Source organism: Ictidomys tridecemlineatus, chromosome 3, assembly GCF_052094955.1.
Source record: "Ictidomys tridecemlineatus isolate mIctTri1 chromosome 3, mIctTri1.hap1, whole genome shotgun sequence".
In the NCBI taxonomy this organism is placed as follows: domain Eukaryota; kingdom Metazoa; phylum Chordata; class Mammalia; order Rodentia; family Sciuridae; genus Ictidomys; species Ictidomys tridecemlineatus.
In genome coordinates, this window is record NC_135479.1 from 54,362,092 (window position 1) to 54,500,066 (window position 137,975).

Sequence of the window (137,975 nt, forward strand, 5' to 3'; positions counted from 1 at the left end):
TTAGAACGACGGTCCTCTTTCTCTATCATCTATCTACTTATCTTTGAGTAATAAGCTTCTAGTCTCCTGAAGAGCTTTCTGGACTACCCAGGTTAGCAGCTCACTTAATCATTGCCACACTTGGTTTTTATATTTTTATGAGACTGTGTGTGCTGTATCATACTTCTTTGAATTGTTGTCCCCCTCACTGAACTGAGCTCCTCACAGATAGGGATGATCGTCATTTCCTCGGTGCCCATTTTATACCAGACGCATAACTTGATACTCTATAAGACTGGTTGAATGAATTAAGGGTACATGTATCACTCTGGCATACCCTCAGAGTACTTTAAGTCATTGGTCTTCTATTAAAGTTGGGTCACTGCCCATAATAATTTTTTCATCTCTGCACAGTAGTATCTCAACAAATGTTGAATAAATGAATTTGTTTTAATAACATTGTAAACCTTATAATTAACAGACAAATGCATGTTTAGATTTGCAAAATTCTCTGCAGATTTTATTTCACTGATATACAGAACAGTGACAAAGAATGTCACATTTTGTGCATTTTCTTTGGTCACCTTTTAGCAGTAGAATGAATTACTCTTCACTTATGACTTTTGTGTGAACTTCCCGGCTTTTCACCCTTAGTTTGTTGACCTGGGACTCTGCAATGTCAGCCCGTTCCTCAGCCTCCTCCAGCTCGTGCTGGATTTTGCGGAATTTGGCAAGGTTGACATTGGATTGTTCCTCCTGTGAATAGAATTGCATTCGAGAGAACAAGAAAGTTTGACATTTGCTGATTGTTACTGCTTTGTTACTAAAAGCAGCTACAGGGTTTGCTTCATTAATGCAAACACAAAAAGTTCTGATATTTATGACACACTTATATGAGGACAGGGCATCATGAAAACTTGCCTATATACATAATTGTGCTTACAACCCCCCTCTTCACTGTCTTTCATTTGACTCTCCCTGGCAAAGTAAAATGCTACAATGACAACAGAGAGATCAAAATAGTGGGAGGATCCAATTGAATCTTGATTCTGTAAAACAAAATTTTGAAAAATAGGTGTAGTGGTGTGGGTACAGAGAAATTAAGGAAGATTTCAGAATTAACAAGATAAGACAAATTGAAAAGAAAAAAAAAATTCCCTAGATGGATTTATCATGACTTTAAATAAGGCTTACAATTCAGATCCTCATTTGCATATGAATGCTGGAATTTAGATAGGAAGGGAAATTTGTTGGTCTCAGAAGAAATGAACCAGAAACTCCAAAGCTGTAGTAATTTGTGTCAAGTTTTTCTCATTTTATCTATTTACTTTTGGTGCTAGGGGTTTAACTCAGGGGTGCTTTTCCATTGTGCTACATCCTCAGATCTTTTTATTTTTATATTTTATTTTATTTTTATTTAGGGTCTTTCTAAATTGCTTAGGATCTCACTAAATTGTTGAAGCTGGTTTTGAACTTGCAGTCCTCCTGCCTAAGCCTCCTGAATTGCTAGGATTACAGACATGCACCACTGCACCCAACTTCATTTTAAATTAATACTTATTTTTCTACCAAATTTTGCATTCCCAATTTTGTGTTCTTTGCCATAAAGAAAGCTCCTCAAGTTCTAGAGACTTTAAGGCATGAGCTACACCCCTAAACCTTTCTCTTTCACTGTGGAGATACTCACAGCCTCTTCAGCTTGTCTCTTGTAAGCTTTAACTTTAGTTTGTAATTTGTCCACCAAGTCCTGCAGCCTGAGAACATTCTTTCGGTCCTCCTCAGTCTGAAAGAGTTAGTAAATAGATAGTGTCATTATTTGAAAACATCTTATCTTTAAAAATTTTTTCTTGAAAGCCATAGCCCTGGAAAATATGAAAAGGCCAGTCACCTGGTAGGTGAGTTCTTTCACTCTCCTCTCATGTTTTCGAAGACCCTTGACAGCCTCAACATTGCGCTTCTGTTCGTTTTCAACTTCATTTTCAAGTTCCCTCACCTGGAAGAGAACAAAGGCACTTAACAGTTTGGCTATAACTAGCTACATGAACAGGTTGGGAATTAAATGAACGTGTGGACACCCACCCTGGCCTCCAGTTTCTGGATCTGCTTCTTGCCACCCTTTAGTGCCAGCTGCTCAGCCTCATCCAGACGGTGTTGCAGGTCCTTCACTGTCTGCTCCATGTTCTTCTTCATCCGCTCCAGGTGGGCGCTGGTGTCCTGCTCCTTCTTCAGCTCCTCAGCCATCATGGCAGCCTGGTTAGCAAATAAACCAAAAAAATCAAGAAAACTATTGCTGTAGGCAGACGTACTGCTAAATTAATGGAGAACTATGCCTGCTACTCACATCAGTGATGGCCTTCTTGGCCTTCTCTTCTGCATTGCGGGCTTCCTGGACAATGTCCTCCATTTCTCCCTGGATTTGGGAAATGTCTGTCTCCAGCTTCTTTTTGGTGTTGATTAGGCTGGTGTTCTGTAGCAAATTAATAAGAGGAAAATCACATTAACTTATATGATACCACTTACATTATTGTTTGAACTAGCATACACAGACATAAGTTGCTAAACATCAGAAATATTCAGAATAAAAAAAATTAGAAGTCTAAGTTTTTGCCTTTCCTTCTATCTACCTGTATCTCTGTTCATAAAATTTATCCTGACTTATTCTAGGTAAATTTTTTTTCTAATACCAAACATATTCAACTGTTATCAGTGGCTGTCTGTAAACATAAAGTTAAACCCTCCAAATTTAATGTGCTATGTAGTATTTACACCACACAGCTGATGAAAAATGAATTATTAATTTTTAGCCATTCATATTGTTAGCTCCATATCACAAGTGCATAAATAGCATTATTATTGGTACAGAAATTGAATCAAGAATCTCTTTTGTTTTTGGAAAATTGATAGTATTTGAAATATCCAACCAATTCAAGGTACTCATAATGAGTAAGAAAAATGTTGCCTATTAACTTGACTTTAAAGTTATTTTTAGAATGCAGTTTTTTTTGGGCTGGGGATGTGGCTCAGGCAGTAGCGCACTCTCCTGGCATGCGTGCGGCCCGGGTTCGATCCTCAGCTACCACATACAAACAAGGATGTTGTGTCCGCCAAAAACTAAAAAATAAATATCAAAACATTCTCTCTCTCTCTCTCTCTCTTAAAAAAATAGAATGCAGTTTTAACTTTTCTGTAATAACTTTCTACATACTGCAACTTCATAAGTAAATAATATGTTTATTGTAAAAAAGAGAACATAAAAATTAGCCAAAAAGAGATGAAAAATAATTATTGTACTCTCACTAAGAAGAGATAACCATTCATAACACTTTTGTTACTCCTCTTGAATATTTTCTGTATATTTTTAACAAAAGAAGATCATGTGTCCATATCACTTTGAAGTTGCTCTTTCACTTATTATATTACAAACCTCTTTCCATTGCAATAAATGTGTTCTATAATTACTACATATTTGCCATTGTGAGGATATACCACCATTTATTTAATAAATCCACTATCAACAACCAATGCTAACTAGCAGGAATGATGACTGCCATGAATTTGAACTCAAGAACTTCTTTTTATATCCCATGAGATTAACCTTATGTGCATATGTAATGCACAAATAATATTTGATAGTTTAGTTTTTACTTTGTGTGCCTATTTGTTTACAGACTAGAGTTGTAAAAGACAAGATGATCACCAACACTGTTCATAGATTGGCACCTGTGTTTAATTATATAAGTTTAAAACTCTGGAATATTTCAAGTCAACATTAATATGCCAATCTATGAAAATTCTTGTAAACCAGCTAGATCTCAGTACTAGAAATTCAGGAATGGATCCATGCCAAGATAATTCCCTATTTCATAAACAAACTTATCCTCTCAAATTGCCTTTAGCTTCGGAAGCATGTCTGCTAAACAATAGTCCTGAACCTCACCTGAGTGTGCAGAAGTTGCACACGCTCACTAGCATCCAGAAGTTCTTGCTCTGCCATTCTCCTGCTCCTCTCAGTCTGCTCCAGGGATGCCCTGAGCTCTTCAATCTCAGCCTGCATCAGGTTAGCTCTGCGCTCAACCATTGCCAGTTGTTCTTTAAGGTCATCTTGCCCTCTGATGGCATCATCCAAATGTAGCTGAGTGTCCTATACAGAAAGAAAAAGACTCTTAGTCATGTTCCAATTAAAGTGGATACAAATTTAGGGTCATGAATATGTGTGGATCTTAATAAAATTAGAGCATTATTAGATAGGAACAATCTACAAGAACCTTTAATGACAAATTCTTGGAAGCCTAAGGTAGCACTCAAAAGACATATTATTTTCAATCCTGAATCATAAAAAGCACCATGGTAAATCTACAAAATTTGGAATCAGAAAAGTAACCTTAAAGATCAGCTAGTCTAATTGTGTTATTTTATATATTAAATAAGCAAAGTCCAGATAAATGCACTAGCATGTGGCTAAACTCTCTCATCACTCTCTCTGTCTGCCTAACCCTCACCACTTTGTCTTCTCTGCAAATAACAAAGCAAACTGTCCTGGGCCCTTCAGACAAAAAGTAGTTTTTTTTCCCAGTGATGTGACTAGGAAGTTTAATTGATTACCATATCCTTTAGGTGATGTATTACCCATAATCCTCATAAGCTATTAAAATTGGAGTTTTGTAATGGCACCAGATTGTATGACCCCAGGTGTGTTTACCCCAATGTACCTTAAGTATGCCTTGTGTGTTCCTAAGATTCCTTATTGCCTCAGTAGCCTGGCGGTTGGCATGGTTCAGCTGGATTTCCATCTCGTTGAGGTCTCCCTCCATCTTCTTCTTGATCCTCAGTGCATCATTTCTGCTCCGGATCTCAGCATCCAACGTGCTCTGCATTGACTCCACGACTCTGAGATGGTTTCTCTTTAGCTGATCAATTTCTTCATCTTTTTCAGCAATTTTTCGGTCAATCTCAGATTTCACCTGATTTAACTCAAGTTGAATGCGAAGAATTTTGCCTTCTTCATGCTCCAGAGAGGCCTTAAGAAAAATAACATTTAGGTTAACTAAAGAGCTTTTTTTCTTACCCCACATTATGATGATCTCTCCAAGGAGACACCTAAAAAAAAACTTTACAAACTTCCATAAATCTTAATTTTGACAATTAGTCTTTTTAATTACCAAGGTATTATTCAGCATTTTTCATTGAATTATATGCATTATCCTCTCAAGACTTGAAACATAATAGATCTCAGTTGTATTATTTTTCAATGTATTTATAATACATAGGTGAGCAAATGAAATATACCTCTGCTTCCTCTAGGGCAGCCTGCAATTCACTCTTTTCTTGATCAATTTGTTTCTTTATTTTCTCCAGTTCATGGATATGTTTTCCACCCTCTGCAATCTGCTCAGTCAGGTCAGAAATCTCCTCTGTAGTTTAATAACAAAAGAGCAAAATTCAGTTGAGGAGAAGGAAAAACTGAGAAGATCTCTCCCATATTTGAAATAGAATGATTACAATGACTCACGTTGCAAGTTCTTATTTTCCCTCTTTAGTGTTTCAAGTTGATCCAGAGATTCCTCGTAGGCGTTCTTCACCTTGAACAGCTCCGTACTGAGAGAACGGGACTCCTTCTGGGAGGCCTCAAGTTCAGCCTGAGTTTCCTCATACTTCTGTTTCCATTCTGCCAGAACCTAGAAGTGCATCAATAGTTAGCTTCTGAAAACAAGAATTATGCTGATGTCCCCTTGGGAATGATGAGCCACCTTGTCAAAGTTCTTTTGCTTCTTATCGAGAGCTGCACAGGCAGCATTGGATCTTTCTACATCAATCATGAGGTCTTCCACTTCATTCTGGAGTCGCTGCTTTGTCTTCTCCAGGGAAGCACATTTGGAATTCACAGCCTCCACATGTTCCTCAGCATCCTGGAGACGCTGAGCCAGCTTCTTCCTGAAAAAAATGGTCCATGTGAGTAACCAAGAGAAGAATCAAAGTGACCACAAGAAACTATAAATATGTTGACTAGGAAAGCATATTTTCTCCAACATTTTTTTATCCTTATGTCCACAAGTTGTTAAGTTTTCTCAAGTAGCTTCTTAGTACCCATTTTATCTCTCCTAAAACTCTTTTCTCTCTTGGGTTCGTCATCTCAGTTGTTACACATATTTATTAAGCCATTTTAAGAGACAGAGAGGATATGAATAAGCACTTAAGCTGAGTAAGCAGTGTGAAAAATGTGAGGATAAGGAAGAAATGGTAACATTCATCAAAGAATGTTAGCATTGACTAGAATTTTTAGACAGTTTCTAGTATGGTCCTCTTTACTGTACAGATAAGGAAACTGATCCAGAGTGACATGTTCAAAGTAGTGTGATTAATCAGTAATTTTCTGGATTTGATGATGCCAGAAAATAAGTATTCTTCCATTAATACTTTTCTCAAATAGCCTTCAAAGTCATATTTACTGCTTCCTTTACCAGCTCCCCCAATTCATGACCTCTTCTAGTCATGCACATTCTTATCTAGAATGCTTTCTCTGAAAGTGTGTGCCAGACCCTCTCATTTGGATTAATTCTAACTACTGTGAGATAAATGAAATGTAGGAAGGCTTCCTTCACTAAGAGTATGATGATTTTTCCCTTCCATGGGTTTTATCCACAAACAGTATATGTAATTCATGAATAAGTTCTTCCACACTGGTGGTTATGATAATCTTGTTCTGAACATTCAACACTCTAGCTAAGGAAAATCTGACCATTATTAATTATAATATTCATAATAATTTGCTAGATAATCTGAATTTTTCTTATTTTAAAGGAAATTAAATTTATACAGAGTAAGCTAATAACAACCCATTTTGGTGGAAAGAAATGTAATATGCTCTGTAACAGAAGCCTGAGGGGAGGTAGGGGCATACACCAAGGTATAAGGAGGAGGATGTGGTAGAATCTACCTCCCAATAATAAAATTCTTCACCTAGCTGCATGCCTGAAATATTCTCTTTGATTTTTTTTTCACTATTTTTACTTTCATTTCTTTTTGCTGCCCTCACCAAAAAACCCTTACTTAGCCTCCTCCAGCTCCTCTGTGCGCTGGATGGCATCTGTCTCATATTTGGTCCTCCACTGGGAAACCTCACTGTTGGCCTTGGACATAGCCCTTTGAAGCTCAGCTTTGGCTTCCTGCTCCTCCTCATATTGTTCCCGAAGCAGGTCGCAGTCATGACGGGCTGACTGAAGGGCATGGGCAAGGGCATTCTTGGCCTAGACCGAGCAAAAAATGTGTAGTATAAGTTTACGTTCTATGTGTGTGTCACGTTGTACAGTTCAAGTGATTGAAAAAAAGCAAATGGAGAATTCTCACCTTCGTTTCCTCTTCTAGCTGCCTCTTTAATTCCTCAATCTGTTGTGTAAATGCTTGTTTGCCTCGGGATAGCTGAGAAACCAAAGCGTCTTTCTCGTCTAGCTGTCGTGAAAACTCACCTGTGGAAGATAACATGAGTGATTTGGCTTTGTTGTCGAGGCGAAGAATAATTTAAAGAATGGAATAACACGTGGACCTTTTTATTTCATATGATGAAAAAAAAAGAAACAAAACCTCAAGACTTAATTTTAGTGATATTGAGAAGGTGATTTCTTGATTCCTCTAAAGTGTATGAGCTTTCTTTGACATTTTAGTATGTGGGATTTTTGAGTAATGCTGAGGCAACAAAAATCTCCTGAACCCAGGGAACTTAATTTTTTTTTCTCCAGTTATAGCTTAGAACCTTCGTGTTTTATCAGTTCTTGGTAAAAAGGTGAAGGAGTAAATGGATGAAATAGCAAATGGATGTCCATCATTCAAAGCATGATTTGTGTTTCAGGGATGGAGGCTTGCTTTCATTTTATATCTCTCCAAGAGCCAAAGATACCCATTTACTGACCTGATTCTGTGTGTAAACGTGCCTTCTGGGCTGACAACTCATTTATTAAGCGTTGCTGCTCCTCTTCCTTCGTTTTCACCTCACTAAGCTGGTCTTCCAGGGTGCGGCACATTTTCTCAAGGTTCCCCTGTGGTGGGAAATAGAAAATAAGACAATACATTTCTGCTTAGAAAGCTGGGATTTGAAGATCCAAACTACTGTGGAAAGGGGCTGAATTGTATTTACTTTTCTATTAGAATCTTGTGAGGCATGGGCTTAGAAGAAACAGTAGGTGAACATAATTTTGGTTAAACAAATGAACATATGATTGTCAAAATTAGATTATTTTCTTTTGGAAAGCATGAACATCATTTATATATCCTACATCATGTAGAATATAACTTTTAGATGTCTTTTTTGTAATCGCATCTTTCTTGATAATAGCTACAAAGTTTAAAGTGATTTATACAAATAAGATATGAAACTAAAGTGATTCAGTTTAATACTATGATAACTATTAAGAAAAAAACTGAAATTCAGGTAACATCTAATATTTATGAAAATTGGCTACATATACACAGATGTAAAGTCAGCCATTTTGAATTATTGCAAATAAAGATTAAAAAGGTAACAAATTAAGAAAGACCTTGGCTTTGGAGACAGTTTCCATGTTTCCAGCAAGGTCATCAATCTCCATCTTCAGCTCACTCTTCTCTTTCTCCAGCTTCTGCTTGACCCGCTGCAGGTTGTCAATCTGCTCCCCAAGTTCAGCCACACTGTCTGCATGCTTCTTCCTCAGGGTGGCAGCTGTGGCTTCATGCTGCAGGGTGGCCTCCTCCAGGTCCCTGCGCATTTTTTGGAACTCAGCCTCCCGCTTCTTGTTCATCTCAATCTGGGCTGAAGTGGCTCCTCCAGCTTCTTCCAGCCGCTCACTGATCTCCTCCAGTTCCCGAGAGAGGTCAGAGCGCTGCTTCTCTGCTTTGGCCCTGGAAGCCCGCTCTGCCTCAATTTCCTCCTCCAGCTCCTCAATGCGGGCCTGGAAATGGTGAAAAATACAAACTCATTTTCTTGTGTCAGTCATTTATTTTTCTTGTTGAATTAAAGTGATGGAGATCAGGTACTTACCTGTAACTCCTTGATCTTCTTCTGCAGCTGCATACCAAGTGCCTGTTCATCTTCAATCTTGCTTTGCAGATTGCTCATTTCAAACTCTTTCCTAGTAGAAGAGCAGCACATTAGCTTGTAGGCAATTCTCTTACCAATCTTTATTTTTCCATGTATAATTAAACTTCTTTATACCTCTAGTGTTGAGGAAGTAGGACAGTTTTACATATCTATAATGTGCCATTTTCATTTAATTAAAAAAAATCAAAGATGCCATTATTCCTTTTTTTCTACATGCCATGCATTAATGTTTTGGAGACCTTTTAAACATATATTTCACATGCATTGATATACATTGAGCAGGTTAATTGCTGAACTAAACTTACTTTTTGAGTTTCTCATCAAGTTGCTGTTTATCATTTTCTATATCCATTGTGGATTCTTGGGCCAGTTTTAGGTCACCCTCCAATTTTCTCTTGGCTCTTTCTAAGTCCATGCGAAGTTTCTTTTCTTGTTCCAGAGATCCTTCAAGCTAAATTCATAATGGTATTATAAAGTTTTTTAGCACTTAACCCATGCCACTGGCCTGATACTCAAGAAAATTTAAAAAGATAAAACAAATATCTTGAGAATTTTATTTACAAACCAGCAGTTAAAGGCTATGGACATCACTGATGGTTGCATGTCATAGTTGTTTATTTTATTCATCTGAAGGGGAAACATTTTATTTTCACACTTACATCATCCACTTGCTGTTCAAGCTTGGTTTTAGCTTTGGTCAGGGTGTTGACTTTGTCCTCCTCTGCCTGCAGGTCATCCAGGGTCTGCTGGTGGGCCTCTTGGAGGGCCTTCTTCTCCTTGGTCAGCTTAGCAATGTTTTCATCTAGGCCTGCCATCTCTTCTGTGAGGTTTTTCACCTATAGATTTGAACAGATAATAGGAATGCTAATGACAATCTGTTGTCTTGAAAAGGATGGTAGTGTCTTAGGACAATGTTAGCCTGACAAGGAAAATAGAAACCAGAAGTTTAACCTAGGCTTATGTGGCTTAATACAATAGGAGATAAAGGCAAAGGCAAATATGATAGAGGTGGTGAAGATTAAAGAGAAGACATAATTATGTTTTTCTTTCATACTCAATAATTTTAAAATTAAACTTTCAATTAAAATACATCAGTAACAAGTTAATGCTTGTAAGTACTCTAAAATAGATAACAATTTGTACCTTGTTCTCTGTGGCATGCTTCTCCTTTTCAACCTTGGCCAGTGTCAGCTCAAGGTCATCAATGTCTTTCTTCAGTTCTGAGCATTCATCTTCCAGTTTCCTCTTCTTGGCGGTCAGCTCAGCATTGATCTCTTCCTCATCCTCAGCTCTCTCAGTTAGCTCTTTGATTTTGGCTTCAAGCTGGATTTTGGTTTTAATCAACTGATCACATCTTTCCTCTGCATCAGCCAAGCCATCTGCTTCCTAAAGGAAAAAATTAAACATTTTCATTTGTCTAAGCTGTATCTACAAACACACAACAATTTATTAAAAGGTAGAAACTTCAGTGACTACCAGTTTTGTCAACAGATATGCCAATAAAATTGCCAACTTTAAAAAAATTAGTAGAGAAAATATTGTTAACATTGTTTTAACCAGTCTACTGGTTAATAGTGACACATTTCTTGCAAATATATGTGTAGAAGGTCAAATCAGGAAAACTATCCCTTTAATTAAAAAAAAATCTACAAAAATTGCTATTTTTGGAAAAGTCACTTATTCATTCCAGGATTATTTTTTCACATTTAAGGGTGAGGGGTTAACCCAGTCTTTTTTTTTTTTTTTCTGCCTAGAAGAAACAATGTAACTTATATTTTATGCACAAAAATATTTGCTAAGTAGAGAATGATATAAACTAAGAGATTAAACTCATAAAGAAAGGAACATGTCTAGGGATATTTTAGGACTGGTAACCAAATTATGTATAAGTGCACATATGAACATATGTAGCACATATGGCTTTGCATCTATTGCTTCTTTCAGTCGGAGTCTTAATATTTTTAAAGGATGAGCAATCATAACAAATGTTTCAATGGAAACCTTTTCATTTTTAAGGAAAAAAATTCTTGTTGGGCATGGTGGCACACGCCTGTCATCCTGGTGGCTTAGGAGGCTGAGGCAGGAGGATATCGAGTTCAAAGCCAGCCTCAGCAAAAGCAAGGCGCTAAGCAACTCAGTGAGACTGTCTCTAAATAAAATACAAAACAGGGCTGGGGATATGGCTCAATGGTCTAGTGCCCCTGAATTCAATTCCTGGTACTCCCTACCCCCAAATAGAAAACAAACTCTTATACTTAGTCAGATATGGCTGAACTGCAATGCATAATACTCACAGATTGAACTTGGAGTTGTAAGTCATTTTTCTCTTGCATCAGAGCTACCATTTTCTCTTCCAGTTCTTTCCGTTTTGCCTCTGACTTTGCCAGCTCTTCCTTAGTCTTCTCAAATTCTTCCTTCATGTTGGCCATCTCCTTCTCTGTCTCTGCACTCTTGAGGAGGGGCTTGATCTTGAAATATAGCTTCATCCATGGCCAGTGCTTGACATTCATGAAAGCACGGACATTGTACTGGATGCAGAAGATGGATTCTCTGGTGAAAAGAAAAAACAGATGAAAATGGAGAAGAATGTGGAAAGTCAGCATCAGCAAAAGAAGTGACTTCACTGAATTCAGTTATAAGGTGTGGAAAAGGAAGAAACTTTTGCTTTGTCCCTCACCTCCTCTCCATCATCTTTCTGAACTCCACCCTCATCAGGAACCCTCTACAGATGGCTTGGGTGCGTGTGATGAGCTCAGCCAGCTTTTCATCTCGCATCTCCTCTAGAGTCCCCAGCAGGCCAGCTTTAAAGAAAACCTTGCCAAGGAAAAGTTAAATATTTGTTTTTCACTTCTGAGAAAGTCCAAAAGTGATGAAATTATGATAGAAATTTGGGTTGGGTGGTACCTTGGTATGACCGAATTTGTACTGGGTGTGATCGATGTCAATAGACCCTAGAAGTTTCTCAGAAGCCTTCTTGCTGTCAATGAACTGACCCTCTGGGATAGCACTTGCATTTAGAACTTTGTATCTGTCAAAATAAAAGCAATATAAAAAGGTGGTTTTTCTTCATTTAAAAAAAAAACACTCAGTAGGTAGCATTGAAAACATGGATAGATTAAGTTTTGGAGAACAAAATGTCATTTAAAAACCAAACATTTCTTTATGTAACACTTGAGAAGATGAGACACAAACCTCTGTTTGAAGTCTGCATAAATGATTCTGCTTGGGAATCCTTTCCTACAGATGCGGATGCCTTCCAGCACACCATTACACCTCAGCTGGTGCAGGACAAGTTCATGCTCCATGGCACCTAAGAAAGGGTATATTTTCAATATAATAGTCTAAATAGAATTCACATTGGAGTCTTGTTTTGATATCAGAAGTGTCTTACCAGGAGTTTTGGTTTCATTAGGGATGATGCACCGTACAAAGTGGGGGTGAGTGCTCCTGAGATTGGTCATCAACTTATTTAAATTCTCCTATAAAACCATATGAAAATTTTTAAAGTAATTATAGATGAATCTATATGAGAGTCCCTGGTCAATGCTCTGTAATTCATTTAACCTCCATTTCACATTCTAATAAGCTGTTTCTAATTAATCATGATCACCAAGAATGATCATCCATATGGAATATACATAGGAAATTCCTGATTATATAAAATCAGTCAGTTTCAGTTTTTCTGAAGCACTGCTGGACAGACAAAATTTATATGGAGACTTTGATCATATGGAGCAGGTGTAATTGAATATAATGGATGCTTTTAGGAGAATGTTTGATTTCATATGAAATTTTTTAATACCAGATCTCTTAGATATGGGGCTTAGGGAAAGTGACTCATTTATTAGAATGTTTGATGTGAAGAGATACACAATATGTCTTCTTTTTGTTAAATTTTTCCTGAGGTATTTCTCAAATTTTTTTCTTTAATACACCACTATTTTTTTCATTTTTATCTTAAGATAACTTTTTAGAAGTTCCTGTTATAATAATTTAATTTTTTAATAAAAGTATTACTCTGGAATTCATAGTTATACTGTACCCTGAAAAGAGCTGACACTGTCTGGAAAGAAGAACCCTTCTTCTTGCCACCTTTCTTTCCACCACCGCCACCCTCTGAAAAATAAAATAAAAAATTATTTTCAATAGTCTTTGAAGTACAATCCACAGACATTACATTGCCAAAATCCCCTATGGAATTTAAATTTGCCCTTATTCCTTTTATTTCCATGTCTCTCCTCCTTCAATTGTAGACTAAGAAGATACAATCATTGACTCACATTATAGGCACTCAGGGAAAAAAAAGATGTGAGTTAAAAAAGTTAGATATGTAAAGGGGATGGGACTCCCTGACTCTAAATCAGCAATGCCTGTTCCAGAAGGATGTAGCCAGGAGACAGAATAGGAAGGCCTTGTTAATGCACACATTCCCCCAGGACAGGCAAGTTGCCTGTTGGTGAGCCTCTGCTTATCTGCAGGGAAGTCTTATTTTCTATTTGCCTGTGCTTGCATGTTGTTACTTGCACATCTGGTCTTGTGGTACTTAAGAGAACAAAACCTCAATTCCCCAAGTGCTAGGACTGACAAAGGATTTCCTTATCTCCAATTTAGCTGGATCCTTGAAGGAACATTACTGTAAAAGTGGTAAAAGTGAGTTGTATAATTCTGAGCAAGTCACTTAACCTCTCTGTGTCTCTGTTTTCCCATTGATAAAATGAGGCTGTAGACTAAATGACCCATAGTGCTAATGTGAGTTCTGCAAGTCTTAACTATGAACTACAGTTATTAAATATTCTTCCTTTCATTAGACCCATATTGGCCAGTATTTTCATGTTAGATTTTCCTATGTGTTCTGAAATGGTGTGTTTCTATTTTGTAACTCTTAGAACATATAATATTAAAAAATTACCTGCTTCAGCACCCTGTCCCCCAGCAAAGAGGAAAGCCAAAGTCTTCAGTCCAGACTTCTGATACAGCCCGACCACAGTCTCATTCAGGGGGTCCTTGTTCTTGTCCAGCCAGCCAATAATGTTATAGTCCACAGTGCCTGCATAGTGCACCAGCGAGAAGTGGGCCTCAACCTTCCCCTTGGCAGGCTTGGGCTTCTGGAAGTTGTTGCATTTTCCAAGGTGCTGTTCATAAAGCTTGTTCTTGAAGGAGGTGTCTGTTGCCTTGGGGAACATACACTCCTCTTCTAGGATGGAGAAGATGCCCATGGGCTAACAATAGAAAAAAAAAAAAAAAAGGATGTTAATGATGAGTCCCCGAGAGAAAATTGTGTTCCAGCAGTTAATGCAGTTGGTGGAAACCTAAAAATATAATGTTTCAAAGACTTGGAATGACATGTTAAATAGGCATGATCCTATTTTAATGATGCTTCTCAATTGCCAAAATGCATAATAATCATTATGTGTCAAAGGATGTAAGGTAAATATATTTACTAGAAAGAATGAGTTAAAAAAAATCTTATATGTGCCATTTGGCAAACTTCATGTTAAGTATATAAAATTAAATTCTACAAGTATCATTTAAAAATAATTCTTATTTCATACTTTCTTTTCTACTGGCAGTGGAACTTCCTTTACCCCAAATCTAGACATGACAAATGTATGAAGAGAAAAGATTATGTCGATGACTAAAACTAAACTAATGACGAGAAAAATACATCTTGTTTTATATCATTAAAATTATGTACTTTAAGCTATGTCCTCCACCACAATGGAGTTAAGTAATGGTAATTTGGTTTTGCTTTCTAAGCAGTTTGACGCTTTTCAGTGTAAATTTGATATGAAAGACTGAAAGTAAATTCAACTTTGATGATATCACAAATTCACAAATTATTTCCCAAAAACCATTTTGATGAAGCAGAAACTCAAATACTAGAGAAGAAAATAAGTGCCTTTCTGTACAGTTCTCATGAATAATGGAGATTTTATGTCACTAAATTAACATTTTTTTTAAACTGTGCAGTTCTAGTCTGCTTTTATATGCTTCTTTTTCACATTTCTGTGAATTTTGAACTGAGTATTTGAAGGTTTCCTGGAGAGCAATTTCAGTTTTTTTCTTCCTTTACACTGCTTAGGGTAGAGTTCACACATGTACTTCATTGGCATCAGTAGGGAGCTAAATGATGAACTCAATTGTTTTGAAAGTGTTTAAAAATTGCTTGATAATTTTTTTTTGCTCAATAAGTTTTAATATATCCAAATCTGATATAACTATTGTTATACCCACTTAATAATTTGTAATTCAGAGCTTATTTCTAGGTGAGGTCGTTTAGAAGTCTGGTGTTTATTCAGGAGTCATTTTGAGTACAGAGTAAATTGATGACTTCAACAGTTGAAGGGCTAATTATCCGACATTTGATATATTTTTTTTGTATTGGGATTGAACCCAAGGGCACTTAACCACTGAGTCACATCCCAAGTCCTTTTCTATATTTTATTTAGAGATAGGGTCTCACTGAGTTGCTCAGGGGCTCACCAAGCTGCTGAGGCTTTGACTTTGAACTTTCGATCTTCCTGCCTCAGCCTCCTGAGCAACTGGAATTATAGACATGCACCACTGCACCTGGCTTAAGAAATCTTGATATATCTTGCCTTATTATACATGAGGGATAATATAAGCATAATACACTGTCGTGGGTATACCAGTGTTAATTACAGTACTCAGAGGACTAACTGTAATTTTATTCCTTTCTCCTATAATTATAAAATCATGTAGGAATAAAAATGAAGGAGAAGAAGTTTATAGAGTCTTAAATGTGAACCTGTGTGTATTATTGTCATTTTTCTATAAACTACTATACTTTATTGATTAATAATGAATCACTTGTCACACATCTCATAACTGTTAAGACTGCACAACTGTGTCATGGGAGCAGCATTGCTTGTTCTTTGAGAATTGGGATTGTAATTAAACATAAGTAGGTGGGAAATTTGTTTTTCTTGTTTTGAAAACTTAAAAGGTCATGCCAACCTTCTCGATAAGCTCAATACAGGCAGCCAGGTCCATCCCAAAATCAATGAACTCCCACTCAATGCCTTCCTTCTTGTACTCCTCCTGCTCCAGCACAAACATGTGGTGGTTGAAAAACTGTTGCAGTTTCTCATTGGTGAAGTTGATGCACAGCTGCTCCAAGGTGTTGAACTATAGGAAGGGATAAATATAGGAAATTAATCATAACTTAAGTATTTGTATCTACAGTGTAGTTACTAATATTTTCTTCTGAATTTAAAGTATTTTGGTCAATTACATTATAAACCTTCATATTATTTTCTTAAAGTATGATATAATTCTTAACAAAGAATTGACTCCTCAGACACTTTCCAAGTGTCTGCATGAAATCATGCATACTAGGCAAAATGCTGTTACATGGAGATGCTACTCCCTTTGAATAATTTTAAAAAGTATTTTTATACTCCTCTGATTTGGTCCAGGATAGATTTTGAATATTTTAACCCTTCATGGACCATATTTCAAGACTTCTAGATGTAAAAGAATAGAATTATTTTTCTAGTCTTACCTATTTACTTAAATTCACATTTCTTCAAAGACTCTTTTCAGCAAGAATTATAGTTTGTACTTTTTTGTAAAGTACATTTATAATTTTGAATTCTTTAATAAGATTGGTCAAATTATTACTGATTTGCATTTGGTGATTTTTGTCAATTCACTACTCACATCAAAAATCTCAAAGCCAGCAATGTCCAAGACCCCAATGAAATACTGTCTGGGCTGCTTGGTGTCCAGTTGCTGGTTGATGCGGGTGACCATCCACAAGAACATCTTCTCATAGATAGCTTTGGCCAGAGCACCCACTGCGTTGTATACCTTCAAGAAGAGTTGTGATGTTAGTTTTTTGAACTGGACACAATAATGAATTCTTGAGTCTCCTGTGGTTCAAGTGAAATCATATTTACCTGCTGCACAGTCTGGCCTTTGGTGACATATTCATTGCCAACCTTGACTCTGGGGTAGCAGAGGGCTTTGAGCAGGTCAGCAGAGTTCAGACTCTGGAGATAGGCTGCTTTGTCAGCAACTGCATGAACAAAGTGAAGATGGTGAAACCAAACATGGCTTACACAATTTAAGAAGTGAAGGATGATGATGGGGAAAAAAAAAAGAATTTTGCTTAGATAGTAATTTGTGCAAATGTCATGAAATCTATTCATTTATTTATATGGTTTCAAAAGCATTGCCACTGTTCATGTTTATTTGTTATTTTTGTAAGAATACATTGGAGCTTGAGGAATCAGATATTCATGTTCATTTGTTATTTTTGTAAGAATACATTGGAGCTTGAGGAATCAGATAATCTATGTAATATTTAAAATATGGCAAAATTATATCATACATAGAAATAATTTTAAAAACCTAACCTAGTAGTGACAAGGAAATTCAAATCTCAATTTTTCCCCCAGTGCATGTGGGCAAACATTATTCACTAAATAAAACATCTTTTAACCAAGTAGTTTACAAAAAGTCAAAGAATCCTCTGATGTACGGATTCGAACACACAATTAGATCAGTTGGGAGGGAAGAGTAGAATTTCATTGGTTTGCACAAAGGGGAGTGAAGGGACAGGAATGAATTGGACATTACTTTCCCATGTTCATACATGAATACACGACCAGTGTAGCTCCACAACAGGTTCAACCACAAGAATGGGAAATTATACTTTGTGTATGTATGATATGTCAAAATACACTCTTTTGTCATGTATATCTAAAAGAAACAAATAAAAAATTAAAAAACTTAAAAAGTCAGTGAAGAATGAATTTTGGACAGAAATTACAAACATCAGACACTGTGTCATTTCCCTTTCCATATAATTTTGCCTCTCATGAGATAGGTCAAAGAAAGTAAAAAACATGGACTCTGTCTCTGCAAAGCTCCTGACATGTGTACTTTCAAATAAAAGCTATCCACAGCAGTGGTACCTTCAGTGCCATCTGGCTCAGCTTGCTCTTCCCTTTGCTTTTGCTTGAATTTCATGTTCCCATAGTGCATCACAGCCCCAGTGAGCTTGTAAATGGCCACCTTTTCATCATTAGTGAAACCCAGGATGTCCACAGCGCTCTGTTGGAAGAGTTGAATTTACTCACCTTCCAATTTTCACTATGCTGATGTACTCAGGCCACTGAGGGTCTGCCTACATACTTTTTTTTCATTATGCCTTGACTTGTATTTCACTAACACTTTGCCTATACTTCAGAAGGCACTCATTTTCTTAACTCTTTGATCCACATAGCAACACCAACAGGCATATATCAGTCTTTCTGTTTGAGTTATGTGAACTGTAAGGATGTTGTATGACTTCTCTACACCCACTCAACTAGACTCAGACCCATAACCACTGATGCCAAGACCAGGGCATTCACCATCTATTTCAGCCTGCCCTTGCTGCACAGGCACATGCTTCTTATGGTTTTGGTTCTTGTTTCTCATCTCCAGGCTCCTAAATCTCTTTTACTTCTTCTTCTCCTATATTTTCCTAAACTAATATGCAATCACTATCTATCTTCCCAACCTATGGGCATGGATGATTCAATTGGAAAGAGGATATGAAAACAACAATTGTGCCAAGTATTTCTCCATATGTCTCTCTGATATAAAGTCATAGCTCAACTGATATGAGATGCTTGGCAGTGAAATGAATCTGGTTGTTCACTATTCATGCAGGGAAGAGACATTTATAAAAAGAAGTTTCTCATTTCAGTGAATTATTTTTTTTCTTATCACATTTGATTACCATGCTAGGCTTTGCAAAGATTTATAAATGTGGGCAGAGATTAGAGAAGGTTGAGGAAAGTATGTTTATGTACCATTCTTATTTTCCAAGACTCTTTCACAGAATTAGTGTCTTCCAGTTCTAGCTCAGTAGTATTGCATGTCCATGGGGCACACCGATAACCCAAGTTCAGAGAGGCTAAGTAACTTTCTCATGTCCTTACACGCACGAATAGGGACCATCCAGAAGTCCTAGAATAAGACTGTTACATTTTTTTAACTTCCTAAACTAGTGGGTATTTTTCAACTCCATATCACTTTTGGACATATGCACATAATAATAAGTTATAGATAAGGAATAAAGTCTGACATTTATAAGATAAAGGCACACAAGTAGATTTTAAACTTTTTGAAAGAAGGTATTTTCATAAGCAACTGTCAACCTTATTTTGGGGGTGTTGGGATGTTAAAGTTTAAAAATGTTGCAATCAAAAGTTATCCAGAAATTCAAAGGAAAGTACAAAATATGTACAAAATTTATATGTAAAGAAAATAAGCCCCAAAGTAATAATCCTTAGAAAAAAGATGTGGAGAAAGAAGGAATTTATAGTTTCAAAAATAAATAGCAAGGCTCAAAGAGTCCCCCAAAGAATATTTTTGAGATAGACAACCCATATTTTTCTAATGCTACATAGGGAAGGCAAGGGACTGTACTGTTAGGCCACAGACATTTATTCAAACCAAAGTTTTGTGTTTACATCTGTGATTAGAAATTCCATGTTTTGTTATTTTAAAACATGAAAATATTGTAGATCTTTCCCAGATTCTTGGGTAAAGGATCTGGTATAAAATAGAAAAACAACAACAACAACAACAATGTTGTGGTAGAAATATTGACCAAAAATGATAAGAAAGAATAAAAAAACCAATTAAGTAAGGGGTATCAAAGAACTAACGTTTATCACAGGCATTTAAAGCTTTTTTAACAAGTGTGGAAGGACATTGAAATATACTGTAATTTTCTTCAAGAGGCAAGAAAGCCTAAAAGATAGTAGTATTGCCTACTCATAGATTTTCTGCTAATGCTTTTCACCCTAATATAGGAAGGAGAATGATATATACTGGAATATTACTTTGCTTTTTCCTAGTTTCTTCCAATTACTTACATCTGTGGCCATCAACTCTTCCTGGTCATCAATACTGGGCACAGTAATTTCACCTTGACTGACATAGGCGAAGTCATATGGGTTGGTGGTGATCAGCAACATTTCTGAACACAGGGAAAAGAACCATATACAGAAAGAGTTACTTTGGTCATCAAAAACATTTCAAAGGGATGTTATAGACAAGCTGTTATTCTTCTTTGGTAGAAATAAATCAAGATGTGCCTTACCAATAAGCTCTGGTTTCTTATTGGACATAATTTGATAGAATATGTGATAGCTTCTTTCAGCCTTCAGCTGGAAAGTGACTCGGGACTTCTCTAGCAGATCTGGAAAGTCAGATTAAGCAAATTTAAAATAAAGAGCCACAGTGAAAAATTAAGCATTGAAAATTTTACACAACATACATAAAAAGAGTTTCCACACCCACCCCTCAAAGATTCTCAATCAATAGTATTTATTGACTTACATGTTTCAATATCTGCAGAAGCCAGTTTGCCTGTGGCACCAAAATGGATCCTGATAAATTTACCCTTAAGAAGGCAAAGGAGCACTGATTAAAAGGCAGAAACTTTTTGTTAGCCATGGACCAAATAAATGAAAGAAATATCGACACTGCAGGTACAGAATGCCAGTGCCGATTCTCACAAGGAAAAGGAAGATCAAAAAACTTACAAAGCGAGAGGAGTTGTCATTCCTCACGGTCTTGGCATTGCCAAAGGCCTCCAGTAGGGGGTTGGCACTGATGATTTGATCTTCAAGGGTCCCCTTAAGAAAGATGAATAAGATGGATAAAGAAATTTAGGAAAGCTGAGATGCAATGTACTAAAATAACTTCCCTTTGACCTCCTTCCCTTTCAACTTGCCCCTTCATAGCATTCTGAAATTTGAGGTAAGGTTTTGTAAAGAGAGTGGAATGGATGACAAATCCAGGAATGAGATGTTCCAATGATGTGGCCTTGATTTCTGTGTCTCTCAAGCCCATCTTTTGCTCCTACTAAATGTTTGTAGGAACTCTTGCCTAATTAAGCTGCTGATTCATTGCTTTGTTCATCTCATTCTCACAAGCCCATTCAAGATTTATTTTCCAAATTCTGGTATCCAATACAGTTTATCACTGTGGTTTTGGAGTACTATGATCACATCTTTAAAAATCTGTTTGTTCTTTCTTTCTTTCTCAGATGATTATCATACCCACCTGCATTTTGCCAGTAGGTGCCTCCTCCTTCTTCTTCTCCCCAGTAACTGCAATTGTTGCAAAGTACTGGATGACACGTTTCGTGTTCACAGTCTTCCCTGCTCCAGATTCTCCACTGTCAAGACCAAATAGAAGGAAATCAGAATGTAAGGTGGTAATAACCACTACAAAGATCAGAACTCAAAAGAAAGAAAGGCATGATATCTACTTACGTAATCAGGATTGACTGATTCTCACGATCTGTGAAAGAGAAATCAAAGATTGTGTAAAATTAATGAACAAACAAGAAAAAATAACACACCACCTAGATGAACACAGTACCTGTAAACTCCAAGTTGCCTTTTAAAATTCTCCATTGGCAAAATAAGAACTATATAAATGTATGCTTTACTTTTACAAGTCTTTTCAAAATAAGTGGCAAAGATATGTTCATTAATCCATTAACACTCCCATTCCATAATGTGATAGTTATGGAATGCATTATTTCATCATTTTATTCATCAGAATAATCAGCCAATGTCAGATGAATAAATATTTCATGTGCCATTCAGTCACCTGGTTCACAGTTTAAAATTCTCTTCACATTAATGTCTAATCCACATTTTCTTATAATGCTTGTGATAACTTGTCACTATGAAACTTCAAAGCTTACTTTTTAGAAGAGAGAGTGTATTACCTATAATTAAAAGGCAGAGCTAATAGCTCCATTTGGTTAATTTTGATCTATAATTAGTTTTAGTTAATTTGGATTTCAGTGTAGAAATATAAGCATTTTTTTCTACATTTTTGAAACCAGTGCATATTATTCTAAATCCATTTTTACCACTGTTGTTATTGATATTATCATGTTTGTATTGAATGTTTTATTCTTATTGTCCAGATATTTTCTTTGTTAACAGTTCACAAATATTTTCCAATACCTATAGAATTGTGATGGATTCACTCACCAGTCAGCATGAACTGATAGGCGTTGTCAGAGATGGAGAAGATGTGGGGCGGGGCCTCCTGGCGCTTTTTGCCTCTGTAGGCAGCCACCACCTCAGGGTTATACACTGGCAGCCACTTGTAGGGGTTGACAGTGACACAGAAGAGGCCTGAGTAGGTCTGTGGGAAAGGATAGGGCTGCTTAGTCAGCAATTACCTCATGATTGTACATTGGAAATACTGCTTAAGGGCTAGGGGAGAGAGACCTAAGAACTGGGTTGGTTCTCAAGAAGCTTAATGGTTTGGGTTCATTTGTTGCTTCTCTCTGTCATTGCTATTGCACAGATTGCTTTAGTTTTCCAACTAATGCAGTTGAGCAGATGGCTTCCCAGCACGTACAATTTCAAATCAATCAGAATTTACACTAACCAAATGAGTGGTCTTAAGAGAATATTGCAATAGAATGGCAAAATCTGAAAATGAAGTCCTCAATTTGAATCAACAAACACATCAAGTATGATGAGTTGGTGAGAATGATGTCACAGGGGACACTCACGTAGATCATCCAGGCTGCATAACGCTCTTTGAGGTTGTACAGCACAGCAGGCTCGTGCAGGTGGGTCATCATGGCCATGTCCTCTATCTTGTCATATTTGGGAGGGTTCATGGGAAAGACTTGGTCATCTTTCACTGTTACAGTCTACCCAGTAAAACAGGAGAAACCAGATGAGAAAATAATGGTCAGCTAACCTAACCCCAAACAAGGTGTAGTTCAAACAGTCTAATCAACTGCAGATGTTTTACTCACAGCTCCACCTTCGGTCTTTGCTGTCACCTTCCCCCCTTCCCTGCTCTGCACTGTTGCTTTTACAAAGGACTCCTTAGCATCCACCACAAAGACTGATGTCTTGGCATCGAAAGGCTTGTTCTGGGCTTCAATGCGCTCCTTTTCAGACTTTCGGAGGTAAGGAGCAGCCTCCCCAAACACGGCCATCTCAGCGTCGGTACTCATGGCTGCAGGTTATCGATGGCAGCTCAGGGCTAGGTGCACCTGGAGGAAAAAACAGAATGAGGTGACTACTGAGGGCCGGAGTGGGAGCTAATTGCACTTTAACATGCTGCATTTCCACACTTGTTTTCCTGGCCTCTGCCTTTGAGATTACTGCTGTCTGCTCTGTCAAGGTGCTGAGATCAACTCATGGAGGTGAAAGCCCTATGTTAGCAGCTTAATTTTTGTGACAATAACATTTTAAGCCTCCCTTCTTTCCTCTGTATGTGAACCTTAGTTGAGAAATATGTAGGGTTGATATTCAACCAGCAGCATTTGTTATGTCCCTGTGTGTTAGGAATCTTTTCTTTTCTACTTGCTCTTTTTCCTTTCCTTTTTTCAACCACTCTTTTTTTTTTCTTTTTAACATTGTGATGATACAGAGAAGTGGTATCATCATCTAAATGAAATTATTTTAAAAGCTCAAAGATTTAGGCATACTTTCCTCCTTCCCCAAATTACTAAACTTGAATGTAAAAGTTTGGATGTTAAAATGTTCATCTTTTCTTTCAGGACGTAAGTCCAGGTTTAAGATACCTACTAAACATAAATATTCTGATGGTTAACTGACAGGTATTAGGTATGTAAAGGGAAAAATAAGTCCAATAAAAGCTAAAAATCCAATAGATGATTTTGTCTTAAATCAAAATTAAGCCTCTTTTATCAGCTTTTATTTTGTGTGAAAGTAACTTTAAAATGTTCTTGGAGAAAAACAGCATCTAAATTTTTACTAAAATTTTACAGTGTTTGTGTATTTTCCATTTTTTTTTCAGTTTTTCACTAGATTTTAGCATATCAGTTTCTTTAAATCTAATTCTTATTACTTTAGGTTACATATTTGTCTCTTTCCCTCTTTTTTTTAATAAAAACAAAATAAATCTTTTAGAAATTGATAGCTAGTATACAGTTTCAAGTCAGAATGAACTTAATTTTTCCCCACTAATAAATTATGAGAATATAAAATAAATCACTTTGTTCTGGCTAGATTCAAAGAAAGGGATCTCTGTTAAGTGGAAGAGGAGATGGTTTATAGAGAGATGTGCATTGGTTGCCAATGTCAACAATGATAACAACAATAACACCCTCAACCTTCTGTAGGCTTTGCAGAAAGAGGCTTAGTCTTCTGTGTCATCAACATTAAACTTCCTCTCGACTTAGAATGTTAGATATGGAATTTGCCACAAACTCTGTCTCAAAAATCAATCATTTCTACAAAGTCTCCAGGTGATTCAGTGAAATTTAAATGTATTTCCAGGGGACAGATACTAGAACATTTGATATTTTTTTCTTCAGAGGAGAAATGTTATTCTATTACATCACGTATCTGTGTTTGTTTTTACATTAAATAATTTTGAATTTATAATATAATACCATCCAGAAATTACTGTGGTATAGTCTATCTATGAAACAGAGGGAAGATGTAATCTTTCTATCTCATATCTTAGATCAGTTGTGGTCACAAGCCCCCAAGGAGCCTCATGTTTGTTGTAGGGAATCCTTGAATCCACACAGTTATAACTGCCTTAAATTTAAGCAAGCAATGATTTCATATCAACATGTTTTAAAATTTTTAAATGAATATGGCTATTATATTAAATAGAAACTCATTTAAAATCATTGTTAAATGCATACTAGGTTTTCATCATTATTTATATTCTTAACATAATACTAAAAGTACATGTCTCAACTTGAATATTTGGGAAGATCATTAGATGTTGTCATTCTGTACAGGGATCCTTAATACCACTGATTGGGATCATATAGAGCAAGAATTGGAAGGACCTTAGCAGAATTCAACCTCTTCATTTTACTGATGAGGAAACTAAAGCTCAGAAAGGTGAAGAGTCATTCAGTGTCACAGAGGTGGTAAGTGGCAATGATGAGACATAAGAGCTGTTCTCGTAAACCTGAGTTCATTGTTAATTCCTCTGCAATACACCATGTTGGAAGATACATAAAAGATAACTGGCTTGAGCCCAGGCAACTAGAAAAGCCTGGATTGGCACCTCGAGATTTTTGACTGCAAGTTGACACATTTTTTATTTTACCATGTGACCTGTATAATTGGTTAAATGGGAGTAGTAATTCACATTAAATAGTACATATGATGGATTCATTCTTTCTAAAGTTCCAACAAAATGTAAAAGAGCAGTTTAATTAAATTTTGTTTGGACTAATGGCCTGAAAAGGCAAAATTTTATGAGAGGTCATTTTCAAAAGCATCTGCTCTTGTGTCCTATATCCAACTCTAATCTAGGAAGTTAAATGGTAGCTCATTAAGATGTAGCAATATAAAGATCCCTTTGTCCTTTAGAGTGTAATAATAAATTCCTCTTACCTCTTATGTTACCAGATGAAGAAGGTGGCAGGCTCAAAGCAGACAACTACTGTTGAAAGAAAAAACAGAGAATGCAGATTTTTTTGTTGTTGTTGTTTTGTTTGTTTGTGTTTAATCACAAAACTCAGTAACTATATTGTGCGCAATGTCATCCTTAGAGATATGTAAAGAAAAATTTGGATTGGGAAATAGTAGTCTTTTCCCTTAAATGAAAAATCAATATCAGGAATGTAAAATTAACCATGTTCTTTCACAAATACATACCTTTAAGAATTTTGAGGAAGGACAGGACAGAGGCATCTCAGCTCCACTTTTATAGAGGCCGTTCTGCAAACACAGCAGCTACCTCAGCTGTCCTAGTTGGGAACCTACTTGGCAAAACCTTTTTTGGCAATCTGTTTGCACAATATTCACTGACTATGGCTGTGAATGGATATAATTAGAAATATTTCTTGACACCTATAAATAATTTGACGGAGGATGATCTAGGGTTCTTTTTAGGCATTTGATAGGGGATGGGGATTCAGGGCTTCTGAGACTGTTTCTCCAGCTTGGCTGTTGCATCATTCATCACAGAATTTAAAGCCAGGTCCCTGTTCACTCTCCTGCCTGTAAAATTGGTCCAACAGTATGGCTCAACATGAGGAGTGTAGGACTAATTGATTTGTTAGTGCTTAGAGCCATTAAGGAGTCTTAAATGAATTTTGGATCTGACACTATGATTGGAAGCAGTGAGTGATGGATATTAAGAGAGAAAATTCCTAGCCAAGGTCTGGATTTTAGAAAGACTGGTGATAGATTCTTTTAAAGTCTGAAAGTCTACACATGAAGTAGAAAGTGAATTCTTAGATTAGGCAGTGGTGATAGACCAGTGAGGGAGGCCTGGGGGATTTAGAATAGATATAAACACTTCTGTACCTTTTCTGGAAGACTTACCATGGATATTTCCAGCTCGTTTGTTTTCAATGAAGGGGTAACTGGATGTGGTGTGAAGTTCCATGCGTGTTTCTACTGCATAATGGAGGGAGACCCAAACATGCATTCCTAGGTCATGGGCAAACCCTCTTGACTAGATGTAGCTCTAATGAGGTGGGTACTGCATATTTTTATTTGGTTGGGGGAAGAACATGCTCTCCACAAAACTTCCTGTGGACTGAGAGAATGGGTGAATCATCACATATGCCCACAATACTCATAAATTGGGTTTGATAGTTTTGACAGTCTTGCTGAATATGACAGGAAATCTACCTACTCTTAAGTGTGTCCCTGAGGTCTGGCATGATATCATCTGCTAGCTTAAATAACTGATTAATGAGATCACTGATTTTATAGTCTTATTGACTTAGGATTTCTCTTTAACACTTTGATAGATTGAATCTTTTATGTTCTTTAAGTTTCTTTTGATACAATATTGTGAAAGAGGTGGTCAGCATATTTTTTTTAAAAAATCTTCATGGAAATGACTCACATAAATCTATTGACTTCCCTAAAGAAAATTGTTTAGATTTTTGCTAAGATTTTCATAATTCATTTATTTTTACTTCTTTTGGAACTTGATATATAGTCATAGACATGACTGTTTACTAAACATACTACATTTGTACTGAAAGATGAAAGAGGAATATTTGAATGAGACCAAGACCCAAAGGGTGAATTACAGAAATATAGCCAACAAGGATTCTCTACCTGAAAGTCAGATCTTTGATGAGATGCACATAGACCAATCGTTCAGATCTTAAAAGTCTGAAACAAGACAATGACGTTCTAGTGGCAACTAGTGTGACCACCAGGAGCTTATCAGAGAAACTTGCAGAGCTTTAGATGAAAGAAGAGAAGTAACACTGAATGAGGAAGGAGACAGTTCCCTTATATTTGCTTCTCTTAGGGTTGTCTAAGTAGAAAATACAGGAAATGAGTAATAAGCTTTCTTGTATTGTGTGGTACTTTATGATTAGATGAGAGGGAAGAACAACATTCATTGAGATTAGGAGAGTTATTATGAATACTATATTTAAGCAGTCTGTATAAAAGTTTCTCTCTGGCATTTCCCCCCTATTGTCCTCACAAATTAGGAAATACAGGTTTCTGTGATCTTGAACTTCTTTATCTATCAAAAGTATAAATCTGGTAGAAATATAATATACTTTAAAATTACATGATTGTATGAATTGAATGATATTATATATATTTTAGATTACTATAATATGTACGGGATTTTATATAAAATCTTATTTTATTCATACACACATTTATGTGTAAATTGCTTAGGCAGTATCACCAGGGGGCGCCAAGATAAGCACTTCTTAATAATTGTGAAAGATCACAATGGAATGCTACTTCTCCCCTTCTCCCAAGGAGTTAAAGTGATAGTAAAAGGCTGAGGTTAGGTGATGGTTGGGAAATATCCAAGGAACAAGATTATTTTGGTTGTTTGTTACTTTTTTATTTATATAATTTTTGTTAAGAAATTAAAATTGGGATGCAGGTAGGAGATATTCATGTTCTAACTTCTATGATGTCCAGCAACACAGAATATCAATAAAACCCCTGACATTCAGTGAGCCAAACTGCTCTTTTATTTTAAATTTTTCTTAGTTCCAAAGAGTCATCACTACTGAAAAGATATTGTAGATTCATTTTCAAGTCAACTATTTGTTGTGTTCTACATATCTCTCCTTACATCTTGTGGGGAGGTTATTCACTCATTTGTCTTTTAAAACATATTTATCAACTGTCCACTGTGTGTCAGGTACTGTTGTAGCACAGGGCATACTGGCAAAGTTCATGCCCTCCTGGCAATAATAGTCAATGGGGGTGGACATATATAAATGAATGAATAAGTAAATTTATAGTATATCAGAGAGTATTAAGCACTAAAAGGGAAACAAAGTAGAGTAAGAGGGAAAGGAAATGAAATTACACTGAGTGGAAGATCTGAGGACTTCTATATTAAGGTGGCAGTTGAGCAGAAGTTTCATAGAAGTGAAGGAGCAAGCCACATGGAAGTCTAGAAGAATATTTCAGATAGAGGGAATAGGAAGTGCAGAGGTCCAGAAACAAGAATACACTCAATATGTTCAACTTGTGACAATATGGGTGAAATTGGATGACATGATGTTAAGTGAAATAAACCAGGAATAGAAAGACAAATAATTCATATTATCATTTTTATAGTGGAATCTAAAAATGTTGAACTCATAGAAGCACAGAATACAATGGTGTTTTCCAAGGGTTGAGAGGTGGGCGTGGAGCTTGAATAAATATTAGTCAAAGGATATGAAATTTCAGTTAAGAGGAATAAGTTCAAGAGATTTATTATACAACATGGCTGCTAGTTAATAACAATGTGTTATATATTTTGAAGTTACCAAAAGAGTAAATTTTAAGTATTCTTACCACAAAAAAAGGTAACATATATGTTAGTTAGCTTGATTTAGCCATTTCAAAATGTATGAATATATTTAAACATCATGTTGTACCCCATGATCTACTACTAAGCAGTTAGTAGCAAAAGATGAAGTGGAGGACCAGATTAATGTAGGACCTTATGGGATAATGTAGGGACTTGGGCTTTTAATCTGAGTGATGTGGGGAGCCAGTGAAGTTTTAGGAAAGGAGCAATGTAATCTGAAGGTTAAAAAGAACCACTCTGATCTTGGTGTTGAGTGTAGATTGTAGGCAGCAAGGATAGGCCCAGAGTAGGTAGCAGGGTTAGGGAAGGTAGATATTGCAGCAGTGCTTATGGAATGTAATGACGGCTTGGACCATGTTCCAGTCACTGTGACATGTAACCACATATCTCAAATATACTGACTAAAAACCATCATTTTATTATGTACCTGGATTCTGTGAGTTAGGAATTTGGAATCTGAATAAAACAAAAACCAGAGCAATCCTGGTTCTGGAATATCTGAGGATCCTGAAAACCCAAAACCTAGGGGTGATTAAACAGCTAGCAGCAAATACTTTGTCCCTTAAGAAAGGTCAGAGAAAAAAAAATTGTTGAGAAGGGAAGCCAATAAATGAAGTGGTATCTGGAGGCAGATAAGGAATCAAGATGGTAGAGACCAGACATATTGTTGAAAGAAGAGTGAGACAAGGTGTGTTATTATTAATGACAAGGATCCTATAGTTAGATTTAATTGAATACATGAGATAGGGAGGGCAAATTGTGGAAGACAAGGCAAAAGGGATGGAATTCAGAGGCCAAATGGAAGAATTGGACTGTAATGAGGGCAGGGACATTTTGTGTTTTAGAAAAGAAGATTGACATCGAAGGCAAGACTAAGGATAGTAGGCAGATTTGATGGAAAGAGGATGCATGAGTCCCTATTTGCTTGCTTCTGTTTTCTCCTTGAAGTATGGGGTAAAGTCATTGATGGAGTGGATGTAGTGTATACACAGAGAGAAGATGTAAAGCGTTCATTTTGCAGAGAAAGATGTGTCCCACGCCTGTCCAAAATACTGAGTCAAAATCATGAAGTTATAGTGAAATCAGTTTGGCAAAGTTGTGTTTTTCTCAATCAACTTTAATTGCTTAGGTGTGGCCACAGAAAAGGGAAATAGTTGGGTTTTAACAGAGGTACAATTTTGTTAGCCAAGTGCAATATAACTAAGACAAAGTGATAATTATATATTGGACCATGAAGTTTTAAGGAGGTGAGAATAAAGAGAATGGGTATATAAGAAAAATGAGGAAATTCTGGAGGTCAATTGATAGAAGTTCTTGATGTTGTCAAAGAACCACAATTTAGGAAATTTTGATTCTGCAAGCTGTAAGAGGAGGAAGTATTGGATAGAGAATGATTAACATAAATGCCACTCAGTTGTGGTGTGTAATTCCTACATTCTGTTGTATTTGATTTGCTATTTTGTTAAGGATTTTAAAAATATATGTTCATGAGAGATATTGATATGTAGTTTTCTTTTCTCTTGTAATGTCCTTTACTTGAGTTTTGGTATAGGGTCATGCTCATAGAATGAGTTAGAAAATGTTCTCTTTGCTTCCGTTTTCTTGAAGATATCTTGAAGAATCAGTATAGTTTATTAAATGTTTGGAAGAATTTACCAGTGAAATATTGTGAGCCTGATTTTTTTATTAGAAAATGATTAATTATTTTTTAATTCCTTTAATAGATATAGGCCTATTCAATGAGACTCTGAAGAATGAAATAGAGTGGTTGTACTAATGTATCTTTAATCTAGAAAAGAAATCTGGAAAATTGCTGCTGTCTCTGTTGACAGCTGACATCTCCTACAGTATTGAAACTAGAAGTAGGAGAATACATGATCTTCCCAATGGCAGGATATCAAAAAGAGGTGACTATAAAGACATAAGAGGCAGCTGTGATGGAAAATAAATATTTTTCATTTTTAATCTACAAATTCTTTGTGGGTACTTTGTATTTCTATAAATTTTCTGTTTAAACATAGCCTCTTGATTTTGAAGGCACTGAAACTAAAAGATAGGAAAAATAAAAATTTTCTTAAATATATGTTGTGGTTGTGGAAAATTCAGAGGAAAAATTTGAATAAATACAGCTGTTTTTCTTTAAGCATGTAAAACAAACATTGGCCTAGAATCTGGACTTGCCTTGAGTAACAGGAGAGGTCAGACAGGATGCAGTAATCAAAGAGGAGAAGTAAGGTGGGCTGCAATAACTGAAGGTAAAACATGAGACAGTATGGAATAATTGACAGGAGAGAAAAGAGCATTTCACTTGAGTGAAATAGAGAAGTCAAGATTCAGTGATTGAGGATGAATGATAAGAAAAGATATGAGAGAGGGAGGGGCAGGGGAGGGGGGAGAGGAGGAGACAATGTAAAAAACAAGAAGAAGAGGTAACACAGGATGAGCTAAATGAACATGAGAGGCAGGACAGGATGGGATAACTGAACTACAGAGATAAAAGAGGATATGATGAATGAGCATGCAAGATTGAGAGAGATAAGGTGAAATGGAATAAATGAAGGGAAATATAAGACAGAATGGAAAACTGAACATGGGAGATAAGACTGGATACAATAAATAAAACTGAGAGATAAGATAGTATGCAATATCAGAACTGTAAAGTTAAGACAGGAAGCAGTTACTGAATGGAAGAGATAATCAGGATGGAGTAATTAAACCAGAAAGATAAGACAGGAGAAAATATCAGGTAATTGTTCTAGAAAGGTTTTTCTTTCTACTAGGGAAGAATAAACAAGATCCCAAACCTGTATTCATGTAGTTTACACTTTAATGAGGGAAAAAATTATTTATTATAGTTACGGTAAGTGATATGTGAAGAGAACAGATCACAGGGAAACCTGAGCTATTCTGAAGGGTCTAGGAATATGTTTAGATGTATAATATACAGTTGTAAGGTAGAGTTAATTAAGGATTAAGAAGTGTCCATTTGACTTAACAGCAAAGAAATCAGTGAGGATCATAATGAAATCCATTTAAGGGTAGTGGAAGGAACGAAAACCGGATTATAGTGAGATGAAGAGTTGGGGGGGTGAGGAAAATATACATACTGTGTATATACCTCATACTTATTGGAGTATGTAGTTACTGAAAATTATACTTCTTAAAGAAGTGTAATTTAAAATGAGGTATGGAGGAAGAACAGGCCTTAGCTAATCAAAATATGGAGGTAAGAGGTGAGGCAGAGATCTTGAGGCTGAGGGACTATCACATGCTATGTCTCTGATTCATATAACTGAAAGGAGGCCAAGTGCAGCTCAAACAAAATAAAGGAAAGAGGAGAGTTTCACAAGGTGAAGCTCATAGAGTGAGCAAGGATCATCTTTGCAATTTTGGCTAGAGAATGTTTTTAGTTCTTTCTGGCTGTAGCTAAGAATGTCTTAGGTGTGGGATGGAACATAGGTATGTGAGAGACCAGACAATGATGGTAGTTTGAATGAGAAAGATAGCTGAAAAAATAAGAGAGAAGTTGGTGGTTTTGAAAGATGTTTAAGAGTAGTAAGAAAGGAACTTAATGATGGACTGGATATGGGGGAATAAAGAAATATGTAGATGACAAGGCAGATTCTAGATTTTTAGCTTGAGCAACTGAGTGGATAGTGTTGCCATCCACTATGATAGGAAACAGGATCAGAATATACATAAATTTTGAGAAAAGTAGGGGAAGTCACCAATTGAAAATGAACTGATAAAGGAGAAAAAAGAGAATGGAGAGTCAGGGAAGGGCAGAGTTCTGGAAATCAAGAAGAAAAAAAAAAAAACAACATTTCCAAAATGAAAGATGGTCATATTATAATATGCAGGGGGAAGTTAATTAAAGATCAAGAAATGTCCATTTTATTTAGCAACAAAGAAATCACTGAGGATCATAGTGAGATGCATTTAAGGGGAGTAGAGGGAGCAAAAACCAGATTATAGTGAGAGAAGAGTTGGGCGATGAGGAAATGGAGACAGTATGTGTATATGTTTATATATAGTTATAAAGGAAAGTCAAGAAAAAGATAATAGCTGGAGAAAATAAGATCAAGGGAGAGTTTAATAAAGGATCTAGTTAGGATGGGAGAGATTAGAAATGTAAATGAAAGAGAAAGATACTCCATTGTATGACTTTCCAAGAAGGTTGGAGGGGATGAGATTTAATGCCAAGCAGAGGAGGTGGCCCTAAAATAGAGATAGTTGCCTCCTCACTGGAAAGAAGTTTGGTAAAAATGTGAGGCCATTTCCATTTGATGACTTATATCTTTCTCTTAAATTTTAACAAAGTTAATTTACAAATAAAAAATTGCATATATTCAAAGTATACAGCATGATTATCTGCTATATATACATATCATTCTCTAATGATTAACACAATCAGGTTAACACATTTATCACCACATATATGGCACACTAGATTTATTTATCTCGTAAGTGAAAGTTTATATCCTTTGACTAACATCTCTTCATTTCTTCCAAATCTCAGCTCCTGGCAACCACCATTATGCTCTCTGCTTCTATGAGTTGGACTTTTTTTAGATTCCACGTTAAGTGAAATCACGTGATATTTGTCTTTACGGGTCTATCTTGTTTTACTTAGAATAATGTCCTCTATGTTTAACCATGTTGTTACAAATAATAGGATCTCCTTTTTAATAATATCCAATTGGGTGTGTTCACATTTTCTTTATTAACTTATTCTTTAATGGACATGGGTTATTTTAATATCTTGGCTATTGTGAGTTATTCTGCAGTAAACATGGGGGGTGCAAATATATGTTCAAGATACTGATTTTATTTCTTTTGGATATATACCCTGAAGTGATATTACTGAATTGTGTAGCAGTACTGTTTTTAATTTTTTGAGGAATCTCAATATTGTTTTCAATAATGAGTATACCAATTTATATTCCTACCAACTGTGTACAAGGGTTCCCATTTCTTCACATCCTTGTAAACACGTTTCTTCTTGTCTTTTTTATAATAACCATCTTAACATTCATAAAGTGATCTCTCATTGTGATTTTAATTTGCGTTTTCTGAATAATAATGGTGTTGAGCACCATTTTATATACCCGTTGGCCATTTCTATGTATGCACTGTGGAATGATCAAATCAAACTAGTTAGCAAATTCATTAATTACCTCAAGTTTTTGTCATTTCTTTGTGGTGAAAAAATTTCTTTCTTTCAGCTGTTTTGAAACATGTAACAAATTGTTATTAACTGTAGTCACCATTTTCCTATCTAAATGAAATATTGTACCTTTTGACAAAGGTCTCCCTTTTCTTCTGTCTACTCCACCTCTCACCAGCCTTTGGTAACTACCACTCTACTCTCTGCTTCTATGAGTTCTATTTTTTTTTTATTTCACACATAAATTACATATGGTGTTTTTTTCTCTGTGCCTGACTTATTTCATTTAACACAATATCCTCCAGGTTCCTCTATGTAGTCACAGATGTGTCTGTTCAGATTTTCTATTTTTTTTTTTCATGATTAAGTCTTGGGAAGTTGTATATGTTTAGGAAATTACCTGTTTCTCCTGGATTATTCAGTTTGTGTATAATTGCTCATAGAAGTTTTTTTTTTATTTCTGTGGTATCCTTCATTTATAATTTTAAGTATTTGAGTCCTTTTATTCTTTGGTTAATCCAGCTAAAGATTTGTCAGTGTTGTTTATATTTTCCAAAAATAAAAGCTCTTAGTTTTGTCAATCTATTCTATTGTCTTTCTAGTTCTTTCATTTATTTTTCTCTAATCTTTATTATTTCCTTATTTATTATGACTCTGGGCTAACTCATTGAGGTGTAGCATATATGAAATCATTTATTTTTTTCTAATTATAAATATTTGTTGCTATAAATTGCCCTTTTAGAACTGCTTTTACTGCATCCCATGTTTTTTATGTTATGTTTTTATTATCATTTCATTATCAAGACACTCTTTAAAAATTTCTTCTTGGACACATTGGTTTTCTGGAGTGTGTTGTTTAATATTCCACATATTTGTGAATTTTTCAAAATTCCCTATTATTTATTTCTAGTTTCTTACCATTTGGGTTGGAAATGAAACAGTAAGTTTATACTGCTATATGCTTTCATTCTGTTATTTAGAGTCCTTTAATTTCAACCTGAAGAATTCTCTTTAGCACTTCCTGTATGGTAGCTAGCTTGTATAGTGATTAACTCTCTGAGCTTTTGTAGGTCTGGAAATGCCTTTCTTTCTTCTTCATTTCTGAAGGATGTCATTGCTGGTTTCTACTGCGAGATCCAGTATTAGCCTTATGTATGTTCCCTTGTGTGTCAAGTGACATTTCTCTTGCTTCTTTCACAGTCATTGCCTTATCTTTAACTTTTGGCAATCTGCTTATAATATATTTTGAAGTATTACTATTTGATCTAATATTTCTTGGGATCCTTCGAGAATTTGGATGTGCATATGCTTTCCAGGATTTGAAAAAAATTCAGCCATTATTTCTTTTTTTTTATTGGTTGCTCAAAACATTACAATGATCTTGACATATCATATATCATACATTTGATTTTCATGGGGTATGAATTCTTATTTTTACCACGTGTACAGATTGTAGGATCGCATTGGTTATACAGCCACGTTTATACATACTGCCATACTAGTGTCTGTTGTATTCTGCTGCCTTTCCTATCCCCTTCCTATCCCCCCTCCCCTCCCCTCCCCTCCCATCATCTCTCTCTACCCCATCTACTGTAACTCATTCTCTCTCTCTTTTTTTCCCCCTTTTCCCTCACATCCTCTTATATGTAATTTTGTATAACAATGAGGGTCTCCTTCCATCTTCTGTGCAGCCATCATTTCTTTAAATAAGCTTTTGGTTTCACTTTCTCTCTACTTCTAGCATTCTCATAATTCATGTGTTTGTATGCTTGGTGGTCTCCCATAGTATCTATGTCATCTTCATTCTTTTTTTCTTTTCACTCCTCAGTAAATAATTTTAAATGACAAACATTTGAATTCACTAATTCTTTTGTATGATTGAGTTTGCTGTTGAAGTTCTCCCATGAATTTTTCAATTCTGTCACTATACTGTTCATCTCCAGTGTTTCTATTTTGTTCTTTTTCATGGTTTCTACTTTTTTTGTTGACTTCTCATTTTGTTTATATATTATTTTCCTAATTTTGTGTAGTCATTTATCTCTGTTTTCCTGCATCTCATTGAATTCCTATAAAAATTACTTTGAATTCTTTTTCAGACAATTCATTCATCTGTATTTGGGGAAGGGGGTGATTACTGAAGCTTTATTAGTTTCTTTTTGTGATTATATTATTCTTTGTTATCTTTGTAGCTTCATATTGGTATCTATGCATATGAAGGGGCAAATACATCTTCCAGTCTTTATAGATGCACTTCAGCAAGTAAAGACCTTCACCTGTTGGGCCTCTCAATTTCATGGGGTTACCTCTGGGTTTGTGGTTGAGTGGGGTTGGAACTGATAACAAGACTGCATTAAGGTCTGCAGTGGGATCTGTGGTTGGAAGGTCTGTTATGAGGGTTTCAAGCAGCATGGGTCTATCTAGTCCCTGGATAGACTGACTGCCTCTGGGTTCCTTGGTAAGCCAGGCTGGTACTGGGATGAAGGTCTACTGCAGAGTTCACAAATGGTGGGCCTGTTTCCAGGTATGTGGACAAATATGGCTTTCTTTGAGTTCTTCTAAGTACTCCTGCTGGGTCACTGTGAGGTTCCCTGAACATTCAGTGCTGGCTCTGGATAGTGCTTAAGAAGGGCTAGAACTGAGTCACAGGCTACTTTGGATTCTACAACAGAGCTTGAGGTCTTCAGACATCTATAGATGAGTCACTGGATAGGCAGGACAACTCTTAGACTATAGTTGAGAGCTAATGAAGCCAAATTGTAGTTCTATTTAAGGATCCATGAGATTGGTGAGTCTATCCCTCCTGAGTCCTTTGGCAGATGGTTCTGGTAGTAGTGTCAAAGCCACATGGGACCATATACCAGTTCACAAGTCTGCAGCTGGGACCATGATCAGTGAGTCTGCTTCTTGAATGTGAGTCTGGTTTCTCAAAACCCCCTCCCAAGTCTTGGGATAACCAGGGTTTCACATTCTCCTACCTGAGTCCTGCAGCTCTCAAAAAGACACTTTTATCCATAGATGGCTGCAGAATTATTGTTGCTATGGGGAGATATGACTGGGGGACTTTCTATTCCACCAACTTGCTGATCTGTTTTTCTTTTAGGCAGGATGTGAGATCATTTGCTGAGACCAAAAGGGGAATAAGTTTTAAAGAGAGTGGAGAAAAATTAAAATAGAAATAAAGAGAGTGACTAAGATACTTGATTATATAACTTTATCCCTGAGAAACCAGTAGGTTTAATAAGTGGAAATAAATGGGAACCAATAACTGTACAATTTCCACTTAGGTGAGACAAGAGGGTAGAGAGTGACAAAGAAATTTAAGGATTTATCAAGAAAGTGGCCATAAAGTTAGGCTACGAATCTTTGCTTAATTGGAAAGAAAAAGAAAATAAGGGTTGATAAATATAGAAGAAGCAAGAGAGTCCAATTCTGTTGGAGGTGCCAGCGGAGTTGAAGAAGTTTTATGTTGGGAGTAGTCCAAAAAGAAAGCTAGAAAATCAGGACAGAGATATTTATTTTTGTGACTTTGGAGGTTGGGCAGTTTTGAGGATATTTTATAGAGAATTATTGAGGGTGAGATAGAGTACAAGAGAAGATGATGGAGGTGGGAGTCAGTGCATTGGATGAATCATGCCTGTGGACATTGAAATCTCCTAGGAATGTGCTAAGCGTTGGGTGGAGAGGAGAGGCAGGTGCTAAAATCTTTAATGAATAAAAATTCAGTAGATAGCAAAAATAATTATGTGGAAGAGCTAACTAGCATAAACCTCAAAGAAGGAAGATCTTTCTACGAGAGGATAAGCAGTAGTGGGATTGAGAGAGAGGTTATTTCTGATAAAAACTGAGGAGTTCTTAAAACATGAGAGGATAATGGTCACTCCTAAGAGGTAAGCATTGTAATCAGGGGAGGCAGATTTCAATTTAAACCAAGGGCTTGGGTAGGTGTTCTCAGGGACACAGGGATCTTTGTTTTCCACGAAGGTCAATAATAAGAGAAGATACAGCTAAGAATTGCTACCATAATCAGGTCCTTCTCTTCCTGCCTCTTTACCTAACATTTGTCCATTTATATATCCATTGTACTCATTAAGTCAACAACTAAATGAAATGGCAATGTGGAATTGGAATTTTTAGGTAGAAACCTTTGGTAGAAAATAGGATATTAAAAACTGTCAAAAAATTGATTTGTAAATTATTTTAAAGTCTAGCTCAAGATATAACATTACAGGGCTAGGGATATAGCTCAGTTGGTAGAGTGGTTGCCTTGCATGCACAAGGCCCTGGGTTCAATCCCCAGCACCATGAAAAAAAAAAGATATAGCATTATAATAATTAGTTGACTTCAGTGATTAACAGAAATGATATGAAGCACCTAACAACCAGAGGGGAATTTTCCATAGGAGAGGAGGTCTGAATAGTTTAACCTAATGGATGGTAATATAAAAAATATTTAATTATATATTGTTCCTTTCAATAGGTTGATTATTATTCTCACAAGACCTTTGTTATATTTCTAATAGGTATCATACCTGTAATTTTTATATTATCTATTAAAGTTGACAAAAATAGAAGGCCTGTGCTAACCATAGCACATATAAACCTGTAGTAGTTACAATAATGATGATAATAATTGCCATTGAACTCTAGAAAAGCACAATATCAAACTCTAAATATAATGAGAGTATGGGACTGAATTTCAAAAATATATGCTTTATATATTACATTTATATGTTAATTAACCTGTTGCTATCAAAACTTAGGAAAAAACTTATAAAATATAGAAATTTCTAAAGAGAACAATTAATATTAGGAACATTCATTCTTATTCCCTCTTTACTATTCTAACATAATAACTAGGGAGAAGATGCAATAAAACAATTGAACATCTGTAGTTAACAAAACCCCTCAAGTCTAGTGTATTTAAAGAGAACCAGTAAATATTCAGAGCATGGTCCTTCTCAAGGAATCCTAATTTTAGCTTAATAATTCATGTAGTTATAGTGAGGAGTTTTAAATATTTTAACAGTACTTAAGACTGTCATGGTGATAATTACTGGGCTTGGCATAATCACTCTCTATCATGTTTTACTTAAGCACTTTTCCATAAAATTTAAGCAAAATAATTTTTTTTCTTTTCTTGGTGTATAAAAAAATAATTGACTAAAATTTCAGCTCATGCCAGTCAGAATGGCAGCTATCAAGAATACAAACAACAATAAGTGTTGGCAAGGATGTCTGGGGAAAGGCACATTCATACATTGCTGGTGGGACTGAAAATTGGTGCAACCACTCTGGAAAGCAGTATCGATGTTCCTTAGAAAATCTGGAATGGAACTACCATTTGACTCAGCTATCCTACTCCTCAGTCTATACCCAAAGGACTTAAAAATCAGCATATTATAGTAATGCAGCCACATCAATGTTTATAGCAGGTCATTTCATAATTTCTAAACTGGAGGCAACCTAGATGCCCTTCAATAGATGAATGGATAAAGAAAACTGTGATTATATATATATATATATATATATATATATATATATATATATGTATATATATATATACACACACACACACACACACACACACACACACACACACACATACATACACAAATGGAATATTACTCAGCATTAAAAGAGAATAAATATGGCATTTGCAGGTAAATGGATGAAGTTGGAGAATATCATGCTAAGCTAAGGAAGCCAATCCCCAAAAAAACCACAGGCCAAATGTTCTCTCTGATAAGTGGATGCTGCTCCATAATAGGAGGTGGAGCATGGGAAAAAATGGAGGAAATTTGATTGGGCAAAGTGGAGGAAGGGGAGGGGAGGGGGTATGGAAGCAGGAAAGATGGTAAAATGAGATGGACATTATTACCCTAGGCATATGTATGACTGCACATGTGGTGTAACGCTACATTGCGTACAATCAGAGAAAGGAAAAGTTGTGCTGCACTTGTGTATAATGCATCAAAATGCATTCTACTGTTATACATACCTAATTATAATAAATAAATAAATTTTAAAAATAGGTCACAAAAAAAGATAATTGACAGGAAGGAGAGAAAGAGAGAGAGAGAAAGAGAGAGAGAGACTGACTGATTCACAAGTTCTTGGCAGATAAATTTTTTATCTCCAAAAGTAATAAGTACAAAACAGAGTGACAAAGATTTTCACATTTTGTGCCTCTTTGGTCACTTTCACCATTTGGATGAATTACTCTTCACTTATGATTTTTGTGTGAACTTCCCGGCTCTTCACCCGTAGTTTGTTGACCTGGGACTCAGCAATGTCAGCCCGTTCCTCAGCCTCTTCCAGCTCGTGCTGGATCTTGCGGAATTTGGCAAGGTTGACATTGGATTGTTCCTCCTGTGAATGGGAATGCATTTATGAGGAAGAAATGTTCAAATTTCTAGATTTTTAGGTCAATGTGATTTGAACTTCTTTTTACTTAAAAATGATTCACTAGTAAAATTTTTAAAGAAATCTAGAGAAATGCTTTTTTGTTGTTGTTGTTGTATTATTTACTTTTATGCTCCTAAACTCAAATAATATGGAAAGGCAAATGATATTTTTTCTCTGAACTTTAAGAAAAGCTAAACATGTTAGAACTATAACTAAATATGCCAGGTTTTCAATCTTTTTCTTTCTTTCTTTTTCCCCAGGATCTTGAGAATGGAACACCAAATCTTTTAAAAATGCACGAAGGCAATCTATTTTAAACCAAAATGCTAGCCTTGAATATAAATTGTTGCCACTTAATTAGGTTTACAAATTAAACAAGTATATAATTTCCTAAAAAAGTCTGAGTGGTCTCTGATTATGCTTAAGTATATAGCAGAGAATTTGAGAAGATCACTTCTAGTTTATTCTCCGTAATTCATTGTTTTTCTAAAAGTCTCTTTAAGAATCCTCCCCAGATGTGACATTCAAATTTGGAACATTCATAAAACTTAGAATCACTAAATAGCATACCTTAAAAAAAAAAACACAACACCTCAATCATCCTTTTACAGATGAGGAAAGAGGAACTAAAACTTAAGCAATTTGTCCAAGGTATGAGTGTGAATGTGCACACGTGGGTCTTTCTCTATTCTCTCTCCCTGTCTCCCCACCACACACACTTCCCCACCCTCTCTCTTCTCTCAGACATTAGAGGCCAGGGAAAAAAATAAAAACAATCAACAACCAGAAGAACTCATTTGTGATATATAGATATGTATATTTGTATTTAGGAAATTGGCATTATTTAATTATTATTTTAGATTAATTATGGGATGGGAAAATGAGAGAAGGTGGAGCCCCAAGAATCTACTGGTTTGAACATAACTGAGACCTCTGAGCTCCAGACTCTTAAATTCAACTCTATAGTTGGCATGACTTGAATATATAATGGCATTTCATATTTAATGTATCTAAAACAGAATTCATGTTTCCTTCTTGCCCTGCAAATCTGGTTTTCCCTAGTTCCTCATTTTAGCCATTGTTAATGCTATCCACCTGGTTACTTATACTGTAAACTTGATGAGTTCCCTCGATTGCCTTTCTTTCACCATCACAAGTGCAACCTGTTACCATATCTTATGTTGTGTTTCCTCCAGAACATATTTTGAATCTTTCTACTTCTTTCTTTCTGCTCTATTACTATATTATCCAAGCCACAAAACCACCTGGAAAACCTCCTGATATGTCTCCCTGTGCCCACTGATGTTACTCAGGATATATGGTATTCTCCACATATTCTTCAAAAAAATATAAATCAAGTCATGACTGACCCAGGTGAAAACCAGTACCCTATTGTACTTAGAATAAAATCCAGATGTCTTGCTATGGTCTGGAAGACACTGTGATCTGCCTTCTGCCTAGTTCTCCAGCCCCCTCTAAGGCTGTTCTCTTCCTTATCTTTCTGCTTCTTGAATCAAACTCTTTTACATTCAAAAGAGTTTGATGTGTGGTGGTGCACACCTGTAATCCCAGCGGCTTGAGGCAGGAGGATTGCGAGTTCAAAGCCAGCCTCAACAAAAGTGAGGCACTAAGCAACACAGTTAGACCCTGTCTCTAAATAAAATATAAAATAGGGCTGGGGATGTGACTCAGTGGCTGAGTGCCCCTGAGTTCAATCCCTGGTACCAAAAAAAAAAAAAAAAAGTTTTGCATTTGCTCTTTCTCCTTCCTAGAAATGTTGTGTGCGTATGTGTATGGGTCCTTGCATATACTTGGAATAGAACTTGGGGCCTCCTATGTGTCAAGCCCACACTCCACCACTGAGTTACATATTCCATAGAACATTTTCTCTGACTTGTCAAATGTTTGGTTTCATCTCATTGTCAGGCCTTCACTCAATCATTTTTCTTTGATTTTCTTCCCTCATTTTACTCATCCTTTATTTTATCCCTTTGACTAAATCAGCCTAGTAACATCTGAGAACTAGAGGCTGCCCAGTCACTCTTGCCCAAGGCTTCTAAACTCACCGCTTCCTCAGCTTGTCTCTTGTACGCTTTCACCTTTGCTTGTAGTTTGTCTACAAGGTCCTGGAGTCTGAGAATATTCTTGCGGTCTTCCTCAGTCTGAAATAATATTTTAAGGAGTGAATTTCTTGAAAGTATCAATATCATCATCTTTTGTTGTACACAGTTTTTAATCTATTGTAGTTGGGTAAGAACCGAGATAGGCCATTTTCCTTACTTGGTAAGTGAGTTCCTTCACTCTTCTCTCATGTTTGCGCAGGCCCTTGACAGCCTCAACATTGCGTTTCTGTTCATTTTCAACTTCTCCTTCAAGTTCACGTACCTGAAAGAAAGTGGACATTAAAAAAAAAATAAAAGAAAAACTTACTATCATCCATTTACTCAATGAATTTCTACTTCTTCAAATGATCCACATATTTCTTTTAACACCTTCATATGCGGATTTTGATGTCCTCATCCAACTGCCCCATTATGAGTTCTCAGACTGTAGGGAATATCTCTCCTTTATCTTAGGATGCCCTCATCATCTAGCAATACTAGTTATTCAGAGTTATAAGCTGGTTGGGAATGTGATAGGAATACATGTTGAAAAGACCTACCCTGGCTTCAAGTTTCTGAATCTGCTTCTTGCCACCCTTCAGTGCCAGTTGCTCAGCCTCATCCAGCCGGTGCTGCAGGTCCTTCACTGTCTGTTCCAGATTCTTCTTCATCCGCTCCAGATGGGCGCTGGTGTCCTGCTCCTTCTTCAGCTCCTCAGCCATCATGGCGGCCTGGTTAGTAGTAAAACAGAATCAGTTAATAGCTGAGAGAGCACAGTGGGATTCAAGTTTACCCATCAATGTGTTGTCCTCTGCTCACATCAGTGATGGCCTTCTTGGCCTTCTCTTCTGCATTGCGGGCTTCCTGGACAATGTCCTCCATCTCTCCCTGGATTTGGGAAATGTCTGTCTCCAGTTTCTTCTTGGTGTTGATCAGGCTAGTGTTCTGGTTAAAATATCAAATTTAGAAATATTAAGTACATGAGAGCAAAATTAGCATGTCCAATGCTCTAATGAACTCTTAGTTAACTAGTATCCTTTGTTGTTCCATAAAGAATCTGATATATTTTTAAAAGATAAATTTTAAATATATTTTTAAAAGATAATTCTGTATGTCTTAGTTCAGATTAACAAAAATATTGTTATGCAAAAATATTGAAAGTTTTAAACTTAATTCTCCATGACACATTATGAATAAATTTCTAAGTAGCACTAAGATCTGAGCAAGAATTTCATCTTCATTCCTTTATTTTTTGTTTTGGTGGTGCTGGGGATGGAACCAAGGGCCTCATGCATGCTAGACAAGTGCTCTACCACTGGGCTATACCCTAAGCCCCTCCTTTATACTTTATTTACCATTCTAGTATTATAATCACCTGGGTGTGGAGGAGCTGGACACGCTCACTAGCATCCAGGAGCTCCTGTTCTGCGATTTTCCTGCTCCTCTCGGTCTGCTCCAGTGTGGCCCGCAGCTCCTCAATCTCAGCCTGAAGCAGGTTGGCTCTGCGCTCAACCATGGCCAGCTGTTCCTTCAGGTCCTCCTGGCCCCGGAGAGCATCATCCAGGTGCAGCTGGGTATCCTGTGCAATGAGAGATCATTGAGATATCATGTTCTCAGGCTGCAGTCATTACAATTGTCCTAGGACCATCTTTTGAAGCCATTTACCTTGAGTATGCCTTGAGTGTTCCTATAGTTCCTCAGGGCCTCAGCAGCCATGCGGTTGGCATGGTTCAGCTGGATTTCCATTTCATTGAGGTCTCCCTCCATCTTCTTCTTGATCCTGATGGCATCATTCCTGCTCCTGATCTCAGCATCCAGTGTGCTCTGCATTGACTCCACGACTCTAATGTGGTTTCTCTTCAGCTGGTCAATTTCCTCATCCTTCTCAGCAATTTTCCTGTCAATTTCAGACTTGACTTGGTTCAGTTCAAGCTGGATGCGCAGGATTTTCCCCTCTTCATGTTCAAGAGATGCCTTAAAGTCCGAAAAAAGTAACATTAGCAGGGGTATAGAAGTGTGTAATATTCTAGAAATAGGAATTAGTTTCCTATATTTGTGCTGCCATGATACATCTTTATTCTATTGTTCAAGAAATGTCTACAAATGTGTTATTGTTTTGTATGCCTCTATCTCCACAGCTAGATCATGCCCTTGAGTGCAGGACCATTACTTAACTTACTTATCTTTGTTTTCTCATTCTCTAGCACAGTTCTTAATGTATAGTTGTTTTATTCTTATACATATTTAATTCTTCATCTTTATAGTACACAGAGTAAAAATCATTTTTCATTTCTCGTGATTCAATAATCCTTGCATTCACTAGACCTTAATTTCTCTTGTAATTGTTTTAGAGTGTAAAAGAAATGAATTAACTCCTTTTAGAGTGTAAAATAAAATGTCTACCTCTGCCTCCTCTAAAGCAGCCTGAAGTTCAGTCTTTTCTTGCTCAATTTGCTTCTTTATTTTTTCCAGTTCATGGATACGTTTCCCTCCTTCTGCAATCTGTTCAGTGAGATCAGAAATCTCCTCTGTTGGTGAACAAATAGAGAATTTCGTTGAGAGGGGAAACATTCTTTCAAATCTTTTATTAAAGAACAGGTAAAATATACTCACGTTGCAAATTCTTATTTTCCCGCTTCAAGGTTTCAAGTTGGTCTAAGGATTCCTCATAAGCATTCTTAATCTTGAACAGTTCTGTGCTGAGGGAACGGGACTCCTTTTGAGAAGCTTCCAGTTCAGCATGAGTTTCTTCATACTTCTGTTTCCATTCTGCCAGGATCTAAAGGGCAAGAAATGGTCCAGAAACTTAGAGAGAAAGTTTGATGGAATGAAAGCCATCTATTCTGGCAGCTCCCAGCCAGAATTGAAGTGATCTGGGACTGAAAACTAATTGTGACAGAGAAGACTAGGAAGCACAGGAACATCTCCTTCACACCCACCTACCAGAGAAGCAAGCTACTGAGAACAACCCTCAGGTGGTTTGATGAGGCACACGGAAGGTCACAGGCTCTGGTTAATCATGTGTTGAATATGGAAGCAGATGGGATAGAATACCTTATCGAAGTTCCTTTGCTTCTTGTCCAGGGCTGCACAGGCAGCATTTGTTCTCTCCACATCAATCATGAGGTCCTCCACCTCATTCTGCAGCCGCTGCTTTGTCTTCTCCAGGGAAGCACATTTGGCATTCACAGCTTCCACGTGTTCCTCAGCATCCTGCAGACGCTGAGCCAGCTTCTTCCTAAACAGTGAAATACGAGTGATAGAAGTGAATCACTATTGATAGTGATTCACTACCAACAGATTTAGGTGTTTCAAGTGGGGACAAGTGAGCAACTCCCATGGGCAGACCTCTTTAACACTTCACTTCTCAGGCTTGCTTTGTGCTTCCACTTCTATATTAACCCATTGCTACTACCCTACAACAAATACTGAAAACTTTCAAATTTCAATTTTGTTGGACACAGAGTCTGTCATTAAGGCTATCCATGACAAGTCTGAGGCATCTTCGAGGTAGCTGGTTTATTCTTCCTTTGTAGAATATTCACATCTACCTTGAATTAATGTTATTCATGCCTGCCTCTACTTAATTTTAATCCCAAGCAGGTGGAGTCTGTATCATACCAATCTTTGTATTCTTGTGAGCTGTCATACATATTAAGGACTCAAGTGTTGGATATATTGAATTCAAATGAAATACACTTGATTTTGTATGTTTAATTATATCCCTTATTTTTTACTGGCTTTTTATTAATCCACTAATTAAAAGAAGCTTTCCCAACTCAATATATATTTTGCTTTGAAAACTCATCTCAGAATCTCTCCTAAGCATTTACCAAAACATTCATTCCAGAAGGAAAAAATGACTCAATGTCATCTTAAACTTTTGTCAAATCTGTTGGTTCCTTTCTTGTCCATATTCTTCTTCCTACAATTTAGTTTTTAATTATTTTGAATATTTACTCCTTTTTAAATACTGTATTTTCTTTCTTATTACAGCATTTTCTTATACATCTTGGTCTTTAACAACATATCTCTACTTTTCCCCTACAAAAAATAAATGTACATATAATCACATTTTTACATCTAAAAAGAAAGAACTGAGCTTTAAAGTTTTACACCCATTACCCTGGACCAATTATTCCATTAGTGGTTGAGAGGGAAGAGAAATGGCAGAATGCAAGTAACTTTTATTCAATTAGTCCCTGTGTAGATGAAATGAAGTCCAAAGTTCCCCCTTTAAAAATGAATTATTCAGCTTCCTCTTGTCTTTTATCCTTTTCTCTTCCAAATCGCTACTGTCATTTCTTTCCCTATCCAAGGGCGCTTGTGTTTCTTGCTTAGGGTTGTATTTATGTTTTGGTGGGAGGGAACAGGGATCCTCTTTGCCCATTTAGAACTCATAACAGATGTACTTTGTTAACAGAAGTATTTCCATTTTAACTAAATCCAGAACATACTTGGCCTCCTCCAGCTCCTCTGTGCGCTGGATGGCATCAGTCTCATATTTAGTCCTCCACTGAGCAACCTCACTGTTGGCCTTGGACATGGCCCTCTGCAGCTCAGCCTTGGCTTCTTGCTCCTCTTCATACTGTTCCCGAAGCAGGTCACAGTCATGACGGGAGGACTGGAGAGCGTGAGCCAGGGCACTCTTTGCCTGAGAATATACAGATTGGCAACCTAATTTTATATCTTTAAAGTAGTGTTTATTCCCCAAGCTCCTATAGATCACCAGTAGAAAATTTGTAAAAGTAAGTTAAAAACAACCAAAAAACAACTATACTGATGACAAGTAGGATTTACCTTTACTTCCTCTTCAAGCTGCCTTTTCAGTTCCTCAATCTGCTGTGTGAATGCTTGTTTGCCCCTTGAGAGTTGAGAAACTAATGAGTCCTTTTCATCCAGCTGACGTGAATATTCGCCTGTGAACACCAAGATCCAGAAAACTCAACCTGACTTAGATGCTGGAGAGAATGAATACAAAAAACACCAATATCTGCTTCAACCCTGATGAGCAAATCTATGGAAAAATAAGAAGTATGGAGACCTTCAAAGTATATTACATGCTTATGAACAACCCCAAAGACTTCAGATGACATTTAAGATTATATGATCACAGTAGAAAGTGATGAAGAAACCTGTGAAAAGAAATGTAAATCAAACCAATGAAACATTCAGTGCTTTTTACCTGAGGCAGTGGTGTTGGTTTTCTGACCACTGAAAGTTTATTGAAACAAACAAACAAAACTTATTCTATGAAATGTAGGAGGCTCTAAACAATTGATTCTATAAGTAGAAGTGATGCTCAAAAGAAAAGTTTAGAAGCATTTTTATATTAATAAATGATTAGTGGTCCTCCTAAGCCCAGGATGAGTTAGTTCTGAATAACTAATCAGTTCCTAAATGAAATGGCATTTAAATTTGTCTTCAATTCTTTAAGTGCTGTAATTCAGAATATACACTAGATTATATTAGAAGAGGAGGAAAACCTTCAGCACCATTTTTTTTAACCTAGTTACTTGGAAAACATCTCATTTGACTTTAATAAGAATCACAAGTTTTATTTCTTTCATAGTATTGACTTACTAATAAGCAATTAATTATTACTAGGAATAAACATGTATGAAGAATGAAACAAAACACAAGGAGCTTTTTGACTCTTTGAGAATATAGTTTTTATTTTCAGGAAATGTACTTCTTGCCTTTATAACTAAAAACTTTACTTTGAATCTTGTTATAAAAAACATTTAAGACGGGCATGATAGTCCCCTCAGCTTTGGAGGCTGAGGCAGGAGGATCACAAGTTCAATGCCAGCCTTAGCAAAAGTGAGGTGATAAGCAACTCAGTGAGACCCTGTCTCTAAATAAAATACAAAATAGGACTGAGGATGTGGCTCATCAGCTGAGTGCCCCTGAGTTCAATCCTGGTACCCCTCCCTGAAAAAAATTGCATAATTGGGAAAGAGTCAAGTTGTTCTCCAACACTTTCACCTGCCTATTTCTCTGATAACTGAAATTACCCCCAATTTCCATCATGTTACCTCTTATTTAGGGAGGTAAGAACTTTGGTAGAAAGTTGGACAAGTTAGTAGTAAAAAGAGTAAATACAGAGACTTTCCAATTTTGCTAATCAAAAATACACAATCTTACTTGAATTCTATGTGGCTGAGTTGTTATCCAGAATATTGCCCTGCCTGACTGTGCTAGTTATCAGCAGTTGGCAAGACTTCAGGAAAAACACAGGAGTAAGTATTCTTGGATAAGTTACTTCATCATTTCCATAATCTGTTGTCTTTACAGTAGAGATAACATTACACAGGCTAATGAGGAAAACAAACAAGTAGTTTGTGAAAGCATTTTGAAAAAGGTGATAGGGTTACTGTGGGGATACTCTTGGTATTTGATAACTTTTTGATTAAAACCAAATCTGCTTTAAAATGTTCCCAAACCAAAGGACCTGAAATGATTGAACCATCAATTGATTCATCAATCTATGAAAGAAAGCAGGTACATGCCAGTGGTCAATAATTTGTTCATATTAGTAAATACCTCCAGGAGCAGTAATATATGATCTAGAGTAACATAGCCAGGGTAAATCTGCATTCTAGATAAGCAACAGTAAATGGCCCACCTGATTCTGTTTGCAAGCGTGCCCTCTGTGCCGTCAGCTCATTGATCAGCCTCTGTTGCTCCTCTTCCTTAGTCTTGAGCTCACTGACTTGATCTTCTAATGTACGGCACATCTTTTCAAGGTTTCCCTGCATTCAAAAAGTAGTAGAAGGCATCTCAAGCAAGTATTTTCCCCCAAGAAAATTTCAGTAATCTGAAACTTACATAGCTGCAATAATCATTTACTTTGAGAATAAACTATTATTATAAACAAATAAAAACAACAAGGACCTTAGATGGAGAAGATGGAGGAGAAGGAGAAGGAGGAGACGGAGGAGGAGGACGAGGAGGAGGAGGAGGAAGAGGAGGAGGAGGAAGAGGAGGAGGAGAAACATTGCTTTGAGAATTTAATATCTTGAGTTGGGGTTGTGGCTCATTGGTAGAGCACTTGCCTAGCACATGTGAGGCACAGGGTTGGATCCTTAGTACCACATAAAAATAAATAAAATAAAGGTATTATGTCCATCTACAGCCAAAAAAGTATTTAAAAAATTTAAAAAAGAATTTAACATCTTTAGTAAATTGTATTCACTGATATGAGATTAATAACAACTAAGTCAGCTCATGAGATGTTTGTGAATAGCAAATTATATTGTGTCTAAGGGGAAAATAAAAGCTCAGTAATCAATATGAAGTGTTTTAAAAATCTCAAGTTGGATGTATTTTTTTTTTATTTGAAATAGGCTAAGTTTTCAGCCTCCATATTATTTGGGTATGTCTATTGTTGAGTAAAGAGTGAGCAAGCTGGGGTTAATTCCCTACTCCAAGTGCCCCAGCTTTTATTACTCGAGTCTCTTCTTGCCAGTTATTGAAAGTTTCACACCCAAGTCTCTTCTTGCCAATTATTGAAAGTTTCTGTCCTACAAAAACCTCCTTGAGACTTAAATCATAATTATACCTTGGATTTGGAGATTGTCTCCATGTTACTAGCAAGGTCATCAATCTCCATCTTCATCTCACTCTTCTCTTTCTCCAGCTTCTGCTTGACCCGCTGCAGGTTGTCAATCTGCTCCCCAAGTTCAGCCACACTGTCTGCATGCTTCTTCCTCAGGGTGGCAGCTGTGGCTTCATGTTGCAGGGTGGCCTCCTCCAGGTCCCTGCGCATTTTCTGGAATTCAGCCTCCCGCTTCTTGTTCATCTCAATCTGGGCTGAAGTGGCTCCTCCAGCTTCTTCCAGCCGCTCACTGATCTCCTCCAGTTCCCGAGAGAGGTCAGAGCGCTGCTTCTCTGCTTTGGCCCTGGAAGCCCGCTCTGCCTCAATTTCCTCCTCCAGCTCCTCAATGCGAGCCTGGAAATGGTGGAAAATACAAACTCAGTTTCTTGTACCAGTCATTTATTTTTCTTGTTGAATTAAAGTGATGGAGATCATGTACTTACCTGTAACTCCTTGATCTTCTTCTGCAGCTGCATACCAAGTGCCTGTTCATCTTCAATCTTGCTTTGCAGATTGCTCATTTCAAACTCTTTCCTAGTAGAAGAACATTTTATGTCAATCACAGAAATACTAATAGTAATTTGAGCTCCTGAAACTTTTGTCACTTGCTTCTTACTTTTTAAGCTTTTCATCTAGTTGTTGCTTGTCGTTTTCTATATCCATTGTGGATTCTTGGGCCAATTTTAGGTCTCCCTCCAGTTTTCTCTTTGCCCTTTCTAGGTCCATCCGGATTTTCTTTTCTTGTTCCAAAGAGCCTTCAAGCTAAAAGTTAGTAATATATGAATATAGTTCCTAGAATGCATCACTTTTTGTCTCAGGTTGAACTTTTAAATATTAATTCATATCTTATCAGCAAATTATTTTGGTTGTTATATGAATTAGGAAAATTATCCCATCAATTCCATGCTTGTTGATATTTACCTAGTCCAAGGATTCAGCATTTAAAAGGTGAAATGTGCTGAACTATACAACAAACTACTAGTGAAACATCATGTCTTCTGTATCTCTCTCCCCATTCGAATCCCTTGTAATCAATACCTCACCACATGGGATGGAGACCATGGCAATATATTTCAAACAGTGATTCTTGTTAATGTTTCCCTTACTCATACCTTTTCAATTGGTTCTTTATTAGATATCAGATCACATTTAAAGCCAAATTTATCTTCCAAATTCTTTATTTAGAGTTCTCTTTGTTCTTAATAGTCTAAACTTTAATGACCATTATTTCTTCTTTACTGTGTTCCCTGCTTAGAATACAATCCTGTTCCTTATCCTCCCATAGTCATTAGCCTTTCAATCTTAGCCAAATATCTGTTTTTGTTTGTACAGATTTTCTTGATGAACACACTAACCTTTCTTCCCCTTAACTCTTTTTAACCATATTATATGTTACTCATAGCTGACTATAATTACTGACTTTGAAAAATTACTTGTGTGTATATTTTGGCCCTTGCAGTGAGGATTATGTTCTATACTTCTTAATCATAGGAAGCAGTTGGTGAGTACTCATTGAATCATAAGAATGAAAATTCATGTGTGCTTAGGCTTACATCATCCACTTGCTGTTCAAGCTTGATTTTAGCTTTGGTCAGGGTGTTGACTTTGTCCTCCTCTGCCTGCAGGTCATCCAGGGTCTGCTGGTGGGCCTCTTGGAGGGCCTTCTTCTCCTTGGTCAGCTTAGCAATGGTTTCATCCAGGCCTGCCATCTCTTCTGTGAGGTTTTTCACCTATAGGGGTTAAGAAAGAGGTGACCTCTGCTACTGACTGAGAAGAACCTGGATACAGTGCAACAGAGTATGTTTCATACCTTGTTCTCTGTGGCATGCTTCTCCTTTTCAACCTTGGCCAGTGTCAGCTCAAGGTCATCAATGTCTTTCTTCAGTTCTGAGCATTCATCTTCCAGTTTCCTCTTCTTGGCAGTCAGCTCAGCGTTGATCTCTTCCTCATCCTCAGCTCTCTCGGTCACCTCTTTGATCTTGGCCTCAAGCTGGATTTTGGTTTTGATCAGCTGGTCACATCTTTCCTCTGCATCAGCCAAGCTATCTGCCTCCTATGGAGAGACAATAGACACTTTTAGATTTGGGTTTCTTAGATAAACCCAAATAAGCAAATTATATTTTAAGGCATTGCATTGTTTTTTTAGCTTTTCACCATTAAGAAAACACTAATTGGCCATTAATTATTAATTGGAGATTAAAAAGAAATTTAAATCATTGTTCCTGATTAAATTTTGATATTGTTATATTTGCTATGACCTAGGTTTAATGTGGGGCATATAATTTCAGATCAGTTTTCTTTGTTTAATGTTTATTTTAAGAAAACTTTAGAATATGAAGAACCAGTAAATAAAAGGCTTGAGTATTTAGGAAGTAGCTGAGAGGAAAGGGTGATAACAGAAAAGTGACTTAAAGAGAAGATTTGTCCGCCAGTGACAGAATAGTTTGGAATTAAAGAGAACACATGGAAGAACGAAGGAGAAGGGGACATGTTAAAAGGTGATATTTGGTAAATAATAGGTGTGCTGCTCAAGAGAAAAAAGAGTTTAAAAATAAAATCTGTGACACCATGGAAAATATTTCTTGCTCAAAGTTGTATCCCTAGTATTTGTAATACATAAAATATTTACTGAATTGGTATTTGATGGAATATTGTTGAAAAGAGGTCATACTGTACCCAAAGAAGAAGAGAATAGATGAATCACACTTACATATTCCCTTTAATTATCTCTTGATTCTTGAAAGTATGATGACCCTCTTCTCAATTTAGAAAATTCTACTTTATTCAAAGTGCAAGAAAATTATAGACCAATCTAGTTGTTTTGTAATTCATCTTTCTTTCAGTTTTTAAACTATGTGTAGAAAATTTATAGACCCAAGGGCCCAATAGATTCCTCTTCTGAATTCAGAGAACTAGGGTGTAAACTTTAATGTTTCTCTTATTGATTTTGATGCCAGTTTGGGGCCTAATAGTAGATTAGACAATGGCCCTTCATCAAATATTTTTCCTCAAGCCTCTGAATATTTATTGGGTCTTTAGAAAGAGACTATCAGCTCTGTGTCTCATGCTTTGTATAAAAATTGACATTATCTCTAGAAAGCCTTGCCATTATCCTTGATACACTCCTGCTCTTTCAGGCAGTAGAAAGTTTCTAAAAATAAAACTGAGCAGAAAGTTTGTAGGGGACAGGAGATATAAAAGCTCAGAACACTGTTTTCAAGTTCACGTGTTTTCATTACAAATTCTCTCTCTTCATTGACTATATTGGTCAATTTTTCTGTTTTTATTTGCATTTTTTCAATAGGGAAAATTTTAGGTAGCCAAGATTTTATTTCCTATCCAGGATTCTTCCAGGAAGGACAACTAGAGGAAAGGAAAGATTTTTGTTTGTTTGTTTATTTTTGCTTCCTGAACAACAAGGAATCCTACCACATTGATTTTTAGCAATGTTGTACATGAAATCTTACAGAACATTCAAAGAAATTGTGAGTTAGAAAAGACTGATAATAAGTCACTCTGCTATGTGGAATCTAGATCTTTCCTTAGTGATCACTGAACTGAAATTTTAGCATGATATTGGGGGAAAAATGAGTTCTGATACTCACAGATTGAACCTGGAGTTGCAGGTCATTTTTCTCTTGCATCAGAGCAACCATTTTTTCTTCTAGTTCTTTTCTTTTGGCCTCAGCTTTTGCAAGGCTTTCTTTAGTTTTTTCAAATTCTTCTTTCATGTTGGCCATCTCCTTCTCTGTCTCTGCACTCTTGAGAAGGGGCTTGATCTTGAAGTATAGCTTCATCCAGGGCCAGTGCTTGACATTCATGAAAGCACGGACATTGTACTGGATACAGAAGATAGACTCTCTATGATAGGAAAAGAAATGTTCAATATTAGATTATAACAAGAATCAGAATTTAAAATGCTAGGATGATAGGTTAGGTAACATTATCTTTGCTAATACCGTCTCTCCACCATCTTCTGGTATTCCACTCTTGCCAAGAACCCTCTGCACATGGCCTGGGTGCGGGTAATCAGTTGGGCCAGCTTGTCATCTCGCATCTCCTCTAGGAGCCCCAGAAGACCAGCTTTGAAAAAGACCTGTGTGGGGGCAGTGTTCCAGATTAGAAATGTTGCATTAAATTCAAAAGAACAGGAATAGTATCAGATTGGATTTAGAGAATGTTACCTTAGTGTGACCAAATTTATACTGGGTGTGGTCAATATCAATGGACCCAAGGAGCTTCTCAGAAGCCTTCTTGCTATCAATGAATTGTCCTTCAGGGATAGCACTTGCATTCAATACCTTGTATCTGTTTAAGCCAAATAAGTAAATAATATCAAATATATGATAGCTGTTGTCACCAACAAGAAATCTTCCTAGCATAGGAACAACATAGCCATTGGGTGGTCTAACTTAAACAAGAAATTGTATCTACTTTTATATCTATTCTCTGTATATTCAAAGGATTTTATACTTTTTATATGTCCATAAATAGTCTTAGTTTTTCTCTTCTATTCAATTTTAATAGAAGGCATAAAGGATTCTTCATTGAAAAATTAAAGAAATTTCTTAAATTATTCACATGGAAACATCTGACCTCTGTTTGAAGTCTGCATAGACGATTCTGCTTGGGAATCCTTTCCTACAGATGCGGATGCCTTCTAGCACACCATTACACCTCAGCTGGTGCAAGACAAGTTCATGCTCCATAGCACCTAAAAGAAAGAATGTATGTGCCATATCTCATGGACTACAGCAAACATGTTGGAGCTTGTCTGGAAAGATATTGGAAATCTCTTACCAGGAGTTTTGGTTTCATTGGGGATGATGCACCTTACAAAGTGGGGGTGAGTACTCCTCAGATTGGTCATCAGCTTATTTAAATTCTCCTGTAGAGTCATGAATATTTGATTTTAAAATGCAGTGTTTTGTACCTTTATATATACAGACATAATGATCCCATTCTTGGCATTGGTTCAGTTCTATTGAATAGTGTTTAGATTAGAGTTTTCAAAAGAGTTATCTCTGGAATTTCTACTTTCCCAACATGTGATCTGATTTGGTATTTTTGTACATTATATATGTTTCCTATTAGCTTTTGAAGTGGTTGTTCAATGCTGTTGAATTTTCTAGCTTATGCTGTAAATTTAGTATGACACTTTAAACATATGGAAATATACTCCACCTAGTCTTCTGCCTAGATATATGGTCTGGTTTTAGTAATAATTCATTTAGTAATAATTCCAGGCTTGGGCTTCTGGAAGTTCTGTCTTCCTCCAGCTCTCCCATTTCTCTCTTTACCCAGCCTTCAGTTTTGTCTACCTCTCTATCACATGTTTATTCCTTTATCATATATTATGTTGTAGATACAGAGTTGTGTCCCCCTGTTGGTTCCGTAGAAAATAGCCTTTTTAATATCTCATTCTGGGAATTGACAGAAAACCAAAGGCCATGCTACCCAGGGTGAAATGTTTTCCATTCTATAGAAATCCCCCAGTTGGAATAACAGAGCTTCAGTTATTTGGGATGGAATTGCCAAAAGAAGAGTAAAGTTTCCCTAAAGAGCCATTTCTTATTATGTCTGTTTTATTTTATTTCTTTCTTTTGACTCACCCTCCAGTTCCCACCACTATTCATCTGTCTTTGGCTTTCAAAATCTATTCATTTCAGTGCTATCCTAATATAAGCTTAAGTACCTGAATCACTTGGAGGCTCCCAGAGGCTCAAGCAAGTCTCATGCTACACTAAATCCTATTCCCTTGGGGACCTTCCCAAACCCCAAAGTTGAATTTTGCCACCTGATATTTTTGTCATTCGCTTGCATCACTTCTTGGCTTTCCTTTCTTATTTATTGAGGCTTCTCTTCCAAACTATCCAGATGCTCCCTAAAACTCAGTTCTACCACTGTTGGCTGACCAGCTTCCCTGAGTCATACTCAGTTCTAAAATTCTTGCAAGATTTATATCCCTTTCTCCACACAGTAGAGTAAAATTTAATGTCCTATATTCAGTTAGAGAGAAAATGAAGTTTTTACCCTGAAGAGAGCAGACACGGTCTGGAAAGAAGAACCCTTCTTCTTGCCACCTTTCTTTCCACCACCACCACCAGCCTCTGTGGGGCAAAGAAAGCACAAAGCAATCATAATACACATTTTCTTTGCTTATGTTTTATGTAAAAGATTGACTTATTGAAAATTACCTGCTTCAGCAGCAGCTGCAGCTCCAGAAAAGAGATAAGCTAGAGTTTTCATTGAAGACTTCTGATACAACCCAACCACGGTCTCATTCAGGGGGTCCTTGTTCTTGTCCAGCCAGCCAGCAATGTTGTAGTCCACAGTGCCTGCATAGTGCACCAGTGAGAAGTGGGCCTCAACCTTCCCCTTGGCAGGCTTGGGCTTCTGGAAGTTATTGGACTTTCCAAGGTGCTGTTCATAAAGCTTGTTCTTAAAGGAGGTGTCCGTTGCCTTGGGGAACATGCACTCCTCTTCCAGGATGGAGAAGATGCCCATGGGCTGGGAGAATGAAAAGAAACAAATGGTGCATGAATTCTGTGTGCTTGGAGAAACAACATGGGACATTAATAATCCATTTGACTAATTCATTCTTTAATTCCACAGAGTTAATGAACTCTTATCTCTTTGGTCAGATGTCACTAATTTAACAAATATTTATTGAGTGTCTATGAAGAATAAGGTGTTATATCAGGTTTTGGAACATGACAGAATAAGAAAGATGAGGGCAGTGCTTTTGGGGAGTTTGTGTCTTTATGCCAAGGGCCTTAGAACAATATTTGTCCAAACATGACTTGAAAAGTAGCTTTATCAGAATCCAATAAAAATATTTTATCATGGTACAAATAAAAATATTTTATCATAGAACATACCAAGGTTTTATGAGTTTCTTTTACACACTTCTTGTACAGTGGTATAATCTGTGGTCTGAAAAAAAAGCAAACCAACCTTCTCGATGAGCTCAATGCAGGCAGCCAGGTCCATCCCAAAGTCAATGAACTCCCACTCGATGCCTTCCTTCTTGTACTCCTCCTGCTCCAGCACGAACATGTGGTGGTTGAAGAACTGTTGCAGTTTCTCGTTGGTGAAGTTGATGCAGAGCTGCTCCAGGCTGTTGAACTAAGTAAGTGGAAAAGTTTTATCTTTGAAAGGGGCTTTCTCAGTTGAGTAGGCTGACTTCCCTCTTAGGGTAATAGGTTTTGTCCTCCTGTGGTAAGCCCTGACTGAAATTACATCCAGTTTCTATCAGTCCACATATAGAAAAAGTTTAGAAATGGGTCCTCTAGATGAGATAGTACCTTAGAAAATACTGATGTCAGGTAGAGGACCAAGAGTAGCCTTATTTCCTATGCTATGTAGTATTCTTTCCTAGGCAGACAAATTTGAATTTATTTACGATGCCATTTCCATTCTCTATACCTTGGTATTTAAACATCACTTCCCTTAATTAGTCAGATAGGAATCTTAAAGTCTTTCTTTGAATTTTTTCATTGTGTTTCTACCATCTCTTTGATGCCATCTTTGCCTTCACCATCTTCTCAATCACAATCATCTTAAACACTATGTGCTTGGGACTGTCTAGTAGCTTTAAATTCAGAAATCTTGTTACTGGCAAAAAGATCTCAGAAATGAATGTATTATCTGAAATGCAAGATGCTTTACCTATGGGTCTTCATTGAAATTGCTCAGTGATCAATTAAATACCATTCCCCTTATCACATAGTTACGAATTGCAGAGTTGGAGTTTAAATTTAGTTCTGTATTATTTCAAAGTTTTTGCTCTTTTATGATCTTTTGAACCTTTTTCATGTGTGAATTAAGTTTATAGTGCAGATATTTTTTATATATCTTTTCCATGTATGACTACAGCAACAAAATTTGTAAACTTTTCTGCTACAAACTTTCTGTTAACTCACATCAAAGATTTCAAAGCCAGCGATGTCCAAGACCCCAATGAAGTACTGCCTGGGCTGCTTGGTGTCCAACTGCTGGTTGATGCGGGTGACCATCCATAAGAACATCTTCTCATAGACAGCTTTAGCGAGAGCACCCACTGCATTGTACACCTTCACAAACAGTAATGTTTGTTAATATTATCAAAAACATGTCATGGAGGCCTGAGATGGATGTGATTCATTGAGATCATGCACTTACCTGTTGCACAGTCTGGCCTTTGGTGACATATTCATTGCCGACCTTGACCCTGGGGTAGCAGAGGGCTTTGAGCAGGTCAGCAGAGTTCAGACTCTGGAGATAGGCTGCCTTGTCAGCAACTGCAGAAACATAATTCAGGTACAAAATATGACCTACTCTTGGGCCCCACAATTCATAGGAAGAGAGTAGTGAGTATATTGTATTATAAAAGGTCTGTGTGAGGGTAAATTTGTATATGTTCATCCAAAGATCATCTGTAAAGGAGACAAGTTTGGATTCAGCTTTTTGCCCTATATTCTTTCATTAAACTCAGATGGAGGTTGGTTTGGTACCTTCAGTGCCATCTGGCTCAGCTTGCTCCTCACGCTGCTTTTGCTTGAATTTCATGTTCCCATAATGCATGACACCCCCTGTGAGCTTATAGATGGATACTCTTTCCTCAGAAGTGAAACCCAGAATGTCAATGGCACTCTACCAGGAGAGATGAAAGGATAAAAGTTAGAAAGACACTAACTTATTTAGGAGAATTTTATTCTTAACCACACCTACAGTGGGCTATTATTGTCATTCTTATACATAATGTGTAACTTACATCTGTGGCCATCAATTCTTCTTGATCATCTATGCTGGGCACTGTGATCTCCCCCTGACTGACGAAGGCATAGTCATATGGGTTGGTAGTGATCAGGAGCATTTCTGAGCACACAGAATTGAGGATATAAGTTTTATTTTAGATAATATTAGTACAACAATTAACTTCTAGGCTATGTATTTAAGTTTTTTCTTACCAATTAGATCTGGCTTCTTATTAGACATGATTTGATAGAAAATATGGTAGCTTCTTTCTGCCTTTAGCTGAAAAGTAACTCTGGACTTTTCTAGAAGATCTGCAATGGATAATAAACATTGAATTTGGGGAAAATTAAAAAGTGCTCTGGAGTGATTTTTAGAGCTTGAGGTCATCATTTAAATCTTATTGGCCCTTTAAGATTTCAGCTGAGTGTTCCCATGAGGTACCACATACAATGTCTCTACAAATATCACTGCAGTTTCTCCTATCATCTCCAGAAAGGCAGTGATACATACTTGGCAGAAGACATCATTTACTTCTCATACAGAAGAACCTTGACATTTGGAATGAATTGAGTCTCAAGACTGCTCCTTCCCCAAGGTCTCTTGTCATTCTGTGCCAGAGGGGCTACTAAGAGCAGTAGTAATCAAGGCTCAGATGAGGAAAAAATAACCTGTCTTCCACCCATAGGCAATTTGTTTACCCTTAATGTTACTTTTTTTTCCTGGCAAAATGTGTAAATAGTTTGATAACAAGATACTTTAGACAATCCCATTAGTTCCCAATGATTTCAACAGAATCATTAGCTCATGCCTGGAGTGGGTAAAGTACATGTGGGCTCAAGATAAGACTGGCACTAATCACAGGCATGTTTGGCAGAAGACTAGGGTTTTATAGGCTTTACTCTCAGCAGGAGCTACAGTGTTCTTCCAAATCATCATTTATCATTCTTGAATTCTGTTTAGAAGGTTCTGTTACTCACATGTTTCAATATCAGCAGAAGCCAGTTTCCCTGTAGTGCCAAAGTGGATCCTGATGAATTTACCCTTGTAAGTTAAAAAAAAAGATGATGTTATATACTAAACTTGGAGGTAGACAAGAGAAATGTTTTTGAAATAATTTAAATGTGCTTCCTCTGGTATCTAAAGACAGAGAATACCCTTCTATGACCAAAAGACTTACAAAGCGAGAGGAGTTGTCATTCCTCACGGTCTTGGCATTGCCAAAGGCCTCCAGTAGGGGGTTGGCACTGATGATTTGATCTTCCAGAGTCCCCTGCAAAGGAGAGAGCAGTTCTTGCATCTGGGGCTCAAGAATTTCATACCTGAGAGCCCTAACAGAGCCTGGATTCTGACCATGGCAGCCAGACCCACCTGCATTTTGCCAGAGGTTGCCTCCTCCTTCTTCTTCTCCCCAGTAACTGCAATTGTTGCAAAGTACTGGATGACACGCTTGGTGTTCACAGTCTTCCCTGCACCAGATTCTCCACTGTCCACAAGGACCAACATACATGAGAAAATATGCATTGTGACAAATGAAATAATTTCTACCATTAGCATTTACTACCTCATGCATCTAGATGTTTTTATATGTTTCTGTCAGAGAATCTTCTAGATCTTTTTTCAGCCTACAAATAGCTCATATTATTTCTCTTGCTTTGCACTGACAAATAGAGAAATCCATTCATTATTCATTTTAACACATACTGCTTGAGTGCTTAAAAATGTTCCTTATTCATTTCTAGGTGTTTAATCTGGTTACGAGGGATACACAAAAGCAGCCACTCAACAACTACATAGTAAATAAAACATTAAGTAAGAAACTGTATGGAATGTGCATTTGTTCTTCAGCTTCCTTAGACTACAGATGAGGTGAAAGTTATATCTTTGAAGAGACAGATTTTCCCTAAGTAGGACTTGCAAATGTGTCACTGGTATATTTCCAAACAACTCTTCCTCCCATAAGGCTGTGGGCTCTCTCTGCCCTGTGTTAGGATCTAGTTAAGATCATAGAAGGTAATTTGTATATCCAACTTCCAGGGAAGTCCTGTGGGATTTTCAGGACTAAACTAGCAAATGAGATAATTTGGAGCATTTTTATTTTACATTTGGACTCGGTCTACATCCTACAATAAAGCTAAACTGATATCTAGTTTCTTACTGATCCTGCCATTGCTTTAGTATGAGGGTATTCACTATTTTTTTTTTCATTTTTCTAGTGAGAAAAAAAATACCAATAAGTCTCAGAATAGGAATACGTACGTGATTAAGATAGACTGATTTTCCCGATCTAAAAGAAAAATAGTGAGCAATCAGCATATGTATTAGTTACATAAATAAAATTTTCTATAGGGAAACATGGCATGTGAGTATATAAGTGTCATATTTTCAATGGTATTTCCAAAATGTTATTGTCATGTTATACATGATATTACTCTTAAGCCAATTAAGTTGGGAAAGAGAAACATAAAATGTTGTCATATCTTAGATTCTTTAAGTCAATACAAGAAGTATATCCTGTTGATTTAATATAAAGAGCCCCATACCCCAAAGCCAGACACTACCAGAGTTGCCATCTGTAGATTTCAATGGCCTGCTGTCTATTGATTAATGCATGATACTGAAAAATTCATTTTATATTATGGGTTTGAACTATGATCTGACAGGCTGAAATAGCATTCTTCAAGCCAGTGTTGAGATTTAGTTTCTAAATGGGGCAATTTGCCTCACAAAGAAAAACTTTTTTTTCCCCCTTATGGCACAGATTAGAACCTTAATATGATTGGCCTTCCCAAACGTGTACCATTGTGTTAAAGAAAGATCAGGTGAGAAAGTGTGTCTCAATCAAAAAGAAATCTTTTTATGAGGGAATAGAACAACTTCTGTTTGTATGCATGTGACCCCAAAACATCATCTTCATTCAAGGAGAGGCTATCACCCCTGAGATATACTCTGATGGCTTTTAAAAGATAATTAATACTTCTAAAAGTATATAATTGATAATCAACAATAAAAAAGGGAATAAAGGGATTTAAAATGTATTTTGCTTTTCTATTCAGACAGGATATGATTCAGATATTACTTAGACTTGCTCTTGTTATTTAAATATATAAAATCTGTTATGTGTTTCTAAGCAAGAAGCCTGTAAACAAATGAAACAGGGATGAAGCATTAGCAAGTTCTGGTAAATTCATGGGGATAGAATCATGGGGATAGATAGTTGAGATTTAGTCCCAGTGTTGATAGCATATACCTCTCTGGGCTTTGGTCACCTCTTCTTAACAACCAGAGGATTGGGCTGGATTATTTCTAAATGTCTTCTTAACACTAACATTTTGTGATAAAATAATTTACATGAAAACCAATCGAGCCACTCACCAGTCAGCATGAACTGATAGGCATTGTCAGAGATGGAGAAGATGTGGGGCGGGGCCTCCTGGCGCTTTTTGCCTCGGTAGGCTGCTACCACCTCTGCATTATACACTGGCAACCACTTGTAGGGGTTGACAGTGACACAGAATAGGCCTGAGTAGGTCTGCACCAAAAAAGTAAAGAAAATACATATTTTAAAGAAGTATAATTATTTGTCAATAACTTTAATCATTTACTCTTTAAAAAATATATATTAGCTCCCTATGAGTTGAAGGCCATAAGAACTCACGTAGATCATCCAGGCTGCATAACGCTCTTTGAGGTTGTACAGCACAGCAGGCTCGTGCAGGTGGGTCATCATGGCCATGTCCTCTATCTTGTCATATTTGGGAGGGTTCATGGGAAAGACTTGGTCATCTTTCACTGTTACAGTCTACCCAGTAAAACAGGAGAAATCAGATGAGAAAATAATGGTCAGCTAACCTAACCCCAAATAAGGTGTAGTTCAAACAGTCTAATCAACTGCAGATGTTTTACTCACAGCTCCAGCTTCAGTCTTTGCTGTCACCTTCCCCCCTTCCCTGCTCTGCACTGTTGCTTTTACAAAGGACTCCTTAGGGTCCGCCACAAAGACTGATGTCTTGGCATCGAAAGGCTTGTTCTGGGCTTCAATGCGCTCCTTTTCAGACTTTCGGAGGTAAGGAGCAGCCTCCCCAAACACGGCCATATCAGCGTCGGAACTCATGGCTGCAGGTTATTGATGGCAGCCCAATTAAGGACCCTGCCTCCTGGCAAAGAAAGAAAGGAAATTATAGAAATTCATAAGCTAGACCATTAGATTCATCACATTTTAAAAGAGTTTTTTTGTTTGTTTTAAATTCACTGACCGTGGGGTGCTTAGCACTGCATTGGGTATCACCACCTCCCTGGCTTAGTTGTAGGTGGAATATCAGTCTCCTTGTTCTGCGCCAGTGATGACAGCTAGTCAATCATGCATTTGGAAAGAGATGCTTGTTTCTGGCTCACCTACTGGGAGATCTATCCTGACTGCTGTCTGTGTTTCATTTGTTATATATTGATCTTTATAAGCTGCCTATCACTGGTTTATGCAGAACCCAAAGCCAAGATGACAGCAGGATGCTGTGGGATCTTTCAGGCATGATTTTTATTTTCCCTATTAAATTATAAGCAATTTGCAGGCAGGGAGCATTCTTCTCTTTACACATCCTTTGTACCTCTAAAACTACATGCTGGATGCAGAGAAGGGCTCAGGGCTGGCTTTCTGAGGTAAAAGAATGAGAAGCATATGTTGCAAAATTTTAGGAACTATTTTGTACATAGTAAAAATGTTATTATTATAAAGTTGGGAGTTACAAAGATTGATATATAAGAAAGTGGAATTGTGAAGAGCTATGCTTCACATTGTTCTGTTGGGGAAAAAAATTATTATACATCAATTTATCTTGTCCCCTTAATTCTGACAAACCCAGTTTCTTCATCAGTCTTTAGTATTTTCTCAAAGATTTATTATAAAATATATTACACATGTTTTCTTACCTTATTACTAATATTCTCGTAAAAATTTTACAAACGTTTTCCTTTCAAATTCATCTTTTGCTGCTTTAACTAACATTAATAAATACTGTCCTTGGTCATCATATATATTTTGTAATAACAAAGATACCTTTTCCAGGAAAGCTCACTTGAATAAACTATTTCACATTTTTTCATTCAAATTATAATGACTCAGCTAACACATTAAAATGATTTTTCTTGCTGAAAATCATTTTAATACTATATTTTTTAAAATTTCTATTTTACACATTGTGAAACAACATGGAGTTAAGCAGCTTTTCCAAGGCAAGGATTTAGACCATTCTGCGCATCCATTTAGATATTATATCAGTTTTTATATCATATAGTTCTGAGTAAAAAACTGTAGCATGGAAAGTTCACATTTTCCCTATAAATGAAAACCCCTCTGAATTATTACATTGCATGTTATAATCATTTAAAAGACAAACTACAATGCTAGAAATAGGAAAAACTCTACATGAAACTCTCAAAGACTGAAAAAACATTTTCATATATTGCAAAGGATCTGAGTTAATTAGAAATGATTTATAAAGTCCCCCTTAGAGTTTTTCAAAAAGAAGCATGATCAGTCGTGAAACTGAAACACTTTCATTTTTTAGCACCCACTCCGTGCCCCATCCAAACCATTGCAGAAAATCTTTTGTACTCTGTGAGGAATGGGGGAGGGGGGAAGGCTCTTACCTTTAGATATGCAACCTTGACCTGGGTCAGAACTGTAAGAAAAAGAATAAAATTCTTCTGATTAAATCCTAATAATTACTAATAATATTATTATAATTCTTAATTTGGAACCAGGAAGTTACTGGGTAGACTACAACATCTAATTAAAATTGCTGTGGGGTAGGTTGATGCTTCACTGGCAAGGTTGCCAGGGACAGTGGGAACCAGGATGTGTGGCATGCATGCAAGCAGCCAGCATCCCTTCACGTCCTCCAGACACAGCTCTGTCCTCACACACTCTTACCTTGAAGCTTTATGAGGAAAGACATGTCAACTCATTCCAAGAGTACTTTTATAGGCTCAAATATGGAAAACATGTAACCTCCTCCTCTTTCTTAAAACATATTTGGCAAAACATGTTTTTGGCAAAGAAGGTCTCCAAGCCTAATTCCCCTCATATTAAAGATGTCTGGATATAATTAGAAATATTTCCTCTCACATTGGGTTAAGTATATGAACCAATCTCCTATAAATAATTTGAGTTGTTGGCAATCTGAAAGTGATCTGCCCTTGGAATAATGTAAGGTGTTGTTTCAAAGACAGCCAAGTTCTGGAATGCCTGGACTTTGTTGCCTACTGCTCTTCTATTTCACTGAGCAGCCTGAGTAAAGTCTTTTCAACTGCCTTACAATTGTAATATTATACCAGGGAGGAAAGTTTCTGCTCTTTAGCAGAATATCAGAAGGAGTTTGCTGGTTCCTCCCAAGAAAACTTTTTTTTTTTTTTTGCAATGCATTGTGCTTTTCCAATTATGCCTCAGAACTTATTTTAAAACTTGCTTCACAAGGAGCAGCCAAAGATAGACAGCTTCTTTTGTTTCCTCCAGTCATTCACCTTTTATTCATCGTGAAATCATTCCATTCCCACTTCAGACTTGTTCCAAAATTGAACTGCCTTACTGAGCAGAAAATGTCCTGTTTTTCTCATATTTAAAAATGCAAATTGTTTGTTAAATCCTTTTTTCTCTATGAAACTGAACATAGGAAAAATATTTAAAACAGAGCATTTCTCCCTGTAAATATGAGTGTGTATGAATTCTTTTCCATCAGATACCTAAAATATATATTTAACATTTTGCTTGAAAATAATATCTTGACATTGCTTTCTATTTTAACTTTTGATTTTAAAACATGTTTGTTTTATTGTCTCTGTGACTTTGCATCTCTGTCTACATTGTTTGACTGGTCCTGAGACCCACTGTATCCCGTTTGCAGCCATATCTGTACTATTGTCCTTATACTTCAATTGTTGTAATGGAAGTAGGTGGATTGCCTTGTGAAAAAGATTTCTGGAGATGCTGGTAGTAATCCTCATTTTATTTTATTATTTTAAGAGACCATCTAGTCATTTTACTAATAAAGCAACTGAAATTCAAAGAATAGAAGAAACTTTCCACAAATCACACAGCAGTCCAGACCCCAGTCATCTGACTTGCAGTCCCAAACACTTCCTGGTGAAATTCTTCTATCTGGAGTCAATTAAAGCCATCAGGAAGAGTCTTGCAAAGGATGTGGGTCCAAGAGGGGCTTTTGTAGTCAACTGTTAACTCGCTTTGTTACTACAGGTACATCATTTTGTTTTCTTAAATGTCTGTTTCTTTATTAGGCATCTGTAAAATGTAGGTAATAATTCTCAGGAAGAGAGAACATTTTAATAATGCTCTCAGTAGGATTTGATGGGAATTTTAGACAGACTTTTGTTCTACTTTAGAAAAACTATTCAGTAAATGGAAAGCAAGACTTTATTATTATTATTATTAATTTTTTTTTTGGTAATTACTGCCAAGTTAAGAGGCACTTCAGCATTTGCAGGTGATATAGGAACAAAGTGAAAAAGGGACGGATACAGTGAGAAGAGCAATCCCACACCCTTCCTAAATCTGGTGTTACAGCATGAATCCAACTTACCTGTTAAATTGCCTCCACGGGTCTAATTTAAATCATTCTCACATGGTGCCATTGAAGCCAAGTTATTCTTGCTTTCTATTTTTACAGGAAGTTAGCATTTAGCTTTTCTTTAATACTGTCCAGGAAGTTTATATTTTTGGCTTATGTATCTCAGCTGTATCTAGCTTAAAAATCTTAATCTTCCAAGAAATTTCCTCTAAGTAATTTAGATAGCTACCATATCTACTTTTTGTACCAAATTCATGTTCATCACTATGTGTGTATACATTTTATTGATATCCTTGTTGTTGATTTTGATTCTTTACATGATTATCTAGGAGGCCATGAAATCTGGAAATATTATAATATATAAAGTAATAATCTCTATGGCTCCAGTCTTGATTGCTACCCTGTGTCTTTCGTAGGGAGAAAGGTCACATCTCATTCATCATATCAAACTGTACCCACACTATGTGCATAGCATATTAGTATTAATATTGGAAATCTTCATGTACCAACTAATACTTTTCATTTGTGTTCTTTATTAAGCAAGGAGAATTAATGATGTGGTTCAGTCTGAATTGCCCATGTGAAAATACAGCTAGTGCCATTCTTTGCGTAGACCTGAAAAATTAGAGGAAGCAGGAACTTTCTAGGATTTTACTATACCCCAAATATCAGGAAAGGTTAGAAAAAAAATTATATCCAGATTTCTGTTCACCAGAACTGGCTTCTCTGATAAGTGACAGCTTCATAGTTTTCAAGTATTATCATAGTGGCAGGTTAAATGTGATTGCTTAAGAGGCTTGAGATTATTTAAACTTTCACATCATTTTAGGAGAGAAAACAAACAAAGCCTAAGGATATGGTTTGCAAAGTATTCTGTACTTTTTTATTTCCTTCACAATAGGGTAGAATAGACAAAATTACAGAGGAAAATGACCAAAGACTTCACATTTTGTGCCTCTCTTCGGTCATTCCATTGCATCCGGACGTGATCACTCTTCACTTATAATTTTTGTATGAACTTCCCGACTCTTTACCCGCAATTTGTTGACCTGAGACTCTGCAATGTCAGCCCTTTCCTCTGCTTCCTCCAATTCATGCTGGATCTTGCGGAATTTAGATAGATTTGTGTTGGATTGTTCCTCCTGAGAATAAAAATGGAATTGTAAGAAGCCCTTACTGCACATCTTTCTAGACTAAAGACTTAAGGGATGAAAGGATTTGGCATCTTTAGATAAGCAGAATCTTACCATCTCCTAGATTTTGCTTATCACTGAAATTAATATTGTGATTTAACTGGGGCTTGGTGCCTCATAAATAATCACATTCTTAATTTTTAAACCAAAGTATATTAAAAGATGTGTACCACAAATAGAATAATAAAAAATGTTAAGATCAGAGGAGAAGGAAAGAATATTAAAGTCAAAGTTGTTAATACTTGATGTTAGATGATGACTGTTCCCTAAAATTAAGTATTCTATATCATATTAAGGATGAATTTAATAATAGTTTTTAAAATTGAAATAAATGATGTATTTTACTATGAATGTTTTGGCACAATACATTCACTTTTTTCTTCCTGCTTTGGATGTAAAAATTGTACTGACAGACTCCCTAATATAAAGTAATCCTTACATTGTAGGAACTAAGCCTATTTAAATACCAATAGAAATTTTCTTTAATAAAGTAAGGGTCTTACAACTTAATAATTTACCCATGCTACAACTGCACTCATGAATAAAATGGCCTGTATTTTCTTCCCCCTGTTCTCTCTTGGACAGGTTCTGGTATGAGGGTTATGCAGGCTTCTTAACATGAATTGGAAAGCTCTCTGTCTTTTCCCATGATCTTGAACAGCTTACATAGCTGAGGGATTATCTGTCCCTTGAAATTTTGAAAGACCTATCCGGTCCTGGGTCCATTTTCAGAAGTAATTCTGAAATAACTTATCCAGCCAAATTGGTAATTTATATTCTCCTAGAAAAATCATAAATTTCCTCAGGATTTCAATTTTTTTGGTAGGTTTACATGGTAATTACACCAATTTTTTTTATGTCCATGGTTTATTTCTTTTCTTATTTATAATGTTGTGAGTTTATATTTTCTCTCACTTTCCCCTTGATTAAACTACTCAAAAGTATATCAATTCCCCAAAGTTATTAGATATAACTAAAATAGTCAAATTAGAAAATATTACACTCTAGTTAATCAATTTATCAATTTCTACCTTTTTTAATAGTGCTTCTTTTTTCCATTGTTTTGTTATTCATAATTTCTGGATTACACTGTCCACTTATTAATTTATTTTTATTTTTGACTCATAATGAAAGCACACACAGCAATGAAGTAACTTTCAGTCAATAGCTTTGACTTCATTATGTAGGTTTGTAAAAGTAGCATCTTCCTTGTAGTTTTATTTATAATTAATTATTCAGTAATTATGATTTTTATTTTAAATTTATCTAAAGAAATATAAAGGAAAATTTCTTCTTTAGCATTTAAATATAGGGATTTTTGTTTATATTTTCTCATCACTTGGCAATTTTAATATTTATTTTTTAGTTTTCAGCGGACACAACATCTTTGTTTGTATGTGGTGCTGAGGATCGAACCCAGGCCCCACGCATGCCAGGCGAGCATGCTATCTCTTGAGCCATATCCCCAGCCCTCACTTGGCAATTTTAGCAGACAATGACCAGAGATTATGGCCTGTGTTATTTCTGCTTTTAAATTTTTGTTTCTTTGTTAAGTGAAAGTTAACTTTTAAAACCAAGCTTTTGATATTACAAATGATAAGAAATAAAACTACAAAAATGAACAGGATAATGAATCTAAATACCCATTAGCTTTTCTTAACCCAAGGACTTCATTCTTCCCTTCTACTTTAAAGATACTTACAGCCTCTTCTGCTTGTCTCTTGTAAGATTTCACTTTTGCCTGAAGTTTATCTACCAAATCCTGAAGCCTGAGAATATTTTTCCGATCTTCTTCCGTCTGAAAGATCATAAAAACCATAGGACCTTATTTCTAAAGCGCTATTGTATCATTGTATATGAGCATTTCACATTGATTTGGAAGAATGCTTAGGTGATAAAAGTTAATGCTGTACCTGGTAAGTGAGTTCCTTCACTCGCCTCTCATGTTTGCGCAGACCTTTGACAGCTTCAACATTACGCTTTTGCTCGCTCTCAACCTCCCCTTCCAGCTCACGCACCTGCAAATAGGTAGGCTCTTAGAAAGAACTTTAATCAAATCAGGCACTGGAAGCAGAAGGAAATAGATATTGGGAGACCCACCCTGGCCTCCAGCTTCTGGATCTGCTTCTTGCCACCCTTCAATGCCAGCTGCTCAGCCTCATCCAGACGGAGCTGCAGGTCCTTCACTGTCTGCTCCATGTTCTTCTTCATCCGCTCCAGGTGGGCGCTGGTGTCCTGCTCCTTCTTCAGCTCCTCAGCCATCATGGCAGCCTGGTTAGCAAATAAACCAAAAAAATCAAGAAAACTATTGCTGTAGGCAGACGTACTGCTAAATTAATGGAGAACTATGCCTGCTACTCACATCAGTGATGGCCTTCTTGGCCTTCTCTTCTGCATTGCGGGCTTCCTGGATGATGTCCTCCATCTCTCCTTGCATTTGGGAAATATCTGTTTCCAGCTTCTTCTTGGTGTTGATCAGGCTAGTGTTCTATTTTAAAATAACATATACATGTGGTCTTCTTATTATGCTATCAAAGTACCATTTTTTGAAAAAAAATTAGGTTAAAAACTACAAGAAATGCTTTCAGTATTAAGGAATTTTGTTATGTAGTGCAAATAAATAAAATAGAAATGTTATAGAATATTGAACATCTTCAAGAATATACTTCATAAGCAGACTAAATAGCTGTATAATATTAAAATTATCATTTACCAGTGAAACCATTCACAGGGATAAAATAATAATGTTCACAAGAATCAATTTCTGCACAATAAAATGTCAATATTAATAGAAGAGTCAGTAAAACTTAAAAAATAATAGACAATGAGTTAGCCTTAGATTATTATAGGAAGTGAGTCAATAATATTTGTTTAACATAAAATAGTGGAAGTTTTCTCAATAATAAAGTAAAAAAAATGATGAAAGTATAAAACCTGGCCGTCATATAAAAAATTCAGGCCTGTATATTCTGGGCATGTAAACATCAACCAACAGGGGAGTTCTTTGTTCTAAATCCCACCTGGGTGTGGAGGAGCTGGACACGCTCACTGGCATCCAGGAGCTCCTGTTCTGCGATTTTCCTGCTCCTCTCGGTCTGCTCCAGTGTGGCCCGCAGCTCCTCAATCTCAGCCTGAAGCAGGTTGGCTCTGCGCTCAACCATGGCCAGCTGTTCCTTCAGGTCCTCCTGGCCCCGGAGAGCATCATCCAGGTGCAGCTGGGTATCCTGTGCAATGAGAGATCATTGAGATATCATGTTCTCAGGCTGCAGTCATTACAATTGTCCTGGAATCATCTTTTTGTTTTTTGGCAGTGCTGGGGATTGAACCCAGGGTCTGTGCATGCAAGACAAGCACTCTACCAACTGAGCTATATCCCCAGCCCCGCCCCCCCCCCAGGTCCATCTTTTGAAGCCATTTACCTTGAGTATGCCTTGAGTGTTCCTATAGTTCCTCAGGGCCTCAGCAGCCATGCGGTTGGCATGGTTCAGCTGGATTTCCATTTCATTGAGGTCTCCCTCCATCTTCTTCTTGATCCTGATGGCATCATTCCTGCTCCTGATCTCAGCATCCAGTGTGCTCTGCATTGACTCCACGACTCTAATGTGGTTTCTCTTCAGCTGGTCAATTTCCTCATCCTTCTCAGCAATTTTCCTGTCAATTTCAGACTTGACTTGGTTCAGTTCAAGCTGGATGCGCAGGATTTTCCCCTCTTCATGTTCAAGAGATGCCTTAAAGACCACAAAAGATGACATTAGCAAGAAGCATTCTGAAGTTTTTCTGCAAGGCATTAATTTTATTCTGTCTATCTTTTTACAACCTACAGAGCTGTATTTAATTTTTTCTGATTTGTTGGTGTATAAGATACAATTCAATCTGTACCTCAGCTTCTTCTAAAGCAGCCTGAAGTTCGCACTTCTCTTGTTCTACTTGTTTCTTTATTTTCTCCAGTTCATGGATACGTTTTCCTCCCTCTGCAATCTGCTCCGTGAGGTCAGAAATCTCCTCTGTTGTTTGGGTAAAAGACAGGTAAGAACTTGGTCAAACACAAGCATGAGAGAGAGATTCCTCCAAGTCATGAATATTATTGAAAGTGAAAGGGACTCACGCTGCAAGTTTTTGTTCTCTCGCTTCAGGGTTTCTAGCTGATCCAAGGATTCCTCATAGGCATTCTTCATCTTGAACAGCTCAGTACCAAGGGAGCGGGCCTCCTTCTGGGATGCTTCCAGCTCAGCATGTGTTTCCTCATATTTCTGCTTCCATTCAGCCAGGATCTGAAAAATCCAGAGTGGTTACCTGCTGTATAGGGCAGAAAAAAGTCACAGAGAGCAGTGAATGCTACAGACATCACCTTATCAAAGTTCCTTTGCTTCTTGTCTAGGGCTGCACAGGCAGCATTGGTCCTCTCCACATCAAGCATGAGGTCCTCGACCTCATTCTGCAGCCTCTGCTTTGTCTTCTCCAAGGATGCACATTTGGCATTCACAGCTTCCACGTGTTCCTCAGCAGCCTGTAACCTCTGAGCCAGCTTCTTCCTGAAAAATTATATAAAATTTTAGGGAGAAATAAACATAATAACAATCACAAATTGTTAGCACACTGAAGCATATTGGAAACTTCACACTAACGTGATCTATTAGTTCAATCAACAAACATCAGCAAGCTCTTTTTATAAACCAGTCATTGAGACAACAGTGAATAAGACAAAAATGTTCCCTGCCATAAAGCTTACAAACTAGTGGGAGAGATAAACAATAAGCAAGTCAGAAAAATCCATGACCACACTTTCAATATAAGTATGAAAAAGAGAAGTAAAGTAGGGTACATTATGGGCAACTACTTCAGGTATTCAGGAAAGGCCTCCCTTGGGGGATAACATCTGAGTCAAGTCACAACACCTGAAAGAAGTCACAATGAACTAGAGGGAGACCAGTATGGGAAGTATTCTAACCAGAGGGAACTGCACAAAACCCTAAATTAGCGATGAGCTTGGTGTGCTTGGCATATGGCTTAAGCTCTGTAATTAGTAATCATTTGCCATTTTTGATTTCTTAACTGGATTTTAGTCTTGTGCAGTAGGAACTACTGTTTGCTCTATTCATGAATCATTCTCAGGACTTGGTAGTGACTGGCAAATAGAAACTAGTTAATTAAGCATTGTCAAACTAATTCACTGACTGTGCCAAATTTTCAGCACATTCTTTCAGTGCTGTGCACATACTTAGCCTCCTCTAGCTCCTCTGTGCGCTGGATGGCATCCGTCTCATACTTGGTCCTCCACTGGGCAACCTCACTGTTGGCCTTGGACAGCGCCCTCTGCAGCTCCGCCTTGGATTCTTGCTCCTCCTCATACTGCTCCCGCAGCAGGTCACAGTCATGGCGGGAGGACTGCAGGGCGTGGGCCAGGGCATTCTTGGCCTGTGGAGATAGTTATGCCTTCATTTTACTGGATGTTTAATTGTTTAATTTTTAAGTTTCAATTCAAAACCGTCTAAAAGTTGGTATAACTGGATCTGTTTATGGTCAACTCAGAATAATTGTTACCTTTACTTCCTCTTCAAGCTGCCTCTTTAATTCCTCAATCTGTTGAGTAAATGCTTGTTTTCCCCTTGATAACTGAGACACCAGAGCTTCTTTTTCATCAAGCTGGCGTGAAAATTCACCTAGACAAAGAAATGGCACATTGTTTTTTAAATGAAGAAAATATTCTGCAAACCCATGTTAAAAATAAATTTTATTCTTATCCCCCCTAAATGAATATCAAATTATTGAATTCTATATTGACATCTTCATAGTCAATGCTAAATTTGGGTATTTATGGTGGAACTTCCATATCAATCCATATGAATAAATATAGCTCAAATTTTTTGTCCTCTCCATAACTAATTATTTTAGCCTTTTATATGTTGCAAAACCTTTTGAAGGCTGTCAAAAAGGGAGATAAAATGTCCAATTCTACATAGTTTCACTTCCATAGACTTTTGAGAGATAGGCCTGTCCATAGCCCTAGTCATTAATTTAATGTTGATACAAATTTTTTTTAAAAAAATGTGTCTTGACAAAGAAGTCCTGAACCCATGCTGGAATGACCTCTATTCCAACATCCCCTTTGTGAAAAATAAATATTCAAGGCCTTTCTAGAGCAGAGCTTAGTTTCGTTATATGAAAATATTTATTCCAGTGTTGTCCCCAAATGACCTTGCACTTAGATGGAGAGTCTGAGCCTTTCAATGAATCATACATGATCTCAGTTGCTTTTATTAGACTGCCACCAAATCATTTGTTCTTAACCATATCATCATCACCACCACTCTTAGGCACCAAACAAGAGGGGAGGTTTACCAGATTCAGTCTGTAGGCGTCCCCTCTGGGTTGTCAGGTCATTGATGAGCCGCTGCTGCTCTTCTTCTTTGGATTTCAGTTCACTCACTTGGTCCTCTAGAGTTCGGCACATTTTCTCTAGGTTGCCCTACAGGATAAAAAGCGAAAGAAGGAAGTGGAGACCCTTCAAGATAGTGATCTTTGCAGCAGCTAAGAATTCTCCCCAAATGAAATATCTAATAATTGTTTTGATTCATAAGTCAAATTATCTAATATGCACTGTGATATAGAAGAATTTATTTATTTTTATTTTATAAAAACTAGTCATGAAGCTATGGGCAGTATTAATATAAAAGTTAAATAGTAGGTTTCAATTTTAAGATTTCACAAGAATTATATGGTACATACTCTAAAGGCATATTAAAAACTACTGCATTGCCTTTCTATACACTGAAACCTTGCTATTGGATAATTGAAAACATGGGAGAGTTGTACTCTCCAGTTGGGGGACTGAAGAACACAAATGACCTATTTTCCAAAGCTAGCACTGTTATTATAAATGGGGTGATACGCTGCTGTGCTTTGGTTTTCTGTTTATTTATATGTTAAATGAAAATAATTAAATATTTATTTTATGCTTACCTTCCTGGATAACTGCAAATAATAAATGACTTAATGTGTATAATGTGTCCTTTGTGAACTATGATGTGTCCATATGGGTTAGTGTCATTAATGTCAGTTTTCCCATATCTTTTGTACCTTAGCTTTAGAGATGGTCTCTACATTACTAGCAAGGTCATCAATCTCCATCTTCATCTCACTCTTCTCTTTCTCCAGCTTCTGCTTGACCCGCTGCAGGTTGTCAATCTGCTCCCCAAGTTCAGCCACACTGTCTGCATGCTTCTTCCTCAGGGTGGCAGCTGTGGCTTCATGCTGCAGGGTGGCCTCCTCCAAGTCCCTGCGCATTTTCTGGAATTCAGCCTCCCGCTTCTTGTTCATCTCAATCTGGGCTGAAGTGGCTCCTCCAGCTTCTTCCAGCCGCTCACTGATCTCCTCCAGTTCCCGAGAGAGGTCAGAGCGCTGCTTCTCTGCTTTGGCCCTGGAAGCCCGCTCTGCCTCAATTTCCTCCTCCAGCTCCTCAATGCGAGCCTGGAAATGATGAAAAATACAAACTCAGTTTCTTGTATCAGTCATTTATTTTTCTTGTTGAATTAAAGTGATGGAGATCATGTACTTACCTGTAACTCCTTGATCTTCTTCTGCAATTGAATACCAAGTGCCTGTTCATCTTCAATCTTGCTTTGCAGATTGCTCATTTCAAACTCTTTCCTTTTGGAAAAGCAGCAAATGGCAATAATTTAGCTCATACCCAGCAGTGGAAGCAAATTCCTGAGCTATTCTTTCATACTTACTTTTTGAGCTTTTCATCTAGTTGCTGTTTCTCATTTTCAATGTCCATTATAGACTCTTGGGCCAACTTCAAGTCACCTTCAAGTTTCCTCTTAGCCCTTTCTAGGTCCATACGAAGTTTCTTTTCTTGCTCCAAGGACCCTTCAAGCTAAATATAAATTACATTGAGTAGGAACTAAGAATTCCCAGTTTCCTTTAGAAGAAATAATTTCCTTGATAATGCTGGACTTACATCATCCACTTGCTGTTCAAGCTTGATTTTAGCTTTGGTCAGGGTGTTGACTTTGTCCTCCTCTGCCTGCAGGTCATCCAGGGTCTGCTGGTGGGCCTCTTGGAGGGCCTTCTTCTCCTTGGTCAGCTTAGCAATGGTTTCATCCAGGCCTGCCATCTCTTCTGTGAGGTTTTTCACCTATAGGGGTTAAGAAAGAGGTGACCTCTGCTACTGACTGAGAAGAACCTGGATATAGTGCAACAGAGTATGTTTCATACCTTGTTCTCTGTGGCATGCTTCTCCTTTTCAACCTTGGCCAGTGTCAGCTCAAGGTCATCAATGTCTTTCTTCAGTTCTGAGCATTCATCTTCCAGTTTCCTCTTCTTGGCAGTCAGCTCAGCGTTGATCTCTTCCTCATCCTCAGCTCTCTCGGTCACCTCTTTGATCTTGGCCTCAAGCTGGATTTTGGTTTTGATCAGCTGGTCACATCTTTCCTCTGCATCAGCCAACCCTTCAGCTTCCTTGAAATTACAATTGAGAAGAAAGAATAAAATACTTTAAACTGATAAAAGTATAAATGTTTACATTTTTTTCTTGGATTTCCTGTATTCACTTGTTTATGTCTTCACAGATTTTGTTTCATGACCACTTACTAAAGTGCAGTACATTTTCATATGTAGAAAAAACAAAAAGTATTGGTAGTTGACCTATTCCTTTAGAAGAGTATATTCCACAATAGATTAGAAAACCTCTCTCTCAAAGGCTACCGTTAATGTAGAAAGCAATTAATGACATCAGAGAACAGAGAAGTTGGGCCAAGTTTGGCTTAATAAAAGAATTGGTATTTGAGTTAAGTCTTGAGAGATGGATAGTATTTAGGTTTGCAGAAATCAACTTATTAGGAAGAAAATCATGGTGGGGGATGGGGAAGCATTCCTGCCAGAAAATTTCCACCTGCAACTGCTATTGAAACATATTTCTTTGTAGTACTGAAAGATGACCCTGGTTATGATGCTTTAAATTCAAATTGAGGCAACAAGTAATCAAAAAATTCCTGGCAACCCACTGTTTCCAATTAATGGGAACAGAGCAGGCAGAAAATGAGAGAAACATGAAATTTATATTCACCAGTGATCTTCCATATCAACTTTTGAATACACAGAAGAATATATTCTCTGTATAGCTATGTAGTGAATGTAGTGGTGTAGAACAGATTCTGAGTAAATCTTTGGGGAGAACAGAAAAAAATTTGGAATAGATTTGAAGGGGGTAGAGGCAATAAAGAAAAAAAATGCAAGGGGAGGCTCTTTTTTCCTACTGTAATCTTGAAGGAGTTATTATACTGCCCAAACTTGACAGCAGAGACTAATATTATCTGAAAAAAAAATATGATTTTGTGATGAGTAAATTATACCAGACTAATTCAATTCTTTCTAAATGAAAAACAGTCCTATAAATTGCATTTCCAAGTTGATGGTAGCAGTTCTAAAATGATTGGCCCAAGAGCGAGCAGTGAGGAGCTTGGACAGAATAGGAGAGAATTGTAAGTAGGCAGAGCAATTTAGATACTGATGAAGCAATCTAGGTGTGGATGTAATAGGGTACTGACTATGGTGATAGATTGTAAAGAGTGGATAAGAATTTTTTATATCGATAATTAACAAGAATTCAATAAAATTTGGTGTTGAATGCTGCCATTTGCCAGCTGTCAATATTGTAATTTAAGACTCATGGACATTAAAAAAGTGTTCAAGGAAGCTTCAGGAAAAAAATCTCCCTCTGTGATGTCCTCCCCTTAATATTTTATCTGGGATTACTTCATGTTAAAATCGCTTCCAAGGACTTTCTTCAAAAGGAAAAGACATAAATCCTGGAGTTTAATAAAATTGTAGAATGAAAGATGATGGACATTTCTACCTAATTGTTGTGTATGGAAGGGATTCAACAGGCAATCAAGGGATACATGGAGGGCTTCACCTTTCTCTCTCCAATGCTTGTCTGCCCTGCTGACTATCCAGCCCATTGCCCATAATGGTCAGAGTTCTAGCACCTGCATTCTGATTAGCAATACCCAACATGGTACCCCAACTTACAGACTGAACTTGGAGCTGCAAGTCATTTTTTTCTTTTAGCAGTGACACCATCTTTTCTTCTAATTCCTTCCTTTTTGCCTCTGACTTGGCAAGTTCATCTTTGGTTTTCTGGAATTCTTCCTTCATGGTGGCCATCTCCTTCTCAGTTTCTGCACTCTTTAGCAGAGGTTTGATCTTAAAGAACAGTTTCATCCAGGGCCAGTGCTTGACATTCATGAAGGCTCGTATGTTGTATTGGATACAGAAGATGGACTCCCTAAAATTCAATGACTGCAAATTAGGTATTGTGTGGATGATGAAATGAGTTGAAATTTAGGCAGCAAGAGTTGGAGGTTCTGTCCCCACTCTAATCCTCACCTTCTTTGAAGTGAACAGATTAAGCAAGTGATATTTTAGGGGTGATAGTTGAGGATTTGCTATTCCTCTACTCATTCCTCTACCTCATTGCTTCTCAAACTTTGGAATGAATAAAAATGACCTGACGGGATTGATAAAACACTGATTCCTGAACTCCACCTCCAAAGAGTCAGATTCAGAGGATTTGGGGTGGGACCTGAAATTGTGCACTTTTAACAGGTTAACAAGGGATGGTGATAATGCAAATCAAGGACTACACTTTGAGAAGTACTGCTGTGCCTCAGTGCCTCTCAAACATTCTTACTAAAATACCATAAGGGAAGCAGGAGGTGAACACAGCCTTTGAAGATTGTGGGGTATCTGATTAAAGATGCTAGAATTTATTTGACAATCTCTAGTTTTATATTTTAATGTGGTGTGAATTTTGCATTATACTCTATAATACCACATTTGCTTTAATTTAGGTTATTTGAATAAATTATTTACCCTCATTTATAGACAATTATTTACATATATATGTGTATGTGTGTGTGTGTATGTGTATATATATATATATATATATATGTTTAGGACCCAAATTTATTATTTTTAGTGAAATAGAATACCACAGAAGTTTAAGCATAATTTCAAATAGTAAAAATAAAATTTGTTTTATGTAAATTGTTTATATATTTACACATATGTGTGGATATACATAGAATGGCAATGTAAAATGCATATATCACTATAGGTCCTGGTCATGTATATCCTGCAGCCTGAGAAGCCTAGCACTATAGTCTTTGAATTCTGTCCCTTCAACAAATTAGATCACCAGGAAGCCATATCCCTTGATGACATTGTATTAATTTACTACAACAAGTCTTTCATAGACAAAATGCCCTTAATATTTTAAATCATGATAGTTCAATAATAGAAATGATCAGATGAAGGAAGGCTAATACAGGATTATAACCTGTATAAAACCATTCTTGAAAATGCTATACATTTCAATGTCCTCTCTTTAATCATCTGCCTAATAAATCATATTAGAACCAGGTGCTACAGTAAAATTTGTCTCTGCTTTCTCACTGATGTATTTTCTCTTGTTAGATGAAAACTATGAACACTTCATGCTTCTCAGTTTTTTACCCAAACACTCAGAATATATTTCATGGTGATGATCCTTTAAGTTTTCCTTCATTTCTCTATGGGACTCTTACCATTCCTTCAGTGTCCTCAGCACAGTTGAATCTGTAAGCCACCTCAAGTGTGTTTTTGAGGATGAAAGACATGAATAAACAGTACATTTTTATACCTTCTCTCCACCATCTTCTGGTACTCCACTCTTGCCAAGAACCCTCTGCACATGGCCTGGGTGCGGGTAATCAGTTGGGCCAGCTTGTCATCTCGCATCTCCTCTAGGAGCCCCAGAAGACCAGCTTTGAAAAAGACCTGTGTGGGGGCAGTGTTCCAGATTAGAAATGTTGCATCAAATACAAAAGAACAGGAATAGTATCAGATTGGATTTAGAGAATGTTACCTTAGTGTGACCAAATTTATACTGGGTGTGGTCAATGTCAATGGACGCCAGGAGCTTCTCAGAAGCCTTCTTGCTGTCAATATACTGTCCTTCAGGGATAGCACTTGCGTTTAGTACCTTGTATCTGTAAAGCAAATGCAGTTTAAAAAAATAAAATAATGCTTGGTTTACTAATAAAACAAATAATATCTAAATATTAAATGATTTATTTAAAAATAAAAGTTCTTAAAAATATTATTATTTGTTCAAAGAGGGATGACATTGCTTACATGGATGGTCAACCTATTGGCTATCAAGTTGTACTCCATTTTACCATCTCTTAAAGAGTTGCAATTTTCTTTTCTGCCTCATCAGACCCTGTTCTCAGAAAAGAATTTTATAATCTTGTTCACATTAAGCTATAGATGACCTATAAAATATAATGTTATCCCTGCTTGATGAATTTGCTGTTTAAAATCCTGAGTCCAAGAGTGCTTTTTATTGAAAAATCTGGTAGAAGATACTTCAGGTATGGAGAGCTGCCCTAAACACTTAAAATCAAACTTAGGGTGCATCGAGTCTTGAACACTGAAGCTCTCTGTCCAACTCCACCAGACCTAGACTTAGGAGAGACCTGCTCCCTGCAGCTGCCACCCAAGCTTATTCTTGGATTTACAGGACAGGCTTATCTAGGAAGGAGAAAAAGGATCTAAGGAATTGTGACATGTCCCCTCTGTTTCTGCGAAACACTTGGAAGCTTATGTATGAGAGAAAAATGAAGATAGATACAGTTAAAGGAAGCAATAGAACAGGAATTATTTGAAGTTATACATGCATGGGAAAGTTACCAACTCAGCCACTTATTAAATGTCTGACTTTGGGCAAATAACTTATCTCTCTACACCTCAGGTTATTCATCTATAAAATGAAGTCATGTTAGTGCCTACCTGTACTATGTTTTTATAATGACTAAATGAGATAATTCAAACATACTAAGTATTCAAAAAGATAGTTCTCATAACTAAATTGAAATTAATGCACACACATCTGTAAACTAGTTGGGAGCTTGGTAAATTCAATGAAAATTCTACACAGTGGTTAAAATATAATATACCTATTAAATACCTTAAAGATATATTTGAGGTGTACACTTTTTACTTTTTTGGCTAATTAAAATTTTTTCACTAAATTGTTCTCTTATACTAAATTTATTTGCATAAAACTTCAAGATATGCCATAATTAGGACAGTCTGACCTCTGCTTGAAATCTGCATAAAGGATTCTGCTTGGGAATCCTTTCCTACAGATGCGGATGCCTTCCAGCACACCATTACACCTCAGCTGGTGCAGGACAAGTTCATGCTCCATGGCACCTAAAAAATACATACATATTTCACTGCAGAGTTCTGAATAAGGGGGTGTGGCAATAATGTCTTCTTCTTTCATTCTATAACTTCTTACCTGGAGTTTTAGTTTCATTGGGAATGATACACCTCACAAAATGAGGGTGGGTGCTCCTGAGGTTGGTCATCAGTTTGTTCAAATTCTCCTGTAAAACCAGGAAAAATCCTGTCATCTCAGACTGTGGACATGGTAATGAACAGTTGGCAGTGTTTATAAAGCCAGTCTTTATGGCTGGGTTGAATGACCTGAATGGACTGTTTTCATTTAAAAGAATAACTCAAATGCTTCTCCTGAGATTAGTTTCTTCCTCAGTACATTTTCTGAATTTAGGTTGGCAGGAGTTACTCACAGCAACCAAATGTGCTTCTTTTCAGTTTATACCAGCACTGTCCTTCTTTCTACCTACATTCTTGGCAACCCACAGACACAAGGCCACTGCTACCCATACTAGATGATCATACTCTCTTCTACTAAACTCTATAGTTCTTCAAAACAAAAATGCAAGCCTGCACACAATTGAACTTTTTCTCATAAATATAGCTCCCTCTTTCCAGTTCTGTAAAATTTTAGGACATAAGATTATCTATAAGTAAGCAAATCTACCAGTTATAATTGAGAATTAATTTAAGAGCAAGGACACCATGTGAGCTTTGTTATAGGTTATCTGCTAGATGTCATTAGTCTTGCCAATGTCTGTTAGTCTCTCTGTGTACATGTCATTGTTCCTTGTCAGACTCACTAGATTATGAATATAGAGCATTAAGTTTTATGAAATTTCCTATCACATATTCTTCACTATTTGGCTTAGCATGAAAGGTGAGATAATCATTTCTGAGTAATTTAAATCCTTTCTCTCCAAATTTAAATCAATAGAAGTCATTAGCTAATGTCAGTTCTTTCCTAATGTCTCTTGAAAAGAAGATCTTATATTTCTGAAAACGAATTTATGGGCTAGGGGTTTAGCTCAGTGTCTAGCACATGCAAGGCCCTGCGATCATTCCCTAGTACCAGAAAAACAAAATTCCCAAAGTAACTGGGAAATGTAAGAACAATTTCTTCCTTACCCTGAAAAGGGCAGACACAGTCTGGAAAGAGGAGCCCTTCTTCTTGCCACCTTTCTTGGCAGCTCCGCCACTTGCCTCTGGAGAAAAAGAAGTATCATTTCAATGTGGTTCTGAATCAAAAGGGCTATCCTTGCCAATTTGCAGATGTCTGTGCTTTTCTGTGTTCATCAAATGGAGCATTTCCTCACTCTCTTGGTGCCTCTGTTTGAATTGTATTTTTAACTAAGTTTGCATCCACTTTTCTGTGATTCATTCTTCATTGGGAAATAATGTGAAGGCCATTCCCTTTATCATATAGAAATGGACACCCCGATATTTGGACATTTAGGATATATTAACTTCAGAAATCATCAATAAAGCAAGTATAGAGAGGCAGAAGTTGGTCACTACATTATCTTAAATATCTCCAGCTATTCAGTGTAGTGGAAGAAGCAGAAGCAATCATAGAAGCTGAGGCTTTTCATTGGTTGAGAGTATGATAGTTCCTCCTTTCTCACTCTTTGCAAGTAGGACCCCTATTTGTGGTGACTCCAGCCACACATGTATAATTATAGACCAGCCTGCCTACTCAATGCTTAGGCGAACAATGGGTTTGGCCAGCAAACACTCTGCCAGGACTATGAGTTTTCCAGCCTCAATCTAACATCTCATTTTGTAATATCTACAGAAAATGTTAGACTTTTGGGCATTACCTGCTTCAGCAGTTTGAGCCCCAGAGAAGAGATAAGCTAGAGTTTTCAATGAAGACTTCTGGTACAGCCCAACCACAGTCTCATTCAGGGGGTCCTTGTTCTTGTCCAGCCAGCCAGTGATGTTATAGTCCACAGTACCAGCATAATGGATCAGGGAGAAGTGAGCCTCAGCCTTTCCTTTGACCACCTTAGGCTTCTGGAAGTTGGCAGACTTTCCAAGATGCTGCTCATACAGCTTGTTCTTAAAGGAGGTGTCTGTTGCCTTGGGGAACATGCACTCTTCTTCCAGGATGGAGAAGATGCCCATAGGCTGAATTTAAGACGAGGTAAAAGGCATGTGGGTAAATGTGAAAAGCAGAGTACATGGGCAGTAGAGACCAAGTAGACAGAGGAGGTTACCTTCTCAATGAGCTCAATGCAGGCAGCCAGGTCCATCCCAAAGTCAATGAAGGTCCACTCGATGCCTTCCTTCTTGTACTCCTCCTGCTCCAGCACGAACATGTGGTGGTTGAAGAACTGTTGCAGTTTCTCATTGGTGAAGTTGATGCACAGCTGCTCCAGGCTGTTGAACTAAATAAATAGATGTGTTTATTTCTCTCTTAAAAAAATTGAGCATTTAAAAAAATACAGTACTTTTAAATTTAAAAATTTTTGTCCAATAGCCTTTAGATGATAGATGTGAAAATCACTGGACCAAAGAGATTCCTTTGAAATAAAAAGTAAAATGTATGGAAGGTTTGAAGACATGTGGAATCTACTATTTCTCCTACTGCCGTTTTTATAGAAAATCCTACTAGTATTATTTTCCCCTGCATTTGCTAAAGTTTACTCAGGTGTTTTCTTGAGTTCCTACTTAATCATCCCATATTTATTCCCATTATCTTCTACATCTTTTAGAGGGCTCCTAGTTTTCAGTGGACTTATGAGCCAACTTGCAACCCCTGAGAAATTGTCTAGGAGTCTACATTATGAGGAATTCACTTTGGTCAGCACTTCAAGTGAGCAATAATTACCACTTCTATTCTTTAATGTGAAATGAAAAAAATCATAATACCAAAAATCACATGCAGTATGAGAATATACACTTATATTTTAAAATTCCACCAAAATGTTAATATTAACTAGATATAAAGTCCAATTATGTGGAATCTTTTCCCTTGACTTTTTTATATTTTATGTAATGTCCAAATCTTACTTTAATAATTAGGAAGAAGATAAACTTCTTAAAAACTATAAGCAGGAAAAATGTATCTCATGATCAAATATGAACTTTTGTTTCATTATATCACATTAATGAGCATTAAAAGCTAATTTCATTTATGAATGCTGAATCTAAATTATAAAGTTTTTCTCAGCTTTTATTATCTGTTTAAGTATTTCCAAATGATTTCTCCACTATACTTTCAGAGCATACTTAATCACAAGGTTTACTTTGATATTTTCACATTAGCTTCATTTTGCTTTGTGGGATTTTTAGAATCCTTCTCCCTCCACAACACCAGATTAATTCATAACTCCCTTTGGATCACTTAGCAAGTCAAGTCGTCATTAAGCATTTTGTTTCTCATAGAAGTGGAATTGCCACTACAATAAATGATTTGTAGCTGCCAAATCAATCTAAGTCTTAATATAACTGACAGTTGTAAGAAAAGGTTATGATATTCATAAATTCTTTGTTGTTACTATTCCCATGTCCTACTATAAAAATCTCTTCACCAGCCAGCTACATACTCACATCAAAAATCTCAAAGCCAGCAATGTCCAAGACCCCAATGAAGTACTGTCTGGGTTGCTTGGTGTCCAGTTGCTGGTTGATGCGGGTGACCATCCACAGGAACATTTTCTCATACACGGCTTTGGCCAGAGCACCCACTGCGTTGGTCACCTTGAAAGACAAAGACAGAGCTCTTAAAGTTATGTAAGGGCTATAAAAATGTTCTTTGTCCTGGTGATGAATTTGAATTATGTACCTACCTGCTCTACAGTCTGGCCTTTGGTAACATACTCATTGCCGACCTTGACCCTTGGGTAGCAGAGGGCTTTGAGCAGATCAGCAGAGTTCAGACCCTGGAGATAGGCTGCCTTGTCAGCAACTAAATGGGAATCAAGGTAGAACAATTTTATTATGGCCCAAAGATACCCACTTCTTTAAATTTTTTAAGCTACGTGTGTTTTGTACAGTTTTTTATGTATAACTTTTTGAACTTTCTTGTCCATTTTTTCATTAAGTTAAAGACGTTGGTAATGGGTAGTTTGCCCTAAAGAACTTTAGAAATGATAGAAACTATCTAATGCCCATGTTTCACACAACATATTATTTTCGTATAAATTAACACTTTTTAAAAGTGAATTTGTCTTCTCTAGGAAAACTCACAGGAACAGGTTAAAAATGTGAGTCAAACAAATATGACATCAACTCAGCTGATACCTTCAGTGCCATCTGGCTCAGCTTGCTCTTCACGCTGCTTTTGCTTGAATTTCATGTTCCCATAATGCATCACGCCTCCCGTGAGTTTATAAATAGACACCTTTTCTTCATTAGTGAAGCCCAAAATATCAATAGCACTCTGTCAAATAATCAATAATGTACCTGTTAAGTTATAGTCCACACACTTGCTATTTATAGTTCACATTCCCACTCCTGACTTATTGGTCAAACTGAAACTACCAGTATGAATAGGGGGCAAGAAATTCCTTAGATTGGGCATAAAAGGTTTGGTCAACCAAAAACCAGCACAGAGCAATCTAATTTCAGGTGTGTATCATCTGAGGGTTCAAAAAGTAAACTTAGGGAACAAGGATAGTAAATTTAAGGCCCTTGTTATTTTGAAGGTGGTTTGGTCCATAGAAAATAGACATAAAAATAGTTAAATTGCTTAAATTCCAAAATAATAAATTTTTAGACTATTAAGGTAAATTAAAATGTTGTAGAAGCAGATCTTAACATTTTCATAGACTCCAGGAGGCATGCATATGCTCCTAACACTTCAGTCTTTGCTATTTCCATGGGATACTAAATATTTATCTAAATGGACCATTGCTCTGACCCAATGTAGTAATTCCAGTTTTTGTGTGTTCTACTTACATCTGTGGCCATCAGCTCTTCCTGGTCATCAATGCTGGCTACACTGATTTCCCCTTGACTGACAAATGGGTAATCATATGGGTTTGTGGTAATCAGAAGCATTTCTAAATACATAGAAAAGAGCAAAGATAAGCATAATAATCTTCTTCATCAAAGCAAGAGATTTCTAGACAAATTCTAAGATCACTTTATGATGCTTGGTTAAAAGATGCTTGATGGGCAGTGAAGGGACTCTTAAAGGATATTTAACACCATCTCAAATCCCTTAAAGTTGTTGTCAGCGTATCTCCTATCATTCCCTATTTTTAAACACCATTATAATCCAAAAATCATTACATATGAAAAAAGTTGTATCTGTAAGTAGTAGTGACAGTGTTGACTATTTACAATTTAATTTTGAAAACAACCTAAATATCATTAAAATGTATGATATGATTAAGTAAATTATGCTTATTTCTAGAGTGGAATACTATGCAACCATTAAAAGTAATAATGTGAATCTATATTTATTGACATAGAAAAAACCATGATAGGTTCAGCAAAAAATTACAATAGGGAATGTAACTATTATTTCAGTTATGTAAGTTGTATGTGTGTATCCATGTTATGATTTACATATTGAAAATGACTAGAATAATATTTTAGTACTATAGTGATAGAAATTGGAAGTGTTATTTCAGTTTTCCTTTTTCTTTCTTATGAGTTCTTTTAGTGAGCACATACACATTTTAACAAAGTTATAAGCTGTTTATGCCATGCTGAGAATCCAACCCAGGTCCTTGCATATAGTAGGGAAGCATTCTACCGTGGAGTTATACCCCTAGCCTGCAAAGTTCTTTTAAAAATTAAATAACAAGCTGGGTGGAGTGGCACATGCTTTTTATCCAGCTAGCTACTCAGGATACTGAGGCAAAAGAACCACAAATCTGAGGCCAGCCTGGGTAAATTGGTGAGATCCTGTCTCAAAATAAAAACATAAAAAGGGCTGGGGATGTAGCTCAGTGGCAGAATGTTCTGGGTTCATTCCTAGTATCACAAAAATTAAAATAAAGTATGTATAAATTCAACAAAATTCAAACATAAATTCAGAGGTAATATTATAGGAATTTTGAAAAGGAAATATGATCTTTCTTACCAATTAGTTCTGGTTTCTTGTTTGATGTGATCTGATAAAAAATATGGTAACTTCTTTCAGCCTTAAGCTGGAAGGTAACTCTAGACTTCTCTAACAGATCTAGAAGAAAACAAACAATACACGGGTAAAGTATAAAAATTCCTGTGATGTAAAAATTTGATTTTTGGTTAATTTTATAGCTCATAAGGAACAGAAATTATTTTCAAGGATATTTGAGCACTTACATGTTTCAATATCAGCTGAAGCCAGTTTTCCTGTAGTGCCAAAGTGGATTCTGATGAATTTACCCTTGAAAGGAAAACTAATATTATTCTCTTATTTTTCAATAATATCAAATCTTTGCAAACTCCAAAACACTTAAGATGGTAAGGCTTTAATACTAAATCAATTTAGAGATGATTTGTGTCTAGAACTAAAAAACAAACAAACAAACAAACAAAAAACCTATTTTGTAAGTGAAAGAATTTTCTTTTATCTTAAAATTTGTACATTTGATACACATGCTAGGTGATATGTTAGTTTGATTTCATACTGTATAAATATATTAAAACATCATTGTCTGCCTCATAAAGGTAATCAATTATCATCAATTGAAAATAAATGAAAAATTTAATTGTGAATAATAATATAATGACAGGTTAGAATGAACTCAGAAAAGGGCACATATCTTTTAAGACAGGATTTTTGATCCATGTTCAGAAGAAAAAAGTCAGTGTAATATAATGTTAATAAAAGATTCAAAGAATGTATTCACAAACATCCCATCAATTTTGACCTGTGAACAGAGCCAATCATAGCGTCCAAGAGACTTACAAAGCGAGAGGAGTTGTCATTCCTCACGGTCTTGGCATTGCCAAAGGCCTCCAGTAGGGGGTTGGCACTGATGATTTGATCTTCCAGAGTCCCCTGCAAAGGAGAGAGCAGTTCTTGCATCTGGGGCTCAAGAATTTCATACCTGAGAGCCCTAACAGAGCCTGGATTCTGACCATGGCAGCCAGACCCACCTGCATTTTGCCAGAGGTTGCCTCCTCCTTCTTCTTCTCCCCAGTAACTGCAATTGTTGCAAAGTACTGGATGACACGCTTGGTGTTCACAGTCTTCCCTGCACCAGATTCTCCACTGTCAAATCACAACAAAATCAAATGAGGTCCCAAAGCTAGCAGCTATCACATTCATGAAAAGAAAGCATAAAATCTACTTACGTGATCAGGATTGACTGATTCTCCCGGTCTACAAAAGAGAAAATGTGGACATTTAGTACTGTTTTCTTATACATTTGTGAATGACAAAATAAAATGGAATGAACTTAATATTTTTAAGCCTGGGTTTTGCAATTCTTTGGGCTTTGTGGGTATTGGGTCCACCATCTTTCTAGCACCTCTCTTTTCTACTCTCTCCCCCACTTTTGCACACATGCACCCATTTAAAATTAACACTGCCACTTTTATCTGTCTTATGTTCAAGTCTTTCAAGAAATATTTCATTTGAGGAGAAGATTCTGGGATGAAAGAAAATGTTTGAAAGCCAGAGTATAATTGATAATCACATGGCTCTATTTTCCTGAAGCGTCAGACTTTCTTTTTAATACTCTACCATTAAATAAATAACAAAAGCAGACTTGACATTATTATTTGAGTATTGATGACAACTTTAGTTAGTTACATATTTTTTATGGATGAAAGAAGTAATGAAAAATGGATGTTGGAGATATTTTTAGCATGTGGAAAAGTAAGAAAAATAGTAAAAGGAGGTTGCTGTGAAAGTACTCATGGGTTTAGTTATATTTTTCAGGGGAGGATAAAAGTTTGTTTCGATGTTTTATTCTAACAAGGAATTCTTGAAGCTCTTTCCAGAGGAGTTCTGGGTACTTATGATAAGTCTATCTGAGACAATATTGTAAAAAACAGATTAACATAACTGTCTTAATACCTTATATACTTTAAAATATTAGGACAGTTCAAATTGGCACCCGGGAAAGAGAAATAGCATTTGTGGCATGTTTAATTTATGTTCATTGGTCACAATTTATGTTATTGAGAATAAAACCCCAGAGGCAAGGTTTACTCTCCTGTTTTTTTGGCTTAGGGTAAGTGGAGATCCAGTTTGTATGTGTGATTCTGTGTCTGAATGTGCATGTGTGTACACGTACACAGATATGTTTTTATTTTTGTTCAAATTTATTTGAATTTCTGAGTCATTCAAAAATAAATTATTTAATCATGGACAACCTTTACTGAAGTTTAAACATTTAAGAAATCATTAGCCATTACATAATATCTCATAAATAAACCTGTCTCACCTCGAGGGGATAGTTTTGAAGTATGTTGAAATTGGTTTGGTTATAGAATCTCTCTCTCTCCCTCTCTGCCACACCCTCTCCTCTATGGTTCTGCTCTAGAAATACTATGTACACACAAAACATCTGACCAACTCACCAGTCAGCATGAACTGATAGGCGTTGTCAGAGATGGAGAAGATGTGGGGTGGGGCCTCCTGGCGCTTTTTGCCTCTGTAGGCCGTCACCACCTCTGGGTTATACACTGGCAGCCACTTGTAGGGGTTGACAGTGACACAGAAGAGTCCTGAGTAGGTCTTTGCAAGGAAAGAAAGAATTACTACCCAAAGGCCTTTTCTGTTATTTGCTCAGTTCCATAATTAATTGGGTTGTAACAAAAAGGAGGAGTTAAAGTGAATGTTCTACATTTCTTTAAGGCATCAACATGAAAACTAGTTGGTGGATTCAGCAATGTGATAGCAACATCCTTGAGGGAAGGGACCATAATTCAGAATTCTTATTTCTCCCCTCGGAAATTGTCACAGTGCTTTTTTACATGGCAGGAACTGTAAAAACATGTTTGTCTGTTTGCTTGTTTTTAAATGTGTTCTATGAGACATTTGTACTCTTTTAAAGAAAGTCATATACTTCCTTTGCAGAATTAAGATAATTCAAATTTATAACAACATAAATTTAGATATTAGCTAAATGTTTAACAATAAGGAAGTGATTAGGTGAACTGTAGTAAATCTTAAGGCAACATAAAACATGTTTTTGTTTTTTATTTTTCTAACCTTTAAAAAGGTAAACGTGACAGTATGTAACAACACTGGGAATATAGTTTTCAAACTATTTTAAATTATAAAGACACAAGAAAAAATGATGCAAATATATTATGATTACAACAGAGGAGTTTTAAAACATTTGACAACTAGTCCAGAACAGAACAACCAGTTAAAACAGAATTGACCATAAACACCAGATACGCCTGTTTAGGTGTCGCCCAGCTAAATATCAGCACTGGTTAAAAAAAGTATGAATGTAACATAATATATTGAATTTAAAATATTTATTGGAAAGTGAATTATGTTCCAGGTCCCTGCCAGGCAGTAGAAATAAAACATAAATGAGATTGTGTCCCTTGAGGAATTCCCAGTCAACTCAGGAGACAGTGATATAATGAATGATGCAGGAAAAACATGGCCAATGTGATTGCAGGGACTGAAACAATGGGACACACCACCAGACTCTGCCTGGGGAAGTTGGAAAGGTTTCACAGAAGAGGTGGCATTCCAAATAGAAGGAACCAGAACACATAGATGCAAACTACTGTTATTTGGGCAGAGTGAAAATGAGTGAAATTTGTCCCTAAAAATCATTTTTAAGTGATAAAATATAAGTTTATATTTTCCCTCCTTGGAATGATTCTGCAACTGGAATGTGGAGAAGGGGATGGGGAAGATGTAGGCAGATAGTTGAGATATAATCAGTAACTGCTGGGGTTGGGGTTGTGGCTCAGTGGTAGAGTTCTTGCCTAGTATGCATAAGGCACTGGGTTCGATCCTCAGCACCACATAAATATAAAAATAAAGATATTGTGTCCACCTAAAGCTAAAAAATAAATATAAAAAAAAATCAGTAACTGCTCAAATATTTAATTATAGATCTGTGGTCAATTTAGTCAACAAAGATAATGTCCTTCCTTGGCTTTGAATGAAAAGATGGGCTGGTGTTTGCATTGTGCCTTACTAAAGTGTAATATTTATTATGTAGTTCATTATAATAGCATGAACGCTTAACTAGTTATGCTAATAGTGAAAATGAAAATATGTCACTACTTGGGACTCTTTATGCTGCAGTGGAGGCCATGGGCTGATAAGGTAAGCAGTGATGGTAATAAAGACCCCTGGTAGGGGACACTCACATAGATCATCCAGGCTGCATAACGCTCTTTGAGGTTATACAGCACAGCAGGCTCATGCAGGTGGGTCATCATGGCCATGTCCTCGATCTTGTCGAATTTGGGAGGGTTCATGGGAAAAACCTGATCGTCCTTCACTGTCAGAGTCTGATAAACAAGAAGGATGACCATTAACATCAATCAAGTGACCAAACCCTCCCTCCCCCAATTCAATGAAATATGGCAGGTTCCTGGGTCTCTACTCACCGCCCCTGCATCAGTTTTTACTGTCACTTTCCCAGCTTCTCGGCTCTGAATAGTTCCTTTGACAAAGGATTCCTTGGGCTCTGCCACAAACACTGAGGTCTTGGCATCAAAGGGCCTGTTCTGGGCCTCAATGCGCTCCTTTTCAGACTTTCGGAGGTAAGGAGCAGCCTCCCCAAAAACAGCCATTTCTGAGTCTGAACTCATGGCTGCTGATCTCAGAGGTCCTAAAGGGATAAAACATTTCACACTATAGACTCTGAAGGGCTGTTATACCAGTAGATCTTCATATTGGTTGTATTCCATGGGCCCAGTTGGAATTTCCACTAGGCATTTCTACTGTACACCATCGAGTTATTGAAAAAAAAAAACGTAATCACCAAAACTGAAATGCATCAAAGATCTCTATGCATGCAATACTGTATTTAGAGCTTGACATCCATTATCTTCTTTCATACTCCAAGGCTCACATTCCAATCAAGAAACTGGGTTATTGTCTCAAAATTGCTGCTAAGTTGCTTGTGTCCTTGGATAAGTCACTTGATCTCATTGTCTTTAGGGATTATAATATCTCTTTCTTAATTCACAGCCCATGATATATCATGATGATACTTTGAAAAAACAAGTTACTACTGAACAAGTAGTAATTTGAAATAGCTTAGGCTATCATTGATGTATAAAATGTCAATTTACTATAATATCACTAAAAATGCCACGTCTTGCCATGCAAAGAAGAAAACTTTATTTTTTCCTTTAGATGTATAGACAAACTTGCTCAAAGTGGATTTGGGGGGATTATAGTTTTATTTACCTTTGTTTTCCCTTTTAGTGGAGTCTTAATAGATTCACTCTAACAAAATTTCCTTGCATAGCAAATCCAGTCAATCAGTTTAACCCAGTTAAACTAGTTAATGATAAAACCGAAAGCACTGCTCTCTTTGCTGTTATGAATTTCCTTCTAAAGAATGCAGGACTTGGTTGCTTTAGACTGTGCTGTCTGCAGGTTGCCAATGGCATCAGTAGAATGCTTGGTTTGGCAAAGAATGCCACTACAGTCATTGCATGATCAAATTACTTGAAATCATTTTAATCTGCTATTCCAGTCTCTCTCTTTAGAAATGCAGAGTGTAGTAATGGGGCAGCTTAATGCCTTTATTACTGAAAACTAAAATTCTACAGTTTTTTTCATTTTATATAGCACTCAGCATTGCACAGAGTAACTTTTTATAAGGGCTTTAAAGAAGTTTAAAGGAGCATCTTCCTGGATACTTTTTTTCTTATTTCTTGGGCATCATGATTACTGAATGAATGCTAGTAGCAGGATACATTTTAATCAAATCTGAGCATTTTAGCAAGGGAATTTGAGTGCTGTGTCCTTCTTCTTCGGAGGTAAAATAATCTTCTATTATAAATGATTCTCTAGTTCAAATGTCACCTCACCAGTACCTGAGACATAAACAAGAGTTTGAAAGCCCTCCTTCTCTTTCCCTCTCCATCCCTTTACTGTTGCTGGAAGGTATTTACTGAGGTAAGCATTTTCTCAAAAGGTTGCTAAGTGACACAAACCCATCCAAGAGCCTTTTGCATTCACCTCTAAAAACTGGTTAGTCCAAATCTTACCTTATTAGCAAGTGAAAAGATGTAACCTGAAAGTAAGGCAGTTCTGTAAAAGAAAAAGGAAAAGCACTTAGTTAATCAAAGAGGGATGGGGATCCTATTTGAATTGCTTGTTATTATAAGCAGAAAGCAACAGAATTCATAAGTGTAAAAGGCCAAGTAGCAAGACAGCAGTACCAGAACCAGCAGCCGAAGCTCAGGCGATGTAGCCAGTGTCCCCAGTGTCCCTCTTGAAAGTCCTGCTCCCACTTACCTTGGAGCTTTTTAAAGCAGGACGAGTCAGCTTCATTCCGAGGGCTCTTTTATATGGATAGTTATGGAAACAATGCAGCTGCCTGTTCTTTCTTAAGTCAAAAGGAATTGTTTGGCAAAAACCCTGTTGGCAATCTGGCATCCCTGCATAATTCTCATTCATATTAAGAATGGTTGGATATAATTAGAAATATTTTTCTTATTGAGTATGTGGATAAATCTCCTATGGATAATTTGAGAAGATGATCTGAAAGGAAGATTCAGGCTCGTGGATAACCGCATTGGCTAGGCAGCCAGGTTACCTGGCTTCTCTCATAACCGATTTTTGGCCTTACTGGGCATACCATTCAGCATTGCCTTGCATCACTTTTGCATGTCTCACATGTTAAATAATACAAATAAAATACACATATTTATTTTAATTATACGAGGCTTACTTTTTCACTTGTTAATCTTTTTTTTCCAACAGCGCAAAATTAAGCTATGTGCCTTCCACAATTTAAAAAGAGAAAGTCCTCTTTTTTTTTCCCCCCCACAGTATTATTATAGTTCTGGGAATTTCCTGGCTCTTGTGAAAAGGCAGGGTTTTTTATTTTTGTTTTTGTTTTTTATTACAACTGCTTTTGTCTATTGCCTCCACGCAGCACATCATTTCCTCTCCCTTCCTCATTTGATGTGCCTGTGATAGGAAAGGTTGAATATTTTCTAGTAATAAAAGGTGATTTTTTTAGAATACTTCCCAGTATTTTTATGTCATTGCACACAAAGAAAATAATGCAAATATTAATATAGCATGCTAGAGGAACATGGAACAGAGATTTGGCAGTATATATAGATGACTTGGTGAGTTTTTTTTTTCTTTTACATTTTCTTACTTTTCTTTATGTAACACGAAATAGCAAATATATACACAGCATTAAGGAAAATGTTAAATGCAGAATGTATCTTAAACGTCCAAGTAATATCTTTTTGAAACTTTTAGGGAGAAACTAGAGCTAGATTCCACAATTAAACTTGTTTATATCTGGTTTTATACTTGAAATATGACACATATTTCCAGATCCAAGTGTTTTTAATAATATAGTATCTGTATTTTTGATAATCACTGATAATTATCATGGCAATCTTTGCCCAAGAAGCTGCTAAAGACGTAAAAGGACTTTTTTTTTATAATTTTGAAATTATATTTCAAAAATTTGCTGGCTCTTCTGTTTCCTTCACTGACAAATATAATATTGTGGGTTTTTTTTAGGGTAATAAGAATAGAATTTTAACCCATTTATTTGAACACTTTCATACCAAATATTTCAAAAGAGGATAAAGGTCTAATCTTCAAAAAATCCATGTGCTAAAAAGAGTCTAGTTGCTAAGTTGGTCAGAGGGCACATCAGTCACAGATATGCGGAAGTGCTTGAAATATTCAAAGTCCAAGATTTGGAGCTATCACTCAGAGCTGCCTTCACTGGGACATACTATTCAGCCGTCCAGCACCTTTCCTCTGGCTGGCTGCACTCCGGGCTTCATGCCCAGCCCCAGGCATCCTGGAACATCACCTTCCTAGCAACTCCAGGGGTCTCTTGGCTACAGAAAGCAGCACCATACTCTCAGCTGGCTGCTGAAGTCCTTCTTGGTTCCACTTAGCACATGCCAAATGCCACCATTGTGCTTGCCTCCTTTGATGATTAGAAGATAAACTGTCAAGGGCAGTTTGGTACATAGGCCAAACTACACTTGGAGGGATCCCCTGTTCAACCTTCTCATACCTGGAGATAAGGCTCTGCCCCGAATCCAGCCCTATATCCAGTCATTCTGAGATTAAAGGGATCATCATTTTGTGGCACATCTGTAACTGTTTTTTGATGTGAACTCTGGTGCTATTTCCCCACAAAATAGTCCTTTTTAGAGCCCAGTCTGATATATTTTTTTATATTCTCTTGATTCATGCCTGCTCCCTGCAAGAATTGTCCTTATGCTTTATTAAATATTCCTATTTTATGTTGTTTATGAAATTATATTCATTTTTAAATCCTCTCTTGGTTATATATTCTGTTTCTTCAGTTTATAAACTACTTTAGGGAATACTGTAGTCTACAGGATGAAATAGTCCATTGTATTATTTTCAAATGTAAAGAAGAAAAGGTGAAATCTCATTTCTAGTGGTTGAGAGACACACCTTAATTTTTCCCTATGCCAGTTGGCTCATGACTTGTGACTGGTAAATGTTTTCCAAGAACTGGGGATCAAGGACTACATCAGTCAGAATAATGTACTTTCCAATTCTGCAAACAGGTCAAAGATATGCTTTACTTTTTCTTGATTTTACTAATATTTTTACCACTATTCTAATGAGTCAGGGACTTACACTTTCCATTGCTCATTCCTAGGATATCTGTCACATTTAAGACTGGTGATAATTCAGAAATAGAGAAAATTCAAGAGTTAATCTTAGTCTATGGAAGAAGATTCAAAGGAAATAGCAGCAAGTACCTGTGTACTTCAGGAGGGTTATAATATGAGAAATCAAGAAAGCACTAATAAAAAGGCTCAAGTCACCTTCAAAACAAAATGATAACAAGTTTGAAAAACTATTGTGTGCAAATAAATCCTTTTCAGGGAAGGAGCCATATTTAATGCATTTCTTTGATCTTCATAAATACCTTGGATGGTGCTACCATATTGTTAGCACCCCCAAATTCTAGTTTACAAGTTCCAGAATGCTTCAGATTTCTTCATCTTTGTTCGAAACAATGAAAATGGATTTAACTTTTGACTACACATAAGCTGGATATCCTTGGAAATTTGTAATCTTTCCCAAGATACAGTTTCCTGCTGTATAAAATAAGAAAATGCTACCTCTTAGGAGTTATTAAGAAATAAATAATAAAAGTACTTAGAAGTTTATGACAACACCTGGCATATATTTCTTATTCATTTGATATTAACAATTGTGAGATTACTATGGCCCCCATATTTCGTTAGTTCTTATTCTGAACTCTATTTTGCAACGAAACTATTTTCCTTTCTGATCCCTACAATGTGACATGTTTGTTCATTGACCATTTCGATGACTTAATAAAAATTTATGGAATATTATGCTATATAGAAGGCTTCAGATAAGCTTTCCACTGACACTATGTAATATCTTTCTATAATTGTCTTATGTACATTAAATCCACTTCAGATCTTACCCAGACATTTCCCCACAATTTTTGGTGCATTATAGTTGTGCATAATGGTGGATTTGTTGTTACATATTGATACATGAGCACAATATAACAATATCATTTGGCCAGTGTCACTTTTCAGCACTTCCCTTCTCTCTCCCAGACATTTTTGTATTTGGGGTTATTCTATCTGGTAGAAGAAAGTTAGTTTGACCCAGAAAGAAACACAAACTTGTTTCAGCTGTTACTTGAATATATTCTGTGAAGAAATTAGTACTTGATTTAGGGAGTTTGTGGTGGAAATGGAAAAGAAAGGGTGATGGAAAATTGATTAACTGGTGATCTCTGAAGAAGGGAACTGAATGCTTGATTGCAAGGTGGAAGAGAAGCTGACATTTCTTTTATATATATAAAACTTATACATAAAAGTTTTTATTATATTAGAATACTTAGTTATATATAAGCAATTATTATATATATAATTTCTTATCTGTAGCTGGACACAATGTCTTTATTTTGTTTGTTTATTTTTATGTGATGCTGAAGATTAAACCCAGTGCTCCACACATGCAAGGCAAGCACCTCACTACTGAGCCACAACCCCAGACCCAGGCTGACATTTCTTACTATACCTTTTTGTACTTTTTGTGCTAGATGCATATATTATTACTTTAAAAAATAAAAGGTAATGAATCATCAAAACATGGACACTTCTACAAATTGAAAGAATAGAACAGATGGAACTGAAAGAAATGTAACCATACAATTAAAGAGATGTGAGATTAAGCCCTAGAGGATTCAGGACCCAAGATGTGAGTTTTCCAGTGGCCATTTTTCTGTCTTCCATTAACTAGACCCCAGCTCCATTGTCAGTCCACATGTGGTCTGATATTGTTTTCTAGGAAATATGCTGGTTTTCTGATTCAAATTGTGTCCCTTTGCATCAGCAATCCACACGTATAAAATACCACCAATAGAAATCTATGCTTCCAATTGTCCAGTCATAGAATTTTTTAAGGATCTGACTTATAAAGAAAAAAAAGGTAGCAAGAGGACTATGTAAATATTCAAAATTTAAGGAGATATTATGGGGATCATTCAAAAACCATTTATAATTTGGTTTTATAATATATGACATGACTTTGTAATAGTTCCAGATTTAGTTTTCAAAGAATACATTATTTAGTCCTAATTTGAAATAGGTATGGAAGAGGGAAAGTTTGTATCCATGAGCACTCATGAATAAAATTGTACAGAAAATTTCTAGAAGTGCTGTATTAAAATCCTACAAAAATCCAAAGGCTTGCATATAAATCATCCTGTGAAATGTTTAGGAGAAAGGAAAATGGACCTTACTTAGGAACATCACACTCAGCAGTTTCACCAGCACAAAACACATAATCTGGATGTAATTAAGGAAGGTTGGAACTCTGTGAAAAAAAAACACAAACTAATTGTGGAAAAGAAAAACTAATTCCCCTTAAGACTAAACCAATGTTTGTTAGTTTTTTTCCTTACTATAAAAGTAATATAGGTATATAGATATTCTAGAAGTTTTTTGGGGAAAACAACAAAAGAGGAAAGTAAGGATGAAAAGTTGGGATTTGGGGGTTTTGGGGGGGTTTTGGGGGTGTGTGTGTGTTTGTGATTGTGTGTTTCCAGTGCTGGGAATCTAACCCAGGGCTTCATGCATGCTAGGCAGATACTTTACCACCAAGCTATATTCCAGTATGATCAAGTTATTTCTTAATGGTAAATATAGGAAAAAATGCATTCACTTCTGCAGATCTAGGTATTCACTTACTGGCTTATATTAGGTTAATTTGATTATGCAATTAAGAGATAGAATCAGTATGTGTATGGGTATGGTTTATATTATCCTCATGCATATCAAATAGTAGGCATTAATACATGTTGGTTGAATGGCCAAAACATAAATGAACATTATTTTGATAATGCCAGTATTTACATAGCATTTTATAGACTGTAAATATCTTCTAGGAATCACTTTTTCTTTCTTTTCAACAGCTCTGAGATATGGATAGCACAGATGAATTCTCACTTTTTCCTTGACAAAAACCATGATCCAGAAGAGTATCAAATGGCATGCCTAATCAGAGTGGAACTCAAAGATTTCCTGCTCTACTCTCCATTGCTTTTAATGCCTATTTGATGTAACTTGGACTAGTGTTTATTTCATAATTGCTCTAACTCCTTTAGGTTGACTATTACATTATAAATTAGCAATCTTACAATATTGTGGGGAAAGTAAGATAATAAGTATACCAATAGTCATTCTGGAATGCAGAAGATTTTAAATGTCAAGTTTTAAAGGAGATGGGATAGAATAGCCACTCCCCCACCAGCCTTTTGCTACCCCATTTGCTCAATATTTTCAAAATCAGTACATTGTGACAGTATATACAGATTTCCTTAATGAAGAGGTAGCATCTGTTGAAGGATCAATCTAGGGTGGTCCATGAAGGAATGGGTAGGATTTGATAGGTGGAGATTCAGGAAAAAAGAAGTCCTAGGTGCAAGAATGGAAGCAGGAAAGAACAGAGGTGAAAGGAAGAAAAGTATGTTTAAGGAAAAGGAAGCAGTCTTGTCTGACTCAGAGTCTAACATAAGTAAAAGGGAGAAGTCCAAGGACAGATTAGGCTGAGATGTGTCAGAAGCTATTGCTATGACTAACTCATTAAGAACAAATGCTCTATCCCAGAGTGTCACAAGGCTGACCAGAGCACCTGCTTTTTGCCTTTGTCCTCAGACCACTGACTACTATGCCCCCACCTGTTCTTTACTTTTCCCTTGGTGCTGCACTCTCAGGTTGGTTTTACATCCTGTAGATATGCAGTAGGCACAAAGGCCTCCCCTTATTGAACTTTTCTTCTGCCCTTATTCACTTCCTCCCTCAACCACACATGATTGTTCTGTCAGGGCAACTACCCCTTTACCCTCTTCCTTGACCAATATCTTTCCTTCCACTGATGCTTCTGAAAACAGAAATAACCATAACTTCTATCCATTTTCCATATGACTCTGCCAGTCCCACTCACAGAAGGTGACCACAAAGGGCCTTGAATGGTAGACACAGAGTTTGACTTAAATAGCATATTTAATCCTAAAGTAGCACCGCCATTAATTTAGAATGCTATACCATTGAGCTCTGAAATAATCTAATGGTTTAAAATAAAACCTAATATTTATTTGAGAAATTTTTTATTGACTGATGAGATTTTTTAAATTTTTAATTATTTCTTTTAGTTATACATGACAATAGCTTCTATTTTAATGTAATTATAAAAGCATAGAATATAGAATATAGAATCTTGTTCTAATTCAGACCCCATTCCCTCTCCCTACCACCCATTCCCCTCTCTTTATTGATCTTTCTGCCATTTACCTGCAGTTATTATTGTTCAATTAATTTTTGTGGATATACACAATGTTGAGATTCACTGTGGCATACTCACATATGTACATAGGAAAGCTTGTCAGATTCATTTTCTTTCCTTGTCCCAACTCCCTCTCTTCCCTTCATTCCCCTTTGCCTACTCCACCGAACCTCTGTTCTTCCCCCATCCTTATTGTGGGTTAGCTTCCACATAGCAAACACTTGACCTTTGATTTGGGGGGGATTGGTTTATTTTACTTAGCATGATAGTCTTCATATTCATCCATTCATTACCCAGCAAATATCACAAAATCATTCTTATTTGTGGCTGAATAATAATCACTGGTGCATATATACCACATTTTCTTTATCCATTCATCTGTTGGAGCACACCAAGTTTAGACACATAGCTTAGCTATTGTGAATTGTGCTGCTATAAATATTGATGGAACTAAATCACTGTTATGATGAAATTTTTAAAGTCAGTTTTGAGGACTGGAAAAGGTTTTTAATTAACCCAATTTTTTTATCTCAGTTGCAAGAATAAAACTCAATTAAAATAATTTTTATTTTATTCTGCCAAGATCATATCCCCCAAGCAAGAGATAAAACCAAATCTATATGCCCCCTCCCCCCCCCCAAAAAAAAAAAGAAAAAAGAAAAGAAAAAAGGAGTGTGAGTTGGGGGTGGGGACTTTTGCTCTTTCTGTGACCTGGACATTTCAAGGAGACTCACATATGGATCATCTTTCTCAAAACTGCTTCTTTTTCTTTGTGGCTTTGGCTTGTCTCGAGTCGGGCTACTGGTCCAGTGGAGCGGAGCTGATGAAAACAAGGCTGCACTCCAAGGCACAGGAGTATTTTTAGGTCTTATGGAAGTTTTTTTTTTTTTTTTTCCCCTGAAGGAAAGGATGGCAATGTCATCCACAGCACTATTCCTCAGCAAAAGCTGAGATTGGATATGTATTGGAAGACAGCCAAAGGCTGAGCTTCAAAAAGCCAAAAGCTAAGTCCCAGTCACTCTTCTGAACCATCTTAAAAACTTGGCAACAGGTTTCATGGATTTTTCTAATTCCTTTTCCCTTTTATAAACCATCAATGAACATAGGCAATCTTGCTTTGTTTTGATTTTTCTGTGGGAGGCTCAAGCCCTATGTTCTTTGAGCAAAAAGAAAATAAATAATCATTGAAACCCCCAAAGACGTAGCATATCCTCGAGGGAAAATATTAGTTAATCAATCCTGAAATGTTTTTCAAAGCAGAAATTATGTGAAAAACTAATGGATTGAAAATCAAATGCCTGGATGTGTATGTGTGGGTGCCATGTGTGTCTATATATGCTACCATATTTTGAATCTGAAATGTTCCCCTCGACATGGTGCTCCTGGGACGTGGTGGAACCTTTAAGAGTTAATGTTACCGGGAGATCTTTCAGTCATTGGGGGCTTGCCCTCTAAAGGAACAGTGAGACTTTGCCCCTTCCTCTTTTCTTCCTTCACTCCCCTGTCATGCAGCGAATGTGCTTGACGTGCGGCCTCACCACAGGCCCCAAAATGATAAGGAGAACAGATCATGGGGCTGAAATGTGCAAAACTGAGCCAAAGCAAACCTTTTCTCATAATCAGGTGATTATCTCAAATATGTGTTACAGTAACGAAAAGCTGAATAACGCTTGCAAGTGCTTCACAAAAAGTGCCTTGTGCAGTTAGGAGAAGGACAGGAATGGCAGAGCTACCTGTATTTTTTGAATGACTCAGATTCATTATGGGGTAACTGCATGTTTAGATAGCTCCTCTCCACTAAGGTCTTACTAAAGTAATTGACATAAGTTGGCACTTAGAAAAATAAATTAAGTTAGGTGAAATAAGAGAATTAGACTTCACGGAACTGTCTTCAATTGAATACTGTGATGTTGGTTGAGTTACTCAGAACCTATAAGCAAAAGTTTGCCATCAAAAAGACTTTGTCCATGGATAAAGATTATAAAACCCAGCCAACTCTCTCTCTCTCTCTCTCTCTCTCTCTCTCTCTCTCTCTCTCTCTCTCTCTCTCTCTGATGTCTTATTGATTCTTTTTCTCTGGAGAACCCTAATTTAGTGACAAGATCACAGATACTGCTAGTACTTGAGTTTGTTGCCCACACTGTATTAGAAAGAAAGAAACTCCATGTTAATCTTCCCTGGTAACTTCCTTTTTTCCTACAACGCGTCCAAAGACTGCTCACTTTCTAAAACTCCGCAGCTTTCTGGTCTCCACTGAACTATCTCAATGTAACTTCCTTGGAAGCAGGCTCTGGAGTTGTGCTTATTTTGTAATTTTCTGCTTCACCTGTAACCAGCACAGTGATTGGCACATGGTGCTTCAGTGGCCTTCAGCCCTAGACGAACATCAGAATCACCTGCAGGCACTTGAGTTTTGTGTCCTCGTCCAGCAATTCTCCAAGTGTGGTCCCCAGACCACCAGCATCAGCATCACCTGTGAATTTGTTAGAAATGCAAATTATTGCTGGGGATATGGCTCAGTGGTACAGCTCTTGCCTTGCATGCATGAGGCCCTTCTTTAATTCAGTACTGCCAAAAAAAGAAAAGAGAAGAAACGGTGGGCAGGGCGGGGGGGAGGGGGGGTGGAGTGCAAATTATTCAGTCCCATCCTCAACCTACTGAATCAGAAACTCCAGGCATAAGACCTAGCAATCTGTGATTTTGATATGCACTAAAGATTGAGAATCAAGCCCCTAAGAATTATGATTCACATAACACAGGGTAGAATTCAGAGAACTGAGAATTCATGGTAAACTCCATGAAGTCAAAGGTAGTTCCAGTTTAGCTCACCATTGTGTCTCCATCCTGCCTCAGTGCCTGATCCATGGTCTGGATCCCTAAAAATAAGTACAATAAAAAAAATGTAACTTTGGAGGCCCACATATTGAGTAATGTGCAACTATATTTTTCAGTGTCTGATGATTTCTAGGAAAGAACTTCAAAGAGTCCTTTGGAAGATAAATGCTCCCTTCAAAGGTGCCATTTACTCCAAAGCATCAATTATTTAACAAATGATACACTTGTGGCTCATTGAATGACTGAATCCAGCTAGAGATTTGTCTTTTGAAATAGTTTTGAAAAACAAGACAGAAGTTCAGATTTTAAAAACACAAATATATTCACCAAATTATACTAAAAAAAATTTTCCTCTGTAGGGACAGCTTCCCATGTAGAGTACTCCAGGGTTTTCCAAACATTCTGACTACAATGAAGATGGTCTGCACTCTTTCGTCCTACAGAATAAAAAAGGAAAATCCTGCATCCCATCTTTAAATTGAGGTAAAATAACCTAAAGCTACAAATGCCTGTAATTTCCAAAGACCATGATTTATATTCAAATGAGAAGTATACTTTGCTCTTTACATAGTGTGTCACTGATATGTTGATCCTCTTATGTGAAAATCATTTAAGACAAAACAGGTAATACAAAAATAGGTATTCCTATTTTCAGAAAGCTCACAACCCAGAAGAGAAATGAGAACACATCAATGTTTATAGCAGCACAATTCACAATAGCTAAAATGTGGAACCAACCTAGATGCTCCTCAATAGATGAATGGATAAAAAAAAAATGTGGCATATATACACAATGGAATATTACTCAGCAATAAAAGAGAATAAAATCATGGCATTTGCAGGTAAATGGATGGAGTTAGAGAAGATAATGCTAAGTGAAGTTAGCCAATCTCAAAAAAACAAATGCCGAATGTTTTCCTTGATAATAAGGAGGCTGGTTCATAGTGGGGTAGGGAGAGGGAGCATGGGAAGAATAGATGAACTCTACATAGGGCAGAGGAGTGAGAGGGAAAGGGAGGGGCATAGGGTAATTAATGATGGTGGAATGTGATTATCATTATTATCCAAAGTACAGGTATGAAGACACAAATTGGTGTGAGTATACTATGTATACAACCAGAGATATGAGAAATTGAGCTCTATATATGTAATAAGAATTGTAATGCATTCTGCTGTTATATATAAATAAATAAATAAAGAGAACAAGCAAGTCAAATAACTAGAATTCCTCCTCACCCTCCTTAGTGCTCTACAGAGCCCTTGCCAATATATCTTTTATTTGTCTGTATTCTTGTCTGTAAATTTATTGTCTGCCCTTCTTTCTAGAACCAAAGTCTAAGAGATCTGGTTTGCTACCATTTTTGATGAGCAGTGAGATTATTTCCTAGAGTATGATGGACACAATAAATATTTCTTAGAATGCTGATGAAGAAAACACAAAGTTAAATATGTGAATTACTACTTTTCAAAAATTAGATTCCACACTTAGGTGTTCATTTTCATGTTTTCTGAGGAAGAGTCGCGCTCTGGATTCACATGGATCCTAAAGGTTCTAGTTTTACTGTTGAAATTTATTATCCTGTAGCTTTGACCACATTACTTAACTTTTGACAACCTCTGTCACTTCCTCCACTGTAACAGTGTGACCACTGAAGGACACAATGGAGATAAAACACTTGGCACAGTGCACTAAGTGTGCTAGCTGTTATGAAATCAGAACATTTTAAGCCTCATCATCTCTAATTCATCCCTAGCAAAAAATAATCATTGATGATGGAAATAAAGGTCTCCATTTGGCAGTTCAAAAGAAGTCTTGAAGAAATAAGAGCCTGTTGATTGAGGTGCTTTGAAAAGATATCAAAGATGTCTTCAGGCACGTTTGAGAAGATCAGATGTCCTCAGCTAGCCCTCACATCTTGCAGGAAGACAGAAACAGATTAGCACATTTTACATAAAATTTAAGGGATATCAACAAATACTCTGCATTCTCACCTGATGTTTAATATCTCCATGTCTCTTTGTTAAGACAAGCAAATCAACTCCCTGCAATATTGAAAAATGTGTTTTAATAGTTCCAAAAACTGTTGACTTTTAATCTTGAAGCTATAAATGTTTTTTATGAAAAAAGTATGCATGTTAAATGTGAACACTTTTAAATATTGTTGTTCTTGTTATTATTTGTAAAAAGCTGTGTTAGCCTCCAGTCAGAATGGCAATTATAAAGAACACATATAACAATAAATGTTGGCGAGGATGTGGGCAGAAATATTCTCACATTGTTGGTGGTACTGCAAATCAGTGCAACCACTATGGAAAGCAGTATAGAGACTTCTCAAAAAACTTAGAATGGAACTACCATTTATCCTGCTCCCTGGTCTATACACAAAGGACTTAAAAGCAGAATACTACAGTGATATAGGCATATCAATATTCATAGCAGCTCAATTCATAATAGCTAAGCTATGGAACCAACATAGGTATCCTTCAACAGATGAATAGATAAAGAAAATGTGGTATACATACACAATAGAATATTAAGCAGCCATAAAGAAGAATGAAATATTGGCATTTGCTGGTAAATGGATGGAACTATAGAATATCAGGCTAAGTGAAATAAGCCAACCCCAAAATATCAAAAGCTGAATATTCTCTCTTATATGTGGATGCTAACCCAAAATAAGGGAGGAAGGGGAGGCAAAGAGTAGAAATCCATTGGATTAGACAAAGGGGAATAAGGCAAGGGAGGGAGGAGGGGAATAGGAAAGACAGTAGAATTAATCAAACATAACTTTCCTAGCCTTGTATTTGAATACACCAGCAGGGTAACTCCACATTATGTACAACTACAAGAATGGGATTCTAAATAGAATAAGTTATACTCTATGTATGTATAATTTGCCAAAATACATTTCCCTGTCATGTATAACTAAAAAGAATAAATTTTTAAAGAGCTATGTTAGCTGACCTAAAATGGTAAACTATGTTTGTCATAAGAAGATAATTTTACCCAGCAACCTTTTGATAATTAACTCACTGTGACATGCAAATATAAGTCCAATTTGCTCAAGCAATATTAAAGAACTTTTAAAGTCAGGAGAATAGCTTAAAGGGATTTCTTCCTTATAGCAATGTTTTGTTTTGTTTTGTTTTTTGATTCTGATAGCAATATGTTTTACAATTAAAATTCAAAGCAGAATTTGACTTACCGTGACAGCATTGTTGAAGTAATTTTTAATTCTTATTATTTAATAATCAGTAAACTACAACAAGAGGAATTTATGTGTAGGTATAAATATATGGGATATAGTCATATAATCACTAAATGATTATTTTTATAACCATGTCTTTCTTTCCATTGCTTCGATGAGATGGTCCTTTCTTTTTATATTTCTGAAGAAGCTGCAAAGTTTTCTCTTGTGTTCTATGAGGAGTCCCTCCTTGAGGCGAGATGGCTGGATAAACATGAGACCAGGTATGGAACTCTGGTCAAATCTTGACTCTCTAAGCTTCTATTGTCATGTATGTAAGGTCAGGATAATAATACTTGTCATGCTTTACAAATCAAATGCAAAGTTGCATATAGGGGATTTTTGCAAATAAAAACATATTCTCTCTCTCTCATGTACCTGTCTATCATCTGTCTGTTTTTCTGTGTTACTACTGATTTTTTATCAGCTTACTTTTATAAATCCCATGGAAAATGGTTATTGAGTGATCTCAGTGACCCAGTCTTACCTATTTACTCGCTAAACCTCAGTAACACTGATTCTAACTTGGCAAGTCATCATATATAAAATCACAAGAAACTTTCTTTTCATACTTTATCACTGCCTTTCTTTTCAATTTCTTTCTTTTTTTTTTTTTTGCTTTGCTTTTTCTTATCAAAATACAAATCAGTAAATACACACTAACCCTAGCGCTTAGTTAGAAGAGTGCCCTTATTCCTGGACAACTATTTCATACTAGGGAACTGGGGCCTTGGATGGCAAAGGAACAGCTCTGGCCTGAAAAAAAGCCCTACTAGCCAAGAAGGATCTGGCATGACCTAGCTCTAAATGTCCTTTCCCTTAGGAGACTCATAGACTTGAGAGAGCCCTTCTCCCATTTCCCAAGACTTCTTTTTCAGCTCTCTTTCCTAGTGCTGTTTATGTGGTAGTGAAGTTTATTAGTTGGACCCTTTATTAAAAAATAATATATAACTCTATACATTGATAAACTTAAGTATGTAAGTCAATGGAGATATAAAGAGAATGTTCTCTTTCCTTTCTCCTTCATTCCACTGTTAGCAGTCTGAGCCTAGCCCTTCAGATCAAATTGTATGCAGTTTTAATAGGCAGATACAAAAAATTTTTATACACATATTTTTATTAGCTCATTTTAGTTATACATAATATTAGGGTTCATTTTAACATAATTATACAAGGATGGAATATAATTTGCTCTAATTCTATCTGCATAATAAAAAATTATTCTGTACATTTTTTCTATGTTTAAAAATATTTCCATGACACAGCATATATTTGATGTACCTGTTCAATACTATGAATATTATTTAACCTCTGATGGTCATACCTTTCTCTCTCTCCTCTTCTCACTCTCTCCCTCCCTACCCCTCCCCCAGTTGTTTTTGTGGACACTAGGGATTGAAATCAGGGGTGCTTTATCACTGAGCTACATAACCAGTACTTTTTATTTTTGAGACAGGGTCTTGTGGAGTTGCTGAGGATCTTGCTAAGTTGTTGAGGTTGGACTTGAACTTGTGATTCTCCTGCCTCTGCCTCCTGAGTTGCTAGAATTATGGGCATGCTCCATGACACTATTCTCTTTACTATTACAAACAATGCTTCTGCAAACATTCTTGTATATACCCATGTACACACACACTCCTGAAAAGTACTTTTGCAATCTTGTTTTATATGATTTTTAATGCAATTGAAATTTATTTTTATAAATATGATAAATCAAAGTTTTAAAAGACAGATAAATTAGTTCCCAGTTATTTATTAAATGTGGTTGTGGCTTGGTATCTAAGGGGGTTTGGATTCGGGACCCCCACTGGATATCAAAATTGGTGGATTATCAAGTTTCTTATATAAAATGTTGTAGAGTTTGAATATAACGTTTGAACATCTCACTGTATACCTTAAATCATCTCCATATTACTTATAATACCTAATACAACACAAATGGTATATAAATAGTTGTTCTGTATTGTATCAGGAATAATGTTGAAAAAAATGTCTCTATATGTTTGTTACAGATATAATTCATTAACAAATATTTTCCATTTGTGATTAGTTGAATGGAGGGATATGGAGGGCTGACTATAGTCCATCTTTTTCTATTTGATCTAAAATATTAACTTTATCACATCAACTTGCATGTATACATGCTTCCAGTTCTTCCAATGATTTTTTTTGTCTGCCTACAGAACTGTTTGTACTAAAGCCATGCTCCAGTTAGTAGAGTCTTAAAGAATGTTTTTAATCTGGTAGAACAGGTCTCTGAACACAGAATTTTTTAAAATTCCTTTGTTTAAGTGGTTTTTTGGTTGTTGTTCTTGTTCTTACACATTTTTTTTTCTTCTGACTAAATGTTAGTATTGGGGGGCGGGGGAAATGCACAGTTCTATGAGTTTGAGCACATGTGTAGATTTGTGTAAGTACCACCACAAATCAGGACACAGAACAGTCTCATCATCCCTCATCAAACAAGCAAAGAAAAAACACTCTCTTGTGCTACCACCTCTTTATTGTCACACCTTTCTCAACCCTAACCTGTCTATTCTCTGTCACTATAGTTTTGTCTTCTTGAGAGTGATATATAAAAATGGATACATACCATAAATACTATTTTGAGACTTTTTCACTCAGTATAATGCCCTTGTGATTTTATTCAAGTTTTTGATTATATCAGTAATGTGTTCCTTTTTATTGTTGACTAGTGTTCTATTGTGTAAACCTACCACAGCTCACCTCTTCCCTGTTAAAGGGCATTTGGATTGTTTGCAGTTTGGGGCTAGAGCTGCCCTAAACATTCACATGCAACTCTTTTGTGTGAACATAAGTTTTAATTTTTCTTCAGTAAATACCAAGGAGTGGGAATTGCTGGGTTGAAGGATACATGTAGGATCAGCTTTGTAAGAGCTGCCAAACATTGCCAGAATGGCTATACCATTTTGAATTCCTACCAAAAGCATATGGGAATTTCAGCTCCTCCATCTCCATGGCATTAAACATTTTTGCATGTGCTTATTTCTTGTCCTTATATTCTCTATGTTGAAGTTTCTGTTGAAATCATTCACCTATTTATAAAAGGCATTGCTTGTTTTCCTACCATTGGGTTTTGAGGGTTCTATTCTGGACACAAGTCCTCTGTTAGCATGGATATCTTCATGGGAGCATGATCTAAGCAGTCACATGGGTCCTACTTTTTAAATGACCCCATGCTTCATTTAATTTTCAGCTGTTGCAGTTTCAGAATTCTTAATCATTTTTCAACAAGGGGTCCTGTATTTTCATTTTGTACTGGGCTCCATTAATTGGTATTGAGTCCTTTTTGTTGGCTATATGATTTGCAAATATTTTTTCCTGATCATAGATTCTTTTTATTCTCTTAACGATGTCTTTCCTACAACAAAGTTTTAAATTTTGGTGAAGTCTAATTTATTAATTTTCTCTTTGATGGATTGTGCTTATGAATCCAGGAACTCTTTGAAACATGAAGAGTTCCTCTTCTGTTATCTTGTAAATGTGTTGTAGTTTTATTTCACATTAAGACATATGATCCATTTTGAGTTAATTTTTATATAGTTTATGAGATTTAAGTTTTTATATAGGAATTTGATTTGCAATACATTTAACTTACAGATTAATTTAAGAAGAACTGACATCTTTACAATGCAGTATCTTTATATCTGGAAGCATTATGATGGTTTTTTCATTTATTTAAATCTTCTTTCATGTCCTATAAAGTTTTATAGTTTTATTCATATATATATCTCACACTTTTATTACTTTATTTATGGGTATTCTGTAGTTTTGTTGTTATTGAATGAGGTTTGTTTTCCATTATAGTTACTAATTCACTCTAGTTGAAAAATTAATGTTGGAAAGGAAGAATTGAAGATGAAGAATTGAAATTTAAAAGAAAGCTGCTGTTTTTGTAAGTCTTGATCTAGTGTCACAACTACATATTGACAGCATCATTAATTGTTTGCTTTGAGCAGTTTCCAAAAGAGACAACTTCTTCCTCACTTCCTGTCATTCCCTTCAGTGAACTAGGGATTGGGAGTGGATTGGGGGTTGGGTTTGTGAGGTCTACTGAAATGATACCTCCGGCCAGCACTGAGGGTCAGGAACTGGATCCAATTGCTGTAAAGTACTTAGTGCTTTTTTTTTTTTTTTTTTTTGGTACTGGGAATTGAACTCAGGGGTACTCGATTACTGAGCCACATCCCAGCCCTATTTTATATTCTATTTAGAGACAGGGTCTCACTGAGTTGTTGAATGCCTCACTATTGCTGAGGCTGGCTTTGAACTCCCTGTCTCAGCCTCCTGAGCCCCTAGGATTACAGACCATTGTTCTCAGTTGTGCGTTTTAAGAGCTAATTGCATCAAACAATAAACACGTTTTATCAGTTCATATTTATTTGGCCCCAGACTACTTAGCTGACATTTGCTTTCCAGAATGTTTTATTTTTCTCACACAACAAGAACACTTGGAAGTGAGCCATTGCTGGTGTTGGTTCACTATTCAAAAATGCCATCCGGAATTAGGAATCTACTCTTCCTTTAATTCAGACTAATTTTCAGAAAAAAACTGTTTATTTTAAATTCACAGGAAAGTTATGAGGACTGGACAAAAAGCGTTTATATACCTTTCACCTAGTTTCCTCTCACTTTGGTACATTTGTCAAAAGTAAAAAATTTGTATTGGTACATTAAATTTTTAATGGGAATTTCATCAGTTTTTCCACTAATGCTTTTGTTCAGTTCCAGAATCCAGTTCAGGATAATACATTATCTTTGGTTTTCATGTCCCCTTGGGCATCTGTTGGCTCTGACAGTTTTTCACTCTTTGTTTTTCATGCCTGTGGCATTTTTTGAAGAGTATTAGTCAGGTATTTGTAGAAAGTCTCTCATTTGGGGCTGGTCTGATGAGACCTCATAATTAAAATGAGCTTGTGTATTGGGGGAAGAGGGGATAATGTAGAAGTGAAGTGCCCCTCTCGTTGTATCGTCTCGAGGGGTATGTAATTTCAACATGACTTGTCACTAGTGATGGTAATGAAAGGCGAGTGACTCACTCCAGACGGAAATTCAACCAAGAGATTTTATTGGGGGGCTTTCCGAAGGGGAAGAAAAAGAGAGGAAGAGAGCAGCAGCTTGAGCCTGCAAGCTTCAGCTTAAGAAGGGTTGCTTAGGTGACTTGGTGGATGCTGATTGGCAGGGTGACTCAGGAACGGGCGAGTGGACACTTTGTTCTTCCGGGATTGGTCGAGAAAACTTTTGACTTTGGCGCCCATCAGAGAGGAGGGGGAGTGGTAAGGGATTATGTAATATTCTTCTCCAGTGATGGAAACTTAACTTCAGTGGGGAGAAACCTAATGGGGGAAATAAAACCAAAAGGTAAGACCTCCCACACATCCAACAGGTAACCTTGTGATAGTTAAGTGATAATGTTAAACTTGATCACTGAAGCAATATCTGCCAGCTGTTTTTATTATGGAGAATTTGAAACATACACAAAAATAGAGAGAATGGTCTAGTTTCCCTTATCTGTATGTGGCATCAATGATAAATGGTCTTATTTCATTTATATTTCCATCTACTTTCCAGCCCTTACTGGGCCATTTGGAAGCAAATTCTAGACATCACATTTAACCAATGACTATTTCTACATGAATCACTAGAAGATAAGGACTCCTAAGAAAATAGCCATATGTTCATTAACACTCATTAAAAATTTGACCACAGCTTCAAAGCTATTCATATTCTTCTGTTCTGCCTCCTTGACAGTGTGGTTTTTCATACTTGCTGTTTAACAGTTGCAGGAGAGTGTCTCTGGATTTAACCACCACATCTAAGTTCAAGGTAAGACACAAGGAGGCAAAGTAGCAAGAAATCAGAAGCTTTCCTAGATCCCTCCTCCCCTCACCTGTACCAGCAGATTCTAATATGTTTCACTTGGCAGGACTGTTTCCTATGGCTACCACAAATATCAGTGGAAGCTGTAAAGCTAACATCTGGCCTTCCAACCTCCTAAATTGAGGATAATGTGGAATAAAGAGATTGGGAAAAGATACTAAGTGAGTTAACATAGAGTCCATTTCACACTAAGCTGGGGGAAGATAAAGACTTCACTTGACATTTCTATCCATTCTTTGAAACTTGTCAGTAGGACTAGGAGAACAGAGTGGGACTGGCAGCAAGAGTAATTGAACTGCAGAGTCATGACTGATCTCATGTTTCTCCTGTCTTTGGTTTAGTGAGGCTTTAAGGTCGGGACCTGGCTAAACCTATTAGTGCAAGCTGAGTCCCAGCTGTAGAAACATTGGGCTGGAGCCAGACAACCATGTTATTTTTTTTTTTCAATGACTCAAAAGTGCAGTTGTAAAACAATGTCATTTTATAGCACATAAAACTAGAGCAACCAGACATGGTGGCGCATGCCTGTAATCCTGGCAGCTCGGGAGACTGAGGCAGGAGAATTTGGAATTCAAAGCCAGCCTCAAAAACTTAGTGTGGCCCTAAGCAACTCATCAAGGCCCTGTCTCTAAATAAAATATAAAAAAGGACTGGGGATGTGGCTCAGTGGTTAAGCGTCCCTGGGTTCAATCCCTGGTACCAAAGAGGGAAAAATAAAAACAAAAAAACTAAAGCAAACCTAAATTCCCTAATAGGCCAAGTATGTGTTTCAAGCATAAAGTAGTAACTCTATAAGAAATATTTAGTTTCAATGACTTTATTAAGGATATATATATATTTGTTGATTGCCTTTATTTATTTATATGCAGTGCTAAGAATTGAACCCAGTGCTAGGGTTGAACCCACGTGCTAGGCAAGTGCCAATTGAACCCACATGCTAGGCAAGTGCACTACCACTGAGTTACAATGCCAATCCTTTTAACAAGGATTTTAAAAAATAAAAAATTTTAGAAAGAAGCTACCAATTTTCAATGAATCTAATGTTCTGTTATTGCGCATACTTCACAGAAAGAAAAAATTCTAATTAAACTATTACATTGATCTTAAGGCATATCTTCAGAAATGTTAAAATGTAGAGAAAATGTGACTTAATATTGATGAAATATGGTATTTCAATTGTATTATATAATTAAGTTTTGGATTTTATGTCACAATCTTTTTTAAAAATTATTTTTATTGAATTATAATCAGATCAATGAAATTCCATCTATGTATTCTCCTGAGTAACCACTACCCAGATTAAGATGTAAAGTATTTCCCCATCTCAGAGAGTTTCCTTGTGTTACTTCCCATTTAACTCCTGCCCACAAAGGTGGATTGCTTTCTGAATTTTTCATCATAAATTAGCTTTGTTTGTTCTGGACTTTATGTGAATACAATTCATTCAATCTGACCTCTTTTATGTCTAGCTTCTTTAATTCAATATAATGTTTTTAAATTTAATCATGTTGTGGCATAAGTCAGTACTTTAATCTTTTTTTTTTTTTTTTGTATCAGAGATTGAACCCAGGGGTGCTTAACCACTGAGCCACATCCCCAGGCCTATTTTTACTTTTTATTTTGGCACAGAGTCTTACTAAGTTGCTTATCATGTGGCTAAATTGCTGTAGCTGGCTTGGAACCTATAATCCTCCTGCCATAGCCTCCTGAGACACTGGGATTACAGACATGTGCCACCACACCTGGCTTCATTTAAGCTTTTATAGTAATTTTTAAAAATGATTTTGAGAAAAACAAAAATCCTGTCACAGTTGGACAACTTTGGACAAATTTGGACAACATTTGGACTCTTACTTGGGGGAGGAAAGCCTGATTTCAAGTTTTCCTATTTATCTTATGTTTATCAAACTCCAATTGTAGTTACTTAGACAGTGCTGAGGGTGAAACCCAGGACCTTATGCATGTGAGACAAGTGCTTTACCACTGAACTTCATCCTCAGCCCCAAGACTACTACTTATAGCTTTTTTCCTCACTTGCAGATCTCAGCTATAAGTATACATATCTGCTCTATTAAGATTCCCTACAGAAAAAGAAAAAGCTATGTATACATATGTATTTTAGATATTATTTCTATGGAACAATAAATTGTCATAGTAGCAAAATGGGGCATATACAAACCCACAAATACACACAGGAGCTGGTGGAGTGATTTGTTTATTTTAAGGACTGGCTCACACTATTATAGGGGCAAGCAAATCCAAAACAGCAGAGCAGCGCCAGCAGTCTGGAGACTCAGGGAAGCATTGATGCTGTAGTCTTGGATCCTAAGGCACTTCTTTGGGGACCTCAATTTTTTTCTTAAGACTTGAATCATTTGATGAGGCCTGCCCATTGTGGAAAGCTTTCTGCTTTCTTGAAGTCTGCTGATTTAATGTTCAACTCATCTAAAAAATACTGATAACAGCAATGTTGAGACTAGCATTTGATCAAAGGCTGAGTGCTGTGGTCCATCCAAGTAACATGTAATATTAAATCAATCCACCTAGGAACTCTCAGAAGAGATTTTTTATGTATAATTATGTTTACTCATACCACTGGGGACTCCTCCTTCAATATTGTCAAAATTATTGATTTGTTGAGTTTATTTACTTGGAGAATTTGTGGATATTTGCTAAAGAAGCTTTTAACAACTTTTTTAAATAGGCTTTTAAGGCTATTGAATTTGAATAATCCTCATGTCTTCTTTTGGAGCATGCCACTCAAAAAAAAATGGGTTTTCCTATAAAGGAAATTTCACAGTAATTTTACTCTTATTTATCTTTGGCAATCAAAATAAATGAAATCAAGGGCTAGGGAGGCATTGACTCACTTTACTTCCCTTTGAAATCTTGGCTTTATATTTAGATGAGAAACAATAGAGGAATCTAAAGCTTCATATCAGTTTATGGGCATATTCTTTGACAGGAAAAAAAATCAACAAATAACTTGGTAATAAGATTTAATATAAAATAGACCAATAGCAAGAAAAATGGCATTCTGAGTTTTGATCTCAAGCAATAAGCCCTTTCTCTGTGTTCTAAGAATGAGAATGACATATTTCAAATCCAAGTTAATTCTTTCCTTTTGGCTAAATTGTTCATGATCAAAAGGTCCTTTAATATGTCAAGAAAATAGTCCTTTCTTTCCCTGATCTTCTATTTTTCAAAACAGTGGGACAATTTATTCTTACTAGTGATTAATCTGATAGTATAAACTCTTACATGTACAGACCCCAAATTTAGAGCTTCTTATAAAGATCAGATATTCAAAGGGAATGTAATTCATCAATGATCCCATTTGGAAAAGGATATTTAAAAGCTTAAGCAGCTCTAATTAGGTAAGTAGAATGATCAGGGGCGAAACGATCATTAGATTAGAATAAAGAGTTTCTGTAAGAGTAGAACAATTTAAGAGGAGCTATGGGCAGATTAATGCATGAGAATTGAGTGGCTTGTGCTAATGGTCAAAAGAACTTCAAAGTTCACATTTCAAATCAGTCAATGCTGAATGATGGAGAAGGTATGGGAGAAAAGGGAGTTGGGGCCTCTTTTACAAACACTATAGCATTTTCCTTTAATAGAGAATGATCTAAAATGTTGCCCAGGTAAATGGGAACCTGTCGAATTCAATTAGATCTTAAGCGCCCAAGAGAACTCTTTGGTCTTGGCTTAGTATGCCACAGACACCACTGAAGTCTACAAAGAAAGAGAAATGTGAAGAATGCAGAAAGCTGGAGAAATGAATATGGAGATCTAGTAGATTGAAATGGAAGAGGACAGAGATTAGATACAAGTGAGACTCCTGATTCTGTGTGAGAGCAGGGCTGAGGAGATGAAAAGAACCTTAAATAGTCTGAAAGAGTAGGGGACTCAGGAAGAGGAGTATGATAGACTATATGCCATCTTTGAGTTTACGTAGTCCAACCTGTTACCTGATACAATCCTTCTAAATTTAACAAGCACATTTTGAAGTGGTTCCTTATACTGATAGATCTGAATGTCCACCGGTTCTCTATTCATCCTTTTTGAAAAGCAGCATTCTCTGAACTATCAGATTTATTAGATTGCCTCTCTTTGTGTTTGCCCTTTCCAGAATGTTCCTCCAGCATCATCTTTTTGCCAACTTCGCCATGGGCAGCCATCCCCATCTAAAACTTGGAGCTATGATCCCTAGTCAGGCCAACAGCCCTTCTCTGGTAGTGCTCTGGAGAAGATGGGATAAAAACAGGTCCTCCTTCATCAATCCTTGGCCACCCACTTTCCCCAACCTTCTCAAAACCAGCATACTGACCATGATCTCTGCAAACATCTTGATTGAACAGTTAGAAAATAAAATTAAAATGTTATCAAATGAAAAGCTAATAATAGCTAACCTTCTTTGAGTACTTATCATATGCTTGCCAGGGTACTAAGACACTCAGATATATCAGTACAAGGAAACATTTCAAGCAATCCACAAATGTAAAGGGAGAGACAATGGAAAGAAGATGTTTGTTTGTTTAAATACAGTATATGTATTTAAGGCAGTGGGGAGGGGTCTGAGATTAATTGGGGTCTAAAAATCCAGTTGAGACATCCTGGGGAGAAGGAGAAGGGAAGAGATTTAGACAGACAGTGGGTGTGTGGCTCTGCAAGTAGGCTGTGGCAGCTGGCTCTAACATCTCAAATTTGAACTGCCTGAAGGATGGATGGGCACAGGTGTTACCTCAGGGCAGAGTCTCTTGGGGATTGCTGTGGTCACAGAGCGAGTTTCTGCAAGGTCTAACCACATTTCAACCTCACAAACTACTTGAAAGCTAAACCCATCTGTTATGATTACTAAAAGGATTTTGTCATTGCCTGGGCTCAGATATGTACCCACAAAATAAAAATGCACATCCAGGGTACAAAACTGGGTCCCTGAACTTCCCTTTCTTGGTTTCAAGCAGCAAGCATTATAGTTTAACCAGATAGACTATTTAGCCAGAGATGCCCATATCTGCTGTATCTTTTTAATGAGTATAGGATATTTACTTTTTTTAAAAAAAAAAGCTCTTTAATGAAATATGATATAAATACAAAAAAGGCAACGTCACAAGAATAATAACTTGAATTTTCACCAGCTGAATACACCCAGGTAATCAGCATCGAGATTAAAAACTAGAACATCACTGGTGGCACCACTGCCTTCTGTATGTTTAAGCTTACTCCAGTTTCTGGATGATACCATCAATGAAATGCAGTCATCCTTTGAAATAATATGATGGTAATTTTAGAGTAAGCTCTTAACTTGGCTATGCGTTTCACTAGTGGCAGTCTCTGATTTCAGAAACGCTTTGCTCCTAAAAAACACATCTTTAAGCAAAAATCTGAATTGCCCATCATGATAATTTTCATCTTTGATATATCAGCAGAATCTGTTAAATGAACTGGTAAATTGGTGAGAGGTAGAAGATGTGGATGTTTATTAAGCAGCAATGGGTGAGCAGAGAAGCAGAATATTAGGTAGCAAAAAAGTGGGATCTGAATCTTAGTAATATAATTCAGGAAACTAAGTGCATACTCAGAATGATGTTTATGTGTAAATAAATTTTCAAAGTGTTTTACTTTGTAAAGATGATTATTATGGAAGAAACTGGTCTTCTTTTTGCCTTATTTTATGCTAGCAATATTGTCAGTGCTTCTATATTTTATAGTACATTGATAATATTTGTTGTATTATTCTAAATTTTTCCTTTTATTTATATATCTATGCAGATTCAATATCTATACCTATCTGTATATAATTCATTATATATATGTGTGTGTGTGTGTGTATATATATATATATATATATATATATATATGCTTATGTAAATAGACTTTGAGTTGAGAATGGGACCTGTGAGTATGGAGCTGGTACAAGTTTTTTAAAACATCCGTGCAGCTGTGGTTTTATAGTCCCGCACACCTGGGGTAAGGAAAAAAGAAGCAGTTGAAGATTGGAATAGGAGGGCACAGAGTAGGGAAGGGGATGTTGTATAGAAAGGATTGAAGACTGAAAGGTCATGGGAGTTGGTTCTACTGAAGTCGTCTGTCAAACCAGGGGGCCAGATGGCAAGGCTGAAGTAGAGGGGCATGTCTCCTGTGTCCTGGTTCTTCTGCCTGTACCTAATCTCTGCTAGACTGAAGACTAGTAGAGTACTTATCAATGGCTTGACTACTTCTAAGGCAGGGGTGACTAAGCATTTTCCTGTTCCCTTTCCTCCAACCAAATATTGATTCTGGGGCTGGGCCATGTGTATTTATAAGTGTATAACCTCAATTCAATACATATTGATTTATCAGACATATAGCAAATATTGACATTTGTTTTTCTGAATATCATCAGTAGCCAAAGATCTGGTGAATGTCAACTTCTAAAAAAATTTGTTAGTCATCTGTTATCATTTAGATGTGAGGCATTCCCTAAAAGCTTTTGTGTGAGACAATGCAAGAAGGTTTAGAGATGAAATGATTGGGTTATGAGAGCTTTAATAGATCAATGAATTAATCCCCTGATAGGGATTATCTGAGTAATCACTGTAGGCAGGGTGGGTTGTGGCTTGAGGAGATAGATCTCTGGGGGTATGCTTTTGAGGTTTATATTTTGTTGTAGAGAAAGGAGCTCTCTCACTACTTCCTGGTGCCATGGCCCCGAGCCGCTTTCCTCTGCCACACACTTCTGCCATGGTGTTCTGCCTCATTTCAAGCCCCAGGAATGGAGTTGACTGTCTACAGACTAAGACCTCAGAAACTGTGAGCCCCCAAATAAACTTTTCCTCCTCTAATTGTTCTGGTCAGGTCTCTTGGTCACAGCAGTGAAAAAGCTGACTAAACAACATCTAACATAAAATCTACCCTTCAAATATACAATATGGTATAATTAACTCTTGGCATGATGTTATAGAGTAGATCTCTGGAACTTACTCATTTTGCATAACTGGAACTTTCTACCCATTTAATAGCAACTCCTCATTTCTCCATCCCTTCATCCCCTAGCATCCACAATTCTACTCCCTAATTCTATAAATCTAATTTGGATTCTATATAGAAGTGAGATCATGCAGTATTTGTCCCTTCGTGGCTGGTTTATTTTATTTAGTATAATGTTCTCAAGGTTCATTCATGTTGTCACATATGATAGAATTATCTTCTTTTTTAAGGCTGAATAATATTCCACTGTATGTACATACCACATTTTCTTTTTCTTTTTTAAATCCTTTTTTTAGTTGTAGATTAACACAATACCTTTATTTTATTTATTTTTTATGCTAAGGATTGAACCCAGTGCCTTACACATGACATACAAGCACTCTACCACTGGGCCATAACCCCAGCCCCTACATTTTCTTTATCCATTAATTTGCAAAGATTGTGAATAAACACAGAAATATAAATATCTCTTTATAGTCTTGATTTCAATTATTTTGGATAAATACTCAGAAATGGGGTTGCTATATGTGATGGTAGTTCTGTTTTTAATTTTTCTGAGGAAACTTCATCCTGTTTTCCAGGTGGCTGCACCATTTGTAAATAAGTAATTATCTCATTTCAATATGGGTCATCATGGACACAATTTTCATTTCCTAAGAAATACCTCTTCCAATAGCAGTAAAAGCCTAAGCTTTTAACTTTTGATAGGAAAATAGCCTGAATATAAGAAAGAAATTTGAATACCAGCAGGATCTTGCTTTTTTATTCTTAAAAAATGATTTTTTTGTATTAACACTGGTTTAAAATCTAGCATTTTTCCCCCTTCCAAATGTGATTTAATTTTAAATTTATTACTTTTCTTTTTCTTGCAGTGCTAGGGATTGAACCCAGGGCCTTTACATGCTAGGGAAGAACCCTACCACTGAGCTATACCCCAGCCCCAAATTAGTTATCTTTTGCCTTGTAAATTTTCATTCAGGGCAATTGAAATGTAATTGATGGTCTTTGACACTTTTGCCACTTTGTCAGAAAGGACAACTGGAAATTCAGCATTTCAAGGGGAAAATATCTGAGTCCACAGCAGTAGTGGGATTGTTCCAGCAGACTGTAAAAGAGAAACACAAAGATATGAAAGCTCCAAATTGTAGGTTATTGACGTGGGAAGGTCAAGAAACATTACAAATGTGCTTCTGTTAGTGGAAAAGTGTGAGGGTGTCTGGTGATTGGAGACCAAGTAAATTATGGAGGGAGGAGTTAAGGCAGCAGGCTAGAGAAATTAGAGGGTGGAGACCAGTGGGCAGAGAAGACAGAGCAGATTTTTGGAAGGAGGACACTGGTGGTAGTCCTGCAAGGCCTGAAGAGTGGAGAGGAAAACAGGAAGGAAGTGGAGCGAGTAAAAGCAGATGGGAGATAGTGCCTGGAATATGAGAGAAGAGACCTCAGGACACTGTATAGGGATGGGAGGAGAGCTGAGACCAAGGACAGCATGGCAGATATAGAAGGGGGACAGGAACAGTGAAATTAATTTAAATAAATCTGTGAGCATTCTACCTGCCTCTAGAACTTTGGCCATCAAATAGCTCCCATGGGAAACTAGCATGTCTAGAAGGGTAATTGGATACAGAGCTTCATCTGTCAGTTTACTGAGACTCGGAAAAGGCAAGAGCTTGGTTTCCTGACTTGTGAATAAACAATTATTCAGCTAAGAAAAACTAAAGTATTTTGTCTTATCCACTTAAGTCTAAGTCAGAGAACTGAAGGAATGGCCCTGCATCAAACCAAAGTGAGTCCATTTGTTTGATTAGCTTACAGATATTTTCATTTGTCAAGCATCCCAAAAATAATACCTGAGAATATTAGTATTGTATATTTGATATCAACTAATAATAATTAGACAATTTATTTTATATTTACTTAATAGAAATAAACATGTCTTGTGCAGAAATTTCTTCTTTATTAATTAGTTCATCAAAATATAAGGGTCTTAGGGCTGGGATTGTGGCACAGTGGTAGAGTGCTTGCCTAGCATGTGTGAGGTACTGGGTTGGATCCTCAGCACCACATAAAAATAAATAAATGAAATAAAGGTCCATCAACAACTAAAAAAAAAAAAGAAAATTAACAAAAATATAAGGGTCTTAGCCAAGGACTTAAGATATCCCTATTTAAATGTTGCCTTTACCTTGCAATGTTACCTTCCTGAAAGAATGAAATAGGTTCATATGAAGGAGAAATACTTAATTTTAAGAAATGAAAGATATCTGCTTTAATGAAAGAAAAATGTCCTTATTTCTCTTGGGGGCTTTACTGTGTCTCTTCTCTTTACTGAGACATGTCCTGAGCAGAGTGCTAAGTAGAGTGTTACCCTTGGGAGGCTCAAAATCAGCCTGGTGAAAGATGACTGATGTTGAAAGACAAACCACCCTCATATGGAACTTGTAAATTTGAGCTGGGGACACATTTGTCACATAGCGACCTTGAAGTAAACAGAGTAGCTCCCCCCACCCACCAGAACTAGGATTTTCATTTGCCAGTGGGGTTGGATTAGAAGATCTTCCTGGTCTAGTGTGTCCCTAGCCCTCTGTGGCCCATGCCCCTGCCTCTGCCTTTTAAAAGTGCCTTGGCAAGGGATTCTCAGATAGGTCACATCTTTTAAGAGGGCAACTAGGGAGTATCTAAAATGCCCCAAATCACTTAAAATGTACAAACCATTTGGGCAAGCAGTTCTACTTCTAGAAATTCAACTTGCACACTTAGTTGCACAGATGCACCGTCATGCACACACAAGATTCAGGGTATCAGTGTTTGTAATAGGAAAAAAACACTATCTACTCCTCATTATGAAAATTGATTTAAAGAAATACTAATCAATATTTTAAAATACGAGATCTACATGTGTTCTTATCTGCATAAGGGTAAATATTTTTCTTCCTCCCATGTTCTGCATTTAAAAAAGTACTTAGGCACATATAGGTGCTGATAACTTTTTTAAGTGAATAAAGGAATAACAAACGAGTGTCTCTCAAATGAGTTTGAAGATACCTATAATAAATTTCCCAAAAGATACCCTGTATTTCCCAAGGCCTTTTCATAATTGGATCTTTGGTCTTTTCTATCTGCAATTGTAGGAGGTATGAATATTTTATACTCCCCTGACCTTGAAGAGTAGATGGTTTCAGTTAGTGGCAATAAGGCCTAATCCCAAATCCTGCTATCACCCCCTGGGGACACAGAGGTGGAGGCTGGGAAAGGGCCATTGAATAGGCACCTGCAAACAGATTCACAGTTAAAGCATTCCACAAAAACTATGCTCAAGGCTACAGGCAGCTTTGACTAGGCTTGAAAAGTGAATATGTGGGAAATTACCAGCTGTTTCATTTAAAAACATTTTACTTGATTTCTTGTTAGTTTTAACATAAACTCTTTAGCTCAGCAAAGTTCACTCCTTGAAGAAGATGAAATCATTCCAAAGAATATATGTTTGCAGTGATCATGATGGAATTTTACTTTTTCATATCAGGGAGTGTGAAAATACTTGGTGAAAAGAGTAATTTAAAAATGTTCTTTCCCCAAATAAATAAAGTAAGAGATTTCAAAGACCTCACATTAACTAATTGTTACCTGTATTTTGATAGTTTGGAAAACACAATTTCATTTCACTTTGCTAGTTTATTTCTTTGCCTTTATGTATATTTTTATTTCCATTCTGTACATTTAAATAAAGTACCTGGGGGAAGGTGTTATCCTCTTATAGATTTTGAAATTTATAGCCTCACACAAGTCCTTTATAGAGGAACATATAATGCCTAATAAATATATCCACACCTGTTGGTTAAAGATACACATGCAGAAAATAAAACTGTTGCTCACTTTCCTTTGCATGTTCGTGAGAGCATTTAAGGATTTGTTTCAAAAGAACTGCTGAAAATATGGAAACTTGACATCATCATAAAACTTGCTGAGATGCTGGGTGCTGTATTTCCAAGAACACTCCCTCAGCACCCTAGATAAGCCAAGTCTTGGCAGTTCCTCTTACCAGTGAAATACGTATAACTCTACTATGCTCCAACTTACAAACTTGCGAGAGTATAGCTTCTGATTGATGTAAGGTTGTGGGATCATGGTATTGATGGCCCTACAGGGAACAGGTTTGAAAGAGATTAGCCATGTCATTGCTTATCTTCAGTTGATTCTGCTTCCATCTCTCCTGTTTTGTTTGTGTACGAGTGAAAGGAATAGGATTTGTTCAAGAAGAAAAGAGACAGAGCCCCCACAGAGTGAGAGGGGACTGGATAGGGGTTGCCCTCTCTGTGTTCTTAACAGACTAAAGGGAGAATGTTTAGAAATGTATTGGAGATTTGGACTTCCTCATGTGAATGAAGCTCAAATCTCCTTGTGTCATTTAGATTGTTCTGTAGCAATTAGTTTTTGTTGGTGGTGGTGATTTTTTTTTTTTTTTTTTTGCTTTCTAAGGCTTTCATATCTAATATATTTTATTTTTAATAGACTATTCTTTCAAAGTTTTAGATTTACAGAGAAACTAGTAATACAGCAAGTTCCCATATATCCTGCACCTGGTTTCCCTAATTACTAACGTCTTAAATTAATATAGTTTATTTATTACAATGAAAAAACTATTTTGTCCCACTATTATTAATAAAAAGTTCACAGTTTATTTATATTTCTTTAGTTTTGGCCTAATACATTTTCTGATTCAGCCATCTAGGATATGATGTTATATTTGTTGTCATGTGACCTTAGGTTTCTCTTGCTTTTGATGACCTCAACTGTTTTGAGGAGCAATTGTTTTTGTATTTTACAAGATAACTCCTCTATTTTCTGATATTTTTCTCATGCCTAATGTTACAGGCTTTGGGTACAAAGATCTCAGAGGTGAAGTGCCATTGTCATTACATCACATGCTATCCTCATGACTTATGATGGGTTCATGATGACTGGGATCCCCTGGTTGAGGTGGGATTTGTCAAGTTGTCCAACAATGCTACTCTTTTTTCACCCTTTCCATATTGAATTTTTAGAAGGAAGTCACATGGTCAACCCATCTTAAAAGAGTGAAAATTTATACTCTCATTCCTCGAGGGCAGAGTACCTACATGTCATTTGGAATTCTTATACATGGGAAATTGGCCTCTTCTCCACTGTTTATTCATTTATTCACTTATTTATTTGTATTAGTACAAAGTCATAGATATTTATTTTATTCTTTGGGTTGTAATCCAATACTACCTTGTTTATTTTGTTACTCAAAATAAGCATTTGAGCTTTTTTGCTCAGAATTTTCCAATACCAGGAGCTCTTCCAATTGACTACCGTGCCCCTTTTACAACAATCTCCCATTGTTGTATATTAGGGTTGTTTATTTATTTTTTTATTCCTTTACTTTCTGTCATTTCAAGGTGATCCAGGCTCATCTCATATAGTTATTTTCTCAATCCTTAATTCAGCTACTCTCTAAGGAACCCCGGTTCTCTTTATTGAATAATGGTTTTAGAAACCAATGTCTGGGCACTAGATGTGCTCATTGCTACTGGGTTGCCACAGAGCAAGTAAATGTATGTGTGTAGGCTAATGTGATTTTTTTTTTTTAAGTTGCATACATTAAGGTTCGCTTTTTGTGCTATATGCTCTGTGTGTTTTGAAAACTAAATAATGTCATTTAGGGCTGGGGATGTGGCTCAAGCGGTAGCGCGCTCCCCTGGCATGCGTGCGGCCCGGGTTCGATCCTCAGCACCACATGCCAACAAAGATGTTGTGTCCACCGAGAACTAAAAATAAATATTAAAAATTCTCTCTCTCTCTCTCTCTCTCTCTCTCTCTCTCTCTCTCTCTCTCTCTCTCCTCTCTCCCACTCTCTCTTTAAAAAAAAATAAATAAATAAAAAATAAATAAAAAATAATGTCATTTATTTACCATTAGAGTATCATACAAAAGTAGTCTTACTGGATTAAAAATACCCCATATTTCACTTGTTCACCCTATCCTCTCTTAAAAGCCCCCTGGAAACCACTGACTATTTTTACTATCTCTATAATTTTCCCTTTTACAGAATGTCATATAATTGGAATCATTCAGTATGTAGCCTTTTCCAACATTTTCTCACAATAGGCATTTAATTTTTATGTCTTTTCATATTATTTATTTTTATTGCTCAATAATATTCCATCATATGGATGTACCATTTTGTTTACCCATTCAATTATTGAGGAACTTCTTGACTGTCTCTGCTTTTGGTGATTTCATAAAACTAAACATCCATGTGTAGGTTTCTGTGTGGACATAAGTCTTCGTTCCTTTTTGATGTGAAACTTACATTATGTGAATGTTTTTAATGATGGGGATGGAGTGATGATGGGGAAGGAGAAATCATTTTCCAGTGGTTTACAGACTTTTAGCTTTTACCAAACTTCTTCAAATGACCATATTATTTACATTTATTCTATTCTTCTACACTCCCCTTAGTTTTAACACCAAGCAGCTATAGTAAAACAGTCAGCTTATGGCCAGAAATAGGTAGTTTTCAATAATATCTATTTGAGTATGAGTACCTCAAGCATGACTAACAAAGAAATCCACAAAGTGGTCTTTTTCTAGCTACCTGAGCAAAATCTACCTGCTGCAAGGAACATCAAATGAGAAATTCTTCAGTGGAATTTCAACCTATTTATTCTGGATTTCCTGTTTAAATGATGGAGGTCTACATCCTGCCTACATTTTTATCCCACCTTTGTTAGTCTTTTCCTTGTCCCCAGTTCCATGGATAGTGCTTTTATCATGCCAACACTTGGATTTCCCTCTAATAACAGACTTCTGGTGTGATTGAGGCAGGAGAATAGAAATCTTTAACATTAGTTGAATTGTGGTGTTTGCCTAATGCTGTCTATTGGAGAGGTGAGACCTAGGGCCACCAGGTCTATCTGAGAGCATTTTCTATGCTCAGAGGAAAGAACCAATTGCAAGAAAATGCTAAGAAATCAGGAAGAGAGAATCACCATATAGGAATCCAAGGATAAGCACTGGGGAGTATCAGTTGCTTTTATAAACTCATTATCTCTTTCTTTTCTAATAGTCTTACTGTTTGTTATAGGAAGTGATCATTATGGTGGTGGGGAAGGATATAATGGGGATTAGCTTGTGTACTATTGAACTAGTTTTTTAGCTATAAGAGCCTCTGTCAAAGTTACTTCCTTCAATGTGTACCTGAAGCACTTGTTGCTAGTCTCAGGATGTCAGCAGATGTCATATTGTAAGAAAAGCCCCCCAGATTCTCTGTACCAGACTTGTTTATATAATCCCTGGCTGCCTGAGACCCCACAAGAAGCTACATCTATTACTGAAAGGCTAAAATTCTTGCAATTCTACCTTGAAAGCCTCCATTCCAAATCTCTATCAGAGTGTGATTTGTATTCTATATCTATAAGCATATAATTTGCTAAATCACTTTATTTTTAAATACACACACAGTATTAAAAATTACTTTTGTAAAGACATGCAATGAGGTATGTGTTTGGCACATATCGTCATCCTTGTTCTATAGGAAATTGAAACTGGATTTGTTTATAGATTAAATAAGATATTAATCTAAACTTTCTAATGATATCACCTTTGACTTTGAAATAATTCTTTGATTCATTTTGAAATAGAGCCAATTGCCCAGGCTGGCCTAGAACTTGCAATGCTTCTGCCTCAGGCTCCCAAGTGACAGGAATTATAGGAGTATGCCATACTGCCCAGCCAGAGCTGTGGTCCTTTAGAATGAATAGGAACCTCCTATATTTCACAGCAAGGCCTACAGGGAATGCCTGACTTTCCACAGTGACCCAGCAGCAGGATTGATTCCTGCTTCTACCGGGGCCTGATCCAGTGAGCTTTTCCTTATTTGGCAATAAATTGTTATTTTTGTTTTAAAAAGCAAAAACTTTTATTTAAGTCCTTTAGTTTCTGATAAAGAAGCCATCAAAAACTAAAGAACATTTAAAAATAATGTCATATAATACATATATATAAAATAATATTTTAATATTCATTTAAAATGAATATTAAAATATTCATTTTTAAAAAGGACCATCTTTCAAGTCAAAATAGATGTCTAACAATGATCTACAGTGATGCCCTATTCCTTTGCAGCTGATAAAAATGTTTCTCTTTTCTATCCTTAAAAAGGGCAAAGACCTCCAAATTTGTCTTTCATTGTATAATGAAGTAAGTGAAGGAATAGAGGTGATTTCTAAATACTAGATATTATGACTCCATGGCTTTTAAATAGCAACAGATTCTATCAAAGGGCTACTTAGAATTCCCTATGACCTGGTGGTACTCAAAGGTGGTCCACAGGCTAGCAACATGAACATGACTTGGGAACTTATTGGAAAGGCAGCATCTTTGACTCTGCCTCAGCCTGCTTTTTTAGAATCTTCATTTAACAAGATTCCCCAGTGATTCCTATGCACAGTAAGTAACACATTTTTCCTACTCTGATGTCCTAAATCCATATTTAAGGCAGAGAAAATTATTTGAAAAATTTGAGACTCTCATAAGAAAATCAGAATAGCAGAGAAGGGTTTTATCTCTTTACATACTACTTCATAGACACATAATTAATGCATCCCTAAAGTGAATAGTCAGTCTCTTTACCCTTATCTTCCCTGACCCCTTACCATCATTCTACTTGATACTTAAAGCCATCCTGAGGCAAATACTTGTGTACAAACCAATCTTACCTCTTACCTTTTTCAGGGCTGGAGGGGGGATCAATAGCCTATAAAAGCTGCAGATTACATCAAATGAGCTCATGCTAACTTCATCCTGTGTCTTCATTAATGACAGCTTTGAATGACACAGATATAAAATAGGAAAATATATTGAGTCAGCCGTGCAAGCCTGAAAAATGAGATGCTATTTAGTGTAGCAGAACGCAGGAATCTCTAAAATTAATTCCTATGTATGGATTTTTGGTTGTCATTCATATGTCAAACACTGAATTGTAACTCATGAGTCCCAAGGATAATGACCTGTCAACAGAATGACTAGAGGTAACAATACATTTCAATATATTTTAAATATACTCTGAACAAGATGCTAAAGTAAACAAAGTTACTTTGATCTCCCTATTCCAGGCACATCCTGGGCACCCTTGGCAGGTTAATTTTGTTGTTGTTGTTCTTTTGAGATATACATGACAATAGGGTGTGTTTTGATGTATTATACATCCATCAAGTATAACGCCCCCTTCTTGTAGTTATATATGATGTGGAGTTACACTGGTCGTGTATTCATATGAGAACATTAGAAAGTTATGTCTGATTCATTCTATTGTCTTTCCTGTTCCCATTGCCCCTTGTTGTAACAGTAAATCTGTGTCTTGTAGAATGTTTAATAATGTCCTGGCCTTCCTCCCTAGTGGCAACCCTTCTCCCCAGTATATTACAACCACAAATATCTCTAGACACTGTCAAATGTCCCATGAGGAGGGGAATTGCCCCTGCTTGAGAATCACTGCCCTATACTACAGTAAATAATCATAAAAAAGAAAATGTCTATTCCTTGGTACCTCTGCTGAGACCATGATCACATGTACTAGGCATGGGGCTTCTACACAGAGGCTAAAAATAATCTGGAATGTTGAAGTTTGAAGATAACTTCACTTAGTACATGAATTTGATTTCTGATCCATCAGTGTTCGATGATGTTTGATTCTGCCTCTGACATGCACTTGTAACTCAGATAGTAATTTCTTACAGAAGATCATAGGAACTGCTGTTGCCTTCAAAACTTGGAGCTCTTAGGAGATAGGATCATTGGGATACATGGAATGTCCAATCCTCGAGAGCAAAATGGTAACTCTAGTGCTTTACAAGCACAATGACCCTTGGTATCATCCTCCCTGACCATATCCCTAGGCTCTAATGGCCCTTGTAGAGAGAGTCGGCAGCAAATTCCTTATTCTCAGCTATGTTTCAGCAAGTCCTGCAGTTAGGGGGTGAACTATAGGAAGAAACAGTGATAGATTAAAACTTAATCATTATCTTATAATCCTCTGCAGCTCCGAGATTCTACTTCAGGTCCAAATGTCCTCTCATATCACCTTTTGACTTTTGAAATAGTTGTTTTATTTCATTTTGAAACAGGGTCTTTCTAAACTGCCCAAGCTGGCTTAGAATTTTCAGGCCCCTGGAATTCATTTAAGCACCAATTCAAAGAGTTTCTTCTGCCATCTTCACGCTGGTCCATGCTTCAACCTTTTTCTGAGATACAGGTATGTCTAAACTTTAAAATTTCTTCTTAGAAATTAGTTGGATCACTTCTTGTTCTTTTGTTCCACCATAGACCCCTTCAATCTTCTGAGTTCATTTGATTTATTTGCCTGCCATTTCTCCTCTCTCTCTGCTATCTGCCTGAGATCTGTTTGGTTTTAATTTGTCCAACTGATCATCCATGACGTGCACACTTTCCGAAGCTACTTAAGTGGAAGAAGATACCATCTCCATCACTACTCCTTCCCTCCCTTTCTGATAGTACAGCCAGCTTTCTGATGGTCTGACTATGAGCACCAATGTCACTGTTCCCCTTTCCAGAACTCTGTGCCTCTTAGCTGGGGTGTGCTTCTTTCCACAGCTCTTCATGCTCATTGCATTTATTCATATTCATCTTTCTTAATCATGGCCTTAATCATATTCATCAAAGTGGGAAAATTATATCTTCTAATGTTTGGTGTTTATATCCTCATTATTTGTGGATTCCATATTTGCAAATTCACCTACTTATCTGTAACCCTCAAATCAAAACTCACACACTTCTGTTGTTATTCAAAGACATGTTTAGGTAGGGCAGAGAAAATGTTGGTTTGGCAAACTCACATGTTCTAAACCAAGGTCAAACAAGGTGACACTGACCTTTTTATTTCAGCTCTCAAACTGTGAACAAGTGTCCTTTTTGTGTCTATTTAATGCTACTTTTGGAAGAATTTTTGTGCTTTTTGCTGGTCATTCTTTTCTATTTGAAATGATTCCCATGGGAAGAGTCAAGTGCTGTCTGATGTCCGTTAAGTGCCTTATGGAGAAAATACATGTGTCATTCAGGCATGTTGACCATGAGTTCAATGTTAATGAATCTAGAATGTATATTAAATAAAGTGTCTACAAATAGAAAAATGCATAAAACTAGGTTATGTATTAGTCAGTTGGTGAAAATGTTGTGATCAGAGGCTCACAGGAATGAAATCCAGCATTTCCAGTAGGATCAATGGTTCAGTATTCGCTAATTAATTGTTTACAGTGACTTTATAGAACTTAACTTATAATAAGAAATAACTGTATTTATGTAAGAGAGCCCCTTGAAAGATACAAACAAAGCTGGTAACACCAGTTTCTCCAAAGATCAAAACCAGGTGTCCTGGGAGTAGAAACAGGAGGGGACTCTTTACTACAGTGTCTTTTGTGGTTTTGTGCTGTATACTGTATCCATCAAAAAATCAAATATAAATTTGAAAACAAATGCAAATAATAAAATGAAAAAAATCAATCACATTTCTCTTCATTCTTAGGACAACGAACCAACTCCTACCAAAAATCCAGTCTGTCAGAGGACATCTGTATGTCTTTGCTGGTCTGCCCTGCCCTGCCCTGCCCTGCCCTGCCCTGCCCAAGCCCTACTCTTGCTTATCTTCAGTGCTGCTTCTCACTATGCCATAAGGGAACATGTCAGGTTCTCCATCTGGTCTACCCATTGCTCCTGCAGAATACTCAGCACTTCAGATACATTGTTGTTTCTTACTTCCTTTTGCTCTCCAGAACCATCTCTCTCCTGTCTACCTAGCAGCATTCTGCTTTTCCTTCAAAATCTTCAAAGGTTTTCTTGACTAAGCCACTCAAAGAGATTTTTCTCTTTTGCTTGTTGTATCTCCTTAGAGTTTTCTATCACCTACAGTCTTAACCACCTGAATTTATTAGTTGCCTTTAAGTTTCACATCTCTTCTTATCCATTCCATGTTCTTGAAGGCGAGATTGGGATCTTTCTTTGAACTCCTCTAGTGACTTGCATGTAATAGACATGCAATAATGTTGAGTGTTTTATTGATTGTCTTTTATCATTTGGTACCAAAATATTTTTCATGCAGTCTTTCTTTCTAGGCAAATTCCTATCCTATTATGTAGAAGTGAAGCAGCCTGGGCAATTAAGTTTTAGCAGTAGTAGGAAGATATAGTTTAGAGGTATAGGAAAGACTTGAGTAATCTATAGGACAGGTGAACGTGGAATTGTTCCATCAGTCAGGGGCTGGAAATAGTGGTATTGATCTAGAAGCTATAATTTAATTTGAAGTCACAAGTGGGGAAGGATCTGGGTATAGATTTGTTGAGTTCCTACCAGACTGGGCACTGTCTATGACACCTAATAAACCTTGATATTTTACACAAGCCTGTTAGGTAGTAATAAATGAAGTCTATTTCATAGATGAACAAATGGAAGCTTAGTCAGTAGCCTAAGCATTATGCAACTGGTAAATTGCAGAATTGGGATAAGAACCCAGATCTGAAGGCCCACAACATTGTGCTGCCCTGGAATAGAACACAGAATAAACATTTTGAACAAATCTTAACTTTTCCAGGGGGTGTGGTATAAACTCACAGAATTGTGCCTCTGGATAAAACACAAGGAAAGAATGCTTTCAGATGTGACCCTAGAAAAAGCATTGTGCAACTATGATATGCTGTAAAGGAGAAGGAAATCGAGGTATGGGAAAGATTTGAGTAATCTATAGGACAGGTGAAAGTGGAATTGTTCTTTGTCTCTCTATCACCTAGTATCAGCCAGCAGTGGTTCTCAATCCTGGCTGGACATCAGATTCACCATAGGAACTTAAAATGTCCTCATAGGAAGGCATCCAATGTGATTAGTCTGGGAGGAGCATGGAGGGAAACAAAACTCTACAGATTCTATTGTTCAACCAGAGTCGAGAGCCACAGATATAGGACAATTGAAAGGTACATATACCAGACAGTTTCTTCAGTGGTTTTAAAATCTGGTTCCTGGACCAGACGCAAAGCATCACCTTGGAACATGCTAGAAGGTACATTCACAGACCCCATCTAGACTCCCTGAATCAGAAAGTCTGGGGAGGGAGCTCATTAATCATGTCTTAACCCCCCTGCATGATGCTGCTGTGCAGCAGGGTGACAGAAGCACTGTCTCTCTTGGAACAGACATCCACTACAGAGGAAAGACAAATAGTCAATAAACATATGAAAAGAGTCTGAACCTCACAGCCAATGAAATGCAAATGAAATAACAAAGAAATATACTTTTGATCTTTCATATTGGCAAAAATAACCCCAAAGATTAGTAATATCTAGTGTGACAGGAGGAAATCACTAGAACAACTTTCTAAAGGCAGGTCAGCAGTTGAATTAAAAATTAAAAATGCATATCACAAACAGTTGCCCTTTTGGCTTCTCTTGTATTGGTTCATAAAATGACTCATACGAATCATTCCATTGTTTGCAAAGGGAGAAGAAAGAACCTAAGTATTCATCAATAGAAGAATGGCTAAGAACACTGACCATAGACTTACTGTGGAGTACTATACAACAGCTGAAAAAAGATGAAGGAGGTTTATAAGACACATGCGAAACTATGCTCTAGACACTGTGTAATGCAAAGGCAAAATATACATGGAAAATACAGTACCATTTAGAATAATAGCACACACTCAAATACTCTGTATTTTCTCTGTGTGTGTGTAACTATGAAAATGTATACAAAAATATAAGAATTATTATCTTTGTAGAGAGCAAGAGTGAGGGAGACAGATCTGGAACTGGGGTATGGGCAAAAAGAAACGTTAGCCATATCTGTAATTTTTAAATTTCTCTTAAGATTATGCATTCAAGCATTTCTTAAGCAATAAAACATTGTTTTTTGAGAGTGAAAAAAATTTCTTTGGATGTAATATGCCAAAATAATGGTTTGCAATAATTTCTTGGTTGTGGATCTCTGAGAAGAAAGTTTTCCCCAGTATGGCAGTACACAAATCTCAGCTACTCAGGAGTCCAGGGACTACAAGTTCAAGGCCAGCCTAGGCAACTTAGAGAGACCCTGTCTCAAAATAAAATTTTTAAAAAATTCTACAAAGGCTTGAAAATTTTTGTTCAATTTTAGGGAATCTCTAGAAACCCTGAAAACCACTCATAGATCCTCTACAGCTTCTTGACCCCAGTTGGAGAGTTTCTGAGCTGTGTGATCTCTGAGCATTGTAAATAATTTTACTTTTCTCCCCGGGGCTCCATGACCCTTCTTCATCGTGGTGTCCCGAAGGAGTCATAATGTCTGACAGCTATTTTTATGAGCGTCAGCAGCTCTTCTCCCTCAGATTAAATTTCCCCAGAAGGTAGATTTTCGCTGACATCTTAATACTTGGAAAGGAGCAGATGATCCTTGAGGAGTGAGTGAATACAGCATATGGTTTGCTGAGCTGCAAACAGAAGCTGATCTGTGGAAAGGAAGCTTCAAGGGTTACACATTTGCTTTTAGACATCATCAGGTTCTTTTTTTAAGTTCTGCAATGTCATTCCCCCTTCACTTGTACAGAGCACCGTTTGCAGTGTTTCCACTCAAGAATGTCTTTCAACTCTAAAATTTAATTCAATATTTCTTCCACTATTCCAAAATGATTGCAGAAGAAGATTTTTATTTGCCCTCCTTTAATATACTTTAAACTTTTTTAAATGGCAAAGCTAGTCCTCATAAAAATGAAGCTCCTTGGTAACCTCCTTTTTATTGTCCCAGAACTACCAATAGATTCATGGTCCTTATGTGCTGAGTCTGATTAACTGGATGTGCCTGCCTTTGCTATGAATGCCTTGCATACAGGATCCCCAAGGAAGCACTGCCACCCTCATGTCTCTGTGCCCACCCAGTCACCATTGCTTTTCATCCCTTAACAGGTTTGAGAGAGTCCTGGACAAGTTACCTATGACTAGATTTATTTCTCCTTTCTTTAACTTCCAATGCCTGCACTTACATTCAAACTAGGAAAAAGAGAGGCTTAAATCGGATATATTGTTGTCTAAGAAATTTTTTATAGTCATTTGTTAAAAACATGATAGATTTTATTCAATAGGGTTGCAACTGGATATTCTTGAGCCTTTCCACCTTTTGGAGAATAATTTCTGCTGCTGGCATTGGGACCTCTCCGTGGGCTGCATTAGCCTGTCTTGGGGCCTCACTTCCCACTGCTCACTCCTGAACTCTTGCTCCCAGACACACTGGTGTACTTTCCCCTATGAAAATCCTTTTCTGCCTCTGAATCTTTGCTCGTGTCCATTTACCTGCTCTTATATGGCCCCAACTATGTTCATTTTTTTGATTCATTATAATCCAGACCCAAATCTAGATCTTTTCAGAGAGAATTCACTAATCAACCCTATCAGCGGCCCGCAATGCAATGGCTTTGAATGTTTGTAAAACCTTGTCTCTTCTACTCCTAAGATCTTCTCTGCAGAAGGTTGCACAGGATCTGCCCTCCACAAACAGTATTTAGGACATTCCAGGCATTCTTTAAATTCTGAGAATATGAATAGCATTTTATTCCTATGTGTGTATATTCAAGTGTGTAAGATGGGAAAAAACAAGTAACAAATTCACACAATAATTTCAGAGAGTGAAGGAAACAAAGCAAAGTGATTGGTAAATGGCTGAGGAAGAGAGAGGTGACATTAGATAAGATGTGAGTGAAGCACTTTTTGATGAGAAAGCATTTGAGTTGAAATTTGTATGATAGAAGGTGCCGGTCATGCAAGCATCAGGAGAAAGAGCATTCCAGACAGAAGGAATAGCACGTGTAAAGGCCCTGAGGCAGGAAGGAGCTTGACATGTGGATGATCACAGGCTTCTTCCAAGCAAAAGTTTTTTTTTTTTTTTTTTTTTTTTTTTAATGGCTGTATGTCCTCTATAGCATCTAGCACACAACAAGGCAATCAGCTGCTAAATTATAAGTGCTACGACAGGTGATTCCATGCCTGCCTACCTTTCTGTAACTGGCACAGTGATTGGTACATACTAGGTACTACTATTAATGAATGAGAAAATGAGTTTTCCTTGAGTGACTGATTACCATATCTCTGGTCTGACAGCACTTTTGTAGCCAGAATGAACCAGGGAACTCCATCTCCTCAATGTGAGTCTAGCTCAGATATCTGGCATCTGTGATTTAATGCCATTCATTCAAGGGAGTAGGAACAGGGCACTTCCTTTCTGGAGAAACATTGTTCAGATAAGTGCAATATCATAGAGAAAATTGGGGGGACTTTTAGAAGCTCTTCAATAAACTGGGGGCAGTTCTTATCGGTGGCTCAGCAGTTGGGAAGCCAGCTGGAAGTCACCATATTTAAATTTTACCTAAGTAATTATGGGGGAATGCGGTGTGACCAGTCCCTGCTATCCCCACTGTAGGAGTTCCAAAGCTGATACCTCTTTTAAGCTTTTGGAATGTAGATAAAGCATTCCATCATGTTAGCAGGGCTCCATTTTACCTCCCCTGCTGCTGGGTTTATTGTTATACTAATTCCAGGACTTCCTTCTGGCTTCTCTCTTACATTCTCTCATGGAGAAGCCTGAGTTACAGTCATTCAAAGTAATCCCTGCTGGGGTGCTGGGGTGGTGTCTTCAGTGTATGGAAGAGACTATCCATTCACAGAAAGTTTTCTTTCTTTCTTTCTTTCTTTCTTTCTTTCTTTCTTTCTTTCTTTCTTTCTTTCTTTCTTTCTTTCTTTCTTTCCTTCCTTCCTTCCTTCCTTCCTTCCTTCCTTCCTTCCTTCCTTCCTTCCTTCCTTCCTTTCTTTCTTTCTGCAGTGCTGGGGATCAAACCCAGGGCCTCCCCTGTGCTAGGCCAGTGTTCTGCCACTGAACTACATTCCTGGCCCCAAGATAGCTTTTTGAGTATATAAAGTTTAATAAAGTATATAACCAAGATTTGTCTTAAAATAACGCACCCCCATAAAACCTCACCCTCTCAAAACCACAAGAACAATAAGAGTTGAAAATACAGGCTTACTTTAATTTTCAGTGGAAATGTAAGAAGCATAAAACTATTTTATGTATCTTTGAAATGTTTACATGTCATTTGTCCCTTTGATGTTATGGAGGGGGATTGGTATAGAGTTCTATAAAATGGTAGAGATAACGACCACTTTGTTCAAAGGGGAAAACCAAGATTCAAGTGGATGAAGCAATTTCTCCCAATGTAACTACACACCAATTCACCCTACCAAGAGGTCCAATAGTTTGACCTCTGATACTTTTGGATATTTTAAGAGTTGTATTTTTTGTTTTTACAAATTCTGTCAGTGCTCACCTATTTCCAATCCCACTCTGCTGCTATTGCCACTGCTCTGATACTCCAGACCTGAATACATTCTCAGAGAACATCTAGGTGCTAAAAACTTGTCATGTGACTCATGAGCCAGCTGAAATCCATAGCTACCTGTTTTTGCATAGCTGCATTTATTAGCTAAAGTTTGTTGTTTGTATCAATCATCTTGAAATATTTGTTCCAATAATGGCTGGAGTGTCCACATTCCAGCCCCTTTTTTTGCCCCATCACAATTAATTACTAAGACAGCAGTGCCTGGGGTAAAGTTGGAACTTAGACGGACACATGTTACCACTGGACCTAATCATTTGATGCAAGTTTTTGTCAATGGAATTGGGGAAAAGATTGGACACTGAATTCCCCAAATATTGGCTTCATGAATCACCCTCAGAGCATTGCCCTGCCTCTAACATCAGAGGCTCTGTGACCTCTCAAAACCCATAGACCAGGTGGTTGATAGGACAGGAAATCAATGAATCTTGCTATAAACACATTCTACATCTTCTCTGGTCAGCATAGGAGTTGGTTTGGGATAAGTGGAAAGGCTCTTTTGACAGCATGGAGGTACATCCAGAAGAATTATCATTTGCCAAGTGATTAGAATAAACCTTGTTTCTAGTTGGTATCTGTTTATTTCCAGAAGAAGCAGTTTTCCCTCTCTTTCAAGTGGTCCCAGGAAGAAAAGAATGACTAGTCTTGAATTTTATGGAATCTTCCCATTAGAAACTTTACGTATTATCAGATCCGGTTTTCAGAATATGCCTCCCATCCTAGAGCACTTTTCATAAAAAATATAATAATAATAATTCACAGTTAGGAAATTACAGCCTAAGGCTGAGGGTTTGCCCAGTGGCTGACACTCAGCTCTGACCTTTTCTTCCTTTGTGATTTGGGTGGTGTGACCTCCAGCCAAAAATTGTGAGCTGTAGAGTCTACAGTGCAAACTAAATCCCACTTCACCATCCATCTTCCAAGTCCTAGTTGTCTGTTTCAATTTAACCCCATTGTATGCATTTACTCATACAACAAATATTTGATCACTCAATAAGCGTCTACTACAATGGTGCTGATAGTTACTGTGAAGGTAGAACAGGGCAAAAGTAAACAATGGTTGCCTCCCCAGAGTCCAGTTGGAAAGAGAATTATGAACAAAATAATAAACAGCAATATGGAAGGGGCTAGATGTGAGACTCTCACCCAGTGTGGCAGGACCTTAGGAAAAGTAATTCTTACATGGCTAGGAAAGCCTTCTGTGAGGAGGGGACAGGATTGCAATTGATTTTTCAAAGAGGAATTTGTCCAAAAAAAATTAAGGAGGAACATTTCCAGCAGGTGGAAGATAAGACCTGTACAGAGGCCGGTACAGAGGTCTCTGGAAAAGCTTAGGAAGGCCGGGGTGGGGGGGAAGCCAGTGGTTCAGGATGGCCATCTTATAGGAGAAGACCAGGAGAATAAATGCAGAAGAATCTGGAAAAGGTGATAGAGGTGGAAGAAGAGGCCCTTCAAGGGCTGGGGATGTGGCTCAAGTGGTAGCGCGCTCGCCTGGCATGCGCGAAGCACTGGGTTCGATCCTTAGCACCACATAAAAATAAAAGATATTGTGTCCATCTAAAACTAAAAAATAAGTATTAAGAAAAAGGCTCTTCAATTAATCCAGTTGTGAATGCTATAAATCAAATATAACCCCTTCTAAAACCCAAAGCACTACTGTTACCCTAATGCAGGTATTATACTGAGACCCAAAAGCAAGATGCCGAAGGAAAAGCTTTGGTGTATGCCATACTGGAGTGTTTTTCTGAGCCCTCAAAAACTTAATGTATTATGCTTGGGGTTGTAGCAAATTATTTACTCTCTC

General features: G+C 36.8%; 3 protein-coding genes across 3 annotated transcripts; all 3 read right to left on the reverse strand.

Annotated features, from left to right (window-relative positions):
- Nucleotides 1-471: 471 nt before the first annotated feature.
- Nucleotides 472-25,500, reverse strand: LOC101973267 (myosin-4). The gene is made up of 39 exons (XM_005332877.5): nt 25,450-25,500; nt 22,872-23,114; nt 22,620-22,763; nt 22,087-22,243; nt 21,352-21,379; nt 21,140-21,254; nt 20,617-20,709; nt 20,411-20,474; nt 20,172-20,270; nt 19,945-20,048; nt 17,989-18,127; nt 16,969-17,087; nt 16,730-16,879; nt 16,025-16,195; nt 13,956-14,265; nt 13,089-13,162; nt 12,438-12,525; nt 12,239-12,356; nt 11,951-12,074; nt 11,724-11,860; nt 11,341-11,596; nt 10,190-10,432; nt 9,706-9,882; nt 9,352-9,497; nt 8,987-9,077; nt 8,508-8,897; nt 7,883-8,009; nt 7,324-7,442; nt 7,027-7,223; nt 5,727-5,910; nt 5,489-5,654; nt 5,266-5,390; nt 4,689-4,997; nt 3,917-4,120; nt 2,321-2,446; nt 2,059-2,229; nt 1,868-1,972; nt 1,667-1,762; nt 472-735 (listed from the first exon to the last, which is right to left on the reverse strand). Exons 2-39 carry the CDS (start codon nt 23,073-23,075, stop codon nt 583-585), a joined length of 5,823 nt encoding a protein of 1,940 aa, XP_005332934.1. The 5' UTR covers nt 23,076-23,114; nt 25,450-25,500; the 3' UTR covers nt 472-582.
- Nucleotides 25,501-40,138: 14,638 nt separating this feature from the next.
- On the reverse strand, nt 40,139-64,607 carry Myh1 (myosin heavy chain 1). Its single transcript, XM_040269448.2, has 39 exons — nt 64,518-64,607; nt 62,782-63,028; nt 62,530-62,673; nt 62,247-62,403; nt 61,131-61,158; nt 60,243-60,357; nt 60,052-60,144; nt 59,852-59,915; nt 59,087-59,185; nt 58,891-58,994; nt 58,631-58,769; nt 58,299-58,417; nt 58,061-58,210; nt 57,093-57,263; nt 56,333-56,645; nt 56,169-56,245; nt 54,936-55,023; nt 54,732-54,849; nt 54,320-54,443; nt 54,095-54,231; nt 53,741-53,996; nt 51,946-52,188; nt 51,689-51,865; nt 50,752-50,897; nt 50,579-50,669; nt 50,100-50,489; nt 49,164-49,290; nt 47,336-47,454; nt 46,993-47,189; nt 45,590-45,773; nt 45,149-45,314; nt 44,939-45,063; nt 44,201-44,509; nt 43,911-44,114; nt 43,355-43,480; nt 43,096-43,266; nt 42,714-42,818; nt 42,500-42,595; nt 40,139-40,397 (listed from the first exon to the last, which is right to left on the reverse strand). Exons 2-39 carry the CDS (start codon nt 62,983-62,985, stop codon nt 40,245-40,247), a joined length of 5,829 nt encoding a protein of 1,942 aa, XP_040125382.2. The 5' UTR covers nt 62,986-63,028; nt 64,518-64,607; the 3' UTR covers nt 40,139-40,244.
- Nucleotides 64,608-67,306: 2,699 nt separating this feature from the next.
- Nucleotides 67,307-91,573, reverse strand: LOC120884505 (myosin-2). The gene is made up of 38 exons (XM_078042896.1): nt 91,354-91,573; nt 91,111-91,254; nt 89,347-89,503; nt 88,114-88,141; nt 87,916-88,030; nt 87,725-87,817; nt 87,136-87,199; nt 86,912-87,010; nt 85,777-85,880; nt 85,120-85,258; nt 84,666-84,784; nt 84,427-84,576; nt 83,091-83,261; nt 82,692-83,001; nt 82,000-82,076; nt 80,993-81,080; nt 80,787-80,904; nt 79,553-79,676; nt 79,328-79,464; nt 77,677-77,932; nt 75,862-76,104; nt 75,605-75,781; nt 75,375-75,520; nt 75,201-75,291; nt 74,722-75,111; nt 73,984-74,110; nt 73,186-73,304; nt 72,863-73,059; nt 71,993-72,176; nt 71,750-71,915; nt 71,524-71,648; nt 71,064-71,372; nt 70,665-70,868; nt 70,007-70,132; nt 69,745-69,915; nt 69,558-69,662; nt 69,347-69,442; nt 67,307-67,593 (listed from the first exon to the last, which is right to left on the reverse strand). The coding sequence occupies exons 1-38, from the start codon at nt 91,555-91,557 to the stop codon at nt 67,441-67,443; spliced, it is 5,826 nt and encodes a 1,941-aa protein (XP_077899022.1). The 5' UTR covers nt 91,558-91,573; the 3' UTR covers nt 67,307-67,440.
- Between the last annotated feature and the right edge of the window lie 46,402 nt (nt 91,574-137,975).

Bases quoted from the DNA above. Each gene is read 5' to 3' on its own strand.
- LOC101973267 (XM_005332877.5), bottom strand. From the start codon at position 23,075: ATGAGTACCGACGCTGAGATGGCCGTGTTTGGGGAGGCTGCTCCTTAC. The intron at 20,475-20,616 runs GTAAGTTTTTTG...TGCCTTCTTAAG, and splicing joins ATGACAACTCCTCTCGCTTT to GGTAAATTTATCAGGATCCA. The intron at 8,898-8,986 runs GTAAGTACCTGA...CACCATTTCCAG, and splicing joins AGAAGATCAAGGAGTTACAG to GCCCGCATTGAGGAGCTGGA.
- Myh1 (XM_040269448.2), bottom strand. From the start codon at position 62,985: ATGAGTTCCGACGCTGATATGGCCGTGTTTGGGGAGGCTGCTCCTTAC. The intron at 61,159-62,246 runs GTGAGTGGCTCG...TTTTTCTTTTAG, and splicing joins CTATCAGTTCATGCTGACTG to ATCGGGAAAATCAGTCTATC. The intron at 49,291-50,099 runs GTATAATTATGA...TTTTGAATGCAG, and splicing joins AGACAATCTCCAAATCCAAG to GGAAACCTTGAAAAGATGTG.
- LOC120884505 (XM_078042896.1), bottom strand. From the start codon at position 91,557: ATGAGTTCAGACTCAGAAATGGCTGTTTTTGGGGAGGCTGCTCCTTAC. The intron at 84,785-85,119 runs GTATCAGCTGAG...ATTCCCATTTAG, and splicing joins TGAGCCAGATGGCACTGAAG to TTGCTGACAAGGCAGCCTAT. The intron at 83,262-84,426 runs GTGAGTATGTAG...CTATTTATTTAG, and splicing joins CTGGCTTTGAGATTTTTGAT to TTCAACAGCCTGGAGCAGCT.